Below are 144,179 nucleotides of genomic sequence, written 5' to 3'. Positions count from 1 at the left end.
CTAATGCTGTTTTTCATTTGAAAACCAGAGAATTGGTGCCTGGAAATTTCAACTTTTCTCCCTCCTGACCTCCCTCCTCTTTTCCTGAGTGAAATATGGGCTACGCCTTATCTTTATTTCTCAATGTTTTTATTTTCTTCTTAAAATGTGAACTTTTGGGGAGTGGAGGGCAGAAATGAGCACTGGTATGTGAGAAGGGTGTTAAACGGGTAGCAAAATAGGCTGAGTGATGGCGAATTCTCTTTTTGCTCTAAGGTGAGCTCTGAAATGGGGTAGTAGCTGGGTCTGATAAAATGATGGGTACCATCCAGGGCAGGTGAAAGAAAGTACCTTTGTAAGCTGCAATCAGAAGCTAGACTTGTATTTTGCAAGAGGCAGAAAAGGGCAAAGTAGTGTCTTGATTAGACCTGCATTATGCCTGCTGCAGCAGGAGACAGAATGGAGCGAGTGGCTTGGCATTGGCTGGTCTGGCATGTCCTGCGGCTGTAAACACCCCAGTCTCTGTCTCATGCCTTTTGTGAAAGCCCACGAACGCCCAAGTTCTGTATAAAGGACGACTGCAGCTCATTCGGTACCCTGCTAAATGAGGGCAGGTCCTCCATGTCCAGCTCTTTGAGTGGCAAAATCCATAGCCTAAGACAACTTGGCAGCTTTAGAATTCTCCTGAAGACCATATGTTGGAGGACGTATCAATCCAGCAACCGTCTCAGACCGAAGGAAGCATGGGAGGACATTATTTGCATGGGACAGCCCTCTTTTCAATCCCACTGTTATGCTGCAGTTGCCTTGTAGCATTACTAGAGGGCAGCAGCATGAACAAAAGAGCACAGAGAGGCTTTAAACCTGCTTTCTTACATGCCTCTTGTTCGTGTTGGTCTTTGCTAGGCCTGTGGAGTGGAGCACATATCAATATTTTACCCAAAATAAGTAAAACAAAAACCCACATACACCATCTCAGAGCTTCCAGGCGCAATATGATGCTTGCAGGTGGAAGGATTTGCCATGTTTGGTGCATACATGTGCACAGTTAATGAGGCTCTTCCCACAATATCAGTAACACTCCCTTTGGTAGTATTCTTAGGCCAGAAATGTCAGGCACTCCTTCGGGGTATGAGGCCAAGCACCACTTTGTGAAGCCTGCTCCAATCATTTGCAGGATAGAAAGTAAGTGGAGAACAATTGCAGAGGGAGCCAGGCTGCAGAAAAGATGTTCAGGGTGGTATAGTAAACTCTAGCAGGGACTTTTGATCAAAGCACCGTGGGATGAGGACCCCAGACCTCTGTGCTTCTGCCCTCTTCTCTGACTGCTCGATGCCCCCATCTCAGTTCTTCTCAAGCGTTACTTCCTAATACCCTACCTTTAGTAGTGTACCAACCCATTTTCAAACCTTTGAGCTTCCATAAAACACCCTTCCTGTGTGCCTTCCATTCGTATTCTCTCACTGACTCAGGTGCTTCAGCCACTTTTAAGTCTCGCGTGACCAGTTGAATACACATTGCTAGGAGCTCCTGGCACTTAGCAGTCTGTACAGCTGCTCTCAAAACACCCAGCCTACACTTCTTTAAATCAGATAGGCATGATGTGCCTCGCAATAAGCCCAGGCATTCCCTCTGTGGATCATATACCCAATCGAGAGAGGACAAATCAGTTGTTGGGCAGCACAAACTCCCTGCAGCCGCTGCCAGCTCACAAATTGTTGCCTATTTGCATGCCATGATCATTCTCTATGCCCCGTCCAACTAATTGCCACAGGTGCCCTCCTCCTACCTCATTGGTCTACTTCCTCAACTCCCCACCCCACTCCTCCCTTCGCGTTACTAAATTGTAGTGCTCCCAGTTGCCATAGTGGGCCACTCCGCATGCAGTTCACAGACCTTTCTCTGTCTCTGTGAGTAGCCCATCTGCGCACAGGTGGCCGCGCACCCGAGTGTTAGAAATCACTCCCATGCACCCAATCCTTCTACACTCCTTAAGAACTTTTCCAATACTGTCATTTGCAGGGCTCCTTTTTGACTGTCCCTCTGGGGGAGGGCAGTAATCAAAACATGGGGGGCACACTTCACAGCATGCCCCCTTCTTTCAGTGCCTGTTACCTGTTTTCAATACAACCAACCCGAGACCCTATAACAAGCCCGTGGTAGTAGCAATAAACTCTTGGGGAGCCCCCCCCCCAAGAGAAATACACCACATCCTTCTTCTTGTCCTTTTCAATACCAAGGCCGCAGTAAGCCTGTGTGATGACCCCTTGTGGTAGGTAATGGAAACTGTCACAAGCAAGTTTCTCATATCTTCCCGGTTGCTCCTAACCTTTAGGGGTAGCCCCCAGCCCCATGGAGGAAGGGGAGCAGTAAACAGAGTCTACTGCCCCCCTCCCTAAAAAGGCAGCACATGCCCCGCTGCCCCTCCTCAACACTTTCTCAGTGCCCCAGGCTCCTCTTGACCCTTTCTCTGAAATCCAGGCACTGCCTTTCCTGAGTGACACCAGCCTCCCTTTCTCTCCCTCTCTGGCCCCTCGTCTTCACTCTTCCCTACCTCGTCACTCCTCCCCCTCTCTCAGCCCACACTCACCCCCACCCTTTTCTCTCCGCCCCCTTACCTCCCTCTCCACTACCTCGTCACTCCTCCCCCTCTCACCCTTCTCTCTCCGCCCCCTTACCTCACTCTCCATTTCTGCCCCCTCGTCTTCACTCCTCCCCCTCTCTCAGCCCACACTCACCCCCACCCTTCTCTCTCCGCCCCCTTACCTCACTCTCCACTACCTCGTCACTCCTCCCCCTCTCTCAGCCCACACTCACCCCCACCCTTCTCTCTCCGCCTCCTTACCTCACTCTCCACCTCCTCGTCTTCACTCTTTCCTACCTCGTCACTCCTCCCCCTCATCCCCACCCTTCTCTCTCCGCCCCTTACCTCACTCTCCACCTCTGCCCCCTCATCTTCACTACCTCTTCACTCCTCCCCCTCTCTCAGCCCACACTCACCCCCACCCTTCTCTCTCCGCCCCCTTACCTCACTCTCCACTACCTCGTCACTCCTCCCCCTCTCTCAGCCCCCACTCACCCTTCTCTCTCCGCCTCCTTACCTCACTCTCCACCTCATCTTCACTACCTCTTCACTCCTCCCCCTCTCTCAGCCCACACTCACCCCCACCCTTCTCTCTCCGCCCCCTTACCTCACTCTCCACTACCTCGTCACTCCTCCCCCAGCCCACACTCACCCTTCTCTCTCCGCCTCCTTACCTCACTCTCCAGCTCTGCCCCCTCGTCTTCACTCTTCCCTTTCTCGTCACTCCTCCACCTCTCTCAGCCCACATCCCACCCTTCTCTCTCCGCCCCCTTACCTCACTCTCCACCTCCTCGTCTTCACTCTTTCCTACCTCGTCACTCCTCCCCCTCATCCCCACCCTTCTCTCTCCTCCCCCTTACCTCACTCTCCACCTCTGCCCCCTCCTCTTCACTACCTCGTCACTCCTCCCCCTCTCTCAGCCCACACTCACACCCACCCTTTTCTCTCCGCCCCCTTACCTCACTCTCCACTACCTCGTCACTCCTCCCCCTCCTCTCTCCGCCCCCTTACCTCACTCTCCACCTCCTCGTCTTCACTCTTTCCTACCTCGTCACTCCTCCCCCTCATCCCCACCCTTCTCTCTCCTCCCCCTTACCTCACTCTCCACCTCTGCCCCCTCCTCTTCACTACCTCGTCACTCCTCCCCCTCTCTCAGCCCACACTCACACCCACCCTTTTCTCTCCGCCCCCTTACCTCACTCTCCACTACCTCGTCACTCCTCCCCCTCCTCTCTCCGCCCCCTTACCTCACTCTCCACTACCTCGTCACTCCTCCCCCTCTCTCAGCCCACACTCACCCCCCCCCCCCCTTCTCTCTCCGCATCCTTACCTCCCTCTCCACCTTTGGCCCCTTCTCTCAAGTCACTCTTCCCATTCTCTCACTCTGCCAGCACCCAGACTCACTTCATGCACGCACCTCTCTGCACTTCACCATTGACACCCAAGTACGCACTTCACACACACACAGAGACAGAGGTACAGACACTTTACTTACCAATTTGCCAGGCAGACACGACTTACCTCTGCTTTTCTGCCATCAGTCTCTTGGTGCCAATTCCGGGAATCGAACCCTGGTCGTCTGGTTGGAAGGCAGGAACTTACCCACTGGACCACAGGGGCTTCCATGTCTAGAGCCTTACAATTGGTCCGTATATCATGGCAATCCATGAAATGTAGAATGTATTACACAGTCCATGGCAGCAGAGCCTGAGTGAAGGTGATAGGTTCCCCGGCAGGGTAGGTATAAGGGAGGGAGAAATAGCTCATGGGTTGTGTCGCCTGCCTCTGATGAAAGGAGCCCTCCACTGCCAAGGGTTCAAATCCCGCCAGTGATGCATTTTTTTTTTTTTAAGTGTGAATTTAGCAAGCAGTATGTTTTTTTTCAATTACTAATACTATTTTTTGTTTGTAAATAGGAGTGAAAAATTGTGAGCTGTTTTTCATGCTCTTTTGGGAGCACAGTCTGTATGCTAGTGATAGAGGCCCACCGCCATCCAACTTCCCCTCAAAGAGCTGTAGCGTAGTGGCACTGTCACCTGCCTCCAGTGGTTGTGGCTCTTTCTGACAAGGGTTCAAGTCCCAGCATGGGTGGCAATTTTTTGGAAAGTCTTAATTTCTCAAGTGCTATGTTTATTTTCATTTACTAATACTATTTTTACTTTGGGAGTGGGAGTGGGAGTGAGAAGGTGAGAGAGTGGTTTTGCATGCTCTTTTGAGAGCATGGCCTGTATGAGGCTGATAGAGTCCACTTCCGTAGCTGTTTTCCAAGAAGAAGCCGTAGCTGAGTGGTACTGTCGCCTACCTCTGGGGGCTTGGGCTTCCCCTCTCAGGCAAGGGTTCAAAGGTGCAACTTGTTTTTATAGTAAGAAGTCATGTTTTTTTTCCTTTACCTAATGCTGTTTTTCATTTGAAAACCAGAGAATTGGTGCCTGGAAATTTCAACTTTTCTCCCTCCTGACCTCCCTCCTCTTTTCCTGAGTGAAATATGGGCTACGCCTTATCTTTATTTCTCAATGTTTTTATTTTCTTCTTAAAATGTGAACTTTTGGGGAGTGGAGGGCAGAAATGAGCACTGGTATGTGAGAAGGGTGTTAAACGGGTAGCAAAATAGGCTGAGTGATGGCGAATTCTCTTTTTGCTCTAAGGTGAGCTCTGAAATGGGGTAGTAGCTGGGTCTGATAAAATGATGGGTACCATCCAGGGCAGGTGAAAGAAAGTACCTTTGTAAGCTGCAATCAGAAGCTAGACTTGTATTTTGCAAGAGGCAGAAAAGGGCAAAGTAGTGTCTTGATTAGACCTGCATTATGCCTGCTGCAGCAGGAGACAGAATGGAGCGAGTGGCTTGGCATTGGCTGTAAACACCCCAGTCTCTGTCTCATGCCTTTTGTGAAAGCCCACGAACGCCCACGAACGCCCAAGTTCTGTATAAAGGACGACTGCAGCTCATTCGGTACCCTGCTAAATGAGGGCAGGTCCTCCATGTCCAGCTCTTTGAGTGGCAAAATCCATAGCCTAAGACAAGTTGGCAGCTTTAGAATTCTCCTGAAGACCATATGTTGGAGGACGTATCAATCCAGCAACCGTCTCAGACCGAAGGAAGCATGGGAGGACATTATTTGCATGGGACAGCCCTCTTTTCAATCCCACTGTTATGCTGCAGTTGCCTTGTAGCATTACTAGAGGGCAGCAGCATGAACAAAAGAGCACAGAGAGGCTTTAAACCTGCTTTCTTACATGCCTCTTGTTCGTGTTGGTCTTTGCTAGGCCTGTGGAGTGGAGCACATATCAATATTTTACCCAAAATAAGTAAAACAAAAACCCACATACACCATCTCAGAGCTTCCAGGCGCAATATGATGCTTGCAGGTGGAAGGATTTGCCATGTTTGGTGCATACATGTGCACAGTTAATGAGGCTCTTCCCACAATATCAGTAACACTCCCTTTGGTAGTATTCTTAGGCCAGAAATGTCAGGCACTCCTTCGGGGTATGAGGCCAAGCACCACTTTGTGAAGCCTGCTCCAATCATTTGCAGGATAGAAAGTAAGTGGAGAACAATTGCAGAGGGAGCCAGGCTGCAGAAAAGATGTTCAGGGTGGTATAGTAAACTCTAGCAGGGACTTTTGATCAAAGCACCGTGGGATGAGGACCCCAGACCTCTGTGCTTCTGCCCTCTTCTCTGACTGCTCGATGCCCCCATCTCAGTTCTTCTCAAGCGTTACTTCCTAATACCCTACCTTTAGTAGTGTACCAACCCATTTTCAAACCTTTGAGCTTCCATAAAACACCCTTCCTGTGTGCCTTCCATTCGTATTCTCTCACTGACTCAGGTGCTTCAACCACTTTTAAGTCTCGCGTGACCAGTTGAATACACATTGCTAGGAGCTCCTGGCACTTAGCAGTCTGTACAGCTGCTCTCAAAACACCCAGCCTACACTTCTTTAAATCAGATAGGCATGATGTGCCTCGCAATAAGCCCAGGCATTCCCTCTGTGGATCATATACCCAATCGAGAGAGGACAAATCAGTTGTTGGGCAGCACAAACTCCCTGCAGCCGCTGCCAGCTCACAAATTGTTGCCTATTTGCATGCCATGATCATTCTCTATGCCCCGTCCAACTAATTGCCACAGGTGCCCTCCTCCTACCTCATTGGTCTACTTCCTCAACTCCCCACCCCACTCCTCCCTTCGCGTTACTAAATTGTAGTGCTCCCAGTTGCCATAGTGGGCCACTCCGCATGCAGTTCACAGACCTTTCTCTGTCTCTGTGAGTAGCCCATCTGCGCACAGGTGGCCGCGCACCCGAGTGTTAGAAATCACTCCCATGCACCCAATCCTTCTACACTCCTTAAGAACTTTTCCAATACTGTCATTTGCAGGGCTCCTTTTTGACTGTCCCTCTGGGGGAGGGCAGTAATCAAAACATGGGGGGCACACTTCACAGCATGCCCCCTTCTTTCAGTGCCTGTTACCTGTTTTCAATACAACCAACCCGAGACCCTATAACAAGCCCGTGGTAGTAGCAATAAACTCTTGGGGAGCCCCCCCCCCAAGAGAAATACACCACATCCTTCTTCTTGTCCTTTTCAATACCAAGGCCGCAGTAAGCCTGTGTGATGACCCCTTGTGGTAGGTAATGGAAACTGTCACAAGCAAGTTTCTCATATCTTCCCGGTTGCTCCTAACCTTTAGGGGTAGCCCCCAGCCCCATGGAGGAAGGGGAGCAGTAAACAGAGTCTACTGCCCCCCTCCCTAAAAAGGCAGCACATGCCCCGCTGCCCCTCCTCAACACTTTCTCAGTGCCCCAGGCTCCTCTTGACCCTTTCTCTGAAATCCAGGCACTGCCTTTCCTGAGTGACACCAGCCTCCCTTTCTCTCCCTCTCTGGCCCCTCGTCTTCACTCTTCCCTACCTCGTCACTCCTCCCCCTCTCTCAGCCCACACTCACCCCCACCCTTTTCTCTCCGCCCCCTTACCTCCCTCTCCACTACCTCGTCACTCCTCCCCCTCTCACCCTTCTCTCTCCGCCCCCTTACCTCACTCTCCATTTCTGCCCCCTCGTCTTCACTCCTCCCCCTCTCTCAGCCCACACTCACCCCCACCCTTCTCTCTCCGCCCCCTTACCTCACTCTCCACTACCTCGTCACTCCTCCCCCTCTCTCAGCCCACACTCACCCCCACCCTTCTCTCTCCGCCTCCTTACCTCACTCTCCACCTCCTCGTCTTCACTCTTTCCTACCTCGTCACTCCTCCCCCTCATCCCCACCCTTCTCTCTCCGCCCCTTACCTCACTCTCCACCTCTGCCCCCTCATCTTCACTACCTCTTCACTCCTCCCCCTCTCTCAGCCCACACTCACCCCCACCCTTCTCTCTCCGCCCCCTTACCTCACTCTCCACTACCTCGTCACTCCTCCCCCTCTCTCAGCCCCCACTCACCCTTCTCTCTCCGCCTCCTTACCTCACTCTCCACCTCATCTTCACTACCTCTTCACTCCTCCCCCTCTCTCAGCCCACACTCACCCCCACCCTTCTCTCTCCGCCCCCTTACCTCACTCTCCACTACCTCGTCACTCCTCCCCCAGCCCACACTCACCCTTCTCTCTCCGCCTCCTTACCTCACTCTCCAGCTCTGCCCCCTCGTCTTCACTCTTCCCTTTCTCGTCACTCCTCCACCTCTCTCAGCCCACATCCCACCCTTCTCTCTCCGCCCCCTTACCTCACTCTCCACCTCCTCGTCTTCACTCTTTCCTACCTCGTCACTCCTCCCCCTCATCCCCACCCTTCTCTCTCCTCCCCCTTACCTCACTCTCCACCTCTGCCCCCTCCTCTTCACTACCTCGTCACTCCTCCCCCTCTCTCAGCCCACACTCACACCCACCCTTTTCTCTCCGCCCCCTTACCTCACTCTCCACTACCTCGTCACTCCTCCCCCTCCTCTCTCCGCCCCCTTACCTCACTCTCCACCTCCTCGTCTTCACTCTTTCCTACCTCGTCACTCCTCCCCCTCATCCCCACCCTTCTCTCTCCTCCCCCTTACCTCACTCTCCACCTCTGCCCCCTCCTCTTCACTACCTCGTCACTCCTCCCCCTCTCTCAGCCCACACTCACACCCACCCTTTTCTCTCCGCCCCCTTACCTCACTCTCCACTACCTCGTCACTCCTCCCCCTCCTCTCTCCGCCCCCTTACCTCACTCTCCACTACCTCGTCACTCCTCCCCCTCTCTCAGCCCACACTCACCCCCACCCTTACCTCACTCTCCACCTCCTCGTCTTCACTCTTTCCTACCTCGTCACTCCTCCCCACCCTTCTCTCTCCGCCCCTTACCTCACTCTCCACCTCTGCCCCCTCATCTTCACTACCTCTTCACTCCTCCCCCTCTCTCAGCCCACACTCACCCCCCCCCCCCCCTTCTCTCTCCGCATCCTTACCTCCCTCTCCACCTTTGGCCCCTTCTCTCAAGTCACTCTTCCCATTCTCTCACTCTGCCAGCACCCAGACTCACTTCATGCACGCACCTCTCTGCACTTCACCATTGACACCCAAGTACGCACTTCACACACACACAGAGACAGAGGTACAGACACTTTACTTACCAATTTGCCAGGCAGACACGACTTACCTCTGCTTTTCTGCCATCAGTCTCTTGGTGCCAATTCCGGGAATCGAACCCTGGTCGTCTGGTTGGAAGGCAGGAACTTACCCACTGGACCACAGGGGCTTCCATGTCTAGAGCCTTACAATTGGTCCGTATATCATGGCAATCCATGAAATGTAGAATGTATTACACAGTCCATGGCAGCAGAGCCTGAGTGAAGGTGATAGGTTCCCCGGCAGGGTAGGTATAAGGGAGGGAGAAATAGCTCATGGGTTGTGTCGCCTGCCTCTGATGAAAGGAGCCCTCCACTGCCAAGGGTTCAAATCCCGCCAGTGATGCATTTTTTTTTTTTTAAGTGTGAATTTAGCAAGCAGTATGTTTTTTTTCAATTACTAATACTATTTTTTGTTTGTAAATAGGAGTGAAAAATTGTGAGCTGTTTTTCATGCTCTTTTGGGAGCACAGTCTGTATGCTAGTGATAGAGGCCCACCGCCATCCAACTTCCCCTCAAAGAGCTGTAGCGTAGTGGCACTGTCACCTGCCTCCAGTGGTTGTGGCTCTTTCTGACAAGGGTTCAAGTCCCAGCATGGGTGGCAATTTTTTGGAAAGTCTTAATTTCTCAAGTGCTATGTTTATTTTCATTTACTAATACTATTTTTACTTTGGGAGTGGGAGTGGGAGTGAGAAGGTGAGAGAGTGGTTTTGCATGCTCTTTTGAGAGCATGGCCTGTATGAGGCTGATAGAGTCCACTTCCGTAGCTGTTTTCCAAGAAGAAGCCGTAGCTGAGTGGTACTGTCGCCTACCTCTGGGGGCTTGGGCTTCCCCTCTCAGGCAAGGGTTCAAAGGTGCAACTTGTTTTTATAGTAAGAAGTCATGTTTTTTTTCCTTTACCTAATGCTGTTTTTCATTTGAAAACCAGAGAATTGGTGCCTGGAAATTTCAACTTTTCTCCCTCCTGACCTCCCTCCTCTTTTCCTGAGTGAAATATGGGCTACGCCTTATCTTTATTTCTCAATGTTTTTATTTTCTTCTTAAAATGTGAACTTTTGGGGAGTGGAGGGCAGAAATGAGCACTGGTATGTGAGAAGGGTGTTAAACGGGTAGCAAAATAGGCTGAGTGATGGCGAATTCTCTTTTTGCTCTAAGGTGAGCTCTGAAATGGGGTAGTAGCTGGGTCTGATAAAATGATGGGTACCATCCAGGGCAGGTGAAAGAAAGTACCTTTGTAAGCTGCAATCAGAAGCTAGACTTGTATTTTGCAAGAGGCAGAAAAGGGCAAAGTAGTGTCTTGATTAGACCTGCATTATGCCTGCTGCAGCAGGAGACAGAATGGAGCGAGTGGCTTGGCATTGGCTGTAAACACCCCAGTCTCTGTCTCATGCCTTTTGTGAAAGCCCACGAACGCCCACGAACGCCCAAGTTCTGTATAAAGGACGACTGCAGCTCATTCGGTACCCTGCTAAATGAGGGCAGGTCCTCCATGTCCAGCTCTTTGAGTGGCAAAATCCATAGCCTAAGACAAGTTGGCAGCTTTAGAATTCTCCTGAAGACCATATGTTGGAGGACGTATCAATCCAGCAACCGTCTCAGACCGAAGGAAGCATGGGAGGACATTATTTGCATGGGACAGCCCTCTTTTCAATCCCACTGTTATGCTGCAGTTGCCTTGTAGCATTACTAGAGGGCAGCAGCATGAACAAAAGAGCACAGAGAGGCTTTAAACCTGCTTTCTTACATGCCTCTTGTTCGTGTTGGTCTTTGCTAGGCCTGTGGAGTGGAGCACATATCAATATTTTACCCAAAATAAGTAAAACAAAAACCCACATACACCATCTCAGAGCTTCCAGGCGCAATATGATGCTTGCAGGTGGAAGGATTTGCCATGTTTGGTGCATACATGTGCACAGTTAATGAGGCTCTTCCCACAATATCAGTAACACTCCCTTTGGTAGTATTCTTAGGCCAGAAATGTCAGGCACTCCTTCGGGGTATGAGGCCAAGCACCACTTTGTGAAGCCTGCTCCAATCATTTGCAGGATAGAAAGTAAGTGGAGAACAATTGCAGAGGGAGCCAGGCTGCAGAAAAGATGTTCAGGGTGGTATAGTAAACTCTAGCAGGGACTTTTGATCAAAGCACCGTGGGATGAGGACCCCAGACCTCTGTGCTTCTGCCCTCTTCTCTGACTGCTCGATGCCCCCATCTCAGTTCTTCTCAAGCGTTACTTCCTAATACCCTACCTTTAGTAGTGTACCAACCCATTTTCAAACCTTTGAGCTTCCATAAAACACCCTTCCTGTGTGCCTTCCATTCGTATTCTCTCACTGACTCAGGTGCTTCAGCCACTTTTAAGTCTCGCGTGACCAGTTGAATACACATTGCTAGGAGCTCCTGGCACTTAGCAGTCTGTACAGCTGCTCTCAAAACACCCAGCCTACACTTCTTTAAATCAGATAGGCATGATGTGCCTCGCAATAAGCCCAGGCATTCCCTCTGTGGATCATATACCCAATCGAGAGAGGACAAATCAGTTGTTGGGCAGCACAAACTCCCTGCAGCCGCTGCCAGCTCACAAATTGTTGCCTATTTGCATGCCATGATCATTCTCTATGCCCCGTCCAACTAATTGCCACAGGTGCCCTCCTCCTACCTCATTGGTCTACTTCCTCAACTCCCCACCCCACTCCTCCCTTCGCGTTACTAAATTGTAGTGCTCCCAGTTGCCATAGTGGGCCACTCCGCATGCAGTTCACAGACCTTTCTCTGTCTCTGTGAGTAGCCCATCTGCGCACAGGTGGCCGCGCACCCGAGTGTTAGAAATCACTCCCATGCACCCAATCCTTCTACACTCCTTAAGAACTTTTCCAATACTGTCATTTGCAGGGCTCCTTTTTGACTGTCCCTCTGGGGGAGGGCAGTAATCAAAACATGGGGGGCACACTTCACAGCATGCCCCCTTCTTTCAGTGCCTGTTACCTGTTTTCAATACAACCAACCCGAGACCCTATAACAAGCCCGTGGTAGTAGCAATAAACTCTTGGGGAGCCCCCCCCCCAAGAGAAATACACCACATCCTTCTTCTTGTCCTTTTCAATACCAAGGCCGCAGTAAGCCTGTGTGATGACCCCTTGTGGTAGGTAATGGAAACTGTCACAAGCAAGTTTCTCATATCTTCCCGGTTGCTCCTAACCTTTAGGGGTAGCCCCCAGCCCCATGGAGGAAGGGGAGCAGTAAACAGAGTCTACTGCCCCCCTCCCTAAAAAGGCAGCACATGCCCCGCTGCCCCTCCTCAACACTTTCTCAGTGCCCCAGGCTCCTCTTGACCCTTTCTCTGAAATCCAGGCACTGCCTTTCCTGAGTGACACCAGCCTCCCTTTCTCTCCCTCTCTGGCCCCTCGTCTTCACTCTTCCCTACCTCGTCACTCCTCCCCCTCTCTCAGCCCACACTCACCCCCACCCTTTTCTCTCCGCCCCCTTACCTCCCTCTCCACTACCTCGTCACTCCTCCCCCTCTCACCCTTCTCTCTCCGCCCCCTTACCTCACTCTCCATTTCTGCCCCCTCGTCTTCACTCCTCCCCCTCTCTCAGCCCACACTCACCCCCACCCTTCTCTCTCCGCCCCCTTACCTCACTCTCCACTACCTCGTCACTCCTCCCCCTCTCTCAGCCCACACTCACCCCCACCCTTCTCTCTCCGCCTCCTTACCTCACTCTCCACCTCCTCGTCTTCACTCTTTCCTACCTCGTCACTCCTCCCCCTCATCCCCACCCTTCTCTCTCCGCCCCTTACCTCACTCTCCACCTCTGCCCCCTCATCTTCACTACCTCTTCACTCCTCCCCCTCTCTCAGCCCACACTCACCCCCACCCTTCTCTCTCCGCCCCCTTACCTCACTCTCCACTACCTCGTCACTCCTCCCCCTCTCTCAGCCCCCACTCACCCTTCTCTCTCCGCCTCCTTACCTCACTCTCCACCTCATCTTCACTACCTCTTCACTCCTCCCCCTCTCTCAGCCCACACTCACCCCCACCCTTCTCTCTCCGCCCCCTTACCTCACTCTCCACTACCTCGTCACTCCTCCCCCAGCCCACACTCACCCTTCTCTCTCCGCCCCCTTACCTCACTCTCCACTACCTCGTCACTCCTCCACCTCTCTCAGCCCACATCCCACCCTTCTCTCTCCGCCCCCTTACCTCACTCTCCACCTCCTTGTCTTCACTCTTTCCTACCTCGTCACTCCTCCCCCCCCTTCTCTCTCCTCCCCCTTACCTCACTCTCCACCTCTGCCCCCTCCTCTTCACTACCTCGTCACTCCTCCCCCTCTCTCAGCCCACACTCACACCCACCCTTTTCTCTCCGCCCCCTTACCTCACTCTCCACTACCTCGTCACTCCTCCCCCTCTCACCCTTCTCTCTCCGCCCCCTTACCTCACTCTCCACTACCTCGTCACTCCTCCCCCTCTCTCAGCCCACACTCACCCCCACCCTTACCTCACTCTCCACCTCCTCGTCTTCACTCTTTCCTACCTCGTCACTCCTCCCCACCCTTCTCTCTCCGCCCCTTACCTCACTCTCCACCTCTGCCCCCTCATCTTCACTACCTCTTCACTCCTCCCCCTCTCTCAGCCCACACTCACCCCCCCCCCCTTCTCTCTCCGCATCCTTACCTCCCTCTCCACCTTTGGCCCCTTCTCTCAAGTCACTCTTCCCATTCTCTCACTCTGCCAGCACCCAGACTCACTTCATGCACGCACCTCTCTGCACTTCACCATTGACACCCAAGTACGCACTTCACACACACACAGAGACAGAGGTACAGACACTTTACTTACCAATTTGCCAGGCAGACACGACTTACCTCTGCTTTTCTGCCATCAGTCTCTTGGTGCCAATTCCGGGAATCGAACCCTGGTCGTCTGGTTGGAAGGCAGGAACTTACCCACTGGACCACAGGGGCTTCCATGTCTAGAGCCTTACAATTGGTCCGTATATCATGGCAATCCATGAAATGTAGAATGTATTACACAGTCCATGGCAGCAGAGCCTGAGTGAAGGTGATAGGTTCCCCGGCAGGGTAGGTATAAGGGAGGGAGAAATAGCTCATGGGTAGTGTCGCCTGCCTCTGATGAAAGGAGCCCTCCACTGCCAAGGGTTCAAATCCCGCCAGTGATGCATTTTTTTTTTTTTAAGTGTGAATTTAGCAAGCAGTATGTTTTTTTTCAATTACTAATACTATTTTTTGTTTGTAAATAGGAGTGAAAAATTGTGAGCTGTTTTTCATGCTCTTTTGGGAGCACAGTCTGTATGCTAGTGATAGAGGCCCACCGCCATCCAACTTCCCCTCAAAGAGCTGTAGCGTAGTGGCACTGTCACCTGCCTCCAGTGGTTGTGGCTCTTTCTGACAAGGGTTCAAGTCCCAGCATGGGTGGCAATTTTTTGGAAAGTCTTAATTTCTCAAGTGCTATGTTTATTTTCATTTACTAATACTATTTTTACTTTGGGAGTGGGAGTGGGAGTGAGAAGGTGAGAGAGTGGTTTTGCACGCTCTTTTGAGAGCATGGCCTGTATGAGGCTGATAGAGTCCACTTCCGTAGCTGTTTTCCAAGAAGAAGCCGTAGCTGAGTGGTACTGTCGCCTACCTCTGGGGGCTTGGGCTTCCCCTCTCAGGCAAGGGTTCAAAGGTGCAACTTGTTTTTATAGTAAGAAGTCATGTTTTTTTTCCTTTACCTAATGCTGTTTTTCATTTGAAAACCAGAGAATTGGTGCCTGGAAATTTCAACTTTTCTCCCTCCTGACCTCCCTCCTCTTTTCCTGAGTGAAATATGGGCTACGCCTTATCTTTATTTCTCAATGTTTTTATTTTCTTCTTAAAATGTGAACTTTTGGGGAGTGGAGGGCAGAAATGAGCACTGGTATGTGAGAAGGGTGTTAAACGGGCAGCAAAATAGGCTGAGTGATGGCGAATTCTCTTTTTGCTCTAAGGTGAGCTCTGAAATGGGGTAGTAGCTGGGTCTGATAAAATGATGGGTACCATCCAGGGCAGGTGAAAGAAAGTACCTTTGTAAGCTGCAATCAGAAGCTAGACTTGTATTTTGCAAGAGGCAGAAAAGGGCAAAGTAGTGTCTTGATTAGACCTGCATTATGCCTGCTGCAGCAGGAGACAGAATGGAGCGAGTGGCTTGGCATTGGCTGGTCTGGCATGTCCTGCGGCTGTAAACACCCCAGTCTCTGTCTCATGCCTTTTGTGAAAGCCCACGAACGCCCAAGTTCTGTATAAAGGACGACTGCAGCTCATTCGGTACCCTGCTAAATGAGGGCAGGTCCTCCATGTCCAGCTCTTTGAGTGGCAAAATCCATAGCCTAAGACAAGTTGGCAGCTTTAGAATTCTCCTGAAGACCATATGTTGGAGGACGTATCAATCCAGCAACCGTCTCAGACCGAAGGAAGCATGGGAGGACATTATTTGCATGGGACAGCCCTCTTTTCAATCCCACTGTTATGCTGCAGTTGCCTTGTAGCATTACTAGAGGGCAGCAGCATGAACAAAAGAGCACAGAGAGGCTTTAAACCTGCTTTCTTACATGCCTCTTGTTCGTGTTGGTCTTTGCTAGGCCTGTGGAGTGGAGCACATATCAATATTTTACCCAAAATAAGTAAAACAAAAACCCACATACACCATCTCAGAGCTTCCAGGCGCAATATGATGCTTGCAGGTGGAAGGATTTGCCATGTTTGGTGCATACATGTGCACAGTTAATGAGGCTCTTCCCACAATATCAGTAACACTCCCTTTGGTAGTATTCTTAGGCCAGAAATGTCAGGCACTCCTTCGGGGTATGAGGCCAAGCACCACTTTGTGAAGCCTGCTCCAATCATTTGCAGGATAGAAAGTAAGTGGAGAACAATTGCAGAGGGAGCCAGGCTGCAGAAAAGATGTTCAGGGTGGTATAGTAAACTCTAGCAGGGACTTTTGATCAAAGCACCGTGGGATGAGGACCCCAGACCTCTGTGCTTCTGACCTCTTCTCTGACTGCTCGATGCCCCCATCTCAGTTCTTCTCAAGCGTTACTTCCTAATACCCTACCTTTAGTAGTGTACCAACCCATTTTCAAACCTTTGAGCTTCCATAAAACACCCTTCCTGTGTGCCTTCCATTCGTATTCTCTCACTGACTCAGGTGCTTCAGCCACTTTTAAGTCTCGCGTGACCAGTTGAATACACATTGCTAGGAGCTCCTGGCACTTAGCAGTCTGTACAGCTGCTCTCAAAACACCCAGCCTACACTTCTTTAAATCAGATAGGCATGATGTGCCTCGCAATAAGCCCAGGCATTCCCTCTGTGGATCATATACCCAATCGAGAGAGGACAAATCAGTTGTTGGGCAGCACAAACTCCCTGCAGCCGCTGCCAGCTCACAAATTGTTGCCTATTTGCATGCCATGATCATTCTCTATGCCCCGTCCAACTAATTGCCACAGGTGCCCTCCTCCTACCTCATTGGTCTACTTCCTCAACTCCCCACCCCACTCCTCCCTTCGCGTTACTAAATTGTAGTGCTCCCAGTTGCCATAGTGGGCCACTCCGCATGCAGTTCACAGACCTTTCTCTGTCTCTGTGAGTAGCCCATCTGCGCACAGGTGGCCGCGCACCCGAGTGTTAGAAATCACTCCCATGCACCCAATCCTTCTACACTCCTTAAGAACTTTTCCAATACTGTCATTTGCAGGGCTCCTTTTTGACTGTCCCTCTGGGGGAGGGCAGTAATCAAAACATGGGGGGCACACTTCACAGCATGCCCCCTTCTTTCAGTGCCTGTTACCTGTTTTCAATACAACCAACCCGAGACCCTATAACAAGCCCGTGGTAGTAGCAATAAACTCTTGGGGAGCCCCCCCCCCAAGAGAAATACACCACATCCTTCTTCTTGTCCTTTTCAATACCAAGGCCGCAGTAAGCCTGTGTGATGACCCCTTGTGGTAGGTAATGGAAACTGTCACAAGCAAGTTTCTCATATCTTCCCGGTTGCTCCTAACCTTTAGGGGTACCCCCCAGCCCCATGGAGGAAGGGGAGCAGTAAACAGAGTCTACTGCCCCCCTCCCTAAAAAGGCAGCACATGCCCCGCTGCCCCTCCTCAACACTTTCTCAGTGCCCCAGGCTCCTCTTGACCCTTTCTCTGAAATCCAGGCACTGCCTTTCCTGAGTGACACCAGCCTCCCTTTCTCTCCCTCTCTGGCCCCTCGTCTTCACTCTTCCCTACCTCGTCACTCCTCCCCCTCTCTCAGCCCACACTCACCCCCACCCTTTTCTCTCCGCCCCCTTACCTCCCTCTCCACTACCTCGTCACTCCTCCCCCTCTCACCCTTCTCTCTCCGCCCCCTTACCTCACTCTCCATTTCTGCCCCCTCGTCTTCACTCCTCCCCCTCTCTCAGCCCACACTCACCCCCACCCTTCTCTCTCCGCCCCCTTACCTCACTCTCCACTACCTCGTCACTCCTCCCCCTCTCTCAGCCCACACTCACCCTTCTCTCTCCGCCTCCTTACCTCACTCTCCACCTCATCTTCACTACCTCTTCACTCTTCCCCCCACACTCACCCCCACCCTTCTCTCTCCGCCCCCTTACCTCACTCTCCACTACCTCGTCACTCCTCCCCCAGCCCACACTCACCCTTCTCTCTCCGCCTCCTTACCTCACTCTCCAGCTCTGCCCCCTCGTCTTCACTCTTCCCTTTCTCTACCTCGTCACTCCTCCACCTCTCTCAGCCCACATCCCACCCTTCTCTCTCCGCCCCCTTACCTCACTCTCCACCTCCTCGTCTTCACTCTTTCCTACCTCGTCACTCCTCCCCCCCCTTCTCTCTCCTCCCCCTTACCTCACTCTCCACCTCTGCCCCCTCCTCTTCACTACCTCGTCACTCCTCCCCCTCTCTCAGCCCACACTCACACCCACCCTTTTCTCTCCGCCCCCTTACCTCACTCTCCACTACCTCGTCACTCCTCCCCCTCTCACCCTTCTCTCTCCGCCCCCTTACCTCACTCTCCACTACCTTGTCACTCCTCCCCCTCTCTCAGCCCACACTCACCCCCACCCTTACCTCACTCTCCACTCTTTCCTACCTCGTCACTCCTCCCCACCCTTCTCTCTCCGCCCCTTACCTCACTCTCCACCTCTGCCCCCTCATCTTCACTACCTCTTCACTCCTCCCCCTCTCTCAGCCCACACTCACCCCCCCCCCACTTCTCTCTCCGCATCCTTACCTCCCTCTCCACCTTTGGCCCCTTCTCTCAAGTCACTCTTCCCATTCTCTCACTCTGCCAGCACCCAGACTCACTTCATGCACGCACCTCTCTGCACTTCACCATTGACACCCAAGTACGCACTTCACACACACACAGAGACAGAGGTACAGACACTTTACTTACCAATTTGCCAGGCAGACACGACTTACCTCTGCTTTTCTGCCATCAGTCTCTTGGTGCCAATTCCGGGAATCGAACCCTGGTCGTCTGGTTGGAAGGCAGGAACTTACCCACTGGACCACAGGGGCTTCCATGTCTAGAGCCTTACAATTGGTCCGTATATCATGGCAATCCATGAAATGTAGAATGTATTACACAGTCCATGGCAGCAGAGCCTGAGTGAAGGTGATAGGTTCCCCGGCAGGGTAGGTATAAGGGAGGGAGAAATAGCTCATGGGTAGTGTCGCCTGCCTCTGATGAAAGGAGCCCTCCACTGCCAAGGGTTCAAATCCCGCCAGTGATGCATTTTTTTTTTTTTAAGTGTGAATTTAGCAAGCAGTATGTTTTTTTTCAATTACTAATACTATTTTTTGTTTGTAAATAGGAGTGAAAAATTGTGAGCTGTTTTTCATGCTCTTTTGGGAGCACAGTCTGTATGCTAGTGATAGAGGCCCACCGCCATCCAACTTCCCCTCAAAGAGCTGTAGCGTAGTGGCACTGTCACCTGCCTCCAGTGGTTGTGGCTCTTTCTGACAAGGGTTCAAGTCCCAGCATGGGTGGCAATTTTTTGGAAAGTCTTAATTTCTCAAGTGCTATGTTTATTTTCATTTACTAATACTATTTTTACTTTGGGAGTGGGAGTGGGAGTGAGAAGGTGAGAGAGTGGTTTTGCACGCTCTTTTGAGAGCATGGCCTGTATGAGGCTGATAGAGTCCACTTCCGTAGCTGTTTTCCAAGAAGAAGCCGTAGCTGAGTGGTACTGTCGCCTACCTCTGGGGGCTTGGGCTTCCCCTCTCAGGCAAGGGTTCAAAGGTGCAACTTGTTTTTATAGTAAGAAGTCATGTTTTTTTTCCTTTACCTAATGCTGTTTTTCATTTGAAAACCAGAGAATTGGTGCCTGGAAATTTCAACTTTTCTCCCTCCTGACCTCCCTCCTCTTTTCCTGAGTGAAATATGGGCTACGCCTTATCTTTATTTCTCAATGTTTTTATTTTCTTCTTAAAATGTGAACTTTTGGGGAGTGGAGGGCAGAAATGAGCACTGGTATGTGAGAAGGGTGTTAAACGGGCAGCAAAATAGGCTGAGTGATGGCGAATTCTCTTTTTGCTCTAAGGTGAGCTCTGAAATGGGGTAGTAGCTGGGTCTGATAAAATGATGGGTACCATCCAGGGCAGGTGAAAGAAAGTACCTTTGTAAGCTGCAATCAGAAGCTAGACTTGTATTTTGCAAGAGGCAGAAAAGGGCAAAGTAGTGTCTTGATTAGACCTGCATTATGCCTGCTGCAGCAGGAGACAGAATGGAGCGAGTGGCTTGGCATTGGCTGGTCTGGCATGTCCTGCGGCTGTAAACACCCCAGTCTCTGTCTCATGCCTTTTGTGAAAGCCCACGAACGCCCAAGTTCTGTATAAAGGACGACTGCAGCTCATTCGGTACCCTGCTAAATGAGGGCAGGTCCTCCATGTCCAGCTCTTTGAGTGGCAAAATCCATAGCCTAAGACAAGTTGGCAGCTTTAGAATTCTCCTGAAGACCATATGTTGGAGGACGTATCAATCCAGCAACCGTCTCAGACCGAAGGAAGCATGGGAGGACATTATTTGCATGGGACAGCCCTCTTTTCAATCCCACTGTTATGCTGCAGTTGCCTTGTAGCATTACTAGAGGGCAGCAGCATGAACAAAAGAGCACAGAGAGGCTTTAAACCTGCTTTCTTACATGCCTCTTGTTCGTGTTGGTCTTTGCTAGGCCTGTGGAGTGGAGCACATATCAATATTTTACCCAAAATAAGTAAAACAAAAACCCACATACACCATCTCAGAGCTTCCAGGCGCAATATGATGCTTGCAGGTGGAAGGATTTGCCATGTTTGGTGCATACATGTGCACAGTTAATGAGGCTCTTCCCACAATATCAGTAACACTCCCTTTGGTAGTATTCTTAGGCCAGAAATGTCAGGCACTCCTTCGGGGTATGAGGCCAAGCACCACTTTGTGAAGCCTGCTCCAATCATTTGCAGGATAGAAAGTAAGTGGAGAACAATTGCAGAGGGAGCCAGGCTGCAGAAAAGATGTTCAGGGTGGTATAGTAAACTCTAGCAGGGACTTTTGATCAAAGCACCGTGGGATGAGGACCCCAGACCTCTGTGCTTCTGCCCTCTTCTCTGACTGCTCGATGCCCCCATCTCAGTTCTTCTCAAGCGTTACTTCCTAATACCCTACCTTTAGTAGTGTACCAACCCATTTTCAAACCTTTGAGCTTCCATAAAACACCCTTCCTGTGTGCCTTCCATTCGTATTCTCTCACTGACTCAGGTGCTTCAGCCACTTTTAAGTCTCGCGTGACCAGTTGAATACACATTGCTAGGAGCTCCTGGCACTTAGCAGTCTGTACAGCTGCTCTCAAAACACCCAGCCTACACTTCTTTAAATCAGATAGGCATGATGTGCCTCGCAATAAGCCCAGGCATTCCCTCTGTGGATCATATACCCAATCGAGAGAGGACAAATCAGTTGTTGGGCAGCACAAACTCCCTGCAGCCGCTGCCAGCTCACAAATTGTTGCCTATTTGCATGCCATGATCATTCTCTATGCCCCGTCCAACTAATTGCCACAGGTGCCCTCCTCCTACCTCATTGGTCTACTTCCTCAACTCCCCACCCCACTCCTCCCTTCGCGTTACTAAATTGTAGTGCTCCCAGTTGCCATAGTGGGCCACTCCGCATGCAGTTCACAGACCTTTCTCTGTCTCTGTGAGTAGCCCATCTGCGCACAGGTGGCCGCGCACCCGAGTGTTAGAAATCACTCCCATGCACCCAATCCTTCTACACTCCTTAAGAACTTTTCCAATACTGTCATTTGCAGGGCTCCTTTTTGACTGTCCCTCTGGGGGAGGGCAGTAATCAAAACATGGGGGGCACACTTCACAGCATGCCCCCTTCTTTCAGTGCCTGTTACCTGTTTTCAATACAACCAACCCGAGACCCTATAACAAGCCCGTGGTAGTAGCAATAAACTCTTGGGGAGCCCCCCCCCCCAAGAGAAATACACCACATCCTTCTTCTTGTCCTTTTCAATACCAAGGCCGCAGTAAGCCTGTGTGATGACCCCTTGTGGTAGGTAATGGAAACTGTCACAAGCAAGTTTCTCATATCTTCCCGGTTGCTCCTAACCTTTAGGGGTACCCCCCAGCCCCATGGAGGAAGGGGAGCAGTAAACAGAGTCTACTGCCCCCCTCCCTAAAAAGGCAGCACATGCCCCGCTGCCCCTCCTCAACACTTTCTCAGTGCCCCAGGCTCCTCTTGACCCTTTCTCTGAAATCCAGGCACTGCCTTTCCTGAGTGACACCAGCCTCCCTTTCTCTCCCTCTCTGGCCCCTCGTCTTCACTCTTCCCTACCTCGTCACTCCTCCCCCTCTCTCAGCCCACACTCACCCCCACCCTTTTCTCTCCGCCCCCTTACCTCCCTCTCCACTACCTCGTCACTCCTCCCCCTCTCACCCTTCTCTCTCCGCCCCCTTACCTCACTCTCCATTTCTGCCCCTCGTCTTCACTCCTCCCCCTCTCTCAGCCCACACTCACCCCCACCCTTCTCTCTCCGTCCCCTTACCTCACTCTCCACTACCTCGTCACTCCTCCCCCTCTCTCAGCCCACACTCACCCCCACCCTTCTCTCTCCGCCTCCTTACCTCACTCTCCACCTCCTCGTCTTCACTCTTTCCTACCTCGTCACTCCTCCCCCTCATCCCCACCCTTCTCTCTCCGCCCCTTACCTCACTCTCCACCTCTGCCCCCTCATCTTCACTACCTCTTCACTCCTCCCCCTCTCTCAGCCCACACTCACCCCCACCCTTCTCTCTCCGCCCCCTTACCTCACTCTCCACTACCTCGTCACTCCTCCCCCTCTCTCAGCCCCCACTCACCCTTCTCTCTCCGCCTCCTTACCTCACTCTCCACCTCATCTTCACTACCTCTTCACTCCTCCCCCTCTCTCAGCCCACACTCACCCCCACCCTTCTCTCTCCGCCCCCTTACCTCACTCTCCACTACCTCGTCACTCCTCCCCCAGCCCACACTCACCCTTCTCTCTCCGCCTCCTTACCTCACTCTCCAGCTCTGCCCCCTCGTCTTCACTCTTCCCTTTCTCTACCTCGTCACTCCTCCACCTCTCTCAGCCCACATCCCACCCTTCTCTCTCCGCCCCCTTACCTCACTCTCCACCTCCTCGTCTTCACTCTTTCCTACCTCGTCACTCCTCCCCCTCATCCCCACCCTTCTCTCTCCTCCCCCTTACCTCACTCTCCACCTCTGCCCCCTCCTCTTCACTACCTCGTCACTCCTCCCCCTCTCTCAGCCCACACTCACCCTTTTCTCTCCGCCCCCTTACCTCACTCTCCACTACCTCGTCACTCCTCCCCCTCCTCTCTCCGCCCCCTTACCTCACTCTCCACTACCTCGTCACTCCTCCCCCTCTCTCAGCCCACACTCACCCCCACCCTTACCTCACTCTCCACCTCCTCGTCTTCACTCTTTCCTACCTCGTCACTCCTCCCCACCCTTCTCTCTCCGCCCCTTACCTCACTCTCCACCTCTGCCCCCTCATCTTCACTACCTCTTCACTCCTCCCCCTCTCTCAGCCCACACTCACCCCCCCCCCCCTTCTCTCTCCGCATCCTTACCTCCCTCTCCACCTTTGGCCCCTTCTCTCAAGTCACTCTTCCCATTCTCTCACTCTGCCAGCACCCAGACTCACTTCATGCACGCACCTCTCTGCACTTCACCATTGACACCCAAGTACGCACTTCACACACACACAGAGACAGAGGTACAGACACTTTACTTACCAATTTGCCAGGCAGACACGACTTACCTCTGCTTTTCTGCCATCAGTCTCTTGGTGCCAATTCCGGGAATCGAACCCTGGTCGTCTGGTTGGAAGGCAGGAACTTACCCACTGGACCACAGGGGCTTCCATGTCTAGAGCCTTACAATTGGTCCGTATATCATGGCAATCCATGAAATGTAGAATGTATTACACAGTCCATGGCAGCAGAGCCTGAGTGAAGGTGATAGGTTCCCCGGCAGGGTAGGTATAAGGGAGGGAGAAATAGCTCATGGGTAGTGTCGCCTGCCTCTGATGAAAGGAGCCCTCCACTGCCAAGGGTTCAAATCCCGCCAGTGATGCATTTTTTTTTTTTTAAGTGTGAATTTAGCAAGCAGTATGTTTTTTTTCAATTACTAATACTATTTTTTGTTTGTAAATAGGAGTGAAAAATTGTGAGCTGTTTTTCATGCTCTTTTGGGAGCACAGTCTGTATGCTAGTGATAGAGGCCCACCGCCATCCAACTTCCCCTCAAAGAGCTGTAGCGTAGTGGCACTGTCACCTGCCTCCAGTGGTTGTGGCTCTTTCTGACAAGGGTTCAAGTCCCAGCATGGGTGGCAATTTTTTGGAAAGTCTTAATTTCTCAAGTGCTATGTTTATTTTCATTTACTAATACTATTTTTACTTTGGGAGTGGGAGTGGGAGTGAGAAGGTGAGAGAGTGGTTTTGCATGCTCTTTTGAGAGCATGGCCTGTATGAGGCTGATAGAGTCCACTTCCGTAGCTGTTTTCCAAGAAGAAGCCGTAGCTGAGTGGTACTGTCGCCTACCTCTGGGGGCTTGGGCTTCCCCTCTCAGGCAAGGGTTCAAAGGTGCAACTTGTTTTTATAGTAAGAAGTCATGTTTTTTTTCCTTTACCTAATGCTGTTTTTCATTTGAAAACCAGAGAATTGGTGCCTGGAAATTTCAACTTTTCTCCCTCCTGACCTCCCTCCTCTTTTCCTGAGTGAAATATGGGCTACGCCTTATCTTTATTTCTCAATGTTTTTATTTTCTTCTTAAAATGTGAACTTTTGGGGAGTGGAGGGCAGAAATGAGCACTGGTATGTGAGAAGGGTGTTAAACGGGTAGCAAAATAGGCTGAGTGATGGCGAATTCTCTTTTTGCTCTAAGGTGAGCTCTGAAATGGGGTAGTAGCTGGGTCTGATAAAATGATGGGTACCATCCAGGGCAGGTGAAAGAAAGTACCTTTGTAAGCTGCAATCAGAAGCTAGACTTGTATTTTGCAAGAGGCAGAAAAGGGCAAAGTAGTGTCTTGATTAGACCTGCATTATGCCTGCTGCAGCAGGAGACAGAATGGAGCGAGTGGCTTGGCATTGGCTGGTCTGGCATGTCCTGCGGCTGTAAACACCCCAGTCTCTGTCTCATGCCTTTTGTGAAAGCCCACGAACGCCCAAGTTCTGTATAAAGGACGACTGCAGCTCATTCGGTACCCTGCTAAATGAGGGCAGGTCCTCCATGTCCAGCTCTTTGAGTGGCAAAATCCATAGCCTAAGACAACTTGGCAGCTTTAGAATTCTCCTGAAGACCATATGTTGGAGGACGTATCAATCCAGCAACCGTCTCAGACCGAAGGAAGCATGGGAGGACATTATTTGCATGGGACAGCCCTCTTTTCAATCCCACTGTTATGCTGCAGTTGCCTTGTAGCATTACTAGAGGGCAGCAGCATGAACAAAAGAGCACAGAGAGGCTTTAAACCTGCTTTCTTACATGCCTCTTGTTCGTGTTGGTCTTTGCTAGGCCTGTGGAGTGGAGCACATATCAATATTTTACCCAAAATAAGTAAAACAAAAACCCACATACACCATCTCAGAGCTTCCAGGCGCAATATGATGCTTGCAGGTGGAAGGATTTGCCATGTTTGGTGCATACATGTGCACAGTTAATGAGGCTCTTCCCACAATATCAGTAACACTCCCTTTGGTAGTATTCTTAGGCCAGAAATGTCAGGCACTCCTTCGGGGTATGAGGCCAAGCACCACTTTGTGAAGCCTGCTCCAATCATTTGCAGGATAGAAAGTAAGTGGAGAACAATTGCAGAGGGAGCCAGGCTGCAGAAAAGATGTTCAGGGTGGTATAGTAAACTCTAGCAGGGACTTTTGATCAAAGCACCGTGGGATGAGGACCCCAGACCTCTGTGCTTCTGCCCTCTTCTCTGACTGCTCGATGCCCCCATCTCAGTTCTTCTCAAGCGTTACTTCCTAATACCCTACCTTTAGTAGTGTACCAACCCATTTTCAAACCTTTGAGCTTCCATAAAACACCCTTCCTGTGTGCCTTCCATTCGTATTCTCTCACTGACTCAGGTGCTTCAGCCACTTTTAAGTCTCGCGTGACCAGTTGAATACACATTGCTAGGAGCTCCTGGCACTTAGCAGTCTGTACAGCTGCTCTCAAAACACCCAGCCTACACTTCTTTAAATCAGATAGGCATGATGTGCCTCGCAATAAGCCCAGGCATTCCCTCTGTGGATCATATACCCAATCGAGAGAGGACAAATCAGTTGTTGGGCAGCACAAACTCCCTGCAGCCGCTGCCAGCTCACAAATTGTTGCCTATTTGCATGCCATGATCATTCTCTATGCCCCGTCCAACTAATTGCCACAGGTGCCCTCCTCCTACCTCATTGGTCTACTTCCTCAACTCCCCACCCCACTCCTCCCTTCGCGTTACTAAATTGTAGTGCTCCCAGTTGCCATAGTGGGCCACTCCGCATGCAGTTCACAGACCTTTCTCTGTCTCTGTGAGTAGCCCATCTGCGCACAGGTGGCCGCGCACCCGAGTGTTAGAAATCACTCCCATGCACCCAATCCTTCTACACTCCTTAAGAACTTTTCCAATACTGTCATTTGCAGGGCTCCTTTTTGACTGTCCCTCTGGGGGAGGGCAGTAATCAAAACATGGGGGGCACACTTCACAGCATGCCCCCTTCTTTCAGTGCCTGTTACCTGTTTTCAATACAACCAACCCGAGACCCTATAACAAGCCCGTGGTAGTAGCAATAAACTCTTGGGGAGCCCCCCCCCCAAGAGAAATACACCACATCCTTCTTCTTGTCCTTTTCAATACCAAGGCCGCAGTAAGCCTGTGTGATGACCCCTTGTGGTAGGTAATGGAAACTGTCACAAGCAAGTTTCTCATATCTTCCCGGTTGCTCCTAACCTTTAGGGGTAGCCCCCAGCCCCATGGAGGAAGGGGAGCAGTAAACAGAGTCTACTGCCCCCCTCCCTAAAAAGGCAGCACATGCCCCGCTGCCCCTCCTCAACACTTTCTCAGTGCCCCAGGCTCCTCTTGACCCTTTCTCTGAAATCCAGGCACTGCCTTTCCTGAGTGACACCAGCCTCCCTTTCTCTCCCTCTCTGGCCCCTCGTCTTCACTCTTCCCTACCTCGTCACTCCTCCCCCTCTCTCAGCCCACACTCACCCCCACCCTTTTCTCTCCGCCCCCTTACCTCCCTCTCCACTACCTCGTCACTCCTCCCCCTCTCACCCTTCTCTCTCCGCCCCCTTACCTCACTCTCCATTTCTGCCCCCTCGTCTTCACTCCTCCCCCTCTCTCAGCCCACACTCACCCCCACCCTTCTCTCTCCGCCCCCTTACCTCACTCTCCACTACCTCGTCACTCCTCCCCCTCTCTCAGCCCACACTCACCCCCACCCTTCTCTCTCCGCCTCCTTACCTCACTCTCCACCTCCTCGTCTTCACTCTTTCCTACCTCGTCACTCCTCCCCCTCATCCCCACCCTTCTCTCTCCGCCCCTTACCTCACTCTCCACCTCTGCCCCCTCATCTTCACTACCTCTTCACTCCTCCCCCTCTCTCAGCCCACACTCACCCCCACCCTTCTCTCTCCGCCCCCTTACCTCACTCTCCACTACCTCGTCACTCCTCCCCCTCTCTCAGCCCCCACTCACCCTTCTCTCTCCGCCTCCTTACCTCACTCTCCACCTCATCTTCACTACCTCTTCACTCCTCCCCCTCTCTCAGCCCACACTCACCCCCACCCTTCTCTCTCCGCCCCCTTACCTCACTCTCCACTACCTCGTCACTCCTCCCCCAGCCCACACTCACCCTTCTCTCTCCGCCTCCTTACCTCACTCTCCAGCTCTGCCCCCTCGTCTTCACTCTTCCCTTTCTCGTCACTCCTCCACCTCTCTCAGCCCACATCCCACCCTTCTCTCTCCGCCCCCTTACCTCACTCTCCACCTCCTCGTCTTCACTCTTTCCTACCTCGTCACTCCTCCCCCTCATCCCCACCCTTCTCTCTCCTCCCCCTTACCTCACTCTCCACCTCTGCCCCCTCCTCTTCACTACCTCGTCACTCCTCCCCCTCTCTCAGCCCACACTCACACCCACCCTTTTCTCTCCGCCCCCTTACCTCACTCTCCACTACCTCGTCACTCCTCCCCCTCCTCTCTCCGCCCCCTTACCTCACTCTCCACCTCCTCGTCTTCACTCTTTCCTACCTCGTCACTCCTCCCCCTCATCCCCACCCTTCTCTCTCCTCCCCCTTACCTCACTCTCCACCTCTGCCCCCTCCTCTTCACTACCTCGTCACTCCTCCCCCTCTCTCAGCCCACACTCACACCCACCCTTTTCTCTCCGCCCCCTTACCTCACTCTCCACTACCTCGTCACTCCTCCCCCTCCTCTCTCCGCCCCCTTACCTCACTCTCCACTACCTCGTCACTCCTCCCCCTCTCTCAGCCCACACTCACCCCCACCCTTACCTCACTCTCCACCTCCTCGTCTTCACTCTTTCCTACCTCGTCACTCCTCCCCACCCTTCTCTCTCCGCCCCTTACCTCACTCTCCACCTCTGCCCCCTCATCTTCACTACCTCTTCACTCCTCCCCCTCTCTCAGCCCACACTCACCCCCCCCCCCCCTTCTCTCTCCGCATCCTTACCTCCCTCTCCACCTTTGGCCCCTTCTCTCAAGTCACTCTTCCCATTCTCTCACTCTGCCAGCACCCAGACTCACTTCATGCACGCACCTCTCTGCACTTCACCATTGACACCCAAGTACGCACTTCACACACACACAGAGACAGAGGTACAGACACTTTACTTACCAATTTGCCAGGCAGACACGACTTACCTCTGCTTTTCTGCCATCAGTCTCTTGGTGCCAATTCCGGGAATCGAACCCTGGTCGTCTGGTTGGAAGGCAGGAACTTACCCACTGGACCACAGGGGCTTCCATGTCTAGAGCCTTACAATTGGTCCGTATATCATGGCAATCCATGAAATGTAGAATGTATTACACAGTCCATGGCAGCAGAGCCTGAGTGAAGGTGATAGGTTCCCCGGCAGGGTAGGTATAAGGGAGGGAGAAATAGCTCATGGGTTGTGTCGCCTGCCTCTGATGAAAGGAGCCCTCCACTGCCAAGGGTTCAAATCCCGCCAGTGATGCATTTTTTTTTTTTTAAGTGTGAATTTAGCAAGCAGTATGTTTTTTTTCAATTACTAATACTATTTTTTGTTTGTAAATAGGAGTGAAAAATTGTGAGCTGTTTTTCATGCTCTTTTGGGAGCACAGTCTGTATGCTAGTGATAGAGGCCCACCGCCATCCAACTTCCCCTCAAAGAGCTGTAGCGTAGTGGCACTGTCACCTGCCTCCAGTGGTTGTGGCTCTTTCTGACAAGGGTTCAAGTCCCAGCATGGGTGGCAATTTTTTGGAAAGTCTTAATTTCTCAAGTGCTATGTTTATTTTCATTTACTAATACTATTTTTACTTTGGGAGTGGGAGTGGGAGTGAGAAGGTGAGAGAGTGGTTTTGCATGCTCTTTTGAGAGCATGGCCTGTATGAGGCTGATAGAGTCCACTTCCGTAGCTGTTTTCCAAGAAGAAGCCGTAGCTGAGTGGTACTGTCGCCTACCTCTGGGGGCTTGGGCTTCCCCTCTCAGGCAAGGGTTCAAAGGTGCAACTTGTTTTTATAGTAAGAAGTCATGTTTTTTTTCCTTTACCTAATGCTGTTTTTCATTTGAAAACCAGAGAATTGGTGCCTGGAAATTTCAACTTTTCTCCCTCCTGACCTCCCTCCTCTTTTCCTGAGTGAAATATGGGCTACGCCTTATCTTTATTTCTCAATGTTTTTATTTTCTTCTTAAAATGTGAACTTTTGGGGAGTGGAGGGCAGAAATGAGCACTGGTATGTGAGAAGGGTGTTAAACGGGTAGCAAAATAGGCTGAGTGATGGCGAATTCTCTTTTTGCTCTAAGGTGAGCTCTGAAATGGGGTAGTAGCTGGGTCTGATAAAATGATGGGTACCATCCAGGGCAGGTGAAAGAAAGTACCTTTGTAAGCTGCAATCAGAAGCTAGACTTGTATTTTGCAAGAGGCAGAAAAGGGCAAAGTAGTGTCTTGATTAGACCTGCATTATGCCTGCTGCAGCAGGAGACAGAATGGAGCGAGTGGCTTGGCATTGGCTGTAAACACCCCAGTCTCTGTCTCATGCCTTTTGTGAAAGCCCACGAACGCCCACGAACGCCCAAGTTCTGTATAAAGGACGACTGCAGCTCATTCGGTACCCTGCTAAATGAGGGCAGGTCCTCCATGTCCAGCTCTTTGAGTGGCAAAATCCATAGCCTAAGACAAGTTGGCAGCTTTAGAATTCTCCTGAAGACCATATGTTGGAGGACGTATCAATCCAGCAACCGTCTCAGACCGAAGGAAGCATGGGAGGACATTATTTGCATGGGACAGCCCTCTTTTCAATCCCACTGTTATGCTGCAGTTGCCTTGTAGCATTACTAGAGGGCAGCAGCATGAACAAAAGAGCACAGAGAGGCTTTAAACCTGCTTTCTTACATGCCTCTTGTTCGTGTTGGTCTTTGCTAGGCCTGTGGAGTGGAGCACATATCAATATTTTACCCAAAATAAGTAAAACAAAAACCCACATACACCATCTCAGAGCTTCCAGGCGCAATATGATGCTTGCAGGTGGAAGGATTTGCCATGTTTGGTGCATACATGTGCACAGTTAATGAGGCTCTTCCCACAATATCAGTAACACTCCCTTTGGTAGTATTCTTAGGCCAGAAATGTCAGGCACTCCTTCGGGGTATGAGGCCAAGCACCACTTTGTGAAGCCTGCTCCAATCATTTGCAGGATAGAAAGTAAGTGGAGAACAATTGCAGAGGGAGCCAGGCTGCAGAAAAGATGTTCAGGGTGGTATAGTAAACTCTAGCAGGGACTTTTGATCAAAGCACCGTGGGATGAGGACCCCAGACCTCTGTGCTTCTGCCCTCTTCTCTGACTGCTCGATGCCCCCATCTCAGTTCTTCTCAAGCGTTACTTCCTAATACCCTACCTTTAGTAGTGTACCAACCCATTTTCAAACCTTTGAGCTTCCATAAAACACCCTTCCTGTGTGCCTTCCATTCGTATTCTCTCACTGACTCAGGTGCTTCAGCCACTTTTAAGTCTCGCGTGACCAGTTGAATACACATTGCTAGGAGCTCCTGGCACTTAGCAGTCTGTACAGCTGCTCTCAAAACACCCAGCCTACACTTCTTTAAATCAGATAGGCATGATGTGCCTCGCAATAAGCCCAGGCATTCCCTCTGTGGATCATATACCCAATCGAGAGAGGACAAATCAGTTGTTGGGCAGCACAAACTCCCTGCAGCCGCTGCCAGCTCACAAATTGTTGCCTATTTGCATGCCATGATCATTCTCTATGCCCCGTCCAACTAATTGCCACAGGTGCCCTCCTCCTACCTCATTGGTCTACTTCCTCAACTCCCCACCCCACTCCTCCCTTCGCGTTACTAAATTGTAGTGCTCCCAGTTGCCATAGTGGGCCACTCCGCATGCAGTTCACAGACCTTTCTCTGTCTCTGTGAGTAGCCCATCTGCGCACAGGTGGCCGCGCACCCGAGTGTTAGAAATCACTCCCATGCACCCAATCCTTCTACACTCCTTAAGAACTTTTCCAATACTGTCATTTGCAGGGCTCCTTTTTGACTGTCCCTCTGGGGGAGGGCAGTAATCAAAACATGGGGGGCACACTTCACAGCATGCCCCCTTCTTTCAGTGCCTGTTACCTGTTTTCAATACAACCAACCCGAGACCCTATAACAAGCCCGTGGTAGTAGCAATAAACTCTTGGGGAGCCCCCCCCCCAAGAGAAATACACCACATCCTTCTTCTTGTCCTTTTCAATACCAAGGCCGCAGTAAGCCTGTGTGATGACCCCTTGTGGTAGGTAATGGAAACTGTCACAAGCAAGTTTCTCATATCTTCCCGGTTGCTCCTAACCTTTAGGGGTAGCCCCCAGCCCCATGGAGGAAGGGGAGCAGTAAACAGAGTCTACTGCCCCCCTCCCTAAAAAGGCAGCACATGCCCCGCTGCCCCTCCTCAACACTTTCTCAGTGCCCCAGGCTCCTCTTGACCCTTTCTCTGAAATCCAGGCACTGCCTTTCCTGAGTGACACCAGCCTCCCTTTCTCTCCCTCTCTGGCCCCTCGTCTTCACTCTTCCCTACCTCGTCACTCCTCCCCCTCTCTCAGCCCACACTCACCCCCACCCTTTTCTCTCCGCCCCCTTACCTCCCTCTCCACTACCTCGTCACTCCTCCCCCTCTCACCCTTCTCTCTCCGCCCCCTTACCTCACTCTCCATTTCTGCCCCCTCGTCTTCACTCCTCCCCCTCTCTCAGCCCACACTCACCCCCACCCTTCTCTCTCCGCCCCCTTACCTCACTCTCCACTACCTCGTCACTCCTCCCCCTCTCTCAGCCCACACTCACCCCCACCCTTCTCTCTCCGCCTCCTTACCTCACTCTCCACCTCCTCGTCTTCACTCTTTCCTACCTCGTCACTCCTCCCCCTCATCCCCACCCTTCTCTCTCCGCCCCTTACCTCACTCTCCACCTCTGCCCCCTCATCTTCACTACCTCTTCACTCCTCCCCCTCTCTCAGCCCACACTCACCCCCACCCTTCTCTCTCCGCCCCCTTACCTCACTCTCCACTACCTCGTCACTCCTCCCCCTCTCTCAGCCCCCACTCACCCTTCTCTCTCCGCCTCCTTACCTCACTCTCCACCTCATCTTCACTACCTCTTCACTCCTCCCCCTCTCTCAGCCCACACTCACCCCCACCCTTCTCTCTCCGCCCCCTTACCTCACTCTCCACTACCTCGTCACTCCTCCCCCAGCCCACACTCACCCTTCTCTCTCCGCCTCCTTACCTCACTCTCCAGCTCTGCCCCCTCGTCTTCACTCTTCCCTTTCTCGTCACTCCTCCACCTCTCTCAGCCCACATCCCACCCTTCTCTCTCCGCCCCCTTACCTCACTCTCCACCTCCTCGTCTTCACTCTTTCCTACCTCGTCACTCCTCCCCCTCATCCCCACCCTTCTCTCTCCTCCCCCTTACCTCACTCTCCACCTCTGCCCCCTCCTCTTCACTACCTCGTCACTCCTCCCCCTCTCTCAGCCCACACTCACACCCACCCTTTTCTCTCCGCCCCCTTACCTCACTCTCCACTACCTCGTCACTCCTCCCCCTCCTCTCTCCGCCCCCTTACCTCACTCTCCACCTCCTCGTCTTCACTCTTTCCTACCTCGTCACTCCTCCCCCTCATCCCCACCCTTCTCTCTCCTCCCCCTTACCTCACTCTCCACCTCTGCCCCCTCCTCTTCACTACCTCGTCACTCCTCCCCCTCTCTCAGCCCACACTCACACCCACCCTTTTCTCTCCGCCCCCTTACCTCACTCTCCACTACCTCGTCACTCCTCCCCCTCCTCTCTCCGCCCCCTTACCTCACTCTCCACTACCTCGTCACTCCTCCCCCTCTCTCAGCCCACACTCACCCCCACCCTTACCTCACTCTCCACCTCCTCGTCTTCACTCTTTCCTACCTCGTCACTCCTCCCCACCCTTCTCTCTCCGCCCCTTACCTCACTCTCCACCTCTGCCCCCTCATCTTCACTACCTCTTCACTCCTCCCCCTCTCTCAGCCCACACTCACCCCCCCCCCCCCCTTCTCTCTCCGCATCCTTACCTCCCTCTCCACCTTTGGCCCCTTCTCTCAAGTCACTCTTCCCATTCTCTCACTCTGCCAGCACCCAGACTCACTTCATGCACGCACCTCTCTGCACTTCACCATTGACACCCAAGTACGCACTTCACACACACACAGAGACAGAGGTACAGACACTTTACTTACCAATTTGCCAGGCAGACACGACTTACCTCTGCTTTTCTGCCATCAGTCTCTTGGTGCCAATTCCGGGAATCGAACCCTGGTCGTCTGGTTGGAAGGCAGGAACTTACCCACTGGACCACAGGGGCTTCCATGTCTAGAGCCTTACAATTGGTCCGTATATCATGGCAATCCATGAAATGTAGAATGTATTACACAGTCCATGGCAGCAGAGCCTGAGTGAAGGTGATAGGTTCCCCGGCAGGGTAGGTATAAGGGAGGGAGAAATAGCTCATGGGTTGTGTCGCCTGCCTCTGATGAAAGGAGCCCTCCACTGCCAAGGGTTCAAATCCCGCCAGTGATGCATTTTTTTTTTTTTAAGTGTGAATTTAGCAAGCAGTATGTTTTTTTTCAATTACTAATACTATTTTTTGTTTGTAAATAGGAGTGAAAAATTGTGAGCTGTTTTTCATGCTCTTTTGGGAGCACAGTCTGTATGCTAGTGATAGAGGCCCACCGCCATCCAACTTCCCCTCAAAGAGCTGTAGCGTAGTGGCACTGTCACCTGCCTCCAGTGGTTGTGGCTCTTTCTGACAAGGGTTCAAGTCCCAGCATGGGTGGCAATTTTTTGGAAAGTCTTAATTTCTCAAGTGCTATGTTTATTTTCATTTACTAATACTATTTTTACTTTGGGAGTGGGAGTGGGAGTGAGAAGGTGAGAGAGTGGTTTTGCATGCTCTTTTGAGAGCATGGCCTGTATGAGGCTGATAGAGTCCACTTCCGTAGCTGTTTTCCAAGAAGAAGCCGTAGCTGAGTGGTACTGTCGCCTACCTCTGGGGGCTTGGGCTTCCCCTCTCAGGCAAGGGTTCAAAGGTGCAACTTGTTTTTATAGTAAGAAGTCATGTTTTTTTTCCTTTACCTAATGCTGTTTTTCATTTGAAAACCAGAGAATTGGTGCCTGGAAATTTCAACTTTTCTCCCTCCTGACCTCCCTCCTCTTTTCCTGAGTGAAATATGGGCTACGCCTTATCTTTATTTCTCAATGTTTTTATTTTCTTCTTAAAATGTGAACTTTTGGGGAGTGGAGGGCAGAAATGAGCACTGGTATGTGAGAAGGGTGTTAAACGGGTAGCAAAATAGGCTGAGTGATGGCGAATTCTCTTTTTGCTCTAAGGTGAGCTCTGAAATGGGGTAGTAGCTGGGTCTGATAAAATGATGGGTACCATCCAGGGCAGGTGAAAGAAAGTACCTTTGTAAGCTGCAATCAGAAGCTAGACTTGTATTTTGCAAGAGGCAGAAAAGGGCAAAGTAGTGTCTTGATTAGACCTGCATTATGCCTGCTGCAGCAGGAGACAGAATGGAGCGAGTGGCTTGGCATTGGCTGTAAACACCCCAGTCTCTGTCTCATGCCTTTTGTGAAAGCCCACGAACGCCCACGAACGCCCAAGTTCTGTATAAAGGACGACTGCAGCTCATTCGGTACCCTGCTAAATGAGGGCAGGTCCTCCATGTCCAGCTCTTTGAGTGGCAAAATCCATAGCCTAAGACAAGTTGGCAGCTTTAGAATTCTCCTGAAGACCATATGTTGGAGGACGTATCAATCCAGCAACCGTCTCAGACCGAAGGAAGCATGGGAGGACATTATTTGCATGGGACAGCCCTCTTTTCAATCCCACTGTTATGCTGCAGTTGCCTTGTAGCATTACTAGAGGGCAGCAGCATGAACAAAAGAGCACAGAGAGGCTTTAAACCTGCTTTCTTACATGCCTCTTGTTCGTGTTGGTCTTTGCTAGGCCTGTGGAGTGGAGCACATATCAATATTTTACCCAAAATAAGTAAAACAAAAACCCACATACACCATCTCAGAGCTTCCAGGCGCAATATGATGCTTGCAGGTGGAAGGATTTGCCATGTTTGGTGCATACATGTGCACAGTTAATGAGGCTCTTCCCACAATATCAGTAACACTCCCTTTGGTAGTATTCTTAGGCCAGAAATGTCAGGCACTCCTTCGGGGTATGAGGCCAAGCACCACTTTGTGAAGCCTGCTCCAATCATTTGCAGGATAGAAAGTAAGTGGAGAACAATTGCAGAGGGAGCCAGGCTGCAGAAAAGATGTTCAGGGTGGTATAGTAAACTCTAGCAGGGACTTTTGATCAAAGCACCGTGGGATGAGGACCCCAGACCTCTGTGCTTCTGCCCTCTTCTCTGACTGCTCGATGCCCCCATCTCAGTTCTTCTCAAGCGTTACTTCCTAATACCCTACCTTTAGTAGTGTACCAACCCATTTTCAAACCTTTGAGCTTCCATAAAACACCCTTCCTGTGTGCCTTCCATTCGTATTCTCTCACTGACTCAGGTGCTTCAGCCACTTTTAAGTCTCGCGTGACCAGTTGAATACACATTGCTAGGAGCTCCTGGCACTTAGCAGTCTGTACAGCTGCTCTCAAAACACCCAGCCTACACTTCTTTAAATCAGATAGGCATGATGTGCCTCGCAATAAGCCCAGGCATTCCCTCTGTGGATCATATACCCAATCGAGAGAGGACAAATCAGTTGTTGGGCAGCACAAACTCCCTGCAGCCGCTGCCAGCTCACAAATTGTTGCCTATTTGCATGCCATGATCATTCTCTATGCCCCGTCCAACTAATTGCCACAGGTGCCCTCCTCCTACCTCATTGGTCTACTTCCTCAACTCCCCACCCCACTCCTCCCTTCGCGTTACTAAATTGTAGTGCTCCCAGTTGCCATAGTGGGCCACTCCGCATGCAGTTCACAGACCTTTCTCTGTCTCTGTGAGTAGCCCATCTGCGCACAGGTGGCCGCGCACCCGAGTGTTAGAAATCACTCCCATGCACCCAATCCTTCTACACTCCTTAAGAACTTTTCCAATACTGTCATTTGCAGGGCTCCTTTTTGACTGTCCCTCTGGGGGAGGGCAGTAATCAAAACATGGGGGGCACACTTCACAGCATGCCCCCTTCTTTCAGTGCCTGTTACCTGTTTTCAATACAACCAACCCGAGACCCTATAACAAGCCCGTGGTAGTAGCAATAAACTCTTGGGGAGCCCCCCCCCCAAGAGAAATACACCACATCCTTCTTCTTGTCCTTTTCAATACCAAGGCCGCAGTAAGCCTGTGTGATGACCCCTTGTGGTAGGTAATGGAAACTGTCACAAGCAAGTTTCTCATATCTTCCCGGTTGCTCCTAACCTTTAGGGGTAGCCCCCAGCCCCATGGAGGAAGGGGAGCAGTAAACAGAGTCTACTGCCCCCCTCCCTAAAAAGGCAGCACATGCCCCGCTGCCCCTCCTCAACACTTTCTCAGTGCCCCAGGCTCCTCTTGACCCTTTCTCTGAAATCCAGGCACTGCCTTTCCTGAGTGACACCAGCCTCCCTTTCTCTCCCTCTCTGGCCCCTCGTCTTCACTCTTCCCTACCTCGTCACTCCTCCCCCTCTCTCAGCCCACACTCACCCCCACCCTTTTCTCTCCGCCCCCTTACCTCCCTCTCCACTACCTCGTCACTCCTCCCCCTCTCACCCTTCTCTCTCCGCCCCCTTACCTCACTCTCCATTTCTGCCCCCTCGTCTTCACTCCTCCCCCTCTCTCAGCCCACACTCACCCCCACCCTTCTCTCTCCGCCCCCTTACCTCACTCTCCACTACCTCGTCACTCCTCCCCCTCTCTCAGCCCACACTCACCCCCACCCTTCTCTCTCCGCCTCCTTACCTCACTCTCCACCTCCTCGTCTTCACTCTTTCCTACCTCGTCACTCCTCCCCCTCATCCCCACCCTTCTCTCTCCGCCCCTTACCTCACTCTCCACCTCTGCCCCCTCATCTTCACTACCTCTTCACTCCTCCCCCTCTCTCAGCCCACACTCACCCCCACCCTTCTCTCTCCGCCCCCTTACCTCACTCTCCACTACCTCGTCACTCCTCCCCCTCTCTCAGCCCCCACTCACCCTTCTCTCTCCGCCTCCTTACCTCACTCTCCACCTCATCTTCACTACCTCTTCACTCCTCCCCCTCTCTCAGCCCACACTCACCCCCACCCTTCTCTCTCCGCCCCCTTACCTCACTCTCCACTACCTCGTCACTCCTCCCCCAGCCCACACTCACCCTTCTCTCTCCGCCTCCTTACCTCACTCTCCAGCTCTGCCCCCTCGTCTTCACTCTTCCCTTTCTCGTCACTCCTCCACCTCTCTCAGCCCACATCCCACCCTTCTCTCTCCGCCCCCTTACCTCACTCTCCACCTCCTCGTCTTCACTCTTTCCTACCTCGTCACTCCTCCCCCTCATCCCCACCCTTCTCTCTCCTCCCCCTTACCTCACTCTCCACCTCTGCCCCCTCCTCTTCACTACCTCGTCACTCCTCCCCCTCTCTCAGCCCACACTCACACCCACCCTTTTCTCTCCGCCCCCTTACCTCACTCTCCACTACCTCGTCACTCCTCCCCCTCCTCTCTCCGCCCCCTTACCTCACTCTCCACCTCCTCGTCTTCACTCTTTCCTACCTCGTCACTCCTCCCCCTCATCCCCACCCTTCTCTCTCCTCCCCCTTACCTCACTCTCCACCTCTGCCCCCTCCTCTTCACTACCTCGTCACTCCTCCCCCTCTCTCAGCCCACACTCACACCCACCCTTTTCTCTCCGCCCCCTTACCTCACTCTCCACTACCTCGTCACTCCTCCCCCTCCTCTCTCCGCCCCCTTACCTCACTCTCCACTACCTCGTCACTCCTCCCCCTCTCTCAGCCCACACTCACCCCCACCCTTACCTCACTCTCCACCTCCTCGTCTTCACTCTTTCCTACCTCGTCACTCCTCCCCACCCTTCTCTCTCCGCCCCTTACCTCACTCTCCACCTCTGCCCCCTCATCTTCACTACCTCTTCACTCCTCCCCCTCTCTCAGCCCACACTCACCCCCCCCCCCCCCTTCTCTCTCCGCATCCTTACCTCCCTCTCCACCTTTGGCCCCTTCTCTCAAGTCACTCTTCCCATTCTCTCACTCTGCCAGCACCCAGACTCACTTCATGCACGCACCTCTCTGCACTTCACCATTGACACCCAAGTACGCACTTCACACACACACAGAGACAGAGGTACAGACACTTTACTTACCAATTTGCCAGGCAGACACGACTTACCTCTGCTTTTCTGCCATCAGTCTCTTGGTGCCAATTCCGGGAATCGAACCCTGGTCGTCTGGTTGGAAGGCAGGAACTTACCCACTGGACCACAGGGGCTTCCATGTCTAGAGCCTTACAATTGGTCCGTATATCATGGCAATCCATGAAATGTAGAATGTATTACACAGTCCATGGCAGCAGAGCCTGAGTGAAGGTGATAGGTTCCCCGGCAGGGTAGGTATAAGGGAGGGAGAAATAGCTCATGGGTTGTGTCGCCTGCCTCTGATGAAAGGAGCCCTCCACTGCCAAGGGTTCAAATCCCGCCAGTGATGCATTTTTTTTTTTTTAAGTGTGAATTTAGCAAGCAGTATGTTTTTTTTCAATTACTAATACTATTTTTTGTTTGTAAATAGGAGTGAAAAATTGTGAGCTGTTTTTCATGCTCTTTTGGGAGCACAGTCTGTATGCTAGTGATAGAGGCCCACCGCCATCCAACTTCCCCTCAAAGAGCTGTAGCGTAGTGGCACTGTCACCTGCCTCCAGTGGTTGTGGCTCTTTCTGACAAGGGTTCAAGTCCCAGCATGGGTGGCAATTTTTTGGAAAGTCTTAATTTCTCAAGTGCTATGTTTATTTTCATTTACTAATACTATTTTTACTTTGGGAGTGGGAGTGGGAGTGAGAAGGTGAGAGAGTGGTTTTGCATGCTCTTTTGAGAGCATGGCCTGTATGAGGCTGATAGAGTCCACTTCCGTAGCTGTTTTCCAAGAAGAAGCCGTAGCTGAGTGGTACTGTCGCCTACCTCTGGGGGCTTGGGCTTCCCCTCTCAGGCAAGGGTTCAAAGGTGCAACTTGTTTTTATAGTAAGAAGTCATGTTTTTTTTCCTTTACCTAATGCTGTTTTTCATTTGAAAACCAGAGAATTGGTGCCTGGAAATTTCAACTTTTCTCCCTCCTGACCTCCCTCCTCTTTTCCTGAGTGAAATATGGGCTACGCCTTATCTTTATTTCTCAATGTTTTTATTTTCTTCTTAAAATGTGAACTTTTGGGGAGTGGAGGGCAGAAATGAGCACTGGTATGTGAGAAGGGTGTTAAACGGGTAGCAAAATAGGCTGAGTGATGGCGAATTCTCTTTTTGCTCTAAGGTGAGCTCTGAAATGGGGTAGTAGCTGGGTCTGATAAAATGATGGGTACCATCCAGGGCAGGTGAAAGAAAGTACCTTTGTAAGCTGCAATCAGAAGCTAGACTTGTATTTTGCAAGAGGCAGAAAAGGGCAAAGTAGTGTCTTGATTAGACCTGCATTATGCCTGCTGCAGCAGGAGACAGAATGGAGCGAGTGGCTTGGCATTGGCTGTAAACACCCCAGTCTCTGTCTCATGCCTTTTGTGAAAGCCCACGAACGCCCACGAACGCCCAAGTTCTGTATAAAGGACGACTGCAGCTCATTCGGTACCCTGCTAAATGAGGGCAGGTCCTCCATGTCCAGCTCTTTGAGTGGCAAAATCCATAGCCTAAGACAAGTTGGCAGCTTTAGAATTCTCCTGAAGACCATATGTTGGAGGACGTATCAATCCAGCAACCGTCTCAGACCGAAGGAAGCATGGGAGGACATTATTTGCATGGGACAGCCCTCTTTTCAATCCCACTGTTATGCTGCAGTTGCCTTGTAGCATTACTAGAGGGCAGCAGCATGAACAAAAGAGCACAGAGAGGCTTTAAACCTGCTTTCTTACATGCCTCTTGTTCGTGTTGGTCTTTGCTAGGCCTGTGGAGTGGAGCACATATCAATATTTTACCCAAAATAAGTAAAACAAAAACCCACATACACCATCTCAGAGCTTCCAGGCGCAATATGATGCTTGCAGGTGGAAGGATTTGCCATGTTTGGTGCATACATGTGCACAGTTAATGAGGCTCTTCCCACAATATCAGTAACACTCCCTTTGGTAGTATTCTTAGGCCAGAAATGTCAGGCACTCCTTCGGGGTATGAGGCCAAGCACCACTTTGTGAAGCCTGCTCCAATCATTTGCAGGATAGAAAGTAAGTGGAGAACAATTGCAGAGGGAGCCAGGCTGCAGAAAAGATGTTCAGGGTGGTATAGTAAACTCTAGCAGGGACTTTTGATCAAAGCACCGTGGGATGAGGACCCCAGACCTCTGTGCTTCTGCCCTCTTCTCTGACTGCTCGATGCCCCCATCTCAGTTCTTCTCAAGCGTTACTTCCTAATACCCTACCTTTAGTAGTGTACCAACCCATTTTCAAACCTTTGAGCTTCCATAAAACACCCTTCCTGTGTGCCTTCCATTCGTATTCTCTCACTGACTCAGGTGCTTCAGCCACTTTTAAGTCTCGCGTGACCAGTTGAATACACATTGCTAGGAGCTCCTGGCACTTAGCAGTCTGTACAGCTGCTCTCAAAACACCCAGCCTACACTTCTTTAAATCAGATAGGCATGATGTGCCTCGCAATAAGCCCAGGCATTCCCTCTGTGGATCATATACCCAATCGAGAGAGGACAAATCAGTTGTTGGGCAGCACAAACTCCCTGCAGCCGCTGCCAGCTCACAAATTGTTGCCTATTTGCATGCCATGATCATTCTCTATGCCCCGTCCAACTAATTGCCACAGGTGCCCTCCTCCTACCTCATTGGTCTACTTCCTCAACTCCCCACCCCACTCCTCCCTTCGCGTTACTAAATTGTAGTGCTCCCAGTTGCCATAGTGGGCCACTCCGCATGCAGTTCACAGACCTTTCTCTGTCTCTGTGAGTAGCCCATCTGCGCACAGGTGGCCGCGCACCCGAGTGTTAGAAATCACTCCCATGCACCCAATCCTTCTACACTCCTTAAGAACTTTTCCAATACTGTCATTTGCAGGGCTCCTTTTTGACTGTCCCTCTGGGGGAGGGCAGTAATCAAAACATGGGGGGCACACTTCACAGCATGCCCCCTTCTTTCAGTGCCTGTTACCTGTTTTCAATACAACCAACCCGAGACCCTATAACAAGCCCGTGGTAGTAGCAATAAACTCTTGGGGAGCCCCCCCCCCAAGAGAAATACACCACATCCTTCTTCTTGTCCTTTTCAATACCAAGGCCGCAGTAAGCCTGTGTGATGACCCCTTGTGGTAGGTAATGGAAACTGTCACAAGCAAGTTTCTCATATCTTCCCGGTTGCTCCTAACCTTTAGGGGTAGCCCCCAGCCCCATGGAGGAAGGGGAGCAGTAAACAGAGTCTACTGCCCCCCTCCCTAAAAAGGCAGCACATGCCCCGCTGCCCCTCCTCAACACTTTCTCAGTGCCCCAGGCTCCTCTTGACCCTTTCTCTGAAATCCAGGCACTGCCTTTCCTGAGTGACACCAGCCTCCCTTTCTCTCCCTCTCTGGCCCCTCGTCTTCACTCTTCCCTACCTCGTCACTCCTCCCCCTCTCTCAGCCCACACTCACCCCCACCCTTTTCTCTCCGCCCCCTTACCTCCCTCTCCACTACCTCGTCACTCCTCCCCCTCTCACCCTTCTCTCTCCGCCCCCTTACCTCACTCTCCATTTCTGCCCCCTCGTCTTCACTCCTCCCCCTCTCTCAGCCCACACTCACCCCCACCCTTCTCTCTCCGCCCCCTTACCTCACTCTCCACTACCTCGTCACTCCTCCCCCTCTCTCAGCCCACACTCACCCCCACCCTTCTCTCTCCGCCTCCTTACCTCACTCTCCACCTCCTCGTCTTCACTCTTTCCTACCTCGTCACTCCTCCCCCTCATCCCCACCCTTCTCTCTCCGCCCCTTACCTCACTCTCCACCTCTGCCCCCTCATCTTCACTACCTCTTCACTCCTCCCCCTCTCTCAGCCCACACTCACCCCCACCCTTCTCTCTCCGCCCCCTTACCTCACTCTCCACTACCTCGTCACTCCTCCCCCTCTCTCAGCCCCCACTCACCCTTCTCTCTCCGCCTCCTTACCTCACTCTCCACCTCATCTTCACTACCTCTTCACTCCTCCCCCTCTCTCAGCCCACACTCACCCCCACCCTTCTCTCTCCGCCCCCTTACCTCACTCTCCACTACCTCGTCACTCCTCCCCCAGCCCACACTCACCCTTCTCTCTCCGCCTCCTTACCTCACTCTCCAGCTCTGCCCCCTCGTCTTCACTCTTCCCTTTCTCGTCACTCCTCCACCTCTCTCAGCCCACATCCCACCCTTCTCTCTCCGCCCCCTTACCTCACTCTCCACCTCCTCGTCTTCACTCTTTCCTACCTCGTCACTCCTCCCCCTCATCCCCACCCTTCTCTCTCCTCCCCCTTACCTCACTCTCCACCTCTGCCCCCTCCTCTTCACTACCTCGTCACTCCTCCCCCTCTCTCAGCCCACACTCACACCCACCCTTTTCTCTCCGCCCCCTTACCTCACTCTCCACTACCTCGTCACTCCTCCCCCTCCTCTCTCCGCCCCCTTACCTCACTCTCCACCTCCTCGTCTTCACTCTTTCCTACCTCGTCACTCCTCCCCCTCATCCCCACCCTTCTCTCTCCTCCCCCTTACCTCACTCTCCACCTCTGCCCCCTCCTCTTCACTACCTCGTCACTCCTCCCCCTCTCTCAGCCCACACTCACACCCACCCTTTTCTCTCCGCCCCCTTACCTCACTCTCCACTACCTCGTCACTCCTCCCCCTCCTCTCTCCGCCCCCTTACCTCACTCTCCACTACCTCGTCACTCCTCCCCCTCTCTCAGCCCACACTCACCCCCACCCTTACCTCACTCTCCACCTCCTCGTCTTCACTCTTTCCTACCTCGTCACTCCTCCCCACCCTTCTCTCTCCGCCCCTTACCTCACTCTCCACCTCTGCCCCCTCATCTTCACTACCTCTTCACTCCTCCCCCTCTCTCAGCCCACACTCACCCCCCCCCCCCCCTTCTCTCTCCGCATCCTTACCTCCCTCTCCACCTTTGGCCCCTTCTCTCAAGTCACTCTTCCCATTCTCTCACTCTGCCAGCACCCAGACTCACTTCATGCACGCACCTCTCTGCACTTCACCATTGACACCCAAGTACGCACTTCACACACACACAGAGACAGAGGTACAGACACTTTACTTACCAATTTGCCAGGCAGACACGACTTACCTCTGCTTTTCTGCCATCAGTCTCTTGGTGCCAATTCCGGGAATCGAACCCTGGTCGTCTGGTTGGAAGGCAGGAACTTACCCACTGGACCACAGGGGCTTCCATGTCTAGAGCCTTACAATTGGTCCGTATATCATGGCAATCCATGAAATGTAGAATGTATTACACAGTCCATGGCAGCAGAGCCTGAGTGAAGGTGATAGGTTCCCCGGCAGGGTAGGTATAAGGGAGGGAGAAATAGCTCATGGGTTGTGTCGCCTGCCTCTGATGAAAGGAGCCCTCCACTGCCAAGGGTTCAAATCCCGCCAGTGATGCATTTTTTTTTTTTTAAGTGTGAATTTAGCAAGCAGTATGTTTTTTTTCAATTACTAATACTATTTTTTGTTTGTAAATAGGAGTGAAAAATTGTGAGCTGTTTTTCATGCTCTTTTGGGAGCACAGTCTGTATGCTAGTGATAGAGGCCCACCGCCATCCAACTTCCCCTCAAAGAGCTGTAGCGTAGTGGCACTGTCACCTGCCTCCAGTGGTTGTGGCTCTTTCTGACAAGGGTTCAAGTCCCAGCATGGGTGGCAATTTTTTGGAAAGTCTTAATTTCTCAAGTGCTATGTTTATTTTCATTTACTAATACTATTTTTACTTTGGGAGTGGGAGTGGGAGTGAGAAGGTGAGAGAGTGGTTTTGCATGCTCTTTTGAGAGCATGGCCTGTATGAGGCTGATAGAGTCCACTTCCGTAGCTGTTTTCCAAGAAGAAGCCGTAGCTGAGTGGTACTGTCGCCTACCTCTGGGGGCTTGGGCTTCCCCTCTCAGGCAAGGGTTCAAAGGTGCAACTTGTTTTTATAGTAAGAAGTCATGTTTTTTTTCCTTTACCTAATGCTGTTTTTCATTTGAAAACCAGAGAATTGGTGCCTGGAAATTTCAACTTTTCTCCCTCCTGACCTCCCTCCTCTTTTCCTGAGTGAAATATGGGCTACGCCTTATCTTTATTTCTCAATGTTTTTATTTTCTTCTTAAAATGTGAACTTTTGGGGAGTGGAGGGCAGAAATGAGCACTGGTATGTGAGAAGGGTGTTAAACGGGTAGCAAAATAGGCTGAGTGATGGCGAATTCTCTTTTTGCTCTAAGGTGAGCTCTGAAATGGGGTAGTAGCTGGGTCTGATAAAATGATGGGTACCATCCAGGGCAGGTGAAAGAAAGTACCTTTGTAAGCTGCAATCAGAAGCTAGACTTGTATTTTGCAAGAGGCAGAAAAGGGCAAAGTAGTGTCTTGATTAGACCTGCATTATGCCTGCTGCAGCAGGAGACAGAATGGAGCGAGTGGCTTGGCATTGGCTGTAAACACCCCAGTCTCTGTCTCATGCCTTTTGTGAAAGCCCACGAACGCCCACGAACGCCCAAGTTCTGTATAAAGGACGACTGCAGCTCATTCGGTACCCTGCTAAATGAGGGCAGGTCCTCCATGTCCAGCTCTTTGAGTGGCAAAATCCATAGCCTAAGACAAGTTGGCAGCTTTAGAATTCTCCTGAAGACCATATGTTGGAGGACGTATCAATCCAGCAACCGTCTCAGACCGAAGGAAGCATGGGAGGACATTATTTGCATGGGACAGCCCTCTTTTCAATCCCACTGTTATGCTGCAGTTGCCTTGTAGCATTACTAGAGGGCAGCAGCATGAACAAAAGAGCACAGAGAGGCTTTAAACCTGCTTTCTTACATGCCTCTTGTTCGTGTTGGTCTTTGCTAGGCCTGTGGAGTGGAGCACATATCAATATTTTACCCAAAATAAGTAAAACAAAAACCCACATACACCATCTCAGAGCTTCCAGGCGCAATATGATGCTTGCAGGTGGAAGGATTTGCCATGTTTGGTGCATACATGTGCACAGTTAATGAGGCTCTTCCCACAATATCAGTAACACTCCCTTTGGTAGTATTCTTAGGCCAGAAATGTCAGGCACTCCTTCGGGGTATGAGGCCAAGCACCACTTTGTGAAGCCTGCTCCAATCATTTGCAGGATAGAAAGTAAGTGGAGAACAATTGCAGAGGGAGCCAGGCTGCAGAAAAGATGTTCAGGGTGGTATAGTAAACTCTAGCAGGGACTTTTGATCAAAGCACCGTGGGATGAGGACCCCAGACCTCTGTGCTTCTGCCCTCTTCTCTGACTGCTCGATGCCCCCATCTCAGTTCTTCTCAAGCGTTACTTCCTAATACCCTACCTTTAGTAGTGTACCAACCCATTTTCAAACCTTTGAGCTTCCATAAAACACCCTTCCTGTGTGCCTTCCATTCGTATTCTCTCACTGACTCAGGTGCTTCAGCCACTTTTAAGTCTCGCGTGACCAGTTGAATACACATTGCTAGGAGCTCCTGGCACTTAGCAGTCTGTACAGCTGCTCTCAAAACACCCAGCCTACACTTCTTTAAATCAGATAGGCATGATGTGCCTCGCAATAAGCCCAGGCATTCCCTCTGTGGATCATATACCCAATCGAGAGAGGACAAATCAGTTGTTGGGCAGCACAAACTCCCTGCAGCCGCTGCCAGCTCACAAATTGTTGCCTATTTGCATGCCATGATCATTCTCTATGCCCCGTCCAACTAATTGCCACAGGTGCCCTCCTCCTACCTCATTGGTCTACTTCCTCAACTCCCCACCCCACTCCTCCCTTCGCGTTACTAAATTGTAGTGCTCCCAGTTGCCATAGTGGGCCACTCCGCATGCAGTTCACAGACCTTTCTCTGTCTCTGTGAGTAGCCCATCTGCGCACAGGTGGCCGCGCACCCGAGTGTTAGAAATCACTCCCATGCACCCAATCCTTCTACACTCCTTAAGAACTTTTCCAATACTGTCATTTGCAGGGCTCCTTTTTGACTGTCCCTCTGGGGGAGGGCAGTAATCAAAACATGGGGGGCACACTTCACAGCATGCCCCCTTCTTTCAGTGCCTGTTACCTGTTTTCAATACAACCAACCCGAGACCCTATAACAAGCCCGTGGTAGTAGCAATAAACTCTTGGGGAGCCCCCCCCCCAAGAGAAATACACCACATCCTTCTTCTTGTCCTTTTCAATACCAAGGCCGCAGTAAGCCTGTGTGATGACCCCTTGTGGTAGGTAATGGAAACTGTCACAAGCAAGTTTCTCATATCTTCCCGGTTGCTCCTAACCTTTAGGGGTACCCCCCAGCCCCATGGAGGAAGGGGAGCAGTAAACAGAGTCTACTGCCCCCCTCCCTAAAAAGGCAGCACATGCCCCGCTGCCCCTCCTCAACACTTTCTCAGTGCCCCAGGCTCCTCTTGACCCTTTCTCTGAAATCCAGGCACTGCCTTTCCTGAGTGACACCAGCCTCCCTTTCTCTCCCTCTCTGGCCCCTCGTCTTCACTCTTCCCTACCTCGTCACTCCTCCCCCTCTCTCAGCCCACACTCACCCCCACCCTTTTCTCTCCGCCCCCTTACCTCCCTCTCCACTACCTCGTCACTCCTCCCCCTCTCACCCTTCTCTCTCCGCCCCCTTACCTCACTCTCCATTTCTGCCCCCTCGTCTTCACTCCTCCCCCTCTCTCAGCCCACACTCACCCCCACCCTTCTCTCTCCGCCCCCTTACCTCACTCTCCACTACCTCGTCACTCCTCCCCCTCTCTCAGCCCACACTCACCCTTCTCTCTCCGCCTCCTTACCTCACTCTCCACCTCATCTTCACTACCTCTTCACTCTTCCCCCCACACTCACCCCCACCCTTCTCTCTCCGCCCCCTTACCTCACTCTCCACTACCTCGTCACTCCTCCCCCAGCCCACACTCACCCTTCTCTCTCCGCCTCCTTACCTCACTCTCCAGCTCTGCCCCCTCGTCTTCACTCTTCCCTTTCTCTACCTCGTCACTCCTCCACCTCTCTCAGCCCACATCCCACCCTTCTCTCTCCGCCCCCTTACCTCACTCTCCACCTCCTCGTCTTCACTCTTTCCTACCTCGTCACTCCTCCCCCCCCTTCTCTCTCCTCCCCCTTACCTCACTCTCCACCTCTGCCCCCTCCTCTTCACTACCTCGTCACTCCTCCCCCTCTCTCAGCCCACACTCACACCCACCCTTTTCTCTCCGCCCCCTTACCTCACTCTCCACTACCTCGTCACTCCTCCCCCTCTCACCCTTCTCTCTCCGCCCCCTTACCTCACTCTCCACTACCTTGTCACTCCTCCCCCTCTCTCAGCCCACACTCACCCCCACCCTTACCTCACTCTCCACCTCTTCACTCTTTCCTACCTCGTCACTCCTCCCCACCCTTCTCTCTCCGCCCCTTACCTCACTCTCCACCTCTGCCCCCTCATCTTCACTACCTCTTCACTCCTCCCCCTCTCTCAGCCCACACTCACCCCCCCCCCACTTCTCTCTCCGCATCCTTACCTCCCTCTCCACCTTTGGCCCCTTCTCTCAAGTCACTCTTCCCATTCTCTCACTCTGCCAGCACCCAGACTCACTTCATGCACGCACCTCTCTGCACTTCACCATTGACACCCAAGTACGCACTTCACACACACACAGAGACAGAGGTACAGACACTTTACTTACCAATTTGCCAGGCAGACACGACTTACCTCTGCTTTTCTGCCATCAGTCTCTTGGTGCCAATTCCGGGAATCGAACCCTGGTCGTCTGGTTGGAAGGCAGGAACTTACCCACTGGACCACAGGGGCTTCCATGTCTAGAGCCTTACAATTGGTCCGTATATCATGGCAATCCATGAAATGTAGAATGTATTACACAGTCCATGGCAGCAGAGCCTGAGTGAAGGTGATAGGTTCCCCGGCAGGGTAGGTATAAGGGAGGGAGAAATAGCGCATGGGTAGTGTCGCCTGCCTCTGATGAAAGGAGCCCTCCACTGCCAAGGGTTCAAATCCCGCCAGTGATGCATTTTTTTTTTTTTAAGTGTGAATTTAGCAAGCAGTATGTTTTTTTTCAATTACTAATACTATTTTTTGTTTGTAAATAGGAGTGAAAAATTGTGAGCTGTTTTTCATGCTCTTTTGGGAGCACAGTCTGTATGCTAGTGATAGAGGCCCACCGCCATCCAACTTCCCCTCAAAGAGCTGTAGCGTAGTGGCACTGTCACCTGCCTCCAGTGGTTGTGGCTCTTTCTGACAAGGGTTCAAGTCCCAGCATGGGTGGCAATTTTTTGGAAAGTCTTAATTTCTCAAGTGCTATGTTTATTTTCATTTACTAATACTATTTTTACTTTGGGAGTGGGAGTGGGAGTGAGAAGGTGAGAGAGTGGTTTTGCACGCTCTTTTGAGAGCATGGCCTGTATGAGGCTGATAGAGTCCACTTCCGTAGCTGTTTTCCAAGAAGAAGCCGTAGCTGAGTGGTACTGTCGCCTACCTCTGGGGGCTTGGGCTTCCCCTCTCAGGCAAGGGTTCAAAGGTGCAACTTGTTTTTATAGTAAGAAGTCATGTTTTTTTTCCTTTACCTAATGCTGTTTTTCATTTGAAAACCAGAGAATTGGTGCCTGGAAATTTCAACTTTTCTCCCTCCTGACCTCCCTCCTCTTTTCCTGAGTGAAATATGGGCTACGCCTTATCTTTATTTCTCAATGTTTTTATTTTCTTCTTAAAATGTGAACTTTTGGGGAGTGGAGGGCAGAAATGAGCACTGGTATGTGAGAAGGGTGTTAAACGGGCAGCAAAATAGGCTGAGTGATGGCGAATTCTCTTTTTGCTCTAAGGTGAGCTCTGAAATGGGGTAGTAGCTGGGTCTGATAAAATGATGGGTACCATCCAGGGCAGGTGAAAGAAAGTACCTTTGTAAGCTGCAATCAGAAGCTAGACTTGTATTTTGCAAGAGGCAGAAAAGGGCAAAGTAGTGTCTTGATTAGACCTGCATTATGCCTGCTGCAGCAGGAGACAGAATGGAGCGAGTGGCTTGGCATTGGCTGGTCTGGCATGTCCTGCGGCTGTAAACACCCCAGTCTCTGTCTCATGCCTTTTGTGAAAGCCCACGAACGCCCAAGTTCTGTATAAAGGACGACTGCAGCTCATTCGGTACCCTGCTAAATGAGGGCAGGTCCTCCATGTCCAGCTCTTTGAGTGGCAAAATCCATAGCCTAAGACAAGTTGGCAGCTTTAGAATTCTCCTGAAGACCATATGTTGGAGGACGTATCAATCCAGCAACCGTCTCAGACCGAAGGAAGCATGGGAGGACATTATTTGCATGGGACAGCCCTCTTTTCAATCCCACTGTTATGCTGCAGTTGCCTTGTAGCATTACTAGAGGGCAGCAGCATGAACAAAAGAGCACAGAGAGGCTTTAAACCTGCTTTCTTACATGCCTCTTGTTCGTGTTGGTCTTTGCTAGGCCTGTGGAGTGGAGCACATATCAATATTTTACCCAAAATAAGTAAAACAAAAACCCACATACACCATCTCAGAGCTTCCAGGCGCAATATGATGCTTGCAGGTGGAAGGATTTGCCATGTTTGGTGCATACATGTGCACAGTTAATGAGGCTCTTCCCACAATATCAGTAACACTCCCTTTGGTAGTATTCTTAGGCCAGAAATGTCAGGCACTCCTTCGGGGTATGAGGCCAAGCACCACTTTGTGAAGCCTGCTCCAATCATTTGCAGGATAGAAAGTAAGTGGAGAACAATTGCAGAGGGAGCCAGGCTGCAGAAAAGATGTTCAGGGTGGTATAGTAAACTCTAGCAGGGACTTTTGATCAAAGCACCGTGGGATGAGGACCCCAGACCTCTGTGCTTCTGCCCTCTTCTCTGACTGCTCGATGCCCCCATCTCAGTTCTTCTCAAGCGTTACTTCCTAATACCCTACCTTTAGTAGTGTACCAACCCATTTTCAAACCTTTGAGCTTCCATAAAACACCCTTCCTGTGTGCCTTCCATTCGTATTCTCTCACTGACTCAGGTGCTTCAGCCACTTTTAAGTCTCGCGTGACCAGTTGAATACACATTGCTAGGAGCTCCTGGCACTTAGCAGTCTGTACAGCTGCTCTCAAAACACCCAGCCTACACTTCTTTAAATCAGATAGGCATGATGTGCCTCGCAATAAGCCCAGGCATTCCCTCTGTGGATCATATACCCAATCGAGAGAGGACAAATCAGTTGTTGGGCAGCACAAACTCCCTGCAGCCGCTGCCAGCTCACAAATTGTTGCCTATTTGCATGCCATGATCATTCTCTATGCCCCGTCCAACTAATTGCCACAGGTGCCCTCCTCCTACCTCATTGGTCTACTTCCTCAACTCCCCACCCCACTCCTCCCTTCGCGTTACTAAATTGTAGTGCTCCCAGTTGCCATAGTGGGCCACTCCGCATGCAGTTCACAGACCTTTCTCTGTCTCTGTGAGTAGCCCATCTGCGCACAGGTGGCCGCGCACCCGAGTGTTAGAAATCACTCCCATGCACCCAATCCTTCTACACTCCTTAAGAACTTTTCCAATACTGTCATTTGCAGGGCTCCTTTTTGACTGTCCCTCTGGGGGAGGGCAGTAATCAAAACATGGGGGGCACACTTCACAGCATGCCCCCTTCTTTCAGTGCCTGTTACCTGTTTTCAATACAACCAACCCGAGACCCTATAACAAGCCCGTGGTAGTAGCAATAAACTCTTGGGGAGCCCCCCCCCCCAAGAGAAATACACCACATCCTTCTTCTTGTCCTTTTCAATACCAAGGCCGCAGTAAGCCTGTGTGATGACCCCTTGTGGTAGGTAATGGAAACTGTCACAAGCAAGTTTCTCATATCTTCCCGGTTGCTCCTAACCTTTAGGGGTACCCCCCAGCCCCATGGAGGAAGGGGAGCAGTAAACAGAGTCTACTGCCCCCCTCCCTAAAAAGGCAGCACATGCCCCGCTGCCCCTCCTCAACACTTTCTCAGTGCCCCAGGCTCCTCTTGACCCTTTCTCTGAAATCCAGGCACTGCCTTTCCTGAGTGACACCAGCCTCCCTTTCTCTCCCTCTCTGGCCCCTCGTCTTCACTCTTCCCTACCTCGTCACTCCTCCCCCTCTCTCAGCCCACACTCACCCCCACCCTTTTCTCTCCGCCCCCTTACCTCCCTCTCCACTACCTCGTCACTCCTCCCCCTCTCACCCTTCTCTCTCCGCCCCCTTACCTCACTCTCCATTTCTGCCCCTCGTCTTCACTCCTCCCCCTCTCTCAGCCCACACTCACCCCCACCCTTCTCTCTCCGTCCCCTTACCTCACTCTCCACTACCTCGTCACTCCTCCCCCTCTCTCAGCCCACACTCACCCGCACCCTTCTCTCTCCGCCTCCTTACCTCACTCTCCACCTCCTCGTCTTCACTCTTTCCTACCTCGTCACTCCTCCCCCTCATCCCCACCCTTCTCTCTCCGCCCCTTACCTCACTCTCCACCTCTGCCCCCTCATCTTCACTACCTCTTCACTCCTCCCCCTCTCTCAGCCCACACTCACCCCCACCCTTCTCTCTCCGCCCCCTTACCTCACTCTCCACTACCTCGTCACTCCTCCCCCTCTCTCAGCCCCCACTCACCCTTCTCTCTCCGCCTCCTTACCTCACTCTCCACCTCATCTTCACTACCTCTTCACTCCTCCCCCTCTCTCAGCCCACACTCACCCCCACCCTTCTCTCTCCGCCCCCTTACCTCACTCTCCACTACCTCGTCACTCCTCCCCCAGCCCACACTCACCCTTCTCTCTCCGCCTCCTTACCTCACTCTCCAGCTCTGCCCCCTCGTCTTCACTCTTCCCTTTCTCTACCTCGTCACTCCTCCACCTCTCTCAGCCCACATCCCACCCTTCTCTCTCCGCCCCCTTACCTCACTCTCCACCTCCTCGTCTTCACTCTTTCCTACCTCGTCACTCCTCCCCCTCATCCCCACCCTTCTCTCTCCTCCCCCTTACCTCACTCTCCACCTCTGCCCCCTCCTCTTCACTACCTCGTCACTCCTCCCCCTCTCTCAGCCCACACTCACCCTTTTCTCTCCGCCCCCTTACCTCACTCTCCACTACCTCGTCACTCCTCCCCCTCCTCTCTCCGCCCCCTTACCTCACTCTCCACTACCTCGTCACTCCTCCCCCTCTCTCAGCCCACACTCACCCCCACCCTTACCTCACTCTCCACCTCCTCGTCTTCACTCTTTCCTACCTCGTCACTCCTCCCCACCCTTCTCTCTCCGCCCCTTACCTCACTCTCCACCTCTGCCCCCTCATCTTCACTACCTCTTCACTCCTCCCCCTCTCTCAGCCCACACTCACCCCCCCCCCCCCTTCTCTCTCCGCATCCTTACCTCCCTCTCCACCTTTGGCCCCTTCTCTCAAGTCACTCTTCCCATTCTCTCACTCTGCCAGCACCCAGACTCACTTCATGCACGCACCTCTCTGCACTTCACCATTGACACCCAAGTACGCACTTCACACACACACAGAGACAGAGGTACAGACACTTTACTTACCAATTTGCCAGGCAGACACGACTTACCTCTGCTTTTCTGCCATCAGTCTCTTGGTGCCAATTCCGGGAATCGAACCCTGGTCGTCTGGTTGGAAGGCAGGAACTTACCCACTGGACCACAGGGGCTTCCATGTCTAGAGCCTTACAATTGGTCCGTATATCATGGCAATCCATGAAATGTAGAATGTATTACACAGTCCATGGCAGCAGAGCCTGAGTGAAGGTGATAGGTTCCCCGGCAGGGTAGGTATAAGGGAGGGAGAAATAGCTCATGGGTAGTGTCGCCTGCCTCTGATGAAAGGAGCCCTCCACTGCCAAGGGTTCAAATCCCGCCAGTGATGCATTTTTTTTTTTTTAAGTGTGAATTTAGCAAGCAGTATGTTTTTTTTCAATTACTAATACTATTTTTTGTTTGTAAATAGGAGTGAAAAATTGTGAGCTGTTTTTCATGCTCTTTTGGGAGCACAGTCTGTATGCTAGTGATAGAGGCCCACCGCCATCCAACTTCCCCTCAAAGAGCTGTAGCGTAGTGGCACTGTCACCTGCCTCCAGTGGTTGTGGCTCTTTCTGACAAGGGTTCAAGTCCCAGCATGGGTGGCAATTTTTTGGAAAGTCTTAATTTCTCAAGTGCTATGTTTATTTTCATTTACTAATACTATTTTTACTTTGGGAGTGGGAGTGGGAGTGAGAAGGTGAGAGAGTGGTTTTGCATGCTCTTTTGAGAGCATGGCCTGTATGAGGCTGATAGAGTCCACTTCCGTAGCTGTTTTCCAAGAAGAAGCCGTAGCTGAGTGGTACTGTCGCCTACCTCTGGGGGCTTGGGCTTCCCCTCTCAGGCAAGGGTTCAAAGGTGCAACTTGTTTTTATAGTAAGAAGTCATGTTTTTTTTCCTTTACCTAATGCTGTTTTTCATTTGAAAACCAGAGAATTGGTGCCTGGAAATTTCAACTTTTCTCCCTCCTGACCTCCCTCCTCTTTTCCTGAGTGAAATATGGGCTACGCCTTATCTTTATTTCTCAATGTTTTTATTTTCTTCTTAAAATGTGAACTTTTGGGGAGTGGAGGGCAGAAATGAGCACTGGTATGTGAGAAGGGTGTTAAACGGGTAGCAAAATAGGCTGAGTGATGGCGAATTCTCTTTTTGCTCTAAGGTGAGCTCTGAAATGGGGTAGTAGCTGGGTCTGATAAAATGATGGGTACCATCCAGGGCAGGTGAAAGAAAGTACCTTTGTAAGCTGCAATCAGAAGCTAGACTTGTATTTTGCAAGAGGCAGAAAAGGGCAAAGTAGTGTCTTGATTAGACCTGCATTATGCCTGCTGCAGCAGGAGACAGAATGGAGCGAGTGGCTTGGCATTGGCTGGTCTGGCATGTCCTGCGGCTGTAAACACCCCAGTCTCTGTCTCATGCCTTTTGTGAAAGCCCACGAACGCCCAAGTTCTGTATAAAGGACGACTGCAGCTCATTCGGTACCCTGCTAAATGAGGGCAGGTCCTCCATGTCCAGCTCTTTGAGTGGCAAAATCCATAGCCTAAGACAACTTGGCAGCTTTAGAATTCTCCTGAAGACCATATGTTGGAGGACGTATCAATCCAGCAACCGTCTCAGACCGAAGGAAGCATGGGAGGACATTATTTGCATGGGACAGCCCTCTTTTCAATCCCACTGTTATGCTGCAGTTGCCTTGTAGCATTACTAGAGGGCAGCAGCATGAACAAAAGAGCACAGAGAGGCTTTAAACCTGCTTTCTTACATGCCTCTTGTTCGTGTTGGTCTTTGCTAGGCCTGTGGAGTGGAGCACATATCAATATTTTACCCAAAATAAGTAAAACAAAAACCCACATACACCATCTCAGAGCTTCCAGGCGCAATATGATGCTTGCAGGTGGAAGGATTTGCCATGTTTGGTGCATACATGTGCACAGTTAATGAGGCTCTTCCCACAATATCAGTAACACTCCCTTTGGTAGTATTCTTAGGCCAGAAATGTCAGGCACTCCTTCGGGGTATGAGGCCAAGCACCACTTTGTGAAGCCTGCTCCAATCATTTGCAGGATAGAAAGTAAGTGGAGAACAATTGCAGAGGGAGCCAGGCTGCAGAAAAGATGTTCAGGGTGGTATAGTAAACTCTAGCAGGGACTTTTGATCAAAGCACCGTGGGATGAGGACCCCAGACCTCTGTGCTTCTGCCCTCTTCTCTGACTGCTCGATGCCCCCATCTCAGTTCTTCTCAAGCGTTACTTCCTAATACCCTACCTTTAGTAGTGTACCAACCCATTTTCAAACCTTTGAGCTTCCATAAAACACCCTTCCTGTGTGCCTTCCATTCGTATTCTCTCACTGACTCAGGTGCTTCAGCCACTTTTAAGTCTCGCGTGACCAGTTGAATACACATTGCTAGGAGCTCCTGGCACTTAGCAGTCTGTACAGCTGCTCTCAAAACACCCAGCCTACACTTCTTTAAATCAGATAGGCATGATGTGCCTCGCAATAAGCCCAGGCATTCCCTCTGTGGATCATATACCCAATCGAGAGAGGACAAATCAGTTGTTGGGCAGCACAAACTCCCTGCAGCCGCTGCCAGCTCACAAATTGTTGCCTATTTGCATGCCATGATCATTCTCTATGCCCCGTCCAACTAATTGCCACAGGTGCCCTCCTCCTACCTCATTGGTCTACTTCCTCAACTCCCCACCCCACTCCTCCCTTCGCGTTACTAAATTGTAGTGCTCCCAGTTGCCATAGTGGGCCACTCCGCATGCAGTTCACAGACCTTTCTCTGTCTCTGTGAGTAGCCCATCTGCGCACAGGTGGCCGCGCACCCGAGTGTTAGAAATCACTCCCATGCACCCAATCCTTCTACACTCCTTAAGAACTTTTCCAATACTGTCATTTGCAGGGCTCCTTTTTGACTGTCCCTCTGGGGGAGGGCAGTAATCAAAACATGGGGGGCACACTTCACAGCATGCCCCCTTCTTTCAGTGCCTGTTACCTGTTTTCAATACAACCAACCCGAGACCCTATAACAAGCCCGTGGTAGTAGCAATAAACTCTTGGGGAGCCCCCCCCCCAAGAGAAATACACCACATCCTTCTTCTTGTCCTTTTCAATACCAAGGCCGCAGTAAGCCTGTGTGATGACCCCTTGTGGTAGGTAATGGAAACTGTCACAAGCAAGTTTCTCATATCTTCCCGGTTGCTCCTAACCTTTAGGGGTAGCCCCCAGCCCCATGGAGGAAGGGGAGCAGTAAACAGAGTCTACTGCCCCCCTCCCTAAAAAGGCAGCACATGCCCCGCTGCCCCTCCTCAACACTTTCTCAGTGCCCCAGGCTCCTCTTGACCCTTTCTCTGAAATCCAGGCACTGCCTTTCCTGAGTGACACCAGCCTCCCTTTCTCTCCCTCTCTGGCCCCTCGTCTTCACTCTTCCCTACCTCGTCACTCCTCCCCCTCTCTCAGCCCACACTCACCCCCACCCTTTTCTCTCCGCCCCCTTACCTCCCTCTCCACTACCTCGTCACTCCTCCCCCTCTCACCCTTCTCTCTCCGCCCCCTTACCTCACTCTCCATTTCTGCCCCCTCGTCTTCACTCCTCCCCCTCTCTCAGCCCACACTCACCCCCACCCTTCTCTCTCCGCCCCCTTACCTCACTCTCCACTACCTCGTCACTCCTCCCCCTCTCTCAGCCCACACTCACCCCCACCCTTCTCTCTCCGCCTCCTTACCTCACTCTCCACCTCCTCGTCTTCACTCTTTCCTACCTCGTCACTCCTCCCCCTCATCCCCACCCTTCTCTCTCCGCCCCTTACCTCACTCTCCACCTCTGCCCCCTCATCTTCACTACCTCTTCACTCCTCCCCCTCTCTCAGCCCACACTCACCCCCACCCTTCTCTCTCCGCCCCCTTACCTCACTCTCCACTACCTCGTCACTCCTCCCCCTCTCTCAGCCCCCACTCACCCTTCTCTCTCCGCCTCCTTACCTCACTCTCCACCTCATCTTCACTACCTCTTCACTCCTCCCCCTCTCTCAGCCCACACTCACCCCCACCCTTCTCTCTCCGCCCCCTTACCTCACTCTCCACTACCTCGTCACTCCTCCCCCAGCCCACACTCACCCTTCTCTCTCCGCCTCCTTACCTCACTCTCCAGCTCTGCCCCCTCGTCTTCACTCTTCCCTTTCTCGTCACTCCTCCACCTCTCTCAGCCCACATCCCACCCTTCTCTCTCCGCCCCCTTACCTCACTCTCCACCTCCTCGTCTTCACTCTTTCCTACCTCGTCACTCCTCCCCCTCATCCCCACCCTTCTCTCTCCTCCCCCTTACCTCACTCTCCACCTCTGCCCCCTCCTCTTCACTACCTCGTCACTCCTCCCCCTCTCTCAGCCCACACTCACACCCACCCTTTTCTCTCCGCCCCCTTACCTCACTCTCCACTACCTCGTCACTCCTCCCCCTCCTCTCTCCGCCCCCTTACCTCACTCTCCACCTCCTCGTCTTCACTCTTTCCTACCTCGTCACTCCTCCCCCTCATCCCCACCCTTCTCTCTCCTCCCCCTTACCTCACTCTCCACCTCTGCCCCCTCCTCTTCACTACCTCGTCACTCCTCCCCCTCTCTCAGCCCACACTCACACCCACCCTTTTCTCTCCGCCCCCTTACCTCACTCTCCACTACCTCGTCACTCCTCCCCCTCCTCTCTCCGCCCCCTTACCTCACTCTCCACTACCTCGTCACTCCTCCCCCTCTCTCAGCCCACACTCACCCCCACCCTTACCTCACTCTCCACCTCCTCGTCTTCACTCTTTCCTACCTCGTCACTCCTCCCCACCCTTCTCTCTCCGCCCCTTACCTCACTCTCCACCTCTGCCCCCTCATCTTCACTACCTCTTCACTCCTCCCCCTCTCTCAGCCCACACTCACCCCCCCCCCCCTTCTCTCTCCGCATCCTTACCTCCCTCTCCACCTTTGGCCCCTTCTCTCAAGTCACTCTTCCCATTCTCTCACTCTGCCAGCACCCAGACTCACTTCATGCACGCACCTCTCTGCACTTCACCATTGACACCCAAGTACGCACTTCACACACACACAGAGACAGAGGTACAGACACTTTACTTACCAATTTGCCAGGCAGACACGACTTACCTCTGCTTTTCTGCCATCAGTCTCTTGGTGCCAATTCCGGGAATCGAACCCTGGTCGTCTGGTTGGAAGGCAGGAACTTACCCACTGGACCACAGGGGCTTCCATGTCTAGAGCCTTACAATTGGTCCGTATATCATGGCAATCCATGAAATGTAGAATGTATTACACAGTCCATGGCACCAGAGCCTGAGTGAAGGTGATAGGTTCCCCGGCAGGGTAGGTATAAGGGAGGGAGAAATAGCTCATGGGTTGTGTCGCCTGCCTCTGATGAAAGGAGCCCTCCACTGCCAAGGGTTCAAATCCCGCCAGTGATGCATTTTTTTTTTTTTAAGTGTGAATTTAGCAAGCAGTATGTTTTTTTTCAATTACTAATACTATTTTTTGTTTGTAAATAGGAGTGAAAAATTGTGAGCTGTTTTTCATGCTCTTTTGGGAGCACAGTCTGTATGCTAGTGATAGAGGCCCACCGCCATCCAACTTCCCCTCAAAGAGCTGTAGCGTAGTGGCACTGTCACCTGCCTCCAGTGGTTGTGGCTCTTTCTGACAAGGGTTCAAGTCCCAGCATGGGTGGCAATTTTTTGGAAAGTCTTAATTTCTCAAGTGCTATGTTTATTTTCATTTACTAATACTATTTTTACTTTGGGAGTGGGAGTGGGAGTGAGAAGGTGAGAGAGTGGTTTTGCATGCTCTTTTGAGAGCATGGCCTGTATGAGGCTGATAGAGTCCACTTCCGTAGCTGTTTTCCAAGAAGAAGCCGTAGCTGAGTGGTACTGTCGCCTACCTCTGGGGGCTTGGGCTTCCCCTCTCAGGCAAGGGTTCAAAGGTGCAACTTGTTTTTATAGTAAGAAGTCATGTTTTTTTTCCTTTACCTAATGCTGTTTTTCATTTGAAAACCAGAGAATTGGTGCCTGGAAATTTCAACTTTTCTCCCTCCTGACCTCCCTCCTCTTTTCCTGAGTGAAATATGGGCTACGCCTTATCTTTATTTCTCAATGTTTTTATTTTCTTCTTAAAATGTGAACTTTTGGGGAGTGGAGGGCAGAAATGAGCACTGGTATGTGAGAAGGGTGTTAAACGGGTAGCAAAATAGGCTGAGTGATGGCGAATTCTCTTTTTGCTCTAAGGTGAGCTCTGAAATGGGGTAGTAGCTGGGTCTGATAAAATGATGGGTACCATCCAGGGCAGGTGAAAGAAAGTACCTTTGTAAGCTGCAATCAGAAGCTAGACTTGTATTTTGCAAGAGGCAGAAAAGGGCAAAGTAGTGTCTTGATTAGACCTGCATTATGCCTGCTGCAGCAGGAGACAGAATGGAGCGAGTGGCTTGGCATTGGCTGTAAACACCCCAGTCTCTGTCTCATGCCTTTTGTGAAAGCCCACGAACGCCCACGAACGCCCAAGTTCTGTATAAAGGACGACTGCAGCTCATTCGGTACCCTGCTAAATGAGGGCAGGTCCTCCATGTCCAGCTCTTTGAGTGGCAAAATCCATAGCCTAAGACAAGTTGGCAGCTTTAGAATTCTCCTGAAGACCATATGTTGGAGGACGTATCAATCCAGCAACCGTCTCAGACCGAAGGAAGCATGGGAGGACATTATTTGCATGGGACAGCCCTCTTTTCAATCCCACTGTTATGCTGCAGTTGCCTTGTAGCATTACTAGAGGGCAGCAGCATGAACAAAAGAGCACAGAGAGGCTTTAAACCTGCTTTCTTACATGCCTCTTGTTCGTGTTGGTCTTTGCTAGGCCTGTGGAGTGGAGCACATATCAATATTTTACCCAAAATAAGTAAAACAAAAACCCACATACACCATCTCAGAGCTTCCAGGCGCAATATGATGCTTGCAGGTGGAAGGATTTGCCATGTTTGGTGCATACATGTGCACAGTTAATGAGGCTCTTCCCACAATATCAGTAACACTCCCTTTGGTAGTATTCTTAGGCCAGAAATGTCAGGCACTCCTTCGGGGTATGAGGCCAAGCACCACTTTGTGAAGCCTGCTCCAATCATTTGCAGGATAGAAAGTAAGTGGAGAACAATTGCAGAGGGAGCCAGGCTGCAGAAAAGATGTTCAGGGTGGTATAGTAAACTCTAGCAGGGACTTTTGATCAAAGCACCGTGGGATGAGGACCCCAGACCTCTGTGCTTCTGCCCTCTTCTCTGACTGCTCGATGCCCCCATCTCAGTTCTTCTCAAGCGTTACTTCCTAATACCCTACCTTTAGTAGTGTACCAACCCATTTTCAAACCTTTGAGCTTCCATAAAACACCCTTCCTGTGTGCCTTCCATTCGTATTCTCTCACTGACTCAGGTGCTTCAGCCACTTTTAAGTCTCGCGTGACCAGTTGAATACACATTGCTAGGAGCTCCTGGCACTTAGCAGTCTGTACAGCTGCTCTCAAAACACCCAGCCTACACTTCTTTAAATCAGATAGGCATGATGTGCCTCGCAATAAGCCCAGGCATTCCCTCTGTGGATCATATACCCAATCGAGAGAGGACAAATCAGTTGTTGGGCAGCACAAACTCCCTGCAGCCGCTGCCAGCTCACAAATTGTTGCCTATTTGCATGCCATGATCATTCTCTATGCCCCGTCCAACTAATTGCCACAGGTGCCCTCCTCCTACCTCATTGGTCTACTTCCTCAACTCCCCACCCCACTCCTCCCTTCGCGTTACTAAATTGTAGTGCTCCCAGTTGCCATAGTGGGCCACTCCGCATGCAGTTCACAGACCTTTCTCTGTCTCTGTGAGTAGCCCATCTGCGCACAGGTGGCCGCGCACCCGAGTGTTAGAAATCACTCCCATGCACCCAATCCTTCTACACTCCTTAAGAACTTTTCCAATACTGTCATTTGCAGGGCTCCTTTTTGACTGTCCCTCTGGGGGAGGGCAGTAATCAAAACATGGGGGGCACACTTCACAGCATGCCCCCTTCTTTCAGTGCCTGTTACCTGTTTTCAATACAACCAACCCGAGACCCTATAACAAGCCCGTGGTAGTAGCAATAAACTCTTGGGGAGCCCCCCCCCCAAGAGAAATACACCACATCCTTCTTCTTGTCCTTTTCAATACCAAGGCCGCAGTAAGCCTGTGTGATGACCCCTTGTGGTAGGTAATGGAAACTGTCACAAGCAAGTTTCTCATATCTTCCCGGTTGCTCCTAACCTTTAGGGGTAGCCCCCAGCCCCATGGAGGAAGGGGAGCAGTAAACAGAGTCTACTGCCCCCCTCCCTAAAAAGGCAGCACATGCCCCGCTGCCCCTCCTCAACACTTTCTCAGTGCCCCAGGCTCCTCTTGACCCTTTCTCTGAAATCCAGGCACTGCCTTTCCTGAGTGACACCAGCCTCCCTTTCTCTCCCTCTCTGGCCCCTCGTCTTCACTCTTCCCTACCTCGTCACTCCTCCCCCTCTCTCAGCCCACACTCACCCCCACCCTTTTCTCTCCGCCCCCTTACCTCCCTCTCCACTACCTCGTCACTCCTCCCCCTCTCACCCTTCTCTCTCCGCCCCCTTACCTCACTCTCCATTTCTGCCCCCTCGTCTTCACTCCTCCCCCTCTCTCAGCCCACACTCACCCCCACCCTTCTCTCTCCGCCCCCTTACCTCACTCTCCACTACCTCGTCACTCCTCCCCCTCTCTCAGCCCACACTCACCCCCACCCTTCTCTCTCCGCCTCCTTACCTCACTCTCCACCTCCTCGTCTTCACTCTTTCCTACCTCGTCACTCCTCCCCCTCATCCCCACCCTTCTCTCTCCGCCCCTTACCTCACTCTCCACCTCTGCCCCCTCATCTTCACTACCTCTTCACTCCTCCCCCTCTCTCAGCCCACACTCACCCCCACCCTTCTCTCTCCGCCCCCTTACCTCACTCTCCACTACCTCGTCACTCCTCCCCCTCTCTCAGCCCCCACTCACCCTTCTCTCTCCGCCTCCTTACCTCACTCTCCACCTCATCTTCACTACCTCTTCACTCCTCCCCCTCTCTCAGCCCACACTCACCCCCACCCTTCTCTCTCCGCCCCCTTACCTCACTCTCCACTACCTCGTCACTCCTCCCCCAGCCCACACTCACCCTTCTCTCTCCGCCTCCTTACCTCACTCTCCAGCTCTGCCCCCTCGTCTTCACTCTTCCCTTTCTCTACCTCGTCACTCCTCCACCTCTCTCAGCCCACATCCCACCCTTCTCTCTCCGCCCCCTTACCTCACTCTCCACCTCCTCGTCTTCACTCTTTCCTACCTCGTCACTCCTCCCCCTCATCCCCACCCTTCTCTCTCCTCCCCCTTACCTCACTCTCCACCTCTGCCCCCTCCTCTTCACTACCTCGTCACTCCTCCCCCTCTCTCAGCCCACACTCACACCCACCCTTTTCTCTCCGCCCCCTTACCTCACTCTCCACTACCTCGTCACTCCTCCCCCTCCTCTCTCCGCCCCCTTACCTCACTCTCCACCTCCTCGTCTTCACTCTTTCCTACCTCGTCACTCCTCCCCCTCATCCCCACCCTTCTCTCTCCTCCCCCTTACCTCACTCTCCACCTCTGCCCCCTCCTCTTCACTACCTCGTCACTCCTCCCCCTCTCTCAGCCCACACTCACACCCACCCTTTTCTCTCCGCCCCCTTACCTCACTCTCCACTACCTCGTCACTCCTCCCCCTCCTCTCTCCGCCCCCTTACCTCACTCTCCACTACCTCGTCACTCCTCCCCCTCTCTCAGCCCACACTCACCCCCACCCTTACCTCACTCTCCACCTCCTCGTCTTCACTCTTTCCTACCTCGTCACTCCTCCCCACCCTTCTCTCTCCGCCCCTTACCTCACTCTCCACCTCTGCCCCCTCATCTTCACTACCTCTTCACTCCTCCCCCTCTCTCAGCCCACACTCACCCCCCCCCCCCCTTCTCTCTCCGCATCCTTACCTCCCTCTCCACCTTTGGCCCCTTCTCTCAAGTCACTCTTCCCATTCTCTCACTCTGCCAGCACCCAGACTCACTTCATGCACGCACCTCTCTGCACTTCACCATTGACACCCAAGTACGCACTTCACACACACACAGAGACAGAGGTACAGACACTTTACTTACCAATTTGCCAGGCAGACACGACTTACCTCTGCTTTTCTGCCATCAGTCTCTTGGTGCCAATTCCGGGAATCGAACCCTGGTCGTCTGGTTGGAAGGCAGGAACTTACCCACTGGACCACAGGGGCTTCCATGTCTAGAGCCTTACAATTGGTCCGTATATCATGGCAATCCATGAAATGTAGAATGTATTACACAGTCCATGGCACCAGAGCCTGAGTGAAGGTGATAGGTTCCCCGGCAGGGTAGGTATAAGGGAGGGAGAAATAGCTCATGGGTTGTGTCGCCTGCCTCTGATGAAAGGAGCCCTCCACTGCCAAGGGTTCAAATCCCGCCAGTGATGCATTTTTTTTTTTTTAAGTGTGAATTTAGCAAGCAGTATGTTTTTTTTCAATTACTAATACTATTTTTTGTTTGTAAATAGGAGTGAAAAATTGTGAGCTGTTTTTCATGCTCTTTTGGGAGCACAGTCTGTATGCTAGTGATAGAGGCCCACCGCCATCCAACTTCCCCTCAAAGAGCTGTAGCGTAGTGGCACTGTCACCTGCCTCCAGTGGTTGTGGCTCTTTCTGACAAGGGTTCAAGTCCCAGCATGGGTGGCAATTTTTTGGAAAGTCTTAATTTCTCAAGTGCTATGTTTATTTTCATTTACTAATACTATTTTTACTTTGGGAGTGGGAGTGGGAGTGAGAAGGTGAGAGAGTGGTTTTGCATGCTCTTTTGAGAGCATGGCCTGTATGAGGCTGATAGAGTCCACTTCCGTAGCTGTTTTCCAAGAAGAAGCCGTAGCTGAGTGGTACTGTCGCCTACCTCTGGGGGCTTGGGCTTCCCCTCTCAGGCAAGGGTTCAAAGGTGCAACTTGTTTTTATAGTAAGAAGTCATGTTTTTTTTCCTTTACCTAATGCTGTTTTTCATTTGAAAACCAGAGAATTGGTGCCTGGAAATTTCAACTTTTCTCCCTCCTGACCTCCCTCCTCTTTTCCTGAGTGAAATATGGGCTACGCCTTATCTTTATTTCTCAATGTTTTTATTTTCTTCTTAAAATGTGAACTTTTGGGGAGTGGAGGGCAGAAATGAGCACTGGTATGTGAGAAGGGTGTTAAACGGGTAGCAAAATAGGCTGAGTGATGGCGAATTCTCTTTTTGCTCTAAGGTGAGCTCTGAAATGGGGTAGTAGCTGGGTCTGATAAAATGATGGGTACCATCCAGGGCAGGTGAAAGAAAGTACCTTTGTAAGCTGCAATCAGAAGCTAGACTTGTATTTTGCAAGAGGCAGAAAAGGGCAAAGTAGTGTCTTGATTAGACCTGCATTATGCCTGCTGCAGCAGGAGACAGAATGGAGCGAGTGGTTTGGCATTGGCTGTAAACACCCCAGTCTCTGTCTCATGCCTTTTGTGAAAGCCCACGAACGCCCACGAACGCCCAAGTTCTGTATAAAGGACGACTGCAGCTCATTCGGTACCCTGCTAAATGAGGGCAGGTCCTCCATGTCCAGCTCTTTGAGTGGCAAAATCCATAGCCTAAGACAAGTTGGCAGCTTTAGAATTCTCCTGAAGACCATATGTTGGAGGACGTATCAATCCAGCAACCGTCTCAGACCGAAGGAAGCATGGGAGGACATTATTTGCATGGGACAGCCCTCTTTTCAATCCCACTGTTATGCTGCAGTTGCCTTGTAGCATTACTAGAGGGCAGCAGCATGAACAAAAGAGCACAGAGAGGCTTTAAACCTGCTTTCTTACATGCCTCTTGTTCGTGTTGGTCTTTGCTAGGCCTGTGGAGTGGAGCACATATCAATATTTTACCCAAAATAAGTAAAACAAAAACCCACATACACCATCTCAGAGCTTCCAGGCGCAATATGATGCTTGCAGGTGGAAGGATTTGCCATGTTTGGTGCATACATGTGCACAGTTAATGAGGCTCTTCCCACAATATCAGTAACACTCCCTTTGGTAGTATTCTTAGGCCAGAAATGTCAGGCACTCCTTCGGGGTATGAGGCCAAGCACCACTTTGTGAAGCCTGCTCCAATCATTTGCAGGATAGAAAGTAAGTGGAGAACAATTGCAGAGGGAGCCAGGCTGCAGAAAAGATGTTCAGGGTGGTATAGTAAACTCTAGCAGGGACTTTTGATCAAAGCACCGTGGGATGAGGACCCCAGACCTCTGTGCTTCTGCCCTCTTCTCTGACTGCTCGATGCCCCCATCTCAGTTCTTCTCAAGCGTTACTTCCTAATACCCTACCTTTAGTAGTGTACCAACCCATTTTCAAACCTTTGAGCTTCCATAAAACACCCTTCCTGTGTGCCTTCCATTCGTATTCTCTCACTGACTCAGGTGCTTCAGCCACTTTTAAGTCTCGCGTGACCAGTTGAATACACATTGCTAGGAGCTCCTGGCACTTAGCAGTCTGTACAGCTGCTCTCAAAACACCCAGCCTACACTTCTTTAAATCAGATAGGCATGATGTGCCTCGCAATAAGCCCAGGCATTCCCTCTGTGGATCATATACCCAATCGAGAGAGGACAAATCAGTTGTTGGGCAGCACAAACTCCCTGCAGCCGCTGCCAGCTCACAAATTGTTGCCTATTTGCATGCCATGATCATTCTCTATGCCCCGTCCAACTAATTGCCACAGGTGCCCTCCTCCTACCTCATTGGTCTACTTCCTCAACTCCCCACCCCACTCCTCCCTTCGCGTTACTAAATTGTAGTGCTCCCAGTTGCCATAGTGGGCCACTCCGCATGCAGTTCACAGACCTTTCTCTGTCTCTGTGAGTAGCCCATCTGCGCACAGGTGGCCGCGCACCCGAGTGTTAGAAATCACTCCCATGCACCCAATCCTTCTACACTCCTTAAGAACTTTTCCAATACTGTCATTTGCAGGGCTCCTTTTTGACTGTCCCTCTGGGGGAGGGCAGTAATCAAAACATGGGGGGCACACTTCACAGCATGCCCCCTTCTTTCAGTGCCTGTTACCTGTTTTCAATACAACCAACCCGAGACCCTATAACAAGCCCGTGGTAGTAGCAATAAACTCTTGGGGAGCCCCCCCCCCAAGAGAAATACACCACATCCTTCTTCTTGTCCTTTTCAATACCAAGGCCGCAGTAAGCCTGTGTGATGACCCCTTGTGGTAGGTAATGGAAACTGTCACAAGCAAGTTTCTCATATCTTCCCGGTTGCTCCTAACCTTTAGGGGTACCCCCCAGCCCCATGGAGGAAGGGGAGCAGTAAACAGAGTCTACTGCCCCCCTCCCTAAAAAGGCAGCACATGCCCCGCTGCCCCTCCTCAACACTTTCTCAGTGCCCCAGGCTCCTCTTGACCCTTTCTCTGAAATCCAGGCACTGCCTTTCCTGAGTGACACCAGCCTCCCTTTCTCTCCCTCTCTGGCCCCTCGTCTTCACTCTTCCCTACCTCGTCACTCCTCCCCCTCTCTCAGCCCACACTCACCCCCACCCTTTTCTCTCCGCCCCCTTACCTCCCTCTCCACTACCTCGTCACTCCTCCCCCTCTCACCCTTCTCTCTCCGCCCCCTTACCTCACTCTCCATTTCTGCCCCCTCGTCTTCACTCCTCCCCCTCTCTCAGCCCACACTCACCCCCACCCTTCTCTCTCCGCCCCCTTACCTCACTCTCCACTACCTCGTCACTCCTCCCCCTCTCTCAGCCCACACTCACCCCCACCCTTCTCTCTCCGCCTCCTTACCTCACTCTCCACCTCCTCGTCTTCACTCTTTCCTACCTCGTCACTCCTCCCCCTCATCCCCACCCTTCTCTCTCCGCCCCTTACCTCACTCTCCACCTCTGCCCCCTCATCTTCACTACCTCTTCACTCCTCCCCCTCTCTCAGCCCACACTCACCCCCACCCTTCTCTCTCCGCCCCCTTACCTCACTCTCCACTACCTCGTCACTCCTCCCCCTCTCTCAGCCCCCACTCACCCTTCTCTCTCCGCCTCCTTACCTCACTCTCCACCTCATCTTCACTACCTCTTCACTCCTCCCCCTCTCTCAGCCCACACTCACCCCCACCCTTCTCTCTCCGCCCCCTTACCTCACTCTCCACTACCTCGTCACTCCTCCCCCAGCCCACACTCACCCTTCTCTCTCCGCCTCCTTACCTCACTCTCCAGCTCTGCCCCCTCGTTTTCACTCTTCCCTTTCTCTACCTCGTCACTCCTCCACCTCTCTCAGCCCACATCCCACCCTTCTCTCTCCGCCCCCTTACCTCACTCTCCACCTCCTCGTCTTCACTCTTTCCTACCTCGTCACTCCTCCCCCCCTTCTCTCTCCTCCCCCTTACCTCACTCTCCACCTCTGCCCCCTCCTCTTCACTACCTCGTCACTCCTCCCCCTCTCTCAGCCCACACTCACACCCACCCTTTTCTCTCCGCCCCCTTACCTCACTCTCCACTACCTCGTCACTCCTCCCCCTCTCACCCTTCTCTCTCCGCCCCCTTACCTCACTCTCCACTACCTCGTCACTCCTCCCCCTCTCTCAGCCCACACTCACCCCCACCCTTACCTCACTCTCCACCTCCTCGTCTTCACTCTTTCCTACCTCGTCACTCCTCCCCACCCTTCTCTCTCCGCCCCTTACCTCACTCTCCACCTCTGCCCCCTCATCTTCACTACCTCTTCACTCCTCCCCCTCTCTCAGCCCACACTCACCCCCCCCCTTCTCTCTCCGCATCCTTACCTCCCTCTCCACCTTTGGCCCCTTCTCTCAAGTCACTCTTCCCATTCTCTCACTCTGCCAGCACCCAGACTCACGTCATGCACGCACCTCTCTGCACTTCACCATTGACACCCAAGTACGCACTTCACACACACACAGACAGAGGTACAGACACTTTACTTACCAATTTGCCAGGCAGACACGACTTACCTCTACTTTTCTGCCATCAGTCTCTTGGTGCCAATTCCGGGAATCGAACCCTGGTCGTCTGGTTGGAAGGCAGGAACTTACCCACTGGACCACAGGGGCTTCCATGTCTAGAGCCTTACAATTGGTCCATATATCATGGCAATCCATGAAATGTAGAATGTATTACACAGTCCATGGCAGCAGAGCCTGAGTGAAGGTGATAGGTTCCCCGGCAGGGTAGGTATAAGGGAGGGAGAAATAGCTCATGGGTAGTGTCGCCTGCCTCTGATGAAAGGAGCCCTCCACTGCCAAGGGTTCAAATCCCGCCAGTGATGCATTTTTTTTTTTTTAAGTGTGAATTTAGCAAGCAGTATGTTTTTTTTCAATTACTAATACTATTTTTTGTTTGTAAATAGGAGTGAAAAATTGTGAGCTGTTTTTCATGCTCTTTTGGGAGCACAGTCTGTATGCTAGTGATAGAGGCCCACCGCCATCCAATTTCCCCTCAAAGAGCTGTAGCGTAGTGACACTGTCACCTGCCTCCAGTGGTTGTGGCTCTTTCTGACAAGGGTTCAAGTCCCAGCATGGGTGGCAATTTTTTGGAAAGTCTTAATTTCTCAAGTGCTATGTTTATTTTCATTTACTAATACTATTTTTACTTTGGGAGTGGGAGTGGGAGTGAGAAGGTGAGAGAGTGGTTTTGCACGCTCTTTTGAGAGCATGGCCTGTATGAGGCTGATAGAGTCCACTTCCGTAGCTGTTTTCCAAGAAGAAGCCGTAGCTGAGTGGTACTGTCGCCTACCTCTGGGGGCTTGGGCTTCCCCTCTCAGGCAAGGGTTCAAAGGTGCAACTTGTTTTTATAGTAAGAAGTCATGTTTTTTTTCCTTTACCTAATGCTGTTTTTCATTTGAAAACCAGAGAATTGGTGCCTGGAAATTTCAACTTTTCTCCCTCCTGACCTCCCTCCTCTTTTCCTGAGTGAAATATGGGCTACGCCTTATCTTTATTTCTCAATGTTTTTATTTTCTTCTTAAAATGTGAACTTTTGGGGAGTGGAGGGCAGAAATGAGCACTGGTATGTGAGAAGGGTGTTAAACGGGTAGCAAAATAGGCTGAGTGATGGCGAATTCTCTTTTTGCTCTAAGGTGAGCTCTGAAATGGGGTAGTAGCTGGGTCTGATAAAATGATGGGTACCATCCAGGGCAGGTGAAAGAAAGTACCTTTGTAAGCTGCAATCAGAAGCTAGACTTGTATTTTGCAAGAGGCAGAAAAGGGCAAAGTAGTGTCTTGATTAGACCTGCATTATGCCTGCTGCAGCAGGAGACAGAATGGAGCGAGTGGCTTGGCATTGGCTGGTCTGGCATGTCCTGCGGCTGTAAACACCCCAGTCTCTGTCTCATGCCTTTTGTGAACGCCCACGAACGCCCAAGTTCTGTATAAAGGACGACTGCAGCTCATTCGGTACCCTGCTAAATGAGGGCAGGTCCTCCATGTCCAGCTCTTTGAGTGGCAAAATCCATAGCCTAAGACAAGTTGGCAGCTTTAGAATTCTCCTGAAGACCATATGTTGGAGGACGTATCAATCCAGCAACCGTCTCAGACCGAAGGAAGCATGGGAGGACATTATTTGCATGGGACAGCCCTCTTTTCAATCCCACTGTTATGCTGCAGTTGCCTTGTAGCATTACTAGAGGGCAGCAGCATGAACAAAAGAGCACAGAGAGGCTTTAAACCTGCTTTCTTACATGCCTCTTGTTCGTGTTGGTCTTTGCTAGGCCTGTGGAGTGGAGCACATATCAATATTTTACCCAAAATAAGTAAAACAAAAACCCACATACACCATCTCAGAGCTTCCAGGCGCAATATGATGCTTGCAGGTGGAAGGATTTGCCATGTTTGGTGCATACATGTGCACAGTTAATGAGGCTCTTCCCACAATATCAGTAACACTCCCTTTGGTAGTATTCTTAGGCCAGAAATGTCAGGCACTCCTTCGGGGTATGAGGCCAAGCACCACTTTGTGAAGCCTGCTCCAATCATTTGCAGGATAGAAAGTAAGTGGAGAACAATTGCAGAGGGAGCCAGGCTGCAGAAAAGATGTTCAGGGTGGTATAGTAAACTCTAGCAGGGACTTTTGATCAAAGCACCGTGGGATGAGGACCCCAGACCTCTGTGCTTCTGCCCTCTTCTCTGACTGCTCGATGCCCCCATCTCAGTTCTTCTCAAGCGTTACTTCCTAATACCCTACCTTTAGTAGTGTACCAACCCATTTTCAAACCTTTGAGCTTCCATAAAACACCCTTCCTGTGTGCCTTCCATTCGTATTCTCTCACTGACTCAGGTGCTTCAGCCACTTTTAAGTCTCGCGTGACCAGTTGAATACACATTGCTAGGAGCTCCTGGCACTTAGCAGTCTGTACAGCTGCTCTCAAAACACCCAGCCTACACTTCTTTAAATCAGATAGGCATGATGTGCCTCGCAATAAGCCCAGGCATTCCCTCTGTGGATCATATACCCAATCGAGAGAGGACAAATCAGTTGTTGGGCAGCACAAACTCCCTGCAGCCGCTGCCAGCTCACAAATTGTTGCCTATTTGCATGCCATGATCATTCTCTATGCCCCGTCCAACTAATTGCCACAGGTGCCCTCCTCCTACCTCATTGGTCTACTTCCTCAACTCCCCACCCCACTCCTCCCTTCGCGTTACTAAATTGTAGTGCTCCCAGTTGCCATAGTGGGCCACTCCGCATGCAGTTCACAGACCTTTCTCTGTCTCTGTGAGTAGCCCATCTGCGCACAGGTGGCCGCGCACCCGAGTGTTAGAAATCACTCCCATGCACCCAATCCTTCTACACTCCTTAAGAACTTTTCCAATACTGTCATTTGCAGGGCTCCTTTTTGACTGTCCCTCTGGGGGAGGGCAGTAATCAAAACATGGGGGGCACACTTCACAGCATGCCCCCTTCTTTCAGTGCCTGTTACCTGTTTTCAATACAACCAACCCGAGACCCTATAACAAGCCCGTGGTAGTAGCAATAAACTCTTGGGGAGCCCCCCCCCCAAGAGAAATACACCACATCCTTCTTCTTGTCCTTTTCAATACCAAGGCCGCAGTAAGCCTGTGTGATGACCCCTTGTGGTAGGTAATGGAAACTGTCACAAGCAAGTTTCTCATATCTTCCCGGTTGCTCCTAACCTTTAGGGGTACCCCCCAGCCCCATGGAGGAAGGGGAGCAGTAAACAGAGTCTACTGCCCCCCCTCCCTAAAAAGGCAGCACATGCCCCGCTGCCCCTCCTCAACACTTTCTCAGTGCCCCAGGCTCCTCTTGACCCTTTCTCTGAAATCCAGGCACTGCCTTTCCTGAGTGACACCAGCCTCCCTTTCTCTCCCTCTCTGGCCCCTCGTCTTCACTCTTCCCTACCTCGTCACTCCTCCCCCTCTCTCAGCCCACACTCACCCCCACCCTTTTCTCTCCGCCCCCTTACCTCCCTCTCCACTACCTCGTCACTCCTCCCCCTCTCACCCTTCTCTCTCCGCCTCCTTACCTCACTCTCCATTTCTGCCCCCTCGTCTTCACTCCTCCCCCTCTCTCAGCCCACACTCACCCCCACCCTTCTCTCTCCGCCCCCTTACCTCACTCTCCACTACCTCGTCACTCCTCCCCCTCTCTCAGCCCACACTCACCCCCACCCTTCTCTCTCCACCTCCTTACCTCACTCTCCACCTCCTCGTCTTCACTCTTTCCTACCTCGTCACTCCTCCCCCTCATCCCCACCCTTCTCTCTCCGCCCCTTACCTCACTCTCCACCTCTGCCCCCTCATCTTCACTACCTCTTCACTCCTCCCCCTCTCTCAGCCCACACTCACCCCCACCCTTCTCTCTCCGCCCCCTTACCTCACTCTCCACTACCTCGTCACTCCTCCCCCTCTCTCAGCCCCCACTCACCCTTCTCTCTCCGCCTCCTTACCTCACTCTCCACCTCATCTTCACTACCTCTTCACTCCTCCCCCTCTCTCAGCCCACACTCACCCCCACCCTTCTCTCTCCGCCCCCTTACCTCACTCTCCACTACCTCGTCACTCCTCCCCCAGCCCACACTCACCCTTCTCTCTCCGCCTCCTTACCTCACTCTCCAGCTCTGCCCCCTCGTTTTCACTCTTCCCTTTCTCTACCTCGTCACTCCTCCACCTCTCTCAGCCCACATCCCACCCTTCTCTCTCCGCCCCCTTACCTCACTCTCCACCTCCTCGTCTTCACTCTTTCCTACCTCGTCACTCCTCCCCCCCCTTCTCTCTCCTCCCCCTTACCTCACTCTCCACCTCTGCCCCCTCCTCTTCACTACCTCGTCACTCCTCCCCCTCTCTCAGCCCACACTCACACCCACCCTTTTCTCTCCGCCCCCTTACCTCACTCTCCACTACCTCGTCACTCCTCCCCCTCTCACCCTTCTCTCTCCGCCCCCTTACCTCACTCTCCACTACCTCGTCACTCCTCCCCCTCTCTCAGCCCACACTCACCCCCACCCTTACCTCACTCTCCACCTCCTCGTCTTCACTCTTTCCTACCTCGTCACTCCTCCCCACCCTTCTCTCTCCGCCCCTTACCTCACTCTCCACCTCTGCCCCCTCATCTTCACTACCTCTTCACTCCTCCCCCTCTCTCAGCCCACACTCACCCCCCCCCTTCTCTCTCCGCATCCTTACCTCCCTCTCCACCTTTGGCCCCTTCTCTCAAGTCACTCTTCCCATTCTCTCACTCTGCCAGCACCCAGACTCACGTCATGCACGCACCTCTCTGCACTTCACCATTGACACCCAAGTACGCACTTCACACACACACAGACAGAGGTACAGACACTTTACTTACCAATTTGCCAGGCAGACACGACTTACCTCTACTTTTCTGCCATCAGTCTCTTGGTGCCAATTCCGGGAATCGAACCCTGGTCGTCTGGTTGGAAGGCAGGAACTTACCCACTGGACCACAGGGGCTTCCATGTCTAGAGCCTTACAATTGGTCCATATATCATGGCAATCCATGAAATGTAGAATGTATTACACAGTCCATGGCAGCAGAGCCTGAGTGAAGGTGATAGGTTCCCCGGCAGGGTAGGTATAAGGGAGGGAGAAATAGCTCATGGGTAGTGTCGCCTGCCTCTGATGAAAGGAGCCCTCCACTGCCAAGGGTTCAAATCCCGCCAGTGATGCATTTTTTTTTTTTTAAGTGTGAATTTAGCAAGCAGTATGTTTTTTTTCAATTACTAATACTATTTTTTGTTTGTAAATAGGAGTGAAAAATTGTGAGCTGTTTTTCATGCTCTTTTGGGAGCACAGTCTGTATGCTAGTGATAGAGGCCCACCGCCATCCAATTTCCCCTCAAAGAGCTGTAGCGTAGTGACACTGTCACCTGCCTCCAGTGGTTGTGGCTCTTTCTGACAAGGGTTCAAGTCCCAGCATGGGTGGCAATTTTTTGGAAAGTCTTAATTTCTCAAGTGCTATGTTTATTTTCATTTACTAATACTATTTTTACTTTGGGAGTGGGAGTGGGAGTGAGAAGGTGAGAGAGTGGTTTTGCACGCTCTTTTGAGAGCATGGCCTGTATGAGGCTGATAGAGTCCACTTCCGTAGCTGTTTTCCAAGAAGAAGCCGTAGCTGAGTGGTACTGTCGCCTACCTCTGGGGGCTTGGGCTTCCCCTCTCAGGCAAGGGTTCAAAGGTGCAACTTGTTTTTATAGTAAGAAGTCATGTTTTTTTTCCTTTACCTAATGCTGTTTTTCATTTGAAAACCAGAGAATTGGTGCCTGGAAATTTCAACTTTTCTCCCTCCTGACCTCCCTCCTCTTTTCCTGAGTGAAATATGGGCTACGCCTTATCTTTATTTCTCAATGTTTTTATTTTCTTCTTAAAATGTGAACTTTTGGGGAGTGGAGGGCAGAAATGAGCACTGGTATGTGAGAAGGGTGTTAAACGGGTAGCAAAATAGGCTGAGTGATGGCGAATTCTCTTTTTGCTCTAAGGTGAGCTCTGAAATGGGGTAGTAGCTGGGTCTGATAAAATGATGGGTACCATCCAGGGCAGGTGAAAGAAAGTACCTTTGTAAGCTGCAATCAGAAGCTAGACTTGTATTTTGCAAGAGGCAGAAAAGGGCAAAGTAGTGTCTTGATTAGACCTGCATTATGCCTGCTGCAGCAGGAGACAGAATGGAGCGAGTGGCTTGGCATTGGCTGGTCTGGCATGTCCTGCGGCTGTAAACACCCCAGTCTCTGTCTCATGCCTTTTGTGAACGCCCACGAACGCCCAAGTTCTGTATAAAGGACGACTGCAGCTCATTCGGTACCCTGCTAAATGAGGGCAGGTCCTCCATGTCCAGCTCTTTGAGTGGCAAAATCCATAGCCTAAGACAAGTTGGCAGCTTTAGAATTCTCCTGAAGACCATATGTTGGAGGACGTATCAATCCAGCAACCGTCTCAGACCGAAGGAAGCATGGGAGGACATTATTTGCATGGGACAGCCCTCTTTTCAATCCCACTGTTATGCTGCAGTTGCCTTGTAGCATTACTAGAGGGCAGCAGCATGAACAAAAGAGCACAGAGAGGCTTTAAACCTGCTTTCTTACATGCCTCTTGTTCGTGTTGGTCTTTGCTAGGCCTGTGGAGTGGAGCACATATCAATATTTTACCCAAAATAAGTAAAACAAAAACCCACATACACCATCTCAGAGCTTCCAGGCGCAATATGATGCTTGCAGGTGGAAGGATTTGCCATGTTTGGTGCATACATGTGCACAGTTAATGAGGCTCTTCCCACAATATCAGTAACACTCCCTTTGGTAGTATTCTTAGGCCAGAAATGTCAGGCACTCCTTCGGGGTATGAGGCCAAGCACCACTTTGTGAAGCCTGCTCCAATCATTTGCAGGATAGAAAGTAAGTGGAGAACAATTGCAGAGGGAGCCAGGCTGCAGAAAAGATGTTCAGGGTGGTATAGTAAACTCTAGCAGGGACTTTTGATCAAAGCACCGTGGGATGAGGACCCCAGACCTCTGTGCTTCTGACCTCTTCTCTGACTGCTCGATGCCCCCATCTCAGTTCTTCTCAAGCGTTACTTCCTAATACCCTACCTTTAGTAGTGTACCAACCCATTTTCAAACCTTTGAGCTTCCATAAAACACCCTTCCTGTGTGCCTTCCATTCGTATTCTCTCACTGACTCAGGTGCTTCAGCCACTTTTAAGTCTCGCGTGACCAGTTGAATACACATTGCTAGGAGCTCCTGGCACTTAGCAGTCTGTACAGCTGCTCTCAAAACACCCAGCCTACACTTCTTTAAATCAGATAGGCATGATGTGCCTCGCAATAAGCCCAGGCATTCCCTCTGTGGATCATATACCCAATCGAGAGAGGACAAATCAGTTGTTGGGCAGCACAAACTCCCTGCAGCCGCTGCCAGCTCACAAATTGTTGCCTATTTGCATGCCATGATCATTCTCTATGCCCCGTCCAACTAATTGCCACAGGTGCCCTCCTCCTACCTCATTGGTCTACTTCCTCAACTCCCCACCCCACTCCTCCCTTCGCGTTACTAAATTGTAGTGCTCCCAGTTGCCATAGTGGGCCACTCCGCATGCAGTTCACAGACCTTTCTCTGTCTCTGTGAGTAGCCCATCTGCGCACAGGTGGCCGCGCACCCGAGTGTTAGAAATCACTCCCATGCACCCAATCCTTCTACACTCCTTAAGAACTTTTCCAATACTGTCATTTGCAGGGCTCCTTTTTGACTGTCCCTCTGGGGGAGGGCAGTAATCAAAACATGGGGGGCACACTTCACAGCATGCCCCCTTCTTTCAGTGCCTGTTACCTGTTTTCAATACAACCAACCCGAGACCCTATAACAAGCCCGTGGTAGTAGCAATAAACTCTTGGGGAGCCCCCCCCCCCAAGAGAAATACACCACATCCTTCTTCTTGTCCTTTTCAATACCAAGGCCGCAGTAAGCCTGTGTGATGACCCCTTGTGGTAGGTAATGGAAACTGTCACAAGCAAGTTTCTCATATCTTCCCGGTTGCTCCTAACCTTTAGGGGTACCCCCCAGCCCCATGGAGGAAGGGGAGCAGTAAACAGAGTCTACTGCCCCCCTCCCTAAAAAGGCAGCACATGCCCCGCTGCCCCTCCTCAACACTTTCTCAGTGCCCCAGGCTCCTCTTGACCCTTTCTCTGAAATCCAGGCACTGCCTTTCCTGAGTGACACCAGCCTCCCTTTCTCTCCCTCTCTGGCCCCTCGTCTTCACTCTTCCCTACCTCGTCACTCCTCCCCTCTCTCAGCCCACACTCACCCCCACCCTTTTCTCTCCGCCCCCTTACCTCCCTCTCCACTACCTCGTCACTCCTCCCCCTCTCACCCTTCTCTCTCCGCCTCCTTACCTCACTCTCCATTTCTGCCCCCTCGTCTTCACTCCTCCCCCTCTCTCAGCCCACACTCACCCCCACCCTTCTCTCTCCGCCCCCTTACCTCACTCTCCACTACCTCGTCACTCCTCCCCCTCTCTCAGCCCACACTCACCCCCACCCTTCTCTCTCCACCTCCTTACCTCACTCTCCACCTCCTCGTCTTCACTCTTTCCTACCTCGTCACTCCTCCCCCTCATCCCCACCCTTCTCTCTCCGCCCCTTACCTCACTCTCCACCTCTGCCCCCTCATCTTCACTACCTCTTCACTCCTCCCCCTCTCTCAGCCCACACTCACCCCCACCCTTCTCTCTCCGCCCCCTTACCTCACTCTCCACTACCTCGTCACTCCTCCCCCTCTCTCAGCCCCCACTCACCCTTCTCTCTCCGCCTCCTTACCTCACTCTCCACCTCATCTTCACTACCTCTTCACTCCTCCCCCCACACTCACCCCCACCCTTCTCTCTCCGCCCCCTTACCTCACTCTCCACTACCTCGTCACTCCTCCACCTCTCTCAGCCCACATCCCACCCTTCTCTCTCCGCCCCCTTACCTCACTCTCCACCTCCTCGTCTTCACTCTTTCCTACCTCGTCACTCCTCCCCCCCCTTCTCTCTCCTCCCCCTTACCTCACTCTCCACCTCTGCCCCCTCCTCTTCACTACCTCGTCACTCCTCCCCCTCTCTCAGCCCACACTCACACCCACCCTTTTCTCTCCGCCCCCTTACCTCACTCTCCACTACCTCGTCACTCCTCCCCCTCTCTCAGCCCACACTCACCCCCCCCCCTTCTCTCTCCGCATCCTTACCTCCCTCTCCACCTTTGGCCCCTTCTCTCAAGTCACTCTTCCCATTCTCTCACTCTGCCAGCACCCAGACTCACTTCATGCACGCACCTCTCTGCACTTCACCATTGACACCCAAGTACGCACTTCACACACACACAGAGACAGAGGTACAGACACTTTACTTACCAATTTGCCAGGCAGACACGACTTACCTCTGCTTTTCTGCCATCAGTCTCTTGGTGCCAATTCCGGGAATCGAACCCTGGTCATCTGGTTGGAAGGCAGGAACTTACCCACTGGACCACAGGGGCTTCCATGTCTAGAGCCTTACAATTGGTCCGTATATCATGGCAATCCATGAAATGTAGAATGTATTACACAGTCCATGGCAGCAGAGCCTGAGTGAAGGTGATAGGTTCCCCGGCAGGGTAGGTATAAGGGAGGGAGAAATAGCTCATGGGTAGTGTCGCCTGCCTCTAATGAAAGGAGCCCTCCACTGCCAAGGGTTCAAATCCCGCCAGTGATGCATTTTTTTTTTTTTAAGTGTGAATTTAGCAAGCAGTATGTTTTTTTTCAATTACTAATACTATTTTTTGTTTGTAAATAGGAGTGAAAAATTGTGAGCTGTTTTTCATGCTCTTTTGGGAGCACAGTCTGTATGCTAGTGATAGAGGCCCACCGCCATCCAACTTCCCCTCAAAGAGCTGTAGCGTAGTGGCACTGTCACCTGCCTCCAGTGGTTGTGGCTCTTTCTGACAAGGGTTCAAGTCCCAGCATGGGTGGCAATTTTTTGGAAAGTCTTAATTTCTCAAGTGCTATGTTTATTTTCATTTACTAATACTATTTTTACTTTGGGAGTGGGAGTGGGAGTGAGAAGGTGAGAGAGTGGTTTTGCATGCTCTTTTGAGAGCATGGCCTGTATGAGGCTGATAGAGTCCACTTCCGTAGCTGTTTTCCAAGAAGAAGCCGTAGCTGAGTGGTACTGTCGCCTACCTCTGGGGGCTTGGGCTTCCCCTCTCAGGCAAGGGTTCAAAGGTGCAACTTGTTTTTATAGTAAGAAGTCATGTTTTTTTTCCTTTACCTAATGCTGTTTTTCATTTGAAAACCAGAGAATTGGTGCCTGGAAATTTCAACTTTTCTCCCTCCTGACCTCCCTCCTCTTTTCCTGAGTGAAATATGGGCTACGCCTTATCTTTATTTCTCAATGTTTTTATTTTCTTCTTAAAATGTGAACTTTTGGGGAGTGGAGGGCAGAAATGAGCACTGGTATGTGAGAAGGGTGTTAAACGGGTAGCAAAATAGGCTGAGTGATGGCGAATTCTCTTTTTGCTCTAAGGTGAGCTCTGAAATGGGGTAGTAGCTGGGTCTGATAAAATGATGGGTACCATCCAGGGCAGGTGAAAGAAAGTACCTTTGTAAGCTGCAATCAGAAGCTAGACTTGTATTTTGCAAGAGGCAGAAAAGGGCAAAGTAGTGTCTTGATTAGACCTGCATTATGCCTGCTGCAGCAGGAGACAGAATGGAGCGAGTGGCTTGGCATTGGCTGGTCTGGCATGTCCTGCGGCTGTAAACACCCCAGTCTCTGTCTCATGCCTTTTGTGAAAGCCCACGAACGCCCAAGTTCTGTATAAAGGACGACTGCAGCTCATTCGGTACCCTGCTAAATGAGGGCAGGTCCTCCATGTCCAGCTCTTTGAGTGGCAAAATCCATAGCCTAAGACAAGTTGGCAGCTTTAGAATTCTCCTGAAGACCATATGTTGGAGGACGTATCAATCCAGCAACCGTCTCAGACCGAAGGAAGCATGGGAGGACATTATTTGCATGGGACAGCCCTCTTTTCAATCCCACTGTTATGCTGCAGTTGCCTTGTAGCATTACTAGAGGGCAGCAGCATGAACAAAAGAGCACAGAGAGGCTTTAAACCTGCTTTCTTACATGCCTCTTGTTCGTGTTGGTCTTTGCTAGGCCTGTGGAGTGGAGCACATATCAATATTTTACCCAAAATAAGTAAAACAAAAACCCACATACACCATCTCAGAGCTTCCAGGCGCAATATGATGCTTGCAGGTGGAAGGATTTGCCATGTTTGGTGCATACATGTGCACAGTTAATGAGGCTCTTCCCACAATATCAGTAACACTCCCTTTGGTAGTATTCTTAGGCCAGAAATGTCAGGCACTCCTTCGGGGTATGAGGCCAAGCACCACTTTGTGAAGCCTGCTCCAATCATTTGCAGGATAGAAAGTAAGTGGAGAACAATTGCAGAGGGAGCCAGGCTGCAGAAAAGATGTTCAGGGTGGTATAGTAAACTCTAGCAGGGACTTTTGATCAAAGCACCGTGGGATGAGGACCCCAGACCTCTGTGCTTCTGACCTCTTCTCTGACTGCTCGATGCCCCCATCTCAGTTCTTCTCAAGCGTTACTTCCTAATACCCTACCTTTAGTAGTGTACCAACCCATTTTCAAACCTTTGAGCTTCCATAAAACACCCTTCCTGTGTGCCTTCCATTCGTATTCTCTCACTGACTCAGGTGCTTCAGCCACTTTTAAGTCTCGCGTGACCAGTTGAATACACATTGCTAGGAGCTCCTGGCACTTAGCAGTCTGTACAGCTGCTCTCAAAACACCCAGCCTACACTTCTTTAAATCAGATAGGCATGATGTGCCTCGCAATAAGCCCAGGCATTCCCTCTGTGGATCATATACCCAATCGAGAGAGGACAAATCAGTTGTTGGGCAGCACAAACTCCCTGCAGCCGCTGCCAGCTCACAAATTGTTGCCTATTTGCATGCCATGATCATTCTCTATGCCCCGTCCAACTAATTGCCACAGGTGCCCTCCTCCTACCTCATTGGTCTACTTCCTCAACTCCCCACCCCACTCCTCCCTTCGCGTTACTAAATTGTAGTGCTCCCAGTTGCCATAGTGGGCCACTCCGCATGCAGTTCACAGACCTTTCTCTGTCTCTGTGAGTAGCCCATCTGCGCACAGGTGGCCGCGCACCCGAGTGTTAGAAATCACTCCCATGCACCCAATCCTTCTACACTCCTTAAGAACTTTTCCAATACTGTCATTTGCAGGGCTCCTTTTTGACTGTCCCTCTGGGGGAGGGCAGTAATCAAAACATGGGGGGCACACTTCACAGCATGCCCCCTTCTTTCAGTGCCTGTTACCTGTTTTCAATACAACCAACCCGAGACCCTATAACAAGCCCGTGGTAGTAGCAATAAACTCTTGGGGAGCCCCCCCCCCCAAGAGAAATACACCACATCCTTCTTCTTGTCCTTTTCAATACCAAGGCCGCAGTAAGCCTGTGTGATGACCCCTTGTGGTAGGTAATGGAAACTGTCACAAGCAAGTTTCTCATATCTTCCCGGTTGCTCCTAACCTTTAGGGGTACCCCCCAGCCCCATGGAGGAAGGGGAGCAGTAAACAGAGTCTACTGCCCCCCTCCCTAAAAAGGCAGCACATGCCCCGCTGCCCCTCCTCAACACTTTCTCAGTGCCCCAGGCTCCTCTTGACCCTTTCTCTGAAATCCAGGCACTGCCTTTCCTGAGTGACACCAGCCTCCCTTTCTCTCCCTCTCTGGCCCCTCGTCTTCACTCTTCCCTACCTCGTCACTCCTCCCCTCTCTCAGCCCACACTCACCCCCACCCTTTTCTCTCCGCCCCCTTACCTCCCTCTCCACTACCTCGTCACTCCTCCCCCTCTCACCCTTCTCTCTCCGCCTCCTTACCTCACTCTCCATTTCTGCCCCCTCGTCTTCACTCCTCCCCCTCTCTCAGCCCACACTCACCCCCACCCTTCTCTCTCCGCCCCCTTACCTCACTCTCCACTACCTCGTCACTCCTCCCCCTCTCTCAGCCCACACTCACCCCCACCCTTCTCTCTCCACCTCCTTACCTCACTCTCCACCTCCTCGTCTTCACTCTTTCCTACCTCGTCACTCCTCCCCCTCATCCCCACCCTTCTCTCTCCGCCCCTTACCTCACTCTCCACCTCTGCCCCCTCATCTTCACTACCTCTTCACTCCTCCCCCTCTCTCAGCCCACACTCACCCCCACCCTTCTCTCTCCGCCCCCTTACCTCACTCTCCACTACCTCGTCACTCCTCCCCCTCTCTCAGCCCCCACTCACCCTTCTCTCTCCGCCTCCTTACCTCACTCTCCACCTCATCTTCACTACCTCTTCACTCCTCCCCCCACACTCACCCCCACCCTTCTCTCTCCGCCCCCTTACCTCACTCTCCACTACCTCGTCACTCCTCCACCTCTCTCAGCCCACATCCCACCCTTCTCTCTCCGCCCCCTTACCTCACTCTCCACCTCCTCGTCTTCACTCTTTCCTACCTCGTCACTCCTCCCCCCCCTTCTCTCTCCTCCCCCTTACCTCACTCTCCACCTCTGCCCCCTCCTCTTCACTACCTCGTCACTCCTCCCCCTCTCTCAGCCCACACTCACACCCACCCTTTTCTCTCCGCCCCCTTACCTCACTCTCCACTACCTCGTCACTCCTCCCCCTCTCTCAGCCCACACTCACCCCCCCCCCTTCTCTCTCCGCATCCTTACCTCCCTCTCCACCTTTGGCCCCTTCTCTCAAGTCACTCTTCCCATTCTCTCACTCTGCCAGCACCCAGACTCACTTCATGCACGCACCTCTCTGCACTTCACCATTGACACCCAAGTACGCACTTCACACACACACAGAGACAGAGGTACAGACACTTTACTTACCAATTTGCCAGGCAGACACGACTTACCTCTGCTTTTCTGCCATCAGTCTCTTGGTGCCAATTCCGGGAATCGAACCCTGGTCATCTGGTTGGAAGGGAGGAACTTACCCACTGGACCACAGGGGCTTCCATGTCTAGAGCCTTACAATTGGTCCGTATATCATGGCAATCCATGAAATGTAGAATGTATTACACAGTCCATGGCAGCAGAGCCTGAGTGAAGGTGATAGGTTCCCCGGCAGGGTAGGTATAAGGGAGGGAGAAATAGCTCATGGGTAGTGTCGCCTGCCTCTAATGAAAGGAGCCCTCCACTGCCAAGGGTTCAAATCCCGCCAGTGATGCATTTTTTTTTTTTTAAGTGTGAATTTAGCAAGCAGTATGTTTTTTTTCAATTACTAATACTATTTTTTGTTTGTAAATAGGAGTGAAAAATTGTGAGCTGTTTTTCATGCTCTTTTGGGAGCACAGTCTGTATGCTAGTGATAGAGGCCCACCGCCATCCAACTTCCCCTCAAAGAGCTGTAGCGTAGTGGCACTGTCACCTGCCTCCAGTGGTTGTGGCTCTTTCTGACAAGGGTTCAAGTCCCAGCATGGGTGGCAATTTTTTGGAAAGTCTTAATTTCTCAAGTGCTATGTTTATTTTCATTTACTAATACTATTTTTACTTTGGGAGTGGGAGTGGGAGTGAGAAGGTGAGAGAGTGGTTTTGCATGCTCTTTTGAGAGCATGGCCTGTATGAGGCTGATAGAGTCCACTTCCGTAGCTGTTTTCCAAGAAGAAGCCGTAGCTGAGTGGTACTGTCGCCTACCTCTGGGGGCTTGGGCTTCCCCTCTCAGGCAAGGGTTCAAAGGTGCAACTTGTTTTTATAGTAAGAAGTCATGTTTTTTTTCCTTTACCTAATGCTGTTTTTCATTTGAAAACCAGAGAATTGGTGCCTGGAAATTTCAACTTTTATCCCTCCTGACCTCCCTCCTCTTTTCCTGAGTGAAATATGGGCTACGCCTTATCTTTATTTCTCAATGTTTTTATTTTCTTCTTAAAATGTGAACTTTTGGGGAGTGGAGGGCAGAAATGAGCACTGGTATGTGAGAAGGGTGTTAAACGGGTAGCAAAATAGGCTGAGTGATGGCGAATTCTCTTTTTGCTCTAAGGTGAGCTCTGAAATGGGGTAGTAGCTGGGTCTGATAAAATGATGGGTACCATCCAGGGCAGGTGAAAGAAAGTACCTTTGTAAGCTGCAATCAGAAGCTAGACTTGTATTTTGCAAGAGGCAGAAAAGGGCAAAGTAGTGTCTTGATTAGACCTGCATTATGCCTGCTGCAGCAGGAGACAGAATGGAGCGAGTGGCTTGGCATTGGCTGGTCTGGCATGTCCTGCGGCTGTAAACACCCCAGTCTCTGTCTCATGCCTTTTGTGAAAGCCCACGAACGCCCAAGTTCTGTATAAAGGACGACTGCAGCTCATTCGGTACCCTGCTAAATGAGGGCAGGTCCTCCATGTCCAGCTCTTTGAGTGGCAAAATCCATAGCCTAAGACAAGTTGGCAGCTTTAGAATTCTCCTGAAGACCATATGTTGGAGGACGTATCAATCCAGCAACCGTCTCAGACCGAAGGAAGCATGGGAGGACATTATTTGCATGGGACAGCCCTCTTTTCAATCCCACTGTTATGCTGCAGTTGCCTTGTAGCATTACTAGAGGGCAGCAGCATGAACAAAAGAGCACAGAGAGGCTTTAAACCTGCTTTCTTACATGCCTCTTGTTCGTGTTGGTCTTTGCTAGGCCTGTGGAGTGGAGCACATATCAATATTTTACCCAAAATAAGTAAAACAAAAACCCACATACACCATCTCAGAGCTTCCAGGCGCAATATGATGCTTGCAGGTGGAAGGATTTGCCATGTTTGGTGCATACATGTGCACAGTTAATGAGGCTCTTCCCACAATATCAGTAACACTCCCTTTGGTAGTATTCTTAGGCCAGAAATGTCAGGCACTCCTTCGGGGTATGAGGCCAAGCACCACTTTGTGAAGCCTGCTCCAATCATTTGCAGGATAGAAAGTAAGTGGAGAACAATTGCAGAGGGAGCCAGGCTGCAGAAAAGATGTTCAGGGTGGTATAGTAAACTCTAGCAGGGACTTTTGATCAAAGCACCGTGGGATGAGGACCCCAGACCTCTGTGCTTCTGACCTCTTCTCTGACTGCTCGATGCCCCCATCTCAGTTCTTCTCAAGCGTTACTTCCTAATACCCTACCTTTAGTAGTGTACCAACCCATTTTCAAACCTTTGAGCTTCCATAAAACACCCTTCCTGTGTGCCTTCCATTCGTATTCTCTCACTGACTCAGGTGCTTCAGCCACTTTTAAGTCTCGCGTGACCAGTTGAATACACATTGCTAGGAGCTCCTGGCACTTAGCAGTCTGTACAGCTGCTCTCAAAACACCCAGCCTACACTTCTTTAAATCAGATAGGCATGATGTGCCTCGCAATAAGCCCAGGCATTCCCTCTGTGGATCATATACCCAATCGAGAGAGGACAAATCAGTTGTTGGGCAGCACAAACTCCCTGCAGCCGCTGCCAGCTCACAAATTGTTGCCTATTTGCATGCCATGATCATTCTCTATGCCCCGTCCAACTAATTGCCACAGGTGCCCTCCTCCTACCTCATTGGTCTACTTCCTCAACTCCCCACCCCACTCCTCCCTTCGCGTTACTAAATTGTAGTGCTCCCAGTTGCCATAGTGGGCCACTCCGCATGCAGTTCACAGACCTTTCTCTGTCTCTGTGAGTAGCCCATCTGCGCACAGGTGGCCGCGCACCCGAGTGTTAGAAATCACTCCCATGCACCCAATCCTTCTACACTCCTTAAGAACTTTTCCAATACTGTCATTTGCAGGGCTCCTTTTTGACTGTCCCTCTGGGGGAGGGCAGTAATCAAAACATGGGGGGCACACTTCACAGCATGCCCCCTTCTTTCAGTGCCTGTTACCTGTTTTCAATACAACCAACCCGAGACCCTATAACAAGCCCGTGGTAGTAGCAATAAACTCTTGGGGAGCCCCCCCCCAAGAGAAATACACCACATCCTTCTTCTTGTCCTTTTCAATACCAAGGCCGCAGTAAGCCTGTGTGATGACCCCTTGTGGTAGGTAATGGAAACTGTCACAAGCAAGTTTCTCATATCTTCCCGGTTGCTCCTAACCTTTAGGGGTAGCCCCCAGCCCCATGGAGGAAGGGGAGCAGTAAACAGAGTCTACTGCCCCCCTCCCTAAAAAGGCAGCACATGCCCCGCTGCCCCTCCTCAACACTTTCTCAGTGCCCCAGGCTCCTCTTGACCCTTTCTCTGAAATCCAGGCACTGCCTTTCCTGAGTGACACCAGCCTCCCTTTCTCTCCCTCTCTGGCCCCTCGTCTTCACTCTTCCCTACCTCGTCACTCCTCCCCCTCTCTCAGCCCACACTCACCCCCACCCTTTTCTCTCCGCCCCCTTACCTCCCTCTCCACTACCTCGTCACTCCTCCCCCTCTCACCCTTCTCTCTCCGCCCCCTTACCTCACTCTCCATTTCTGCCCCCTCGTCTTCACTCCTCCCCCTCTCTCAGCCCACACTCACCCCCACCCTTCTCTCTCCGCCCCCTTACCTCACTCTCCACTACCTCGTCACTCCTCCCCCTCTCTCAGCCCACACTCACCCCCACCCTTCTCTCTCCGCCTCCTTACCTCACTCTCCACCTCCTCGTCTTCACTCTTTCCTACCTCGTCACTCCTCCCCCTCATCCCCACCCTTCTCTCTCCGCCCCTTACCTCACTCTCCACCTCTGCCCCCTCATCTTCACTACCTCTTCACTCCTCCCCCTCTCTCAGCCCACACTCACCCCCACCCTTCTCTCTCCGCCCCCTTACCTCACTCTCCACTACCTCGTCACTCCTCCCCCTCTCTCAGCCCCCACTCACCCTTCTCTCTCCGCCTCCTTACCTCACTCTCCACCTCATCTTCACTACCTCTTCACTCCTCCCCCTCTCTCAGCCCACACTCACCCCCACCCTTCTCTCTCCGCCCCCTTACCTCACTCTCCACTACCTCGTCACTCCTCCCCCAGCCCACACTCACCCTTCTCTCTCCGCCTCCTTACCTCACTCTCCAGCTCTGCCCCCTCGTCTTCACTCTTCCCTTTCTCTACCTCGTCACTCCTCCACCTCTCTCAGCCCACATCCCACCCTTCTCTCTCCGCCCCCTTACCTCACTCTCCACCTCCTCGTCTTCACTCTTTCCTACCTCGTCACTCCTCCCCCCCCTTCTCTCTCCTCCCCCTTACCTCACTCTCCACCTCTGCCCCCTCCTCTTCACTACCTCGTCACTCCTCCCCCTCTCTCAGCCCACACTCACACCCACCCTTTTCTCTCCGCCCCCTTACCTCACTCTCCACTACCTCGTCACTCCTCCCCCTCTCACCCTTCTCTCTCCGCCCCCTTACCTCACTCTCCACTACCTCGTCACTCCTCCCCCTCTCTCAGCCCACACTCACCCCCACCCTTACCTCACTCTCCACCTCCTCGTCTTCACTCTTTCCTACCTCGTCACTCCTCCCCACCCTTCTCTCTCCGCCCCTTACCTCACTCTCCACCTCTGCCCCCTCATCTTCACTACCTCTTCACTCCTCCCCCTCTCTCAGCCCACACTCACCCCCCCCCCCTTCTCTCTCCGCATCCTTACCTCCCTCTCCACCTTTGGCCCCTTCTCTCAAGTCACTCTTCCCATTCTCTCACTCTGCCAGCACCCAGACTCACTTCATGCACGCACCTCTCTGCACTTCACCATTGACACCCAAGTACGCACTTCACACACACACACAGAGACAGAGGTACAGACACTTTACTTACCAATTTGCCAGGCAGACACGACTTACCTCTGCTTTTCTGCCATCAGTCTCTTGGTGCCAATTCCGGGAATCGAACCCTGGTCGTCTGGTTGGAAGGCAGGAACTTACCCACTGGACCACAGGGGCTTCCATGTCTAGAGCCTTACAATTGGTCCGTATATCATGGCAATCCATGAAATGTAGAATGTATTACACAGTCCATGGCAGCAGAGCCTGAGTGAAGGTGATAGGTTCCCCGGCAGGGTAGGTATAAGGGAGGGAGAAATAGCTCATGGGTAGTGTCGCCTGCCTCTGATGAAAGGAGCCCTCCACTGCCAAGGGTTCAAATCCCGCCAGTGATGCATTTTTTTTTTTTTAAGTGTGAATTTAGCAAGCAGTATGTTTTTTTTCAATTACTAATACTATTTTTTGTTTGTAAATAGGAGTGAAAAATTGTGAGCTGTTTTTCATGCTCTTTTGGGAGCACAGTCTGTATGCTAGTGATAGAGGCCCACCGCCATCCAACTTCCCCTCAAAGAGCTGTAGCGTAGTGGCACTGTCACCTGCCTCCAGTGGTTGTGGCTCTTTCTGACAAGGGTTCAAGTCCCAGCATGGGTGGCAATTTTTTGGAAAGTCTTAATTTCTCAAGTGCTATGTTTATTTTCATTTACTAATACTATTTTTACTTTGGGAGTGGGAGTGGGAGTGAGAAGGTGAGAGAGTGGTTTTGCATGCTCTTTTGAGAGCATGGCCTGTATGAGGCTGATAGAGTCCACTTCCGTAGCTGTTTTCCAAGAAGAAGCCGTAGCTGAGTGGTACTGTCGCCTACCTCTGGGGGCTTGGGCTTCCCCTCTCAGGCAAGGGTTCAAAGGTGCAACTTGTTTTTATAGTAAGAAGTCATGTTTTTTTTCCTTTACCTAATGCTGTTTTTCATTTGAAAACCAGAGAATTGGTGCCTGGAAATTTCAACTTTTCTCCCTCCTGACCTCCCTCCTCTTTTCCTGAGTGAAATATGGGCTACGCCTTATCTTTATTTCTCAATGTTTTTATTTTCTTCTTAAAATGTGAACTTTTGGGGAGTGGAGGGCAGAAATGAGCACTGGTATGTGAGAAGGGTGTTAAACGGGTAGCAAAATAGGCTGAGTGATGGCGAATTCTCTTTTTGCTCTAAGGTGAGCTCTGAAATGGGGTAGTAGCTGGGTCTGATAAAATGATGGGTACCATCCAGGGCAGGTGAAAGAAAGTACCTTTGTAAGCTGCAATCAGAAGCTAGACTTGTATTTTGCAAGAGGCAGAAAAGGGCAAAGTAGTGTCTTGATTAGACCTGCATTATGCCTGCTGCAGCAGGAGACAGAATGGAGCGAGTGGCTTGGCATTGGCTGGTCTGGCATGTCCTGCGGCTGTAAACACCCCAGTCTCTGTCTCATGCCTTTTGTGAAAGCCCACGAACGCCCAAGTTCTGTATAAAGGACGACTGCAGCTCATTCGGTACCCTGCTAAATGAGGGCAGGTCCTCCATGTCCAGCTCTTTGAGTGGCAAAATCCATAGCCTAAGACAAGTTGGCAGCTTTAGAATTCTCCTGAAGACCATATGTTGGAGGACGTATCAATCCAGCAACCGTCTCAGACCGAAGGAAGCATGGGAGGACATTATTTGCATGGGACAGCCCTCTTTTCAATCCCACTGTTATGCTGCAGTTGCCTTGTAGCATTACTAGAGGGCAGCAGCATGAACAAAAGAGCACAGAGAGGCTTTAAACCTGCTTTCTTACATGCCTCTTGTTCGTGTTGGTCTTTGCTAGGCCTGTGGAGTGGAGCACATATCAATATTTTACCCAAAATAAGTAAAACAAAAACCCACATACACCATCTCAGAGCTTCCAGGCGCAATATGATGCTTGCAGGTGGAAGGATTTGCCATGTTTGGTGCATACATGTGCACAGTTAATGAGGCTCTTCCCACAATATCAGTAACACTCCCTTTGGTAGTATTCTTAGGCCAGAAATGTCAGGCACTCCTTCGGGGTATGAGGCCAAGCACCACTTTGTGAAGCCTGCTCCAATCATTTGCAGGATAGAAAGTAAGTGGAGAACAATTGCAGAGGGAGCCAGGCTGCAGAAAAGATGTTCAGGGTGGTATAGTAAACTCTAGCAGGGACTTTTGATCAAAGCACCGTGGGATGAGGACCCCAGACCTCTGTGCTTCTGACCTCTTCTCTGACTGCTCGATGCCCCCATCTCAGTTCTTCTCAAGCGTTACTTCCTAATACCCTACCTTTAGTAGTGTACCAACCCATTTTCAAACCTTTGAGCTTCCATAAAACACCCTTCCTGTGTGCCTTCCATTCGTATTCTCTCACTGACTCAGGTGCTTCAGCCACTTTTAAGTCTCGCGTGACCAGTTGAATACACATTGCTAGGAGCTCCTGGCACTTAGCAGTCTGTACAGCTGCTCTCAAAACACCCAGCCTACACTTCTTTAAATCAGATAGGCATGATGTGCCTCGCAATAAGCCCAGGCATTCCCTCTGTGGATCATATACCCAATCGAGAGAGGACAAATCAGTTGTTGGGCAGCACAAACTCCCTGCAGCCGCTGCCAGCTCACAAATTGTTGCCTATTTGCATGCCATGATCATTCTCTATGCCCCGTCCAACTAATTGCCACAGGTGCCCTCCTCCTACCTCATTGGTCTACTTCCTCAACTCCCCACCCCACTCCTCCCTTCGCGTTACTAAATTGTAGTGCTCCCAGTTGCCATAGTGGGCCACTCCGCATGCAGTTCACAGACCTTTCTCTGTCTCTGTGAGTAGCCCATCTGCGCACAGGTGGCCGCGCACCCGAGTGTTAGAAATCACTCCCATGCACCCAATCCTTCTACACTCCTTAAGAACTTTTCCAATACTGTCATTTGCAGGGCTCCTTTTTGACTGTCCCTCTGGGGGAGGGCAGTAATCAAAACATGGGGGGCACACTTCACAGCATGCCCCCTTCTTTCAGTGCCTGTTACCTGTTTTCAATACAACCAACCCATGACCCTATAACAAGCCCGTGGTAGTAGCAATAAACTCTTGGGGAGCCCCCCCCCCAAGAGAAATACACCACATCCTTCTTCTTGTCCTTTTCAATACCAAGGCCGCAGTAAGCCTGTGTGATGACCCCTTGTGGTAGGTAATGGAAACTGTCACAAGCAAGTTTCTCATATCTTCCCGGTTGCTCCTAACCTTTAGGGGTACCCCCCAGCCCCATGGAGGAAGGGGAGCAGTAAACAGAGTCTACTGCCCCCCTCCCTAAAAAGGCAGCACATGCCCCGCTGCCCCTCCTCAACACTTTCTCAGTGCCCCAGGCTCCTCTTGACCCTTTCTCTGAAATCCAGGCACTGCCTTTCCTGAGTGACACCAGCCTCCCTTTCTCTCCCTCTCTGGCCCCTCGTCTTCACTCTTCCCTACCTCGTCACTCCTCCCCCTCTCTCAGCCCACACTCACCCCCACCCTTTTCTCTCCGCCCCCTTACCTCCCTCTCCACTACCTCGTCACTCCTCCCCCTCTCACCCTTCTCTCTCCGCCCCCTTACCTCACTCTCCATTTCTGCCCCCTCGTCTTCACTCCTCCCCCTCTCTCAGCCCACACTCACCCTTCTCTCTCCGCCCCCTTACCTCACTCTCCACTACCTCGTCACTCCTCCCCCTCTCTCAGCCCACACTCACCCCCACCCTTCTCTCTCCGCCTCCTTACCTCACTCTCCACCTCCTCGTCTTCACTCTTTCCTACCTCGTCACTCCTCCCCCTCATCCCCACCCTTCTCTCTCCGCCCCTTACCTCACTCTCCACCTCTGCCCCCTCATCTTCACTACCTCTTCACTCCTCCCCCTCTCTCAGCCCACACTCACCCCCACCCTTCTCTCTCCGCCCCCTTACCTCACTCTCCACTACCTCGTCACTCCTCCCCCTCTCTCAGCCCCCACTCACCCTTCTCTCTCCGCCTCCTTACCTCACTCTCCACCTCATCTTCACTACCTCTTCACTCCTCCCCCTCTCTCAGCCCACACTCACCCCCACCCTTCTCTCTCCGCCCCCTTACCTCACTCTCCACTACCTCGTCACTCCTCCCCCAGCCCACACTCACCCTTCTCTCTCCGCCTCCTTACCTCACTCTCCAGCTCTGCCCCCTCGTCTTCACTCTTCCCTTTCTCTACCTCGTCACTCCTCCACCTCTCTCAGCCCACATCCCACCCTTCTCTCTCCGCCCCCTTACCTCACTCTCCACCTCCTCGTCTTCACTCTTTCCTACCTCGTCACTCCTCCCCCCCCTTCTCTCTCCTCCCCCTTACCTCACTCTCCACCTCTGCCCCCTCCTCTTCACTACCTCGTCACTCCTCCCCCTCTCTCAGCCCACACTCACACCCACCCTTTTCTCTCCGCCCCCTTACCTCACTCTCCACTACCTCGTCACTCCTCCCCCTCTCTCAGCCCACACTCACCCCCACCCTTACCTCACTCTCCACCTCCTCGTCTTCACTCTTTCCTACCTCGTCACTCCTCCCCACCCTTCTCTCTCCGCCCCTTACCTCACTCTCCACCTCTGCCCCCTCATCTTCACTACCTCTTCACTCCTCCCCCTCTCTCAGCCCACACTCACCCCCCCCCCCCTTCTCTCTCCGCATCCTTACCTCCCTCTCCACCTTTGGCCCCTTCTCTCAAGTCACTCTTCCCATTCTCTCACTCTGCCAGCACCCAGACTCACTTCATGCACGCACCTCTCTGCACTTCACCATTGACACCCAAGTACGCACTTCACACACACACAGAGACAGAGGTACAGACACTTTACTTACCAATTTGCCAGGCAGACACGACTTACCTCTGCTTTTCTGCCATCAGTCTCTTGGTGCCAATTCCGGGAATCGAACCCTGGTCGTCTGGTTGGAAGGCAGGAACTTACCCACTGGACCACAGGGGCTTCCATGTCTAGAGCCTTACAATTGGTCCGTATATCATGGCAATCCATGAAATGTAGAATGTATTACACAGTCCATGGCAGCAGAGCCTGAGTGAAGGTGATAGGTTCCCCGGCAGGGTAGGTATAAGGGAGGGAGAAATAGCTCATGGGTAGTGTCGCCTGCCTCTGATGAAAGGAGCCCTCCACTGCCAAGGGTTCAAATCCCGCCAGTGATGCATTTTTTTTTTTTTAAGTGTGAATTTAGCAAGCAGTATGTTTTTTTTCAATTACTAATACTATTTTTTGTTTGTAAATAGGAGTGAAAAATTGTGAGCTGTTTTTCATGCTCTTTTGGGAGCACAGTCTGTATGCTAGTGATAGAGGCCCACCGCCATCCAACTTCCCCTCAAAGAGCTGTAGCGTAGTGGCACTGTCACTTGCCTCCAGTGGTTGTGGCTCTTTCTGACAAGGGTTCAAGTCCCAGCATGGGTGGCAATTTTTTGGAAAGTCTTAATTTCTCAAGTGCTATGTTTATTTTCATTTACTAATACTATTTTTACTTTGGGAGTGGGAGTGGGAGTGAGAAGGTGAGAGAGTGGTTTTGCACGCTCTTTTGAGAGCATGGCCTGTATGAGGCTGATAGAGTCCACTTCCGTAGCTGTTTTCCAAGAAGAAGCCGTAGCTGAGTGGTACTGTCGCCTACCTCTGGGGGCTTGGGCTTCCCCTCTCAGGCAAGGGTTCAAAGGTGCAACTTGTTTTTATAGTAAGAAGTCATGTTTTTTTTCCTTTACCTAATGCTGTTTTTCATTTGAAAACCAGAGAATTGGTGCCTGGAAATTTCAACTTTTCTCCCTCCTGACCTCCCTCCTCTTTTCCTGAGTGAAATATGGGCTACGCCTTATCTTTATTTCTCAATGTTTTTATTTTCTTCTTAAAATGTGAACTTTTGGGGAGTGGAGGGCAGAAATGAGCACTGGTATGTGAGAAGGGTGTTAAACGGGCAGCAAAATAGGCTGAGTGATGGCGAATTCTCTTTTTGCTCTAAGGTGAGCTCTGAAATGGGGTAGTAGCTGGGTCTGATAAAATGATGGGTACCATCCAGGGCAGGTGAAAGAAAGTACCTTTGTAAGCTGCAATCAGAAGCTAGACTTGTATTTTGCAAGAGGCAGAAAAGGGCAAAGTAGTGTCTTGATTAGACCTGCATTATGCCTGCTGCAGCAGGAGACAGAATGGAGCGAGTGGCTTGGCATTGGCTGGTCTGGCATGTCCTGCGGCTGTAAACACCCCAGTCTCTGTCTCATGCCTTTTGTGAAAGCCCACGAACGCCCAAGTTCTGTATAAAGGACGACTGCAGCTCATTCGGTACCCTGCTAAATGAGGGCAGGTCCTCCATGTCCAGCTCTTTGAGTGGCAAAATCCATAGCCTAAGACAAGTTGGCAGCTTTAGAATTCTCCTGAAGACCATATGTTGGAGGACGTATCAATCCAGCAACCGTCTCAGACCGAAGGAAGCATGGGAGGACATTATTTGCATGGGACAGCCCTCTTTTCAATCCCACTGTTATGCTGCAGTTGCCTTGTAGCATTACTAGAGGGCAGCAGCATGAACAAAAGAGCACAGAGAGGCTTTAAACCTGCTTTCTTACATGCCTCTTGTTCGTGTTGGTCTTTGCTAGGCCTGTGGAGTGGAGCACATATCAATATTTTACCCAAAATAAGTAAAACAAAAACCCACATACACCATCTCAGAGCTTCCAGGCGCAATATGATGCTTGCAGGTGGAAGGATTTGCCATGTTTGGTGCATACATGTGCACAGTTAATGAGGCTCTTCCCACAATATCAGTAACACTCCCTTTGGTAGTATTCTTAGGCCAGAAATGTCAGGCACTCCTTCGGGGTATGAGGCCAAGCACCACTTTGTGAAGCCTGCTCCAATCATTTGCAGGATAGAAAGTAAGTGGAGAACAATTGCAGAGGGAGCCAGGCTGCAGAAAAGATGTTCAGGGTGGTATAGTAAACTCTAGCAGGGACTTTTGATCAAAGCACCGTGGGATGAGGACCCCAGACCTCTGTGCTTCTGACCTCTTCTCTGACTGCTCGATGCCCCCATCTCAGTTCTTCTCAAGCGTTACTTCCTAATACACTACCTTTAGTAGTGTACCAACCCATTTTCAAACCTTTGAGCTTCCATAAAACACCCTTCCTGTGTGCCTTCCATTCGTATTCTCTCACTGACTCAGGTGCTTCAGCCACTTTTAAGTCTCGCGTGACCAGTTGAATACACATTGCTAGGAGCTCCTGGCACTTAGCAGTCTGTACAGCTGCTCTCAAAACACCCAGCCTACACTTCTTTAAATCAGATAGGCATGATGTGCCTCGCAATAAGCCCAGGCATTCCCTCTGTGGATCATATACCCAATCGAGAGAGGACAAATCAGTTGTTGGGCAGCACAAACTCCCTGCAGCCGCTGCCAGCTCACAAATTGTTGCCTATTTGCATGCCATGATCATTCTCTATGCCCCGTCCAACTAATTGCCACAGGTGCCCTCCTCCTACCTCATTGGTCTACTTCCTCAACTCCCCACCCCACTCCTCCCTTCGCGTTACTAAATTGTAGTGCTCCCAGTTGCCATAGTGGGCCACTCCGCATGCAGTTCACAGACCTTTCTCTGTCTCTGTGAGTAGCCCATCTGCGCACAGGTGGCCGCGCACCCGAGTGTTAGAAATCACTCCCATGCACCCAATCCTTCTACACTCCTTAAGAACTTTTCCAATACTGTCATTTGCAGGGCTCCTTTTTGACTGTCCCTCTGGGGGAGGGCAGTAATCAAAACATGGGGGGCACACTTCACAGCATGCCCCCTTCTTTCAGTGCCTGTTACCTGTTTTCAATACAACCAACCCGAGACCCTATAACAAGCCCGTGGTAGTAGCAATAAACTCTTGGGGAGCCCCCCCCCCAAGAGAAATACACCACATCCTTCTTCTTGTCCTTTTCAATACCAAGGCCGCAGTAAGCCTGTGTGATGACCCCTTGTGGTAGGTAATGGAAACTGTCACAAGCAAGTTTCTCATATCTTCCCGGTTGCTCCTAACCTTTAGGGGTACCCCCCAGCCCCATGGAGGAAGGGGAGCAGTAAACAGAGTCTACTGCCCCCCTCCCTAAAAAGGCAGCACATGCCCCGCTGCCCCTCCTCAACACTTTCTCAGTGCCCCAGGCTCCTCTTGACCCTTTCTCTGAAATCCAGGCACTGCCTTTCCTGAGTGACACCAGCCTCCCTTTCTCTCCCTCTCTGGCCCCTCGTCTTCACTCTTCCCTACCTCGTCACTCCTCCCCCTCTCTCAGCCCACACTCACCCCCACCCTTTTCTCTCCGCCCCCTTACCTCCCTCTCCACTACCTCGTCACTCCTCCCCCTCTCACCCTTCTCTCTCCGCCCCCTTACCTCACTCTCCATTTCTGCCCCCTCGTCTTCACTCCTCCCCCTCTCTCAGCCCACACTCACCCCCACCCTTCTCTCTCCGCCCCCTTACCTCACTCTCCACTACCTCGTCACTCCTCCCCCTCTCTCAGCCCACACTCACCCCCACCCTTCTCTCTCCACCTCCTTACCTCACTCTCCACCTCCTCTTCACTCTTTCCTACCTCGTCACTCCTCCCCCTCATCCCCACCCTTCTCTCTCCGCCCCTTACCTCACTCTCCACCTCTGCCCCCTCATCTTCACTACCTCTTCACTCCTCCCCCTCTCTCAGCCCACACTCACCCCCACCCTTCTCTCTCCGCCCCCTTACCTCACTCTCCACTACCTCGTCACTCCTCCCCCTCTCTCAGCCCCCACTCACCCTTCTCTCTCCGCCTCCTTACCTCACTCTCCACCTCATCTTCACTACCTCTTCACTCCTCCCCCTCTCTCAGCCCACACTCACCCCCACCCTTCTCTCTCCGCCCCCTTACCTCACTCTCCACTACCTCGTCACTCCTCCCCCAGCCCACACTCACCCTTCTCTCTCCGCCCCCTTACCTCACTCTCCACTACCTCGTCACTCCTCCACCTCTCTCAGCCCACATCCCACCCTTCTCTCTCCGCCCCCTTACCTCACTCTCCACCTCCTCGTCTTCACTCTTTCCTACCTCGTCACTCCTCCCCCCCCTTCTCTCTCCTCCCCCTTACCTCACTCTCCACCTCTGCCCCCTCCTCTTCACTACCTCGTCACTCCTCCCCCTCTCTCAGCCCACACTCACACCCACCCTTTTCTCTCCGCCCCCTTACCTCACTCTCCACTACCTCGTCACTCCTCCCCCTCTCACCCTTCTCTCTCCGCCCCCTTACCTCACTCTCCACTACCTCGTCACTCCTCCCCCTCTCTCAGCCCACACTCACCCCCACCCTTACCTCACTCTCCACCTCCTCGTCTTCACTCTTTCCTACCTCGTCACTCCTCCCCACCCTTCTCTCTCCGCCCCTTACCTCACTCTCCACCTCTGCCCCCTCATCTTCACTACCTCTTCACTCCTCCCCCTCTCTCAGCCCACACTCACCCCCCCCCCCTTCTCTCTCCGCATCCTTACCTCCCTCTCCACCTTTGGCCCCTTCTCTCAAGTCACTCTTCCCATTCTCTCACTCTGCCAGCACCCAGACTCACTTCATGCACGCACCTCTCTGCACTTCACCATTGACACCCAAGTACGCACTTCACACACACACAGAGACAGAGGTACAGACACTTTACTTACCAATTTGCCAGGCAGACACGACTTACCTCTGCTTTTCTGCCATCAGTCTCTTGGTGCCAATTCCGGGAATCGAACCCTGGTCGTCTGGTTGGAAGGCAGGAACTTACCCACTGGACCACAGGGGCTTCCATGTCTAGAGCCTTACAATTGGTCCGTATATCATGGCAATCCATGAAATGTAGAATGTATTACACAGTCCATGGCGGCAGAGCCTGAGTGAAGGTGATAGGTTCCCCGGCAGGTTAGGTATAAGGGAGGGAGAAATAGCTCATGGGTAGTGTCGCCTGCCTCTGATGAAAGGAGCCCTCCACTGCCAAGGGTTCAAATCCCGCCAGTGATGCATTTTTTTTTTTTTAAGTGTGAATTTAGCAAGCAGTATGTTTTTTTTCAATTACTAATACTATTTTTTGTTTGTAAATAGGAGTGAAAAATTGTGAGCTGTTTTTCATGCTCTTTTGGGAGCACAGTCTGTATGCTAGTGATAGAGGCCCACCGCCATCCATCTTCCCCTCACAGAGCTGTAGCGTAGTGGCACTGTCACCTGCCTCCAGTGGTTGTGGCTCTTTCTGACAAGGGTTCAAGTCCCAGCATGGGTGGCAATTTTTTGGAAAGTCTTAATTTCTCAAGTGCTATGTTTATTTTCATTTACTAATACTATTTTTACTTTGGGAGTGGGAGTGGGAGTGAGAAGGTGAGAGAGTGGTTTTGCACGCTCTTTTGAGAGCATGGCCTGTATGAGGCTGATAGAGTCCACTTCCGTAGCTGTTTTCCAAGAAGAAGCCGTAGCTGAGTGGTACTGTCGCCTACCTCTGGGGGCTTGGGCTTCCCCTCTCAGGCAAGGGTTCAAAGGTGCAACTTGTTTTTATAGTAAGAAGTCATGTTTTTTTTCCTTTACCTAATGCTGTTTTTCATTTGAAAACCAGAGAATTGGTGCCTGGAAATTTCAACTTTTCTCCCTCCTGACCTCCCTCCTCTTTTCCTGAGTGAAATATGGGCTACGCCTTATCTTTATTTCTCAATGTTTTTATTTTCTTCTTAAAATGTGAACTTTTGGGGAGTGGAGGGCAGAAATGAGCACTGGTATGTGAGAAGGGTGTTAAACGGGCAGCAAAATAGGCTGAGTGATGGCGAATTCTCTTTTTGCTCTAAGGTGAGCTCTGAAATGGGGTAGTAGCTGGGTCTGATAAAATGATGGGTACCATCCAGGGCAGGTGAAAGAAAGTACCTTTGTAAGCTGCAATCAGAAGCTAGACTTGTATTTTGCAAGAGGCAGAAAAGGGCAAAGTAGTGTCTTGATTAGACCTGCATTATGCCTGCTGCAGCAGGAGACAGAATGGAGCGAGTGGCTTGGCATTGGCTGGTCTGGCATGTCCTGCGGCTGTAAACACCCCAGTCTCTGTCTCATGCCTTTTGTGAAAGCCCACGAACGCCCAAGTTCTGTATAAAGGACGACTGCAGCTCATTCGGTACCCTGCTAAATGAGGGCAGGTCCTCCATGTCCAGCTCTTTGAGTGGCAAAATCCATAGCCTAAGACAAGTTGGCAGCTTTAGAATTCTCCTGAAGACCATATGTTGGAGGACGTATCAATCCAGCAACCGTCTCAGACCGAAGGAAGCATGGGAGGACATTATTTGCATGGGACAGCCCTCTTTTCAATCCCACTGTTATGCTGCAGTTGCCTTGTAGCATTACTAGAGGGCAGCAGCATGAACAAAAGAGCACAGAGAGGCTTTAAACCTGCTTTCTTACATGCCTCTTGTTCGTGTTGGTCTTTGCTAGGCCTGTGGAGTGGAGCACATATCAATATTTTACCCAAAATAAGTAAAACAAAAACCCACATACACCATCTCAGAGCTTCCAGGCGCAATATGATGCTTGCAGGTGGAAGGATTTGCCATGTTTGGTGCATACATGTGCACAGTTAATGAGGCTCTTCCCACAATATCAGTAACACTCCCTTTGGTAGTATTCTTAGGCCAGAAATGTCAGGCACTCCTTCGGGGTATGAGGCCAAGCACCACTTTGTGAAGCCTGCTCCAATCATTTGCAGGATAGAAAGTAAGTGGAGAACAATTGCAGAGGGAGCCAGGCTGCAGAAAAGATGTTCAGGGTGGTATAGTAAACTCTAGCAGGGACTTTTGATCAAAGCACCGTGGGATGAGGACCCCAGACCTCTGTGCTTCTGACCTCTTCTCTGACTGCTCGATGCCCCCATCTCAGTTCTTCTCAAGCGTTACTTCCTAATACCCTACCTTTAGTAGTGTACCAACCCATTTTCAAACCTTTGAGCTTCCATAAAACACCCTTCCTGTGTGCCTTCCATTCGTATTCTCTCACTGACTCAGGTGCTTCAGCCACTTTTAAGTCTCGCGTGACCAGTTGAATACACATTGCTAGGAGCTCCTGGCACTTAGCAGTCTGTACAGCTGCTCTCAAAACACCCAGCCTACACTTCTTTAAATCAGATAGGCATGATGTGCCTCGCAATAAGCCCAGGCATTCCCTCTGTGGATCATATACCCAATCGAGAGAGGACAAATCAGTTGTTGGGCAGCACAAACTCCCTGCAGCCGCTGCCAGCTCACAAATTGTTGCCTATTTGCATGCCATGATCATTCTCTATGCCCCGTCCAACTAATTGCCACAGGTGCCCTCCTCCTACCTCATTGGTCTACTTCCTCAACTCCCCACCCCACTCCTCCCTTCGCGTTACTAAATTGTAGTGCTCCCAGTTGCCATAGTGGGCCACTCCGCATGCAGTTCACAGACCTTTCTCTGTCTCTGTGAGTAGCCCATCTGCGCACAGGTGGCCGCGCACCCGAGTGTTAGAAATCACTCCCATGCACCCAATCCTTCTACACTCCTTAAGAACTTTTCCAATACTGTCATTTGCAGGGCTCCTTTTTGACTGTCCCTCTGGGGGAGGGCAGTAATCAAAACATGGGGGGCACACTTCACAGCATGCCCCCTTCTTTCAGTGCCTGTTACCTGTTTTCAATACAACCAACCCGAGACCCTATAACAAGCCCGTGGTAGTAGCAATAAACTCTTGGGGAGCCCCCCCCCCAAGAGAAATACACCACATCCTTCTTCTTGTCCTTTTCAATACCAAGGCCGCAGTAAGCCTGTGTGATGACCCCTTGTGGTAGGTAATGGAAACTGTCACAAGCAAGTTTCTCATATCTTCCCGGTTGCTCCTAACCTTTAGGGGTACCCCCCAGCCCCATGGAGGAAGGGGAGCAGTAAACAGAGTCTACTGCCCCCCTCCCTAAAAAGGCAGCACATGCCCCGCTGCCCCTCCTCAACACTTTCTCAGTGCCCCAGGCTCCTCTTGACCCTTTCTCTGAAATCCAGGCACTGCCTTTCCTGAGTGACACCAGCCTCCCTTTCTCTCCCTCTCTGGCCCCTCGTCTTCACTCTTCCCTACCTCGTCACTCCTCCCCCTCTCTCAGCCCACACTCACCCCCACCCTTTTCTCTCCGCCCCCTTACCTCCCTCTCCACTACCTCGTCACTCCTCCCCCTCTCACCCTTCTCTCTCCGCCCCCTTACCTCACTCTCCATTTCTGCCCCCTCGTCTTCACTCCTCCCCCTCTCTCAGCCCACACTCACCCCCACCCTTCTCTCTCCGCCCCCTTACCTCACTCTCCACTACCTCGTCACTCCTCCCCCTCTCTCAGCCCACACTCACCCCCACCCTTCTCTCTCCGCCTCCTTACCTCACTCTCCACCTCCTCTTCTTCACTCTTTCCTACCTCGTCACTCCTCCCCCTCATCCCCACCCTTCTCTCTCCGCCCCTTACCTCACTCTCCACCTCTGCCCCCTCATCTTCACTACCTCTTCACTCCTCCCCCTCTCTCAGCCCACACTCACCCCCACCCTTCTCTCTCCGCCCCCTTACCTCACTCTCCACTACCTCGTCACTCCTCCCCCTCTCTCAGCCCCCACTCACCCTTCTCTCTCCGCCTCCTTACCTCACTCTCCACCTCATCTTCACTACCTCTTCACTCCTCCCCCTCTCTCAGCCCACACTCACCCCCACCCTTCTCTCTCCGCCCCCTTACCTCACTCTCCACTACCTCGTCACTCCTCCCCCAGCCCACACTCACCCTTCTCTCTCCGCCTCCTTACCTCACTCTCCAGCTCTGCCCCCTCGTCTTCACTCTTCCCTTTCTCTACCTCGTCACTCCTCCACCTCTCTCAGCCCACATCCCACCCTTCTCTCTCCGCCCCCTTACCTCACTCTCCACCTCCTCGTCTTCACTCTTTCCTACCTCGTCACTCCTCCCCACCCTTCTCTCTCCTCCCCCTTACCTCACTCTCCACCTCTGCCCCCTCCTCTTCACTACCTCGTCACTCCTCCCCCTCTCTCAGCCCACACTCACACCCACCCTTTTCTCTCCGCCCCCTTACCTCACTCTCCACTACCTCGTCACTCCTCCCCCTCCTCTCTCCGCCCCCTTACCTCACTCTCCACTACCTCGTCACTCCTCCCCCTCTCTCAGCCCACACTCACCCCCACCCTTACCTCACTCTCCACCTCCTCGTCTTCACTCTTTCCTACCTCGTCACTCCTCCCCACCCTTCTCTCTCCGCCCCTTACCTCACTCTCCACCTCTGCCCCCTCATCTTCACTACCTCTTCACTCCTCCCCCTCTCTCAGCCCACACTCACCCCCCCCCTTCTCTCTCCGCATCCTTACCTCCCTCTCCACCTTTGGCCCCTTCTCTCAAGTCACTCTTCCCATTCTCTCACTCTGCCAGCACCCAGACTCACGTCATGCACGCACCTCTCTGCACTTCACCATTGACACCCAAGTACGCACTTCACACACACACACACAGAGACAGAGGTACAGACACTTTACTTACCAATTTGCCAGGCAGACACGACTTACCTCTACTTTTCTGCCATCAGTCTCTTGGTGCCAATTCCGGGAATCGAACCCTGGTCGTCTGGTTGGAAGGCAGGAACTTACCCACTGGACCACAGGGGCTTCCATGTCTAGAGCCTTACAATTGGTCCATATATCATGGCAATCCATGAAATGTAGAATGTATTACACAGTCCATGGCAGCAGAGCCTGAGTGAAGGTGATAGGTTCCCCGGCAGGGTAGGTATAAGGGAGGGAGAAATAGCTCATGGGTAGTGTCGCCTGCCTCTGATGAAAGGAGCCCTCCACTGCCAAGGGTTCAAATCCCGCCAGTGATGCATTTTTTTTTTTTTAAGTGTGAATTTAGCAAGCAGTATGTTTTTTTTCAATTACTAATACTATTTTTTGTTTGTAAATAGGAGTGAAAAATTGTGAGCTGTTTTTCATGCTCTTTTGGGAGCACAGTCTGTATGCTAGTGATAGAGGCCCACCGCCATCCAATTTCCCCTCAAAGAGCTGTAGCGTAGTGACACTGTCACCTGCCTCCAGTGGTTGTGGCTCTTTCTGACAAGGGTTCAAGTCCCAGCATGGGTGGCAATTTTTTGGAAAGTCTTAATTTCTCAAGTGCTATGTTTATTTTCATTTACTAATACTATTTTTACTTTGGGAGTGGGAGTGGGAGTGAGAAGGTGAGAGAGTGGTTTTGCACGCTCTTTTGAGAGCATGGCCTGTATGAGGCTGATAGAGTCCACTTCCGTAGCTGTTTTCCAAGAAGAAGCCGTAGCTGAGTGGTACTGTCGCCTACCTCTGGGGGCTTGGGCTTCCCCTCTCAGGCAAGGGTTCAAAGGTGCAACTTGTTTTTATAGTAAGAAGTCATGTTTTTTTTCCTTTACCTAATGCTGTTTTTCATTTGAAAACCAGAGAATTGGTGCCTGGAAATTTCAACTTTTCTCCCTCCTGACCTCCCTCCTCTTTTCCTGAGTGAAATATGGGCTACGCCTTATCTTTATTTCTCAATGTTTTTATTTTCTTCTTAAAATGTGAACTTTTGGGGAGTGGAGGGCAGAAATGAGCACTGGTATGTGAGAAGGGTGTTAAACGGGTAGCAAAATAGGCTGAGTGATGGCGAATTCTCTTTTTGCTCTAAGGTGAGCTCTGAAATGGGGTAGTAGCTGGGTCTGATAAAATGATGGGTACCATCCAGGGCAGGTGAAAGAAAGTACCTTTGTAAGCTGCAATCAGAAGCTAGACTTGTATTTTGCAAGAGGCAGAAAAGGGCAAAGTAGTGTCTTAATTAGACCTGCATTATGCCTGCTGCAGCAGGAGACAGAATGGAGCGAGTGGCTTGGCATTGGCTGGTCTGGCATGTCCTGCGGCTGTAAACACCCCAGTCTCTGTCTCATGCCTTTTGTGAACGCCCACGAACGCCCAAGTTCTGTATAAAGGACGACTGCAGCTCATTCGGTACCCTGCTAAATGAGGGCAGGTCCTCCATGTCCAGCTCTTTGAGTGGCAAAATCCATAGCCTAAGACAAGTTGGCAGCTTTAGAATTCTCCTGAAGACCATATGTTGGAGGACGTATCAATCCAGCAACCGTCTCAGACCGAAGGAAGCATGGGAGGACATTATTTGCATGGGACAGCCCTCTTTTCAATCCCACTGTTATGCTGCAGTTGCCTTGTAGCATTACTAGAGGGCAGCAGCATGAACAAAAGAGCACAGAGAGGCTTTAAACCTGCTTTCTTACATGCCTCTTGTTCGTGTTGGTCTTTGCTAGGCCTGTGGAGTGGAGCACATATCAATATTTTACCCAAAATAAGTAAAACAAAAACCCACATACACCATCTCAGAGCTTCCAGGCGCAATATGATGCTTGCAGGTGGAAGGATTTGCCATGTTTGGTGCATACATGTGCACAGTTAATGAGGCTCTTCCCACAATATCAGTAACACTCCCTTTGGTAGTATTCTTAGGCCAGAAATGTCAGGCACTCCTTCGGGGTATGAGGCCAAGCACCACTTTGTGAAGCCTGCTCCAATCATTTGCAGGATAGAAAGTAAGTGGAGAACAATTGCAGAGGGAGCCAGGCTGCAGAAAAGATGTTCAGGGTGGTATAGTAAACTCTAGCAGGGACTTTTGATCAAAGCACCGTGGGATGAGGACCCCAGACCTCTGTGCTTCTGACCTCTTCTCTGACTGCTCGATGCCCCCATCTCAGTTCTTCTCAAGCGTTACTTCCTAATACCCTACCTTTAGTAGTGTACCAACCCATTTTCAAACCTTTGAGCTTCCATAAAACACCCTTCCTGTGTGCCTTCCATTCGTATTCTCTCACTGACTCAGGTGCTTCAGCCACTTTTAAGTCTCGCGTGACCAGTTGAATACACATTGCTAGGAGCTCCTGGCACTTAGCAGTCTGTACAGCTGCTCTCAAAACACCCAGCCTACACTTCTTTAAATCAGATAGGCATGATGTGCCTCGCAATAAGCCCAGGCATTCCCTCTGTGGATCATATACCCAATCGAGAGAGGACAAATCAGTTGTTGGGCAGCACAAACTCCCTGCAGCCGCTGCCAGCTCACAAATTGTTGCCTATTTGCATGCCATGATCATTCTCTATGCCCCGTCCAACTAATTGCCACAGGTGCCCTCCTCCTACCTCATTGGTCTACTTCCTCAACTCCCCACCCCACTCCTCCCTTCGCGTTACTAAATTGTAGTGCTCCCAGTTGCCATAGTGGGCCACTCCGCATGCAGTTCACAGACCTTTCTCTGTCTCTGTGAGTAGCCCATCTGCGCACAGGTGGCCGCGCACCCGAGTGTTAGAAATCACTCCCATGCACCCAATCCTTCTACACTCCTTAAGAACTTTTCCAATACTGTCATTTGCAGGGCTCCTTTTTGACTGTCCCTCTGGGGGAGGGCAGTAATCAAAACATGGGGGGCACACTTCACAGCATGCCCCCTTCTTTCAGTGCCTGTTACCTGTTTTCAATACAACCAACCCGAGACCCTATAACAAGCCCGTGGTAGTAGCAATAAACTCTTGGGGAGCCCCCCCCCCCAAGAGAAATACACCACATCCTTCTTCTTGTCCTTTTCAATACCAAGGCCGCAGTAAGCCTGTGTGATGACCCCTTGTGGTAGGTAATGGAAACTGTCACAAGCAAGTTTCTCATATCTTCCCGGTTGCTCCTAACCTTTAGGGGTACCCCCCAGCCCCATGGAGGAAGGGGAGCAGTAAACAGAGTCTACTGCCCCCCTCCCTAAAAAGGCAGCACATGCCCCGCTGCCCCTCCTCAACACTTTCTCAGTGCCCCAGGCTCCTCTTGACCCTTTCTCTGAAATCCAGGCACTGCCTTTCCTGAGTGACACCAGCCTCCCTTTCTCTCCCTCTCTGGCCCCTCGTCTTCACTCTTCCCTACCTCGTCACTCCTCCCCTCTCTCAGCCCACACTCACCCCCACCCTTTTCTCTCCGCCCCCTTACCTCCCTCTCCACTACCTCGTCACTCCTCCCCCTCTCACCCTTCTCTCTCCGCCTCCTTACCTCACTCTCCATTTCTGCCCCCTCGTCTTCACTCCTCCCCCTCTCTCAGCCCACACTCACCCCCACCCTTCTCTCTCCGCCCCCTTACCTCACTCTCCACCTCCTCGTCTTCACTCTTTCCTACCTCGTCACTCCTCCCCCTCATCCCCACCCTTCTCTCTCCGCCCCTTACCTCACTCTCCACCTCTGCCCCCTCATCTTCACTACCTCTTCACTCCTCCCCCTCTCTCAGCCCACACTCACCCCCACCCTTCTCTCTCCGCCCCCTTACCTCACTCTCCACTACCTCGTCACTCCTCCCCCTCTCTCAGCCCCCACTCACCCTTCTCTCTCCGCCTCCTTACCTCACTCTCCACCTCATCTTCACTACCTCTTCACTCCTCCCCCCACACTCACCCCCACCCTTCTCTCTCCGCCCCCTTACCTCACTCTCCACTACCTCGTCACTCCTCCACCTCTCTCAGCCCACATCCCACCCTTCTCTCTCCGCCGCCTTACCTCACTCTCCACCTCCTCGTCTTCACTCTTTCCTACCTCGTCACTCCTCCCCCCCCCTTCTCTCTCCTCCCCCTTACCTCACTCTCCACCTCTGCCCCCTCCTCTTCACTACCTCGTCACTCCTCCCCCTCTCTCAGCCCACACTCACACCCACCCTTTTCTCTCCGCCCCCTTACCTCACTCTCCACTACCTCGTCACTCCTCCCCCTCTCTCAGCCCACACTCACCCCCCCCCCTTCTCTCTCCGCATCCTTACCTCCCTCTCCACCTTTGGCCCCTTCTCTCAAGTCACTCTTCCCATTCTCTCACTCTGCCAGCACCCAGACTCACTTCATGCACGCACCTCTCTGCACTTCACCATTGACACCCAAGTACGCACTTCACACACACACAGAGACAGAGGTACAGACACTTTACTTACCAATTTGCCAGGCAGACACGACTTACCTCTGCTTTTCTGCCATCAGTCTCTTGGTGCCAATTCCGGGAATCGAACCCTGGTCATCTGGTTGGAAGGCAGGAACTTACCCACTGGACCACAGGGGCTTCCATGTCTAGAGCCTTACAATTGGTCCGTATATCATGGCAATCCATGAAATGTAGAATGTATTACACAGTCCATGGCAGCAGAGCCTGAGTGAAGGTGATAGGTTCCCCGGCAGGGTAGGTATAAGGGAGGGAGAAATAGCTCATGGGTAGTGTCGCCTGCCTCTAATGAAAGGAGCCCTCCACTGCCAAGGGTTCAAATCCCGCCAGTGATGCATTTTTTTTTTTTTAAGTGTGAATTTAGCAAGCAGTATGTTTTTTTTCAATTACTAATACTATTTTTTGTTTGTAAATAGGAGTGAAAAATTGTGAGCTGTTTTTCATGCTCTTTTGGGAGCACAGTCTGTATGCTAGTGATAGAGGCCCACCGCCATCCAACTTCCCCTCAAAGAGCTGTAGCGTAGTGGCACTGTCACCTGCCTCCAGTGGTTGTGGCTCTTTCTGACAAGGGTTCAAGTCCCAGCATGGGTGGCAATTTTTTGGAAAGTCTTAATTTCTCAAGTGCTATGTTTATTTTCATTTACTAATACTATTTTTACTTTGGGAGTGGGAGTGGGAGTGAGAAGGTGAGAGAGTGGTTTTGCATGCTCTTTTGAGAGCATGGCCTGTATGAGGCTGATAGAGTCCACTTCCGTAGCTGTTTTCCAAGAAGAAGCCGTAGCTGAGTGGTACTGTCGCCTACCTCTGGGGGCTTGGGCTTCCCCTCTCAGGCAAGGGTTCAAAGGTGCAACTTGTTTTTATAGTAAGAAGTCATGTTTTTTTTCCTTTACCTAATGCTGTTTTTCATTTGAAAACCAGAGAATTGGTGCCTGGAAATTTCAACTTTTCTCCCTCCTGACCTCCCTCCTCTTTTCCTGAGTGAAATATGGGCTACGCCTTATCTTTATTTCTCAATGTTTTTATTTTCTTCTTAAAATGTGAACTTTTGGGGAGTGGAGGGCAGAAATGAGCACTGGTATGTGAGAAGGGTGTTAAACGGGTAGCAAAATAGGCTGAGTGATGGCGAATTCTCTTTTTGCTCTAAGGTGAGCTCTGAAATGGGGTAGTAGCTGGGTCTGATAAAATGATGGGTACCATCCAGGGCAGGTGAAAGAAAGTACCTTTGTAAGCTGCAATCAGAAGCTAGACTTGTATTTTGCAAGAGGCAGAAAAGGGCAAAGTAGTGTCTTGATTAGACCTGCATTATGCCTGCTGCAGCAGGAGACAGAATGGAGCGAGTGGCTTGGCATTGGCTGGTCTGGCATGTCCTGCGGCTGTAAACACCCCAGTCTCTGTCTCATGCCTTTTGTGAAAGCCCACGAACGCCCAAGTTCTGTATAAAGGACGACTGCAGCTCATTCGGTACCCTGCTAAATGAGGGCAGGTCCTCCATGTCCAGCTCTTTGAGTGGCAAAATCCATAGCCTAAGACAAGTTGGCAGCTTTAGAATTCTCCTGAAGACCATATGTTGGAGTCCGTATCAATCCAGCAACCGTCTCAGACCGAAGGAAGCATGGGAGGACATTATTTGCATGGGACAGCCCTCTTTTCAATCCCACTGTTATGCTGCAGTTGCCTTGTAGCATTACTAGAGGGCAGCAGCATGAACAAAAGAGCACAGAGAGGCTTTAAAGCTGCTTTCTTACATGCCTCTTGTTCGTGTTGGTCTTTGCTAGGCCTGTGGAGTGGAGCACATATCAATATTTTACCCAAAATAAGTAAAACAAAAACCCACATACACCATCTCAGAGCTTCCAGGCGCAATATGATGCTTGCAGGTGGAAGGATTTGCCATGTTTGGTGCATACATGTGCACAGTTAATGAGGCTCTTCCCACAATATCAGTAACACTCCCTTTGGTAGTATTCTTAGGCCAGAAATGTCAGGCACTCCTTCGGGGTATGAGGCCAAGCACCACTTTGTGAAGCCTGCTCCAATCATTTGCAGGATAGAAAGTAAGTGGAGAACAATTGCAGAGGGAGCCAGGCTGCAGAAAAGATGTTCAGGGTGGTATAGTAAACTCTAGCAGGGACTTTTGATCAAAGCACCGTGGGATGAGGACCCCAGACCTCTGTGCTTCTGACCTCTTCTCTGACTGCTCGATGCCCCCATCTCAGTTCTTCTCAAGCGTTACTTCCTAATACCCTACCTTTAGTAGTGTACCAACCCATTTTCAAACCTTTGAGCTTCCATAAAACACCCTTCCTGTGTGCCTTCCATTCGTATTCTCTCACTGACTCAGGTGCTTCAGCCACTTTTAAGTCTCGCGTGACCAGTTGAATACACATTGCTAGGAGCTCCTGGCACTTAGCAGTCTGTACAGCTGCTCTCAAAACACCCAGCCTACACTTCTTTAAATCAGATAGGCATGATGTGCCTCGCAATAAGCCCAGGCATTCCCTCTGTGGATCATATACCCAATCGAGAGAGGACAAATCAGTTGTTGGGCAGCACAAACTCCCTGCAGCCGCTGCCAGCTCACAAATTGTTGCCTATTTGCATGCCATGATCATTCTCTATGCCCCGTCCAACTAATTGCCACAGGTGCCCTCCTCCTACCTCATTGGTCTACTTCCTCAACTCCCCACCCCACTCCTCCCTTCGCGTTACTAAATTGTAGTGCTCCCAGTTGCCATAGTGGGCCACTCCGCATGCAGTTCACAGACCTTTCTCTGTCTCTGTGAGTAGCCCATCTGCGCACAGGTGGCCGCGCACCCGAGTGTTAGAAATCACTCCCATGCACCCAATCCTTCTACACTCCTTAAGAACTTTTCCAATACTGTCATTTGCAGGGCTCCTTTTTGACTGTCCCTCTGGGGGAGGGCAGTAATCAAAACATGGGGGGCACACTTCACAGCATGCCCCCTTCTTTCAGTGCCTGTTACCTGTTTTCAATACAACCAACCCGAGACCCTATAACAAGCCCGTGGTAGTAGCAATAAACTCTTGGGGAGCCCCCCCCCCAAGAGAAATACACCACATCCTTCTTCTTGTCCTTTTCAATACCAAGGCCGCAGTAAGCCTGTGTGATGACCCCTTGTGGTAGGTAATGGAAACTGTCACAAGCAAGTTTCTCATATCTTCCCGGTTGCTCCTAACCTTTAGGGGTAGCCCCCAGCCCCATGGAGGAAGGGGAGCAGTAAACAGAGTCTACTGCCCCCCTCCCTAAAAAGGCAGCACATGCCCCGCTGCCCCTCCTCAACACTTTCTCAGTGCCCCAGGCTCCTCTTGACCCTTTCTCTGAAATCCAGGCACTGCCTTTCCTGAGTGACACCAGCCTCCCTTTCTCTCCCTCTCTGGCCCCTCGTCTTCACTCTTCCCTACCTCGTCACTCCTCCCCCTCTCTCAGCCCACACTCACCCCCACCCTTTTCTCTCCGCCCCCTTACCTCCCTCTCCACTACCTCGTCACTCCTCCCCCTCTCACCCTTCTCTCTCCGCCCCCTTACCTCACTCTCCATTTCTGCCCCCTCGTCTTCACTCCTCCCCCTCTCTCAGCCCACACTCACCCCCACCCTTCTCTCTCCGCCCCCTTACCTCACTCTCCACTACCTCGTCACTCCTCCCCCTCTCTCAGCCCACACTCACCCCCACCCTTCTCTCTCCGCCTCCTTACCTCACTCTCCACCTCCTCGTCTTCACTCTTTCCTACCTCGTCACTCCTCCCCCTCATCCCCACCCTTCTCTCTCCGCCCCTTACCTCACTCTCCACCTCTGCCCCCTCATCTTCACTACCTCTTCACTCCTCCCCCTCTCTCAGCCCCCACTCACCCCCACCCTTCTCTCTCCGCCTCCTTACCTCACTCTCCACCTCATCTTCACTACCTCTTCACTCCTCCCCCTCTCTCAGCCCACACTCACCCCCACCCTTCTCTCTCCGCCCCCTTACCTCACTCTCCACTACCTCGTCACTCCTCCCCCAGCCCACACTCACCCTTCTCTCTCCGCCTCCTTACCTCACTCTCCAGCTCTGCCCCCTCGTCTTCACTCTTCCCTTTCTCTACCTCGTCACTCCTCCACCTCTCTCAGCCCACATCCCACCCTTCTCTCTCCGCCCCCTTACCTCACTCTCCACCTCCTCGTCTTCACTCTTTCCTACCTCGTCACTCCTCCCCCCCCTTCTCTCTCCTCCCCCTTACCTCACTCTCCACCTCTGCCCCCTCCTCTTCACTACCTCGTCACTCCTCCCCCTCTCTCAGCCCACACTCACACCCACCCTTTTCTCTCCGCCCCCTTACCTCACTCTCCACTACCTCGTCACTCCTCCCCCTCTCACCCTTCTCTCTCCGCCCCCTTACCTCACTCTCCACTACCTCGTCACTCCTCCCCCTCTCTCAGCCCACACTCACCCCCACCCTTACCTCACTCTCCACCTCCTCGTCTTCACTCTTTCCTACCTCGTCACTCCTCCCCACCCTTCTCTCTCCGCCCCTTACCTCACTCTCCACCTCTGCCCCCTCATCTTCACTACCTCTTCACTCCTCCCCCTCTCTCAGCCCACACTCACCCCCCCCCCCTTCTCTCTCCGCATCCTTACCTCCCTCTCCACCTTTGGCCCCTTCTCTCAAGTCACTCTTCCCATTCTCTCACTCTGCCAGCACCCAGACTCACTTCATGCACGCACCTCTCTGCACTTCACCATTGACACCCAAGTACGCACTTCACACACACACACAGAGACAGAGGTACAGACACTTTACTTACCAATTTGCCAGGCAGACACGACTTACCTCTGCTTTTCTGCCATCAGTCTCTTGGTGCCAATTCCGGGAATCGAACCCTGGTCGTCTGGTTGGAAGGCAGGAACTTACCCACTGGACCACAGGGGCTTCCATGTCTAGAGCCTTACAATTGGTCCGTATATCATGGCAATCCATGAAATGTAGAATGTATTACACAGTCCATGGCAGCAGAGCCTGAGTGAAGGTGATAGGTTCCCCGGCAGGGTAGGTATAAGGGAGGGAGAAATAGCTCATGGGTAGTGTCGCCTGCCTCTGATGAAAGGAGCCCTCCACTGCCAAGGGTTCAAATCCCGCCAGTGATGCATTTTTTTTTTTTTAAGTGTGAATTTAGCAAGCAGTATGTTTTTTTTCAATTACTAATACTATTTTTTGTTTGTAAATAGGAGTGAAAAATTGTGAGCTGTTTTTCATGCTCTTTTGGGAGCACAGTCTGTATGCTAGTGATAGAGGCCCACCGCCATCCAACTTCCCCTCAAAGAGCTGTAGCGTAGTGGCACTGTCACCTGCCTCCAGTGGTTGTGGCTCTTTCTGACAAGGGTTCAAGTCCCAGCATGGGTGGCAATTTTTTGGAAAGTCTTAATTTCTCAAGTGCTATGTTTATTTTCATTTACTAATACTATTTTTACTTTGGGAGTGGGAGTGGGAGTGAGAAGGTGAGAGAGTGGTTTTGCATGCTCTTTTGAGAGCATGGCCTGTATGAGGCTGATAGAGTCCACTTCCGTAGCTGTTTTCCAAGAAGAAGCCGTAGCTGAGTGGTACTGTCGCCTACCTCTGGGGGCTTGGGCTTCCCCTCTCAGGCAAGGGTTCAAAGGTGCAACTTGTTTTTATAGTAAGAAGTCATGTTTTTTTTCCTTTACCTAATGCTGTTTTTCATTTGAAAACCAGAGAATTGGTGCCTGGAAATTTCAACTTTTCTCCCTCCTGACCTCCCTCCTCTTTTCCTGAGTGAAATATGGGCTACGCCTTATCTTTATTTCTCAATGTTTTTATTTTCTTCTTAAAATGTGAACTTTTGGGGAGTGGAGGGCAGAAATGAGCACTGGTATGTGAGAAGGGTGTTAAACGGGTAGCAAAATAGGCTGAGTGATGGCGAATTCTCTTTTTGCTCTAAGGTGAGCTCTGAAATGGGGTAGTAGCTGGGTCTGATAAAATGATGGGTACCATCCAGGGCAGGTGAAAGAAAGTACCTTTGTAAGCTGCAATCAGAAGCTAGACTTGTATTTTGCAAGAGGCAGAAAAGGGCAAAGTAGTGTCTTGATTAGACCTGCATTATGCCTGCTGCAGCAGGAGACAGAATGGAGCGAGTGGCTTGGCATTGGCTGGTCTGGCATGTCCTGCGGCTGTAAACACCCCAGTCTCTGTCTCATGCCTTTTGTGAAAGCCCACGAACGCCCAAGTTCTGTATAAAGGACGACTGCAGCTCATTCGGTACCCTGCTAAATGAGGGCAGGTCCTCCATGTCCAGCTCTTTGAGTGGCAAAATCCATAGCCTAAGACAAGTTGGCAGCTTTAGAATTCTCCTGAAGACCATATGTTGGAGGACGTATCAATCCAGCAACCGTCTCAGACCGAAGGAAGCATGGGAGGACATTATTTGCATGGGACAGCCCTCTTTTCAATCCCACTGTTATGCTGCAGTTGCCTTGTAGCATTACTAGAGGGCAGCAGCATGAACAAAAGAGCACAGAGAGGCTTTAAACCTGCTTTCTTACATGCCTCTTGTTCGTGTTGGTCTTTGCTAGGCCTGTGGAGTGGAGCACATATCAATATTTTACCCAAAATAAGTAAAACAAAAACCCACATACACCATCTCAGAGCTTCCAGGCGCAATATGATGCTTGCAGGTGGAAGGATTTGCCATGTTTGGTGCATACATGTGCACAGTTAATGAGGCTCTTCCCACAATATCAGTAACACTCCCTTTGGTAGTATTCTTAGGCCAGAAATGTCAGGCACTCCTTCGGGGTATGAGGCCAAGCACCACTTTGTGAAGCCTGCTCCAATCATTTGCAGGATAGAAAGTAAGTGGAGAACAATTGCAGAGGGAGCCAGGCTGCAGAAAAGATGTTCAGGGTGGTATAGTAAACTCTAGCAGGGACTTTTGATCAAAGCACCGTGGGATGAGGACCCCAGACCTCTGTGCTTCTGACCTCTTCTCTGACTGCTCGATGCCCCCATCTCAGTTCTTCTCAAGCGTTACTTCCTAATACCCTACCTTTAGTAGTGTACCAACCCATTTTCAAACCTTTGAGCTTCCATAAAACACCCTTCCTGTGTGCCTTCCATTCGTATTCTCTCACTGACTCAGGTGCTTCAGCCACTTTTAAGTCTCGCGTGACCAGTTGAATACACATTGCTAGGAGCTCCTGGCACTTAGCAGTCTGTACAGCTGCTCTCAAAACACCCAGCCTACACTTCTTTAAATCAGATAGGCATGATGTGCCTCGCAATAAGCCCAGGCATTCCCTCTGTGGATCATATACCCAATCGAGAGAGGACAAATCAGTTGTTGGGCAGCACAAACTCCCTGCAGCCGCTGCCAGCTCACAAATTGTTGCCTATTTGCATGCCATGATCATTCTCTATGCCCCGTCCAACTAATTGCCACAGGTGCCCTCCTCCTACCTCATTGGTCTACTTCCTCAACTCCCCACCCCACTCCTCCCTTCGCGTTACTAAATTGTAGTGCTCCCAGTTGCCATAGTGGGCCACTCCGCATGCAGTTCACAGACCTTTCTCTGTCTCTGTGAGTAGCCCATCTGCGCACAGGTGGCCGCGCACCCGAGTGTTAGAAATCACTCCCATGCACCCAATCCTTCTACACTCCTTAAGAACTTTTCCAATACTGTCATTTGCAGGGCTCCTTTTTGACTGTCCCTCTGGGGGAGGGCAGTAATCAAAACATGGGGGGCACACTTCACAGCATGCCCCCTTCTTTCAGTGCCTGTTACCTGTTTTCAATACAACCAACCCGAGACCCTATAACAAGCCCGTGGTAGTAGCAATAAACTCTTGGGGAGCCCCCCCCCCAAGAGAAATACACCACATCCTTCTTCTTGTCCTTTTCAATACCAAGGCCGCAGTAAGCCTGTGTGATGACCCCTTGTGGTAGGTAATGGAAACTGTCACAAGCAAGTTTCTCATATCTTCCCGGTTGCTCCTAACCTTTAGGGGTACCCCCCAGCCCCATGGAGGAAGGGGAGCAGTAAACAGAGTCTACTGCCCCCCTCCCTAAAAAGGCAGCACATGCCCCGCTGCCCCTCCTCAACACTTTCTCAGTGCCCCAGGCTCCTCTTGACCCTTTCTCTGAAATCCAGGCACTGCCTTTCCTGAGTGACACCAGCCTCCCTTTCTCTCCCTCTCTGGCCCCTCGTCTTCACTCTTCCCTACCTCGTCACTCCTCCCCCTCTCTCAGCCCACACTCACCCCCACCCTTTTCTCTCCGCCCCCTTACCTCCCTCTCCACTACCTCGTCACTCCTCCCCCTCTCACCCTTCTCTCTCCGCCCCCTTACCTCACTCTCCACTACCTCGTCACTCCTCCCCCTCTCTCAGCCCACACTCACCCCCACCCTTCTCTCTCCGCCTCCTTACCTCACTCTCCACCTCCTCGTCTTCACTCTTTCCTACCTCGTCACTCCTCCCCCTCATCCCCACCCTTCTCTCTCCGCCCCTTACCTCACTCTCCACCTCTGCCCCCTCATCTTCACTACCTCTTCACTCCTCCCCCTCTCTCAGCCCACACTCACCCCCACCCTTCTCTCTCCGCCCCCTTACCTCACTCTCCACTACCTCGTCACTCCTCCCCCTCTCTCAGCCCCCACTCACCCTTCTCTCTCCGCCTCCTTACCTCACTCTCCACCTCATCTTCACTACCTCTTCACTCCTCCCCCTCTCTCAGCCCACACTCACCCCCACCCTTCTCTCTCCGCCCCCTTACCTCACTCTCCACTACCTCGTCACTCCTCCCCCAGCCCACACTCACCCTTCTCTCTCCGCCTCCTTACCTCACTCTCCAGCTCTGCCCCCTCGTCTTCACTCTTCCCTTTCTCTACCTCGTCACTCCTCCACCTCTCTCAGCCCACATCCCACCCTTCTCTCTCCGCCCCCTTACCTCACTCTCCACCTCCTCGTCTTCACTCTTTCCTACCTCGTCACTCCTCCCCCCCCTTCTCTCTCCTCCCCCTTACCTCACTCTCCACCTCTGCCCCCTCCTCTTCACTACCTCGTCACTCCTCCCCCTCTCTCAGCCCACACTCACACCCACCCTTTTCTCTCCGCCCCCTTACCTCACTCTCCACTACCTCGTCACTCCTCCCCCTCTCTCAGCCCACACTCACCCCCACCCTTACCTCACTCTCCACCTCCTCGTCTTCACTCTTTCCTACCTCGTCACTCCTCCCCACCCTTCTCTCTCCGCCCCTTACCTCACTCTCCACCTCTGCCCCCTCATCTTCACTACCTCTTCACTCCTCCCCCTCTCTCAGCCCACACTCACCCCCCCCCCCCTTCTCTCTCTGCATCCTTACCTCCCTCTCCACCTTTGGCCCCTTCTCTCAAGTCACTCTTCCCATTCTCTCACTCTGCCAGCACCCAGACTCACTTCATGCACGCACCTCTCTGCACTTCACCATTGACACCCAAGTACGCACTTCACACACACACAGAGACAGAGGTACAGACACTTTACTTACCAATTTGCCAGGCAGACACGACTTACCTCTGCTTTTCTGCCATCAGTCTCTTGGTGCCAATTCCGGGAATCGAACCCTGGTCGTCTGGTTGGAAGGCAGGAACTTACCCACTGGACCACAGGGGCTTCCATGTCTAGAGCCTTACAATTGGTCCGTATATCATGGCAATCCATGAAATGTAGAATGTATTACACAGTCCATGGCAGCAGAGCCTGAGTGAAGGTGATAGGTTCCCCGGCAGGGTAGGTATAAGGGAGGGAGAAATAGCTCATGGGTAGTGTCGCCTGCCTCTGATGAAAGGAGCCCTCCACTGCCAAGGGTTCAAATCCCGCCAGTGATGCATTTTTTTTTTTTTAAGTGTGAATTTAGCAAGCAGTATGTTTTTTTTCAATTACTAATACTATTTTTTGTTTGTAAATAGGAGTGAAAAATTGTGAGCTGTTTTTCATGCTCTTTTGGGAGCACAGTCTGTATGCTAGTGATAGAGGCCCACCGCCATCCAACTTCCCCTCAAAGAGCTGTAGCGTAGTGGCACTGTCACTTGCCTCCAGTGGTTGTGGCTCTTTCTGACAAGGGTTCAAGTCCCAGCATGGGTGGCAATTTTTTGGAAAGTCTTAATTTCTCAAGTGCTATGTTTATTTTCATTTACTAATACTATTTTTACTTTGGGAGTGGGAGTGGGAGTGAGAAGGTGAGAGAGTGGTTTTGCACGCTCTTTTGAGAGCATGGCCTGTATGAGGCTGATAGAGTCCACTTCCGTAGCTGTTTTCCAAGAAGAAGCCGTAGCTGAGTGGTACTGTCGCCTACCTCTGGGGGCTTGGGCTTCCCCTCTCAGGCAAGGGTTCAAAGGTGCAACTTGTTTTTATAGTAAGAAGTCATGTTTTTTTTCCTTTACCTAATGCTGTTTTTCATTTGAAAACCAGAGAATTGGTGCCTGGAAATTTCAACTTTTCTCCCTCCTGACCTCCCTCCTCTTTTCCTGAGTGAAATATGGGCTACGCCTTATCTTTATTTCTCAATGTTTTTATTTTCTTCTTAAAATGTGAACTTTTGGGGAGTGGAGGGCAGAAATGAGCACTGGTATGTGAGAAGGGTGTTAAACGGGCAGCAAAATAGGCTGAGTGATGGCGAATTCTCTTTTTGCTCTAAGGTGAGCTCTGAAATGGGGTAGTAGCTGGGTCTGATAAAATGATGGGTACCATCCAGGGCAGGTGAAAGAAAGTACCTTTGTAAGCTGCAATCAGAAGCTAGACTTGTATTTTGCAAGAGGCAGAAAAGGGCAAAGTAGTGTCTTGATTAGACCTGCATTATGCCTGCTGCAGCAGGAGACAGAATGGAGCGAGTGGCTTGGCATTGGCTGGTCTGGCATGTCCTGCGGCTGTAAACACCCCAGTCTCTGTCTCATGCCTTTTGTGAAAGCCCACGAACGCCCAAGTTCTGTATAAAGGACGACTGCAGCTCATTCGGTACCCTGCTAAATGAGGGCAGGTCCTCCATGTCCAGCTCTTTGAGTGGCAAAATCCATAGCCTAAGACAAGTTGGCAGCTTTAGAATTCTCCTGAAGACCATATGTTGGAGGACGTATCAATCCAGCAACCGTCTCAGACCGAAGGAAGCATGGGAGGACATTATTTGCATGGGACAGCCCTCTTTTCAATCCCACTGTTATGCTGCAGTTGCCTTGTAGCATTACTAGAGGGCAGCAGCATGAACAAAAGAGCACAGAGAGGCTTTAAAGCTGCTTTCTTACATGCCTCTTGTTCGTGTTGGTCTTTGCTAGGCCTGTGGAGTGGAGCACATATCAATATTTTACCCAAAATAAGTAAAACAAAAACCCACATACACCATCTCAGAGCTTCCAGGCGCAATATGATGCTTGCAGGTGGAAGGATTTGCCATGTTTGGTGCATACATGTGCACAGTTAATGAGGCTCTTCCCACAATATCAGTAACACTCCCTTTGGTAGTATTCTTAGGCCAGAAATGTCAGGCACTCCTTCGGGGTATGAGGCCAAGCACCACTTTGTGAAGCCTGCTCCAATCATTTGCAGGATAGAAAGTAAGTGGAGAACAATTGCAGAGGGAGACAGGCTGCAGAAAAGATGTTCAGGGTGGTATAGTAAACTCTAGCAGGGACTTTTGATCAAAGCACCGTGGGATGAGGACCCCAGACCTCTGTGCTTCTGACCTCTTCTCTGACTGCTCGATGCCCCCATCTCAGTTCTTCTCAAGCGTTACTTCCTAATACCCTACCTTTAGTAGTGTACCAACCCATTTTCAAACCTTTGAGCTTCCATAAAACACCCTTCCTGTGTGCCTTCCATTCGTATTCTCTCACTGACTCAGGTGCTTCAGCCACTTTTAAGTCTCGCGTGACCAGTTGAATACACATTGCTAGGAGCTCCTGGCACTTAGCAGTCTGTACAGCTGCTCTCAAAACACCCAGCCTACACTTCTTTAAATCAGATAGGCATGATGTGCCTCGCAATAAGCCCAGGCATTCCCTCTGTGGATCATATACCCAATCGAGAGAGGACAAATCAGTTGTTGGGCAGCACAAACTCCCTGCAGCCGCTGCCAGCTCACAAATTGTTGCCTATTTGCATGCCATGATCATTCTCTATGCCCCGTCCAACTAATTGCCACAGGTGCCCTCCTCCTACCTCATTGGTCTACTTCCTCAACTCCCCACCCCACTCCTCCCTTCGCGTTACTAAATTGTAGTGCTCCCAGTTGCCATAGTGGGCCACTCCGCATGCAGTTCACAGACCTTTCTCTGTCTCTGTGAGTAGCCCATCTGCGCACAGGTGGCCGCGCACCCGAGTGTTAGAAATCACTCCCATGCACCCAATCCTTCTACACTCCTTAAGAACTTTTCCAATACTGTCATTTGCAGGGCTCCTTTTTGACTGTCCCTCTGGGGGAGGGCAGTAATCAAAACATGGGGGGCACACTTCACAGCATGCCCCCTTCTTTCAGTGCCTGTTACCTGTTTTCAATACAACCAACCCGAGACCCTATAACAAGCCCGTGGTAGTAGCAATAAACTCTTGGGGAGCCCCCCCCCCAAGAGAAATACACCACATCCTTCTTCTTGTCCTTTTCAATACCAAGGCCGCAGTAAGCCTGTGTGATGACCCCTTGTGGTAGGTAATGGAAACTGTCACAAGCAAGTTTCTCATATCTTCCCGGTTGCTCCTAACCTTTAGGGGTAGCCCCCAGCCCCATGGAGGAAGGGGAGCAGTAAACAGAGTCTACTGCCCCCCTCCCTAAAAAGGCAGCACATGCCCCGCTGCCCCTCCTCAACACTTTCTCAGTGCCCCAGGCTCCTCTTGACCCTTTCTCTGAAATCCAGGCACTGCCTTTCCTGAGTGACACCAGCCTCCCTTTCTCTCCCTCTCTGGCCCCTCGTCTTCACTCTTCCCTACCTCGTCACTCCTCCCCCTCTCTCAGCCCACACTCACCCCCACCCTTTTCTCTCCGCCCCCTTACCTCCCTCTCCACTACCTCGTCACTCCTCCCCCTCTCACCCTTCTCTCTCCGCCCCCTTACCTCACTCTCCACTACCTCGTCACTCCTCCCCCTCTCTCAGCCCACACTCACCCCCACCCTTCTCTCTCCGCCTCCTTACCTCACTCTCCACCTCCTCGTCTTCACTCTTTCCTACCTCGTCACTCCTCCCCCTCATCCCCACCCTTCTCTCTCCGCCCCTTACCTCACTCTCCACCTCTGCCCCCTCATCTTCACTACCTCTTCACTCCTCCCCCTCTCTCAGCCCACACTCACCCCCACCCTTCTCTCTCCGCCCCCTTACCTCACTCTCCACTACCTCGTCACTCCTCCCCCTCTCTCAGCCCCCACTCACCCTTCTCTCTCCGCCTCCTTACCTCACTCTCCACCTCATCTTCACTACCTCTTCACTCCTCCCCCTCTCTCAGCCCACACTCACCCCCACCCTTCTCTCTCCGCCCCCTTACCTCACTCTCCACTACCTCGTCACTCCTCCCCCAGCCCACACTCACCCTTCTCTCTCCGCCCCCTTACCTCACTCTCCACCTCCTCGTCTTCACTCTTTCCTACCTCGTCACTCCTCCCCCCCCTTCTCTCTCCTCCCCCTTACCTCACTCTCCACCTCTGCCCCCTCCTCTTCACTACCTCGTCACTCCTCCCCCTCTCTCAGCCCACACTCACACCCACCCTTTTCTCTCCGCCCCCTTACCTCACTCTCCACTACCTCGTCACTCCTCCCCCTCTCTCAGCCCACACTCACCCCCACCCTTACCTCACTCTCCACCTCCTCGTCTTCACTCTTTCCTACCTCGTCACTCCTCCCCACCCTTCTCTCTCCGCCCCTTACCTCACTCTCCACCTCTGCCCCCTCATCTTCACTACCTCTTCACTCCTCCCCCTCTCTCAGCCCACACTCACCCCCCCCCCCTTCTCTCTCTGCATCCTTACCTCCCTCTCCACCTTTGGCCCCTTCTCTCAAGTCACTCTTCCCATTCTCTCACTCTGCCAGCACCCAGACTCACTTCATGCACGCACCTCTCTGCACTTCACCATTGACACCCAAGTACGCACTTCACACACACACAGAGACAGAGGTACAGACACTTTACTTACCAATTTGCCAGGCAGACACGACTTACCTCTGCTTTTCTGCCATCAGTCTCTTGGTGCCAATTCCGGGAATCGAACCCTGGTCGTCTGGTTGGAAGGCAGGAACTTACCCACTGGACCACAGGGGCTTCCATGTCTAGAGCCTTACAATTGGTCCGTATATCATGGCAATCCATGAAATGTAGAATGTATTACACAGTCCATGGCAGCAGAGCCTGAGTGAAGGTGATAGGTTCCCCGGCAGGGTAGGTATAAGGGAGGGAGAAATAGCTCATGGGTAGTGTCGCCTGCCTCTGATGAAAGGAGCCCTCCACTGCCAAGGGTTCAAATCCCGCCAGTGATGCATTTTTTTTTTTTTAAGTGTGAATTTAGCAAGCAGTATGTTTTTTTTCAATTACTAATACTATTTTTTGTTTGTAAATAGGAGTGAAAAATTGTGAGCTGTTTTTCATGCTCTTTTGGGAGCACAGTCTGTATGCTAGTGATAGAGGCCCACCGCCATCCAACTTCCCCTCAAAGAGCTGTAGCGTAGTGGCACTGTCACTTGCCTCCAGTGGTTGTGGCTCTTTCTGACAAGGGTTCAAGTCCCAGCATGGGTGGCAATTTTTTGGAAAGTCTTAATTTCTCAAGTGCTATGTTTATTTTCATTTACTAATACTATTTTTACTTTGGGAGTGGGAGTGGGAGTGAGAAGGTGAGAGAGTGGTTTTGCACGCTCTTTTGAGAGCATGGCCTGTATGAGGCTGATAGAGTCCACTTCCGTAGCTGTTTTCCAAGAAGAAGCCGTAGCTGAGTGGTACTGTCGCCTACCTCTGGGGGCTTGGGCTTCCCCTCTCAGGCAAGGGTTCAAAGGTGCAACTTGTTTTTATAGTAAGAAGTCATGTTTTTTTTCCTTTACCTAATGCTGTTTTTCATTTGAAAACCAGAGAATTGGTGCCTGGAAATTTCAACTTTTCTCCCTCCTGACCTCCCTCCTCTTTTCCTGAGTGAAATATGGGCTACGCCTTATCTTTATTTCTCAATGTTTTTATTTTCTTCTTAAAATGTGAACTTTTGGGGAGTGGAGGGCAGAAATGAGCACTGGTATGTGAGAAGGGTGTTAAACGGGCAGCAAAATAGGCTGAGTGATGGCGAATTCTCTTTTTGCTCTAAGGTGAGCTCTGAAATGGGGTAGTAGCTGGGTCTGATAAAATGATGGGTACCATCCAGGGCAGGTGAAAGAAAGTACCTTTGTAAGCTGCAATCAGAAGCTAGACTTGTATTTTGCAAGAGGCAGAAAAGGGCAAAGTAGTGTCTTGATTAGACCTGCATTATGCCTGCTGCAGCAGGAGACAGAATGGAGCGAGTGGCTTGGCATTGGCTGGTCTGGCATGTCCTGCGGCTGTAAACACCCCAGTCTCTGTCTCATGCCTTTTGTGAAAGCCCACGAACGCCCAAGTTCTGTATAAAGGACGACTGCAGCTCATTCGGTACCCTGCTAAATGAGGGCAGGTCCTCCATGTCCAGCTCTTTGAGTGGCAAAATCCATAGCCTAAGACAAGTTGGCAGCTTTAGAATTCTCCTGAAGACCATATGTTGGAGGACGTATCAATCCAGCAACCGTCTCAGACCGAAGGAAGCATGGGAGGACATTATTTGCATGGGACAGCCCTCTTTTCAATCCCACTGTTATGCTGCAGTTGCCTTGTAGCATTACTAGAGGGCAGCAGCATGAACAAAAGAGCACAGAGAGGCTTTAAAGCTGCTTTCTTACATGCCTCTTGTTCGTGTTGGTCTTTGCTAGGCCTGTGGAGTGGAGCACATATCAATATTTTACCCAAAATAAGTAAAACAAAAACCCACATACACCATCTCAGAGCTTCCAGGCGCAATATGATGCTTGCAGGTGGAAGGATTTGCCATGTTTGGTGCATACATGTGCACAGTTAATGAGGCTCTTCCCACAATATCAGTAACACTCCCTTTGGTAGTATTCTTAGGCCAGAAATGTCAGGCACTCCTTCGGGGTATGAGGCCAAGCACCACTTTGTGAAGCCTGCTCCAATCATTTGCAGGATAGAAAGTAAGTGGAGAACAATTGCAGAGGGAGCCAGGCTGCAGAAAAGATGTTCAGGGTGGTATAGTAAACTCTAGCAGGGACTTTTGATCAAAGCACCGTGGGATGAGGACCCCAGACCTCTGTGCTTCTGACCTCTTCTCTGACTGCTCGATGCCCCCATCTCAGTTCTTCTCAAGCGTTACTTCCTAATACCCTACCTTTAGTAGTGTACCAACCCATTTTCAAACCTTTGAGCTTCCATAAAACACCCTTCCTGTGTGCCTTCCATTCGTATTCTCTCACTGACTCAGGTGCTTCAGCCACTTTTAAGTCTCGCGTGACCAGTTGAATACACATTGCTAGGAGCTCCTGGCACTTAGCAGTCTGTACAGCTGCTCTCAAAACACCCAGCCTACACTTCTTTAAATCAGATAGGCATGATGTGCCTCGCAATAAGCCCAGGCATTCCCTCTGTGGATCATATACCCAATCGAGAGAGGACAAATCAGTTGTTGGGCAGCACAAACTCCCTGCAGCCGCTGCCAGCTCACAAATTGTTGCCTATTTGCATGCCATGATCATTCTCTATGCCCCGTCCAACTAATTGCCACAGGTGCCCTCCTCCTACCTCATTGGTCTACTTCCTCAACTCCCCACCCCACTCCTCCCTTCGCGTTACTAAATTGTAGTGCTCCCAGTTGCCATAGTGGGCCACTCCGCATGCAGTTCACAGACCTTTCTCTGTCTCTGTGAGTAGCCCATCTGCGCACAGGTGGCCGCGCACCCGAGTGTTAGAAATCACTCCCATGCACCCAATCCTTCTACACTCCTTAAGAACTTTTCCAATACTGTCATTTGCAGGGCTCCTTTTTGACTGTCCCTCTGGGGGAGGGCAGTAATCAAAACATGGGGGGCACACTTCACAGCATGCCCCCTTCTTTCAGTGCCTGTTACCTGTTTTCAATACAACCAACCCGAGACCCTATAACAAGCCCGTGGTAGTAGCAATAAACTCTTGGGGAGCCCCCCCCCCAAGAGAAATACACCACATCCTTCTTCTTGTCCTTTTCAATACCAAGGCCGCAGTAAGCCTGTGTGATGACCCCTTGTGGTAGGTAATGGAAACTGTCACAAGCAAGTTTCTCATATCTTCCCGGTTGCTCCTAACCTTTAGGGGTAGCCCCCAGCCCCATGGAGGAAGGGGAGCAGTAAACAGAGTCTACTGCCCCCCTCCCTAAAAAGGCAGCACATGCCCCGCTGCCCCTCCTCAACACTTTCTCAGTGCCCCAGGCTCCTCTTGACCCTTTCTCTGAAATCCAGGCACTGCCTTTCCTGAGTGACACCAGCCTCCCTTTCTCTCCCTCTCTGGCCCCTCGTCTTCACTCTTCCCTACCTCGTCACTCCTCCCCCTCTCTCAGCCCACACTCACCCCCACCCTTTTCTCTCCGCCCCCTTACCTCCCTCTCCACTACCTCGTCACTCCTCCCCCTCTCACCCTTCTCTCTCCGCCCCCTTACCTCACTCTCCATTTCTGCCCCCTCGTCTTCACTCCTCCCCCTCTCTCAGCCCACACTCACCCCCACCCTTCTCTCTCCGCCCCCTTACCTCACTCTCCACTACCTCGTCACTCCTCCCCCTCTCTCAGCCCACACTCACCCCCACCCTTCTCTCTCCGCCTCCTTACCTCACTCTCCACCTCCTCGTCTTCACTCTTTCCTACCTCGTCACTCCTCCCCCTCATCCCCACCCTTCTCTCTCCGCCCCTTACCTCACTCTCCACCTCTGCCCCCTCATCTTCACTACCTCTTCACTCCTCCCCCTCTCTCAGCCCACACTCACCCCCACCCTTCTCTCTCCGCCCCCTTACCTCACTCTCCACTACCTCGTCACTCCTCCCCCTCTCTCAGCCCCCACTCACCCTTCTCTCTCCGCCTCCTTACCTCACTCTCCACCTCATCTTCACTACCTCTTCACTCCTCCCCCTCTCTCAGCCCACACTCACCCCCACCCTTCTCTCTCCGCCCCCTTACCTCACTCTCCACTACCTCGTCACTCCTCCCCCAGCCCACACTCACCCTTCTCTCTCCGCCTCCTTACCTCACTCTCCAGCTCTGCCCCCTCGTCTTCACTCTTCCCTTTCTCTACCTCGTCACTCCTCCACCTCTCTCAGCCCACATCCCACCCTTCTCTCTCCGCCCCCTTACCTCACTCTCCACCTCCTCGTCTTCACTCTTTCCTACCTCGTCACTCCTCCCCCCCCTTCTCTCTCCTCCCCCTTACCTCACTCTCCACCTCTGCCCCCTCCTCTTCACTACCTCGTCACTCCTCCCCCTCTCTCAGCCCACACTCACACCCACCCTTTTCTCTCCGCCCCCTTACCTCACTCTCCACTACCTCGTCACTCCTCCCCCTCTCACCCTTCTCTCTCCGCCCCCTTACCTCACTCTCCACTACCTCGTCACTCCTCCCCCTCTCTCAGCCCACACTCACCCCCACCCTTACCTCACTCTCCACCTCCTCGTCTTCACTCTTTCCTACCTCGTCACTCCTCCCCACCCTTCTCTCTCCGCCCCTTACCTCACTCTCCACCTCTGCCCCCTCATCTTCACTACCTCTTCACTCCTCCCCCTCTCTCAGCCCACACTCACCCCCCCCCCTTCTCTCTCCACATCCTTACCTCCCTCTCCACCTTTGGCCCCTTCTCTCAAGTCACTCTTCCCATTCTCTCACTCTGCCAGCACCCAGACTCACTTCATGCACGCACCTCTCTGCACTTCACCATTGACACCCAAGTACGCACTTCACACACACACACAGAGACAGAGGTACAGACACTTTACTTACCAATTTGCCAGGCAGACACGACTTACCTCTGCTTTTCTGCCATCAGTCTCTTGGTGCCAATTCCGGGAATCGAACCCTGGTCGTCTGGTTGGAAGGCAGGAACTTACCCACTGGACCACAGGGGCTTCCATGTCTAGAGCCTTACAATTGGTCCGTATATCATGGCAATCCATGAAATGTAGAATGTATTACACAGTCCATGGCAGCAGAGCCTGAGTGAAGGTGATAGGTTCCCCGGCAGGGTAGGTATAAGGGAGGGAGAAATAGCTCATGGGTAGTGTCGCCTGCCTCTGATGAAAGGAGCCCTCCACTGCCAAGGGTTCAAATCCCGCCAGTGATGCATTTTTTTTTTTTTAAGTGTGAATTTAGCAAGCAGTATGTTTTTTTTCAATTACTAATACTATTTTTTGTTTGTAAATAGGAGTGAAAAATTGTGAGCTGTTTTTCATGCTCTTTTGGGAGCACAGTCTGTATGCTAGTGATAGAGGCCCACCGCCATCCAACTTCCCCTCAAAGAGCTGTAGCGTAGTGGCACTGTCACCTGCCTCCAGTGGTTGTGGCTCTTTCTGACAAGGGTTCAAGTCCCAGCATGGGTGGCAATTTTTTGGAAAGTCTTAATTTCTCAAGTGCTATGTTTATTTTCATTTACTAATACTATTTTTACTTTGGGAGTGGGAGTGGGAGTGAGAAGGTGAGAGAGTGGTTTTGCATGCTCTTTTGAGAGCATGGCCTGTATGAGGCTGATAGAGTCCACTTCCGTAGCTGTTTTCCAAGAAGAAGCCGTAGCTGAGTGGTACTGTCGCCTACCTCTGGGGGCTTGGGCTTCCCCTCTCAGGCAAGGGTTCAAAGGTGCAACTTGTTTTTATAGTAAGAAGTCATGTTTTTTTTCCTTTACCTAATGCTGTTTTTCATTTGAAAACCAGAGAATTGGTGCCTGGAAATTTCAACTTTTCTCCCTCCTGACCTCCCTCCTCTTTTCCTGAGTGAAATATGGGCTACGCCTTATCTTTATTTCTCAATGTTTTTATTTTCTTCTTAAAATGTGAACTTTTGGGGAGTGGAGGGCAGAAATGAGCACTGGTATGTGAGAAGGGTGTTAAACGGGTAGCAAAATAGGCTGAGTGATGGCGAATTCTCTTTTTGCTCTAAGGTGAGCTCTGAAATGGGGTAGTAGCTGGGTCTGATAAAATGATGGGTACCATCCAGGGCAGGTGAAAGAAAGTACCTTTGTAAGCTGCAATCAGAAGCTAGACTTGTATTTTGCAAGAGGCAGAAAAGGGCAAAGTAGTGTCTTGATTAGACCTGCATTATGCCTGCTGCAGCAGGAGACAGAATGGAGCGAGTGGCTTGGCATTGGCTGGTCTGGCATGTCCTGCGGCTGTAAACACCCCAGTCTCTGTCTCATGCCTTTTGTGAAAGCCCACGAACGCCCAAGTTCTGTATAAAGGACGACTGCAGCTCATTCGGTACCCTGCTAAATGAGGGCAGGTCCTCCATGTCCAGCTCTTTGAGTGGCAAAATCCATAGCCTAAGACAAGTTGGCAGCTTTAGAATTCTCCTGAAGACCATATGTTGGAGGACGTATCAATCCAGCAACCGTCTCAGACCGAAGGAAGCATGGGAGGACATTATTTGCATGGGACAGCCCTCTTTTCAATCCCACTGTTATGCTGCAGTTGCCTTGTAGCATTACTAGAGGGCAGCAGCATGAACAAAAGAGCACAGAGAGGCTTTAAAGCTGCTTTCTTACATGCCTCTTGTTCGTGTTGGTCTTTGCTAGGCCTGTGGAGTGGAGCACATATCAATATTTTACCCAAAATAAGTAAAACAAAAACCCACATACACCATCTCAGAGCTTCCAGGCGCAATATGATGCTTGCAGGTGGAAGGATTTGCCATGTTTGGTGCATACATGTGCACAGTTAATGAGGCTCTTCCCACAATATCAGTAACACTCCCTTTGGTAGTATTCTTAGGCCAGAAATGTCAGGCACTCCTTCGGGGTATGAGGCCAAGCACCACTTTGTGAAGCCTGCTCCAATCATTTGCAGGATAGAAAGTAAGTGGAGAACAATTGCAGAGGGAGCCAGGCTGCAGAAAAGATGTTCAGGGTGGTATAGTAAACTCTAGCAGGGACTTTTGATCAAAGCACCGTGGGATGAGGACCCCAGACCTCTGTGCTTCTGACCTCTTCTCTGACTGCTCGATGCCCCCATCTCAGTTCTTCTCAAGCGTTACTTCCTAATACCCTACCTTTAGTAGTGTACCAACCCATTTTCAAACCTTTGAGCTTCCATAAAACACCCTTCCTGTGTGCCTTCCATTCGTATTCTCTCACTGACTCAGGTGCTTCAGCCACTTTTAAGTCTCGCGTGACCAGTTGAATACACATTGCTAGGAGCTCCTGGCACTTAGCAGTCTGTACAGCTGCTCTCAAAACACCCAGCCTACACTTCTTTAAATCAGATAGGCATGATGTGCCTCGCAATAAGCCCAGGCATTCCCTCTGTGGATCATATACCCAATCGAGAGAGGACAAATCAGTTGTTGGGCAGCACAAACTCCCTGCAGCCGCTGCCAGCTCACAAATTGTTGCCTATTTGCATGCCATGATCATTCTCTATGCCCCGTCCAACTAATTGCCACAGGTGCCCTCCTCCTACCTCATTGGTCTACTTCCTCAACTCCCCACCCCACTCCTCCCTTCGCGTTACTAAATTGTAGTGCTCCCAGTTGCCATAGTGGGCCACTCCGCATGCAGTTCACAGACCTTTCTCTGTCTCTGTGAGTAGCCCATCTGCGCACAGGTGGCCGCGCACCCGAGTGTTAGAAATCACTCCCATGCACCCAATCCTTCTACACTCCTTAAGAACTTTTCCAATACTGTCATTTGCAGGGCTCCTTTTTGACTGTCCCTCTGGGGGAGGGCAGTAATCAAAACATGGGGGGCACACTTCACAGCATGCCCCCTTCTTTCAGTGCCTGTTACCTGTTTTCAATACAACCAACCCGAGACCCTATAACAAGCCCGTGGTAGTAGCAATAAACTCTTGGGGAGCCCCCCCCCCAAGAGAAATACACCACATCCTTCTTCTTGTCCTTTTCAATACCAAGGCCGCAGTAAGCCTGTGTGATGACCCCTTGTGGTAGGTAATGGAAACTGTCACAAGCAAGTTTCTCATATCTTCCCGGTTGCTCCTAACCTTTAGGGGTACCCCCCAGCCCCATGGAGGAAGGGGAGCAGTAAACAGAGTCTACTGCCCCCCTCCCTAAAAAGGCAGCACATGCCCCGCTGCCCCTCCTCAACACTTTCTCAGTGCCCCAGGCTCCTCTTGACCCTTTCTCTGAAATCCAGGCACTGCCTTTCCTGAGTGACACCAGCCTCCCTTTCTCTCCCTCTCTGGCCCCTCGTCTTCACTCTTCCCTACCTCGTCACTCCTCCCCCTCTCTCAGCCCACACTCACCCCCACCCTTTTCTCTCCGCCCCCTTACCTCCCTCTCCACTACCTCGTCACTCCTCCCCCTCTCACCCTTCTCTCTCCGCCCCCTTACCTCACTCTCCATTTCTGCCCCCTCGTCTTCACTCCTCCCCCTCTCTCAGCCCACACTCACCCCCACCCTTCTCTCTCCGCCCCCTTACCTCACTCTCCACTACCTCGTCACTCCTCCCCCTCTCTCAGCCCACACTCACCCCCACCCTTCTCTCTCCGCCTCCTTACCTCACTCTCCACCTCCTCTTCACTCTTTCCTACCTCGTCACTCCTCCCCCTCATCCCCACCCTTCTCTCTCCGCCCCTTACCTCACTCTCCACCTCTGCCCCCTCATCTTCACTACCTCTTCACTCCTCCCCCTCTCTCAGCCCACACTCACCCCCACCCTCTTACCTCACTCTCCACTACCTCGTCACTCCTCCCCCTCTCTCAGCCCCCACTCACCCTTCTCTCTCCGCCTCCTTACCTCACTCTCCACCTCATCTTCACTACCTCTTCACTCCTCCCCCTCTCTCAGCCCACACTCACCCCCACCCTTCTCTCTCCGCCCCCTTACCTCACTCTCCACTACCTCGTCACTCCTCCCCCAGCCCACACTCACCCTTCTCTCTCCGCCCCCTTACCTCACTCTCCACTACCTCGTCACTCCTCCACCTCTCTCAGCCCACATCCCACCCTTCTCTCTCCGCCCCCTTACCTCACTCTCCACCTCCTCGTCTTCACTCTTTCCTACCTCGTCACTCCTCCCCCCCCTTCTCTCTCCTCCCCCTTACCTCACTCTCCACCTCTGTCCCCTCCTCTTCACTACCTCGTCACTCCTCCCCCTCTCTCAGCCCACACTCACACCCACCCTTCTCTCTCCGCCCCCTTACCTCACTCTCCACTACCTCGTCACTCCTCCCCCTCTCTCAGCCCACACTCACCCCCACCCTTACCTCACTCTCCACCTCCTCGTCTTCACTCTTTCCTACCTCGTCACTCCTCCCCACCCTTCTCTCTCCGCCCCTTACCTCACTCTCCACCTCTGCCCCCTCATCTTCACTACCTCTTCACTCCTCCCCCTCTCTCAGCCCACACTCACCCCCCCCCCCCTTCTCTCTCCGCATCCTTACCTCCCTCTCCACCTTTGGCCCCTTCTCTCAAGTCACTCTTCCCATTCTCTCACTCTGCCAGCACCCAGACTCACTTCATGCACGCACCTCTCTGCACTTCACCATTGACACCCAAGTACGCACTTCACACACACACAGAGACAGAGGTACAGACACTTTACTTACCAATTTGCCAGGCAGACACGATTTACCTCTGCTTTTCTGCCATCAGTCTCTTGGTGCCAATTCCGGGAATCGAACCCTGGTCGTCTGGTTGGAAGGCAGGAACTTACCCACTGGACCACAGGGGCTTCCATGTCTAGAGCCTTACAATTGGTCCGTATATCATGGCAATCCATGAAATGTAGAATGTATTACACAGTCCATGGCAGCAGAGCCTGAGTGAAGGTGATAGGTTCCCCGGCAGGGTAGGTATAAGGGAGGGAGAAATAGCTCATGGGTAGTGTCGCCTGCCTCTGATGAAAGGAGCCCTCCACTGCCAAGGGTTCAAATCCCGCCAGTGATGCATTTTTTTTTTTTTAAGTGTGAATTTAGCAAGCAGTATGTTTTTTTTCAATTACTAATACTATTTTTTGTTTGTAAATAGGAGTGAAAAATTGTGAGCTGTTTTTCATGCTCTTTTGGGAGCACAGTCTGTATGCTAGTGATAGAGGCCCACCGCCATCCATCTTCCCCTCAAAGAGCTGTAGCGTAGTGGCACTGTCACCTGCCTCCAGTGGTTGTGGCTCTTTCTGACAAGGGTTCAAGTCCCAGCATGGGTGGCAATTTTTTGGAAAGTCTTAATTTCTCAAGTGCTATGTTTATTTTCATTTACTAATACTATTTTTACTTTGGGAGTGGGAGTGGGAGTGAGAAGGTGAGAGAGTGGTTTTGCACGCTCTTTTGAGAGCATGGCCTGTATGAGGCTGATAGAGTCCACTTCCGTAGCTGTTTTCCAAGAAGAAGCCGTAGCTGAGTGGTACTGTCGCCTACCTCTGGGGGCTTGGGCTTCCCCTCTCAGGCAAGGGTTCAAAGGTGCAACTTGTTTTTATAGTAAGAAGTCATGTTTTTTTTCCTTTACCTAATGCTGTTTTTCATTTGAAAACCAGAGAATTGGTGCCTGGAAATTTCAACTTTTCTCCCTCCTGACCTCCCTCCTCTTTTCCTGAGTGAAATATGGGCTACGCCTTATCTTTATTTCTCAATGTTTTTATTTTCTTCTTAAAATGTGAACTTTTGGGGAGTGGAGGGCAGAAATGAGCACTGGTATGTGAGAAGGGTGTTAAACGGGCAGCAAAATAGGCTGAGTGATGGCGAATTCTCTTTTTGCTCTAAGGTGAGCTCTGAAATGGGGTAGTAGCTGGGTCTGATAAAATGATGGGTACCATCCAGGGCAGGTGAAAGAAAGTACCTTTGTAAGCTGCAATCAGAAGCTAGACTTGTATTTTGCAAGAGGCAGAAAAGGGCAAAGTAGTGTCTTGATTAGACCTGCATTATGCCTGCTGCAGCAGGAGACAGAATGGAGCGAGTGGCTTGGCATTGGCTGGTCTGGCATGTCCTGCGGCTGTAAACACCCCAGTCTCTGTCTCATGCCTTTTGTGAAAGCCCACGAACGCCCAAGTTCTGTATAAAGGACGACTGCAGCTCATTCGGTACCCTGCTAAATGAGGGCAGGTCCTCCATGTCCAGCTCTTTGAGTGGCAAAATCCATAGCCTAAGACAACTTGGCAGCTTTAGAATTCTCCTGAAGACCATATGTTGGAGGACGTATCAATCCAGCAACCGTCTCAGACCGAAGGAAGCATGGGAGGACATTATTTGCATGGGACAGCCCTCTTTTCAATCCCACTGTTATGCTGCAGTTGCCTTGTAGCATTACTAGAGGGCAGCAGCATGAACAAAAGAGCACAGAGAGGCTTTAAACCTGCTTTCTTACATGCCTCTTGTTCGTGTTGGTCTTTGCTAGGCCTGTGGAGTGGAGCACATATCAATATTTTACCCAAAATAAGTAAAACAAAAACCCACATACACCATCTCAGAGCTTCCAGGCGCAATATGATGCTTGCAGGTGGAAGGATTTGCCATGTTTGGTGCATACATGTGCACAGTTAATGAGGCTCTTCCCACAATATCAGTAACACTCCCTTTGGTAGTATTCTTAGGCCAGAAATGTCAGGCACTCCTTCGGGGTATGAGGCCAAGCACCACTTTGTGAAGCCTGCTCCAATCATTTGCAGGATAGAAAGTAAGTGGAGAACAATTGCAGAGGGAGCCAGGCTGCAGAAAAGATGTTCAGGGTGGTATAGTAAACTCTAGCAGGGACTTTTGATCAAAGCACCGTGGGATGAGGACCCCAGACCTCTGTGCTTCTGACCTCTTCTCTGACTGCTCGATGCCCCCATCTCAGTTCTTCTCAAGCGTTACTTCCTAATACCCTACCTTTAGTAGTGTACCAACCCATTTTCAAACCTTTGAGCTTCCATAAAACACCCTTCCTGTGTGCCTTCCATTCGTATTCTCTCACTGACTCAGGTGCTTCAGCCACTTTTAAGTCTCGCGTGACCAGTTGAATACACATTGCTAGGAGCTCCTGGCACTTAGCAGTCTGTACAGCTGCTCTCAAAACACCCAGCCTACACTTCTTTAAATCAGATAGGCATGATGTGCCTCGCAATAAGCCCAGGCATTCCCTCTGTGGATCATATACCCAATCGAGAGAGGACAAATCAGTTGTTGGGCAGCACAAACTCCCTGCAGCCGCTGCCAGCTCACAAATTGTTGCCTATTTGCATGCCATGATCATTCTCTATGCCCCGTCCAACTAATTGCCACAGGTGCCCTCCTCCTACCTCATTGGTCTACTTCCTCAACTCCCCACCCCACTCCTCCCTTCGCGTTACTAAATTGTAGTGCTCCCAGTTGCCATAGTGGGCCACTCCGCATGCAGTTCACAGACCTTTCTCTGTCTCTGTGAGTAGCCCATCTGCGCACAGGTGGCCGCGCACCCGAGTGTTAGAAATCACTCCCATGCACCCAATCCTTCTACACTCCTTAAGAACTTTTCCAATACTGTCATTTGCAGGGCTCCTTTTTGACTGTCCCTCTGGGGGAGGGCAGTAATCAAAACATGGGGGGCACACTTCACAGCATGCCCCCTTCTTTCAGTGCCTGTTACCTGTTTTCAATACAACCAACCCGAGACCCTATAACAAGCCCGTGGTAGTAGCAATAAACTCTTGGGGAGCCCCCCCCCCAAGAGAAATACACCACATCCTTCTTCTTGTCCTTTTCAATACCAAGGCCGCAGTAAGCCTGTGTGATGACCCCTTGTGGTAGGTAATGGAAACTGTCACAAGCAAGTTTCTCATATCTTCCCGGTTGCTCCTAACCTTTAGGGGTACCCCCCAGCCCCATGGAGGAAGGGGAGCAGTAAACAGAGTCTACTGCCCCCCTCCCTAAAAAGGCAGCACATGCCCCGCTGCCCCTCCTCAACACTTTCTCAGTGCCCCAGGCTCCTCTTGACCCTTTCTCTGAAATCCAGGCACTGCCTTTCCTGAGTGACACCAGCCTCCCTTTCTCTCCCTCTCTGGCCCCTCGTCTTCACTCTTCCCTACCTCGTCACTCCTCCCCCTCTCACCCTTCTCTCTCCGCCCCCTTACCTCACTCTCCACTACCTCGTCACTCCTCCCCCTCTCACCCTTCTCTCTCCGCCCCCTTACCTCACTCTCCATTTCTGCCCCCTCGTCTTCACTCCTCCCCCTCTCTCAGCCCACACTCACCCCCACCCTTCTCTCTCCGCCCCCTTACCTCACTCTCCACTACCTCGTCACTCCTCCCCCTCTCTCAGCCCACACTCACCCCCACCCTTCTCTCTCCGCCTCCTTACCTCACTCTCCACCTCCTCGTCTTCACTCTTTCCTACCTCGTCACTCCTCCCCCTCATCCCCACCCTTCTCTCTCCGCCCCTTACCTCACTCTCCACCTCTGCCCCCTCATCTTCACTACCTCTTCACTCCTCCCCCTCTCTCAGCCCACACTCACCCCCACCCTTCTCTCTCCGCCCCCTTACCTCACTCTCCACTACCTCGTCACTCCTCCCCCTCTCTCAGCCCCCACTCACCCTTCTCTCTCCGCCTCCTTACCTCACTCTCCACCTCATCTTCACTACCTCTTCACTCCTCCCCCTCTCTCAGCCCACACTCACCCCCACCCTTCTCTCTCCGCCCCCTTACCTCACTCTCCACTACCTCGTCACTCCTCCCCCAGCCCACACTCACCCTTCTCTCTCCGCCTCCTTACCTCACTCTCCAGCTCTGCCCCCTCGTCTTCACTCTTCCCTTTCTCTACCTCGTCACTCCTCCACCTCTCTCAGCCCACATCCCACCCTTCTCTCTCCGCCCCCTTACCTCACTCTCCACCTCCTCGTCTTCACTCTTTCCTACCTCGTCACTCCTCCCCACCCTTCTCTCTCCTCCCCCTTACCTCACTCTCCACCTCTGCCCCCTCCTCTTCACTACCTCGTCACTCCTCCCCCTCTCTCAGCCCACACTCACACCCACCCTTTTCTCTCCGCCCCCTTACCTCACTCTCCACTACCTCGTCACTCCTCCCCCTCCTCTCTCCGCCCCCTTACCTCACTCTCCACTACCTCGTCACTCCTCCGCCTCTCTCAGCCCACACTCACCCCCACCCTTACCTCACTCTCCACCTCCTCGTCTTCACTCTTTCCTACCTCGTCACTCCTCCCCACCCTTCTCTCTCCGCCCCTTACCTCACTCTCCACCTCTGCCCCCTCATCTTCACTACCTCTTCACTCCTCCCCCTCTCTCAGCCCACACTCACCCCCCCCCCTTCTCTCTCCGCATCCTTACCTCCCTCTCCACCTTTGGCCCCTTCTCTCAAGTCACTCTTCCCATTCTCTCACTCTGCCAGCACCCAGACTCACTTCATGCACGCACCTCTCTGCACTTCACCATTGACACCCAAGTACGCACTTCACACACACACACAGAGACAGAGGTACAGACACTTTACTTACCAATTTGCCAGGCAGACACGACTTACCTCTGCTTTTCTGCCATCAGTCTCTTGGTGCCAATTCCGGGAATCGAACCCTGGTCGTCTGGTTGGAAGGCAGGAACTTACCCACTGGACCACAGGGGCTTCCATGTCTAGAGCCTTACAATTGGTCCGTATATCATGGCAATCCATGAAATGTAGAATGTATTACACAGTCCATGGCAGCAGAGCCTGAGTGAAGGTGATAGGTTCCCCGGCAGGGTAGGTATAAGGGAGGGAGAAATAGCTCATGGGTAGTGTCGCCTGCCTCTGATGAAAGGAGCCCTCCACTGCCAAGGGTTCAAATCCCGCCAGTGATGCATTTTTTTTTTTTTAAGTGTGAATTTAGCAAGCAGTATGTTTTTTTTCAATTACTAATACTATTTTTTGTTTGTAAATAGGAGTGAAAAATTGTGAGCTGTTTTTCATGCTCTTTTGGGAGCACAGTCTGTATGCTAGTGATAGAGGCCCACCGCCATCCAACTTCCCCTCAAAGAGCTGTAGCGTAGTGGCACTGTCACCTGCCTCCAGTGGTTGTGGCTCTTTCTGACAAGGGTTCAAGTCCCAGCATGGGTGGCAATTTTTTGGAAAGTCTTAATTTCTCAAGTGCTATGTTTATTTTCATTTACTAATACTATTTTTACTTTGGGAGTGGGAGTGGGAGTGAGAAGGTGAGAGAGTGGTTTTGCACGCTCTTTTGAGAGCATGGCCTGTATGAGGCTGATAGAGTCCACTTCCGTAGCTGTTTTCCAAGAAGAAGCCGTAGCTGAGTGGTACTGTCGCCTACCTCTGGGGGCTTGGGCTTCCCCTCTCAGGCAAGGGTTCAAAGGTGCAACTTGTTTTTATAGTAAGAAGTCATGTTTTTTTTCCTTTACCTAATGCTGTTTTTCATTTGAAAACCAGAGAATTGGTGCCTGGAAATTTCAACTTTTCTCCCTCCTGACCTCCCTCCTCTTTTCCTGAGTGAAATATGGGCTACGCCTTATCTTTATTTCTCAATGTTTTTATTTTCTTCTTAAAATGTGAACTTTTGGGGAGTGGAGGGCAGAAATGAGCACTGGTATGTGAGAAGGGTGTTAAACGGGTAGCAAAATAGGCTGAGTGATGGCGAATTCTCTTTTTGCTCTAAGGTGAGCTCTGAAATGGGGTAGTAGCTGGGTCTGATAAAATGATGGGTACCATCCAGGGCAGGTGAAAGAAAGTACCTTTGTAAGCTGCAATCAGAAGCTAGACTTGTATTTTGCAAGAGGCAGAAAAGGGCAAAGTAGTGTCTTGATTAGACCTGCATTATGCCTGCTGCAGCAGGAGACAGAATGGAGCGAGTGGCTTGGCATTGGCTGGTCTGGCATGTCCTGCGGCTGTAAACACCCCAGTCTCTGTCTCATGCCTTTTGTGAAAGCCCACGAACGCCCAAGTTCTGTATAAAGGACGACTGCAGCTCATTCGGTACCCTGCTAAATGAGGGCAGGTCCTCCATGTCCAGCTCTTTGAGTGGCAAAATCCATAGCCTAAGACAAGTTGGCAGCTTTAGAATTCTCCTGAAGACCATATGTTGGAGGACGTATCAATCCAGCAACCGTCTCAGACCGAAGGAAGCATGGGAGGACATTATTTGCATGGGACAGCCCTCTTTTCAATCCCACTGTTATGCTGCAGTTGCCTTGTAGCATTACTAGAGGGCAGCAGCATGAACAAAAGAGCACAGAGAGGCTTTAAAGCTGCTTTCTTACATGCCTCTTGTTCGTGTTGGTCTTTGCTAGGCCTGTGGAGTGGAGCACATATCAATATTTTACCCAAAATAAGTAAAACAAAAACCCACATACACCATCTCAGAGCTTCCAGGCGCAATATGATGCTTGCAGGTGGAAGGATTTGCCATGTTTGGTGCATACATGTGCACAGTTAATGAGGCTCTTCCCACAATATCAGTAACACTCCCTTTGGTAGTATTCTTAGGCCAGAAATGTCAGGCACTCCTTCGGGGTATGAGGCCAAGCACCACTTTGTGAAGCCTGCTCCAATCATTTGCAGGATAGAAAGTAAGTGGAGAACAATTGCAGAGGGAGCCAGGCTGCAGAAAAGATGTTCAGGGTGGTATAGTAAACTCTAGCAGGGACTTTTGATCAAAGCACCGTGGGATGAGGACCCCAGACCTCTGTGCTTCTGACCTCTTCTCTGACTGCTCGATGCCCCCATCTCAGTTCTTCTCAAGCGTTACTTCCTAATACCCTACCTTTAGTAGTGTACCAACCCATTTTCAAACCTTTGAGCTTCCATAAAACACCCTTCCTGTGTGCCTTCCATTCGTATTCTCTCACTGACTCAGGTGCTTCAGCCACTTTTAAGTCTCGCGTGACCAGTTGAATACACATTGCTAGGAGCTCCTGGCACTTAGCAGTCTGTACAGCTGCTCTCAAAACACCCAGCCTACACTTCTTTAAATCAGATAGGCATGATGTGCCTCGCAATAAGCCCAGGCATTCCCTCTGTGGATCATATACCCAATCGAGAGAGGACAAATCAGTTGTTGGGCAGCACAAACTCCCTGCAGCCGCTGCCAGCTCACAAATTGTTGCCTATTTGCATGCCATGATCATTCTCTATGCCCCGTCCAACTAATTGCCACAGGTGCCCTCCTCCTACCTCATTGGTCTACTTCCTCAACTCCCCACCCCACTCCTCCCTTCGCGTTACTAAATTGTAGTGCTCCCAGTTGCCATAGTGGGCCACTCCGCATGCAGTTCACAGACCTTTCTCTGTCTCTGTGAGTAGCCCATCTGCGCACAGGTGGCCGCGCACCCGAGTGTTAGAAATCACTCCCATGCACCCAATCCTTCTACACTCCTTAAGAACTTTTCCAATACTGTCATTTGCAGGGCTCCTTTTTGACTGTCCCTCTGGGGGAGGGCAGTAATCAAAACATGGGGGGCACACTTCACAGCATGCCCCCTTCTTTCAGTGCCTGTTACCTGTTTTCAATACAACCAACCCGAGACCCTATAACAAGCCCGTGGTAGTAGCAATAAACTCTTGGGGAGCCCCCCCCCCAAGAGAAATACACCACATCCTTCTTCTTGTCCTTTTCAATACCAAGGCCGCAGTAAGCCTGTGTGATGACCCCTTGTGGTAGGTAATGGAAACTGTCACAAGCAAGTTTCTCATATCTTCCCGGTTGCTCCTAACCTTTAGGGGTAGCCCCCAGCCCCATGGAGGAAGGGGAGCAGTAAACAGAGTCTACTGCCCCCCTCCCTAAAAAGGCAGCACATGCCCCGCTGCCCCTCCTCAACACTTTCTCAGTGCCCCAGGCTCCTCTTGACCCTTTCTCTGAAATCCAGGCACTGCCTTTCCTGAGTGACACCAGCCTCCCTTTCTCTCCCTCTCTGGCCCCTCGTCTTCACTCTTCCCTACCTCGTCACTCCTCCCCCTCTCTCAGCCCACACTCACCCCCACCCTTTTCTCTCCGCCCCCTTACCTCCCTCTCCACTACCTCGTCACTCCTCCCCCTCTCACCCTTCTCTCTCCGCCCCCTTACCTCACTCTCCATTTCTGCCCCCTCGTCTTCACTCCTCCCCCTCTCTCAGCCCACACTCACCCCCACCCTTCTCTCTCCGCCCCCTTACCTCACTCTCCACTACCTCGTCACTCCTCCCCCTCTCTCAGCCCACACTCACCCCCACCCTTCTCTCTCCGCCTCCTTACCTCACTCTCCACCTCCTCGTCTTCACTCTTTCCTACCTCGTCACTCCTCCCCCTCATCCCCACCCTTCTCTCTCCGCCCCTTACCTCACTCTCCACCTCTGCCCCCTCATCTTCACTACCTCTTCACTCCTCCCCCTCTCTCAGCCCACACTCACCCCCACCCTTCTCTCTCCGCCCCCTTACCTCACTCTCCACTACCTCGTCACTCCTCCCCCTCTCTCAGCCCCCACTCACCCTTCTCTCTCCGCCTCCTTACCTCACTCTCCACCTCATCTTCACTACCTCTTCACTCCTCCCCCTCTCTCAGCCCACACTCACCCCCACCCTTCTCTCTCCGCCCCCTTACCTCACTCTCCACTACCTCGTCACTCCTCCCCCAGCCCACACTCACCCTTCTCTCTCCGCCTCCTTACCTCACTCTCCAGCTCTGCCCCCTCGTCTTCACTCTTCCCTTTCTCTACCTCGTCACTCCTCCACCTCTCTCAGCCCACATCCCACCCTTCTCTCTCCGCCCCCTTACCTCACTCTCCACCTCCTCGTCTTCACTCTTTCCTACCTCGTCACTCCTCCCCCCCCTTCTCTCTCCTCCCCCTTACCTCACTCTCCACCTCTGCCCCCTCCTCTTCACTACCTCGTCACTCCTCCCCCTCTCTCAGCCCACACTCACACCCACCCTTTTCTCTCCGCCCCCTTACCTCACTCTCCACTACCTCGTCACTCCTCCCCCTCTCACCCTTCTCTCTCCGCCCCCTTACCTCACTCTCCACTACCTCGTCACTCCTCCCCCTCTCTCAGCCCACACTCACCCCCACCCTTACCTCACTCTCCACCTCCTCGTCTTCACTCTTTCCTACCTCGTCACTCCTCCCCACCCTTCTCTCTCCGCCCCTTACCTCACTCTCCACCTCTGCCCCCTCATCTTCACTACCTCTTCACTCCTCCCCCTCTCTCAGCCCACACTCACCCCCCCCCCTTCTCTCTCCGCATCCTTACCTCCCTCTCCACCTTTGGCCCCTTCTCTCAAGTCACTCTTCCCATTCTCTCACTCTGCCAGCACCCAGACTCACTTCATGCACGCACCTCTCTGCACTTCACCATTGACACCCAAGTACGCACTTCACACACACACACAGAGACAGAGGTACAGACACTTTACTTACCAATTTGCCAGGCAGACACGACTTACCTCTGCTTTTCTGCCATCAGTCTCTTGGTGCCAATTCCGGGAATCGAACCCTGGTCGTCTGGTTGGAAGGCAGGAACTTACCCACTGGACCACAGGGGCTTCCATGTCTAGAGCCTTACAATTGGTCCGTATATCATGGCAATCCATGAAATGTAGAATGTATTACACAGTCCATGGCAGCAGAGCCTGAGTGAAGGTGATAGGTTCCCCGGCAGGGTAGGTATAAGGGAGGGAGAAATAGCTCATGGGTAGTGTCGCCTGCCTCTGATGAAAGGAGCCCTCCACTGCCAAGGGTTCAAATCCCGCCAGTGATGCATTTTTTTTTTTTTAAGTGTGAATTTAGCAAGCAGTATGTTTTTTTTCAATTACTAATACTATTTTTTGTTTGTAAATAGGAGTGAAAAATTGTGAGCTGTTTTTCATGCTCTTTTGGGAGCACAGTCTGTATGCTAGTGATAGAGGCCCACCGCCATCCAACTTCCCCTCAAAGAGCTGTAGCGTAGTGGCACTGTCACCTGCCTCCAGTGGTTGTGGCTCTTTCTGACAAGGGTTCAAGTCCCAGCATGGGTGGCAATTTTTTGGAAAGTCTTAATTTCTCAAGTGCTATGTTTATTTTCATTTACTAATACTATTTTTACTTTGGGAGTGGGAGTGGGAGTGAGAAGGTGAGAGAGTGGTTTTGCATGCTCTTTTGAGAGCATGGCCTGTATGAGGCTGATAGAGTCCACTTCCGTAGCTGTTTTCCAAGAAGAAGCCGTAGCTGAGTGGTACTGTCGCCTACCTCTGGGGGCTTGGGCTTCCCCTCTCAGGCAAGGGTTCAAAGGTGCAACTTGTTTTTATAGTAAGAAGTCATGTTTTTTTTCCTTTACCTAATGCTGTTTTTCATTTGAAAACCAGAGAATTGGTGCCTGGAAATTTCAACTTTTCTCCCTCCTGACCTCCCTCCTCTTTTCCTGAGTGAAATATGGGCTACGCCTTATCTTTATTTCTCAATGTTTTTATTTTCTTCTTAAAATGTGAACTTTTGGGGAGTGGAGGGCAGAAATGAGCACTGGTATGTGAGAAGGGTGTTAAACGGGTAGCAAAATAGGCTGAGTGATGGCGAATTCTCTTTTTGCTCTAAGGTGAGCTCTGAAATGGGGTAGTAGCTGGGTCTGATAAAATGATGGGTACCATCCAGGGCAGGTGAAAGAAAGTACCTTTGTAAGCTGCAATCAGAAGCTAGACTTGTATTTTGCAAGAGGCAGAAAAGGGCAAAGTAGTGTCTTGATTAGACCTGCATTATGCCTGCTGCAGCAGGAGACAGAATGGAGCGAGTGGCTTGGCATTGGCTGGTCTGGCATGTCCTGCGGCTGTAAACACCCCAGTCTCTGTCTCATGCCTTTTGTGAAAGCCCACGAACGCCCAAGTTCTGTATAAAGGACGACTGCAGCTCATTCGGTACCCTGCTAAATGAGGGCAGGTCCTCCATGTCCAGCTCTTTGAGTGGCAAAATCCATAGCCTAAGACAAGTTGGCAGCTTTAGAATTCTCCTGAAGACCATATGTTGGAGGACGTATCAATCCAGCAACCGTCTCAGACCGAAGGAAGCATGGGAGGACATTATTTGCATGGGACAGCCCTCTTTTCAATCCCACTGTTATGCTGCAGTTGCCTTGTAGCATTACTAGAGGGCAGCAGCATGAACAAAAGAGCACAGAGAGGCTTTAAACCTGCTTTCTTACATGCCTCTTGTTCGTGTTGGTCTTTGCTAGGCCTGTGGAGTGGAGCACATATCAATATTTTACCCAAAATAAGTAAAACAAAAACCCACATACACCATCTCAGAGCTTCCAGGCGCAATATGATGCTTGCAGGTGGAAGGATTTGCCATGTTTGGTGCATACATGTGCACAGTTAATGAGGCTCTTCCCACAATATCAGTAACACTCCCTTTGGTAGTATTCTTAGGCCAGAAATGTCAGGCACTCCTTCGGGGTATGAGGCCAAGCACCACTTTGTGAAGCCTGCTCCAATCATTTGCAGGATAGAAAGTAAGTGGAGAACAATTGCAGAGGGAGCCAGGCTGCAGAAAAGATGTTCAGGGTGGTATAGTAAACTCTAGCAGGGACTTTTGATCAAAGCACCGTGGGATGAGGACCCCAGACCTCTGTGCTTCTGACCTCTTCTCTGACTGCTCGATGCCCCCATCTCAGTTCTTCTCAAGCGTTACTTCCTAATACCCTACCTTTAGTAGTGTACCAACCCATTTTCAAACCTTTGAGCTTCCATAAAACACCCTTCCTGTGTGCCTTCCATTCGTATTCTCTCACTGACTCAGGTGCTTCAGCCACTTTTAAGTCTCGCGTGACCAGTTGAATACACATTGCTAGGAGCTCCTGGCACTTAGCAGTCTGTACAGCTGCTCTCAAAACACCCAGCCTACACTTCTTTAAATCAGATAGGCATGATGTGCCTCGCAATAAGCCCAGGCATTCCCTCTGTGGATCATATACCCAATCGAGAGAGGACAAATCAGTTGTTGGGCAGCACAAACTCCCTGCAGCCGCTGCCAGCTCACAAATTGTTGCCTATTTGCATGCCATGATCATTCTCTATGCCCCGTCCAACTAATTGCCACAGGTGCCCTCCTCCTACCTCATTGGTCTACTTCCTCAACTCCCCACCCCACTCCTCCCTTCGCGTTACTAAATTGTAGTGCTCCCAGTTGCCATAGTGGGCCACTCCGCATGCAGTTCACAGACCTTTCTCTGTCTCTGTGAGTAGCCCATCTGCGCACAGGTGGCCGCGCACCCGAGTGTTAGAAATCACTCCCATGCACCCAATCCTTCTACACTCCTTAAGAACTTTTCCAATACTGTCATTTGCAGGGCTCCTTTTTGACTGTCCCTCTGGGGGAGGGCAGTAATCAAAACATGGGGGGCACACTTCACAGCATGCCCCCTTCTTTCAGTGCCTGTTACCTGTTTTCAATACAACCAACCCGAGACCCTATAACAAGCCCGTGGTAGTAGCAATAAACTCTTGGGGAGCCCCCCCCCCAAGAGAAATACACCACATCCTTCTTCTTGTCCTTTTCAATACCAAGGCCGCAGTAAGCCTGTGTGATGACCCCTTGTGGTAGGTAATGGAAACTGTCACAAGCAAGTTTCTCATATCTTCCCGGTTGCTCCTAACCTTTAGGGGTACCCCCCAGCCCCATGGAGGAAGGGGAGCAGTAAACAGAGTCTACTGCCCCCCTCCCTAAAAAGGCAGCACATGCCCCGCTGCCCCTCCTCAACACTTTCTCAGTGCCCCAGGCTCCTCTTGACCCTTTCTCTGAAATCCAGGCACTGCCTTTCCTGAGTGACACCAGCCTCCCTTTCTCTCCCTCTCTGGCCCCTCGTCTTCACTCTTCCCTACCTCGTCACTCCTCCCCCTCTCTCAGCCCACACTCACCCCCACCCTTTTCTCTCCGCCCCCTTACCTCCCTCTCCACTACCTCGTCACTCCTCCCCCTCTCACCCTTCTCTCTCCGCCCCCTTACCTCACTCTCCATTTCTGCCCCCTCGTCTTCACTCCTCCCCCTCTCTCAGCCCACACTCACCCCCACCCTTCTCTCTCCGCCCCCTTACCTCACTCTCCACTACCTCGTCACTCCTCCCCCTCTCTCAGCCCACACTCACCCCCACCCTTCTCTCTCCGCCTCCTTACCTCACTCTCCACCTCCTCGTCTTCACTCTTTCCTACCTCGTCACTCCTCCCCCTCATCCCCACCCTTCTCTCTCCGCCCCTTACCTCACTCTCCACCTCTGCCCCCTCATCTTCACTACCTCTTCACTCCTCCCCCTCTCTCAGCCCACACTCACCCCCACCCTTCTCTCTCCGCCCCCTTACCTCACTCTCCACTACCTCGTCACTCCTCCCCCTCTCTCAGCCCCCACTCACCCTTCTCTCTCCGCCTCCTTACCTCACTCTCCACCTCATCTTCACTACCTCTTCACTCCTCCCCCTCTCTCAGCCCACACTCACCCCCACCCTTCTCTCTCCGCCCCCTTACCTCACTCTCCACTACCTCGTCACTCCTCCCCCAGCCCACACTCACCCTTCTCTCTCCGCCTCCTTACCTCACTCTCCAGCTCTGCCCCCTCGTCTTCACTCTTCCCTTTCTCTACCTCGTCACTCCTCCACCTCTCTCAGCCCACATCCCACCCTTCTCTCTCCGCCCCCTTACCTCACTCTCCACCTCCTCGTCTTCACTCTTTCCTACCTCGTCACTCCTCCCCCCCCTTCTCTCTCCTCCCCCTTACCTCACTCTCCACCTCTGCCCCCTCCTCTTCACTACCTCGTCACTCCTCCCCCTCTCT

This window comes from Pleurodeles waltl, chromosome 6 (genome assembly GCF_031143425.1).
Source record: "Pleurodeles waltl isolate 20211129_DDA chromosome 6, aPleWal1.hap1.20221129, whole genome shotgun sequence".
NCBI lineage: Eukaryota > Metazoa > Chordata > Amphibia > Caudata > Salamandridae > Pleurodeles > Pleurodeles waltl.
This window is presented reverse-complemented; position numbering follows the sequence as displayed.